This window comes from Mustela putorius, unplaced genomic scaffold (assembly GCF_011764305.1).
Source record: "Mustela putorius furo isolate JIRA1106 unplaced genomic scaffold, ASM1176430v1.1 tig00003834_pilon_pilon_pilon, whole genome shotgun sequence".
NCBI classification, from domain to species: Eukaryota; Metazoa; Chordata; class Mammalia; order Carnivora; family Mustelidae; genus Mustela; species Mustela putorius.
Genome location: NW_025421987.1, coordinates 87757770 through 87901948, shown reverse-complemented (window position 1 = coordinate 87901948; position 144179 = coordinate 87757770). Strand labels below are relative to the sequence as shown.

Here is a 144179-nt window from a genome sequence, read left to right as displayed (position 1 = left end):
AGCTTCAGAACTGACTATCCAGGCACCATCAGGGGAGAGTCCCATACTTTCATGAAATCTACCTCCAGGAGAAAATTCTTTTGCTTCTAGCAGGAGGAGAGGAAAAACAACAATTTTTTAAAGATACCCACAACTTTGTTCTTCACAAGGTCTTCCCCCAAGGAAAACTATTTCACCAGAGCAGAGCATACTTGGGTTTCAAACTAACTGACCTGGGGGTGGAGTGGGAAATACCCAACGCCAACCCCTGCTGGCCTCCACCGTATACATGGGAACGACCCCACTCCTTCCCAAGTGTGACCTCCGTTCTGCCTGGTATAAGAACAAGATCTACCAAGCTTGCAGTGAGAAGAGAGGAGAGCTGGGCATAAGCTCAAAGGGGCAAATTTACCCCTGTGCTGTTCTCTGGGAGAAGAACCAGGTCCCACACAGGGCAGACTCATCCTCTTCTTAGCTCACAATATCTGGGGGAGAAATAACGAATTCAGTCAGTCATCAATATTTCCAAACATACACTAGAATCCCTCATCCACCAAGCCATGGAAGAGATTTTAAAGGTCCTCTAAGCCCCATTCTTTATTGGCTCACTCTGTAATGGTTAACATTTGGATTGTAAGTAAATATTTAGATGAAATTCTTGGGCTGACTCAAGGGGGGAAAGCTTGGGCATCAAATAAGAAGACAAGGGTATACGTTGCCCCTCCAGGACTTACTGAGTTATGAAACCTCTTTGAACCTCAATGTTCTCATCTATGAAATGGGAATAATACTCAGCCCACTATATTTAATGACATATATAGTAATATGATTTAAATATGAACCATAACTAAAATATAGGAGATAGTATTATTTCAAAAAAGAAGACTGTATAGAGTCTTGAAATAGATGCATTTGGATGAACTAGAGCATTAGAACTCAATAGTTCAAGAGTAAAGAAAACACAAGGACCCAGTTACAGAAAGAAAAGAGACATTTAGACCAAGAACTTAGAGAGGGTCTGTGTCTGTGTGTTGGGGAGAAGAAAGCAGAAGATTAAAATGAATAATTAAATTTTAGAGCATTTTTCCGCGAGAAGGTACCTTTATCCCCAGGACTCTCTTGTCCCTCTTGTAACCCAATAGCTTTGGGACTCTTAATAAGAAATGTTTCAGAATGGATACACTTACTGGAGCTTTATAAAATATATACACCCAAGTCCACCTCTGGATAATCTGAATCTGTAGGCCTAGTGATGGAGAGGGCATATATATATATTTTTAATTCCAAGAATGATACTGAAATATACTCTTGCATTAAAAATCACTATACATTCAAAATCTGAGGCTCAGGCAGTCTGAGCCACTCCCCAAGAGCTCTCATTCTGAGTGGCAGCGACACCAGGTGAAGCCAGGTGCTCTAAGTCCCACTTGTGCCTTTCCTTCCACTGTGTGACCCAGGAAGGCATGGCCAGCCTCCATTAGTCCTGTCTTTAGGGCGGAGTTGCTGTAGCACCAGCAAGCAGCTTGCCTTCTGATGGACGGAGTCCAGGAGACGGCCACAGTCATAACGTGCAAAGTGAATCAAAGATGGTGCCCCTCAAAGTCCAGGGAAGAGGGCTAAGAGCAATGGAGGCAGATCTGCTGGGGCTGTCGCAAGGCGAAGTGGCAGGGACGGATGCTGAACATTCTGCCAGCGGTCACACCAGTCAGCGGGAACTTGGCTTTTTACCCCTGCGGCCTGAGGCTGGCCCTGAGAGTGCAGCTCGGGCCTCGGGGAGATCCAGCAATCCCTCCTGGAATCACTGAGAGTTTAAGCCTGTGCAGAGAGCAGCCGAGACCTCTGGCCAACAGCAGGAGACAAGCAGGCTCAAAGCGGCCGGCCCGGGAAGCGGCCGGCCCGGGAACCTGTTTTGGTGAGTGTATGAAAGGATTCCCCGTCTTGGCCTTAGCTTGATATTTTGAAATATTATCCACCCCCCACCCTGTCGTGCCCCCAGACAACCGGTTCAGGAGACTGGTGCTGGAGCAGTGCCACAATCTGACCTAGTATCTTCCATGCAGTTATTGATTTTTCCCAGTTCATTTCCCAGATCATTTTCACCACCCGTCTGCTGTACCTCTCTGCGGGGGCACTCTTCCTTCCCGGCCATGATACTGAGCATTAGGTTTTCCATCGTTGTTAGAGGAAAAGAGGTCACTGCTGTCTGTTTCCCTGCCAACTCTTCAGAGATTTTTTTTTCTTTCCATTTCATTTTTCAAAATCCAGATTCATGATAACCTTGTTTCAGTGAGAAGGGGCCTCCCTGGCCCTGTGAGAACCTTTAGTTATTGAGTATCAGTAGCAGGTGTCAGATCTGCAGAGAGCTCAGGGAGAGCGACTGCTTCTGGACACACCCTGCCGTGTCCCGAGAGCCCCTCCCCCACCCAGGAAGCTGTGTCCCGAGAGCCCCTCCCCCACCCAGGAAGCTGGGCAGGCTGGGAGGTTGCAGGTGATGAATGTGGCTGGAGGCATCAGGACCCCCTCGCTGCTTTCTCCCCTTGCTCGCCCCTTCCAGCCCCATGATTAATAGTGCTCTGTCGTGTCCGATTGGGGTCGCAGCCTGATGAATGTCCTAAGGCTATAAACACTCTGAGGCTTTACTGTGTGTTTTCTCCCACTTGTTTTGTGGGATTTGTCATAATCCATGTCACCCAACAACAGATTAATTTTGGATCTACTTTTTGTTCTTGTTAAGCTCCTGCAGCTTAGGAAATGAATATTCAGAGCACTAATACGTGGAACCGAGCAGAAAAATTATTCTGGCACAGATATTGAGGGAGAAGAAAACGAGATCCTGTCCCGCAGGGAACTGGATAAACAAAGAGGATCGGATTCGGGCAAGAGGACCTCAATTGGCTTCCACAGCCGATTGCCACGATCTGGACAAGGGGCTGTATCCTTCTGCCTCAGCTTCCCTTCTGTGTAAGAAAGCATTGGCTTAGATGGTGTCAGGTTCAATCCCAGTTCTAGCATTCTGTGGGGGTGTCGGGGCTCTGGATCTACGTAAGGGGTTGCATATTAATGCGGCGGGCAACATCAGGTAGTAGAGTAGTGAACTTGAGGGTAGTTCTCTGAATATCAAAAGCCTACTTCCTAGGAGAGCTTACTTTTCCCTCAGAGAAAACTGGGGACTAGGAAAGCCAAGGGGATCCGGACGTACCTGCTGGAAGAGGAGGACAGCGCGCAGAGGTCAGTGCCCTAGAAAAGGGAAGAGTGGTGAAGTAAAGGGGACTATGTGCCTTGAGAAAGGGAAGATGCCCTAGATGGAGCGCTCGATGGAATTTTTGTGTGCAAAAGGACTCAAGCTTGTCCCTGCTAACTCCAAGGGCTGAACTGCAGATGGGGGGTGAACTACACGGAGAGCTTTCATTCAACATAAGGGACAGCAGAACAAGACTGTCATTCCAGGCTGGACAGAAGTGGACCGTCCCTCTCTCTAGTAGCATCCCAGGAATTTGGAGTTACACGCAGAAGGGCAGATTGGGAATTAAAGACTGGGATTGAAATCTAAGCTCTTCCAGCAATGGACAGGGCGACCGCATATAAAGGATATTGAACGGTTCTACACTAAAGGTCAGCTGGAGAAGATGACCTTCAGGCCTCTTTCCAGATTTATTAAAAACTCCTGGGGTATCTTCCCCTTCCCTGGAATTGAAAAGAAAATACAGGAGAAATCGGCATGGCCCTGCTGGGCTTGGTGCAAGTCAAAGTATCAGTACAAGTGGGCCAAGTGGGTGTTGGTTTACAAAAAGACTATTATAAAATCTAGGCGACCACATTCTCCATAGCTCTAACCCTCAAGTTAATGAGCACACAATGGTCCATATTCATATGTGGCCTTTAGAAATGTTTCCATTCTTCTCTGCATGATTTCCTGAAGTATGCCTGCTAGATAGATTTGAGTGTAGCAAGTACTAGGGGGTCTCGATTTATGGATAAAACGCAATTGAGAATCAGAAACCAAACATCACTCAGGATCTGTGCTAGCTTTGAGAGGTGTGCTATGTTTCTAGTCTGCCAAGACAAGTCAGCTTTGTTGAAGAAAACCCATCTTCTATCCCTCACTCTATTCATTTCCAAAGACATTCACCTCCACCCCGTTTAGTTACCCTGTCCCACAGCCTCATCCTTGACCTCGTCATGTTCTAGATTATCCATCTGTCTAAACATAGCAGCTCCCTCCTTCGGCCACTCCGCCCAAAGCTATTGCTGGACCTGGCTAGCCCCCGACCTCCCTACTCTCTCTGCCCATCAGCACCCTGCCGCCTTTACCTTCGTCTCTCTCCAGGTTAGACAATGTGGTCTTTCACCGAGACTTGTCCCATCTGTCTGCTAAAAGTCTCAGCCGGGGATGAATCTACTTCCCACTGCAGTCAAATATTTAAGTACCCTGCTGGATGTTGCAGGAAAAACATTGATACAATTGCATATTTATGTCCCCAGTCTCAATAGAGCCTTCTACCTTGTCCATAAATCTCTTGCTTCCTTCTCGTCCACTGTATTACAGCTCTTTTGAACTATGTGCACTCTCCCCCAAATCCCAACCCTGCCATTTTACCAGCTCACTCTGGAGAGGTGGCCTTACCTCGTGCACTGGGAAAGCCAGAAGCTTCACACTGGTCATCTATTCAGTGTTCTGCCACCAGCCCTACTCCTTTGTCTGTACCCATCCCTTTGTCCTTCACTCCTGCTCTTTAGCGGAAGTGTCCTTCCTCCTAAGTCGAGCGACAACTTTAGTCCTTCCTGCTAACCTTGACATTTTCATTCCCCTATTTTATATTTCTGATCATCTTTGTCTACTGATGCTTCCACTCAGCATTTTAATGTGTTGACCCCACATAGCCTTCTAGCCATCACTGAACTCCTCCCTCCCTATCACAGCCACATTTCTCAAATGAGTTCTCTCACACTCTTGGCCTCCACTTTCTTACTTCCCACTTCCTCTGACTTCTGTCCCCCAAACCCCACTGAACCTGGTCTGACCATCATCTCCCTTAACCTCTTTTTGCTGAATTCATTGGGTAACTCCCAGTCTCCATGTTACTTGATCTCTATACAGAACTTTGGCCTCTTTGAAACAATCTATTTGAACTTCTGTAATAGCACACAATCTGTTCTGTTTTGTTTTCCTCCTCAACTTTCTAGCGACTGTCTTAGCTTCCTTTGCAAGCTCTGTTTCCCATGCTTGTTAGTGTCCCTTAGAGCTCCACCTTCTTGTCTGATGCTCTGCTCATCTTAGGATAGGACAAGCTTTCCCATAGACACTGCCTGATGCACCCTGCTGCCTGCCTACAGTTCCAGTGACTTCTGAGTGTCATAACCTTATCTTCAGTGGCCTCTTGAACGTCTCCACTTTGATTTCTACAAGCTCTTCACTGTGCTACCCTGAAAGTGATCTCTTTAAAATTCAGATCTCGGGGCACCTGGGTGGGTTAAGCCTCTGCCTTCGGCTCAGGTCATGATCTTAGGGTCTTAGGATCGAGCCCCACATGGATCTCTCTGCCCAGCAGGGAGCCTGCTTCCCCCATCTTCCTGCCTCTCTGCCTACTTGTGATCTCTGTCAAATAAATACATAAAATCTTTAAAAAATAATAAAGTAAAATTCAGATATCATCATGCCAATCCCCCCACTGAATCCCATGTTTCCTTACTATTCTTAAGTGGAAAGCCAAATTCCTTGGCTTGACCCCATAACCGTCATGACCTCTGCTTGCCTCTTCAGACCAGGATTTCTCAACCTCAGCCATTAATATGTTGGACTAAATAATTCATTTTTGTGGGGTTGGTAGGGGGAGGGGGGCAGGTATCCTGTGCATTGCAAGCAATTTAGTGGCATTCTTGATCTCATTCTTTTTAATTGTTGAATATTATTCTAACTAATGATATTTTTCAGGTCTGTAAATATTTTATGGACACTCAGCAATTTTTCTTTTATTCAGATACTCTCTTTACCTTCATTATATGATTCTGTCCCCTGCAACCTACAGTCTCTAACCTACATTCTAGAGTCATGTTATAGAACGGCCTCAACAGACCACTCTAGAAGCCAGCTAGCCCTGATCTTATATTAATAATAAGGTTTCTCCTCAGCGAAGACTACTTTTCCTGCCCCTTTTCCTGTCTCTCCCCTCATTCTTGCAACTGGGCTTGGTGAGATCAGAACTTTGGGCTTGTTACCATACTGTCCTGTGCCTATTTTTATCAAAGCACTGTATTATGTATTATCTGTCTTAGTCACTATTCTGAATGGTTTAGACAACCAGAAACAAAGACAGCACATTATTGTTAACACTTCTAGCACCTGACATGTTGTCTGGCACATGTTAAGCATTTTAATAAATGTTTTGTTTGAATGAATGAATCAAAGGAAGCAGTCATTGCTTTGATAACTTGCCTTGTATTGTGGTTTCCTTAGATCAAGGCCTGACTTGGTCCTGGTCAGGCTTCCCGGAGATGGAGTCTTGTCTTTCCACAGGGTAGAGAAGCCTTGACAAAGATCTGTTGTCAGTCTCTCTGACCACTGGTATGGCCCGCTGACTGCCCCTGCCTCTTAGATGTCACATGACCATCTCTCCAGGATTCTTGTGGACCCCCTACACATTCGCTCATTGGCTGAACTGTGCTTCCCACTCACTCCTCTTCTAGCTGTGTGCTTTAGCCTATGTCCTGAGTGAGCTAGTTTAGTCCAGGGAAGGATCAAGCAGGCAGTCTTGTTGAGGAAGCCGAGGTTAGAGAGTAAGGATAGCTATCTTGAATGGGAGACACCAGAAAGTAACTTGTTACTCACTGTTGCCTGATGCAGTGTGGAAAGATGTATTTTATTTTTTATGTAACAGTCCTTTTATTTCTTATGTAACAAAGCATTGTTCTAACTTCCTCAATCTTCATAACAACATTATGAGGGAGCACCCATTCTTATCCTTGTTTCACAGATGGAAGCACAAGGAAATTAGTTCATTCACCATCACAGAGCTGCTAAGTGGCCAAGCCAGGATTTGAAAGCAGGTATTCTAGCTCTAGAATCCTGCTCTGCTGCCTCTTGTTTTTGGGTCTTTCCACAGACTGCTCCCCTGCCTCCAAGACTCCTTCATCAACTTCCTCTGGCCAACTGCCTGCTGTCCCTGAAGTTTTATCTCAGATGTCTTTTTCTCTAATAAACAAGCATTTACTAATTCCTCAAGCCTGGATTTTGTGCCTACCCCACGTGTTCCCAGAGGAGCTGGTATTTCTCCTTTTATAGAACTTTCACACTTAAAAATCCATTGGCTTTGTTCTAATCTCTTCGATCACTTAAACCCTTTGAGAGCAAGAGCATTTTCTACCTGGCACAACATTGTATCCTCACATCTAGGAATGAAACAACTGGAAAGTAGCAGGTGCTCAAAAACAATGTTACATACAAGAATGAACCCAAACCTCCACATTTTAATATCAAAATTTAGTGTTATTCCATGAAATTCTTCTAATCTAATCCCTTTGCTCCCTTCTCATCAATTTTTGGATTGATGGAATACCAAAGTGGAATAAAACCAAAAAAATGGCTAAGGGGTTTCCCCAAACTCTCACTCCCACTCACACTTTTCATAAACTGGGTAATTAATATAATAGCCTCGCATGGCTAAGTAAATGTATCTCTGCAGTATTTACACCACTTCCAGGACCTGTCTCCAGCTCTGAGGACACAATTAAAGGGATGGACATTAAATGCTTGAATATATTATAGGTGACTCCCCATCACCCATTTAATGCTGTGAGGTGGTGGGGCAGGGAATAGTAGTGAATGAACTCCATTCCAGCCCTGGGGACAGGAGGAGGGTGACGTCTGGCCTAAACATCTCAGTGAAAGTGCATTTCCCTTCAACAGTCAAAAGAAGTTCAGGTGTCCCTCCTGAGTCAGTGAGCTCTTTCTCCTTCAGGGTTGTATGGGTGCAGATAGGATCTCTGGGTCCTACTACAGCTCCTCTGTCTCCTTGGGGAAGTTCAGTGTCCGAGTGAGGTCGACATTTCACAGGCAGAGAAGGGAGATCAAAAGAAACTTGGTTCTTGACAACATCCCTGGACTATGGCAAAACACTCTTGGAGAGCTCACCTTATCTCATTTAACTGAGCATGTTGTTCCCCCTTTATTGTTTGAACCTGTTTGAATTATGTTTCTTGGTCCTTGCAACATGAAGGCTATACTGGTACATTGGAGCAAGTCCAAGGACTGGTGCCAGTGAGCCCTGAAGGTGGGCAAATGAGGCTACTACCCCATGTAACTTTCAAATCACACAAACACAGGGAAAAGAGCGCCAGCAAAAAAATGCAGAGATCTAGACCATCCCCACTGCCTCTGGCTCTGTGTCTCTTTTCCAGGGTTTAGGAATGCAGAACAAGCAAAGGAGAACTATCCTGAGCCTAAACTTCTTCAGTTTCTCTTTGTATACACCTAAATATCTAAATGGTCAACAAATAATTCTTGAAAGATTCAGGCTCAACATCTGACATTGGAAATGCACAGACTTAAAGAAGCAGAGCAACATCTTTCTAGTAAATAAAGTTGCTGGTGAAAAGAGGGGATATTTAATGGGTATCCTGAGAATGTTCAAATAGCTATTTCTTCTAGCAATGTAATACAGGTTTATAAAGGAAGGACTATTTGACAATAAAGAAAACCAACAGCCAAGTACAAACAAACAGAGCCTGCTGGATACCAAAGAAAACCAAAGCAGGAGAGGGCATGTTCGAAAGTGATCCCCACGATCAAAGGAAAGACAGAAGGAGGTGAGCAAGTGAAGAAAATTGAAGAAAAATAAAGATACAGGGAACATATCCAGAAGAGCCCATATAGGTATAAAACAAAATCTGGAAAGAGAAAAGTGCAAATTGAGGAGAAACAAGAAAAGGAAAAAGAAAAAACATTGCTTGAGTCAAAGAGACATTTCAGTTTGAAAGGATTTCATAAAGAGCATCAATAATCAAGAGTCCTACACATACACATACTGTGGTAAAGTTTTTTGTTTTTTTGTTTTGTTTTGTTTTTTCATATCAGAGGAACTGAAAAAACCCCGCTGGACCTATGAGTATCCAGACAAGACTGGGAAGAAATGGCTTACCTACAGAGAAAACAGAAACCAAATTGGCTTCAGATGATTTCTTATTAATATGAAATGCCAGAAGAAAAAGCAGCAACATTTTGAGAGTTTAAAGGAAAAATATTCAAGGCTGGAAAAATGTATCAAACTATTTTCATTTGCAAGGGGGTAAAAAGATACTCTTAACCAAGAACTCAGACAGTACAGATATCTACACTTCACAGAAACCTTATTAAAATTTTGCCCCAAGGAGTCAAGATGGCAGAGAAGTAGTAGGCTGAGACTACTTCAGCTAGCAGGAGATCAGCTAGATAGCTTATCTAAAGATTGCAAACACCTGCAAATCCATCGGCAGATGGAAGAGAAGAAGAACAGCAATTCTGGAAACAGAAAAACAACCACTTTCTGAAAGGTAGGACTGGTGGAGAAGTGAATCCAAAGCGATGGGAAGATAGACCCCGGGGGGAGGGGCTGGCTCCCGGCAAGCGGCGGAGCAACGGAGCACAAAATCAAGGACTTTTAAAAGTCTGTTCCGCTGAGGGACATCGCTCCAGAGGCTAAACTGGGGTGAAGCACACGCGGGGTCAGCGTGGCCTCAGGTCCCGCAGGGTCACAGAAGGATCGGGGGTGTCTGATTGTCGCAGAGCTTGGAAACCGGCTACAGAGACAGAGCCCACAGTAAGATCACAGCTCGGGCTTACCTTGAACTGGTCACAGGCTCAGTGAGCTCAGAGCGCAGCTGGAGGTCAGGCAGACGGGAGTTACTGAGCGCTGTTCTCTGAGGGCGCACTGAGGAGTGGGGCCCCGGGCTCTCAGGTACTCCTGGCCGGAGACCAGGAGACCGCCATTTGTATTCCCATCCTCCGGAACTCTACGGAAAGCGCTCAGGGAACAAAAGCTCCTGAAAGCAAACCTGAGCGGATTACTCAGCCTGGCCCCTGGTAAGGGCGGTGCAATTCCGCCTGGGGCAAAGACACTACACCAGGCCCCTCCCCCAGAAGATCAACAAGAAATCCAGCTAAGACCAAGTTCACCTACCAAGGAGTGAGGTTTCAATACCAAGGAGAGCAGCAGAATTCCAGAAGAGGAGAAAGCAAAGCACGAACTCATGGCTTTCTCCCTGTGATTTTTTAGTCTTGCAGTTAAAGTAATTTTTTTCTTTTTCATTTTTTTTTCTCTTCGTTTGCTAAATTTTTTTTAACTTTTACCCTTTTCCTTTTTAATGTTTTTAACTAGTTTATCTAATATATATATTTTTTTCTTTTCTTTATTCATTTTCTTTTTTTAATTCTTTCCTTTTTTTTTTCCTTTCTTTCTTTTTGAACCTCTTTTTATCCCCTTTCTCCCCCCTCACGATTTGAGATCTCTTCTGATTTGGTTAAAGCATATTTTCCTGGGGTTGTTGCCACCCTTTTCGTATTTTACTTGCTCCTTCATATACTCTTATCTGGACAAAATGACAAGGCAGAAAAATTCACCACAAAAAAAGAACAAGAGGCAATACCAAAGGCTAGGGACCTAATCAATACAGACATTGGTAATACGTCATATCTAGAGTTCAGAATGACAATTCTCAAGGTTCTAGCTGGGCTCGAAAAAGGCATGGAAGATATTAGAGAAACCCTCTCGGGAGATATAAAAGCCCTTTCTGGAGAAATAAAAGAACTAAAATCTAACCAAGTTGAAATCAAAAAAGCTATTAATGAGGTGCAATCAAAAATGGAGGCTCTCACTGCTAGGATAAATGAGGCAGAAGAAAGAATTAGCGATATAGAAGACCAAATGACAGAGAATAAAGAAGCTGAGCAAAAGAGAGACAAACAGCTACCGGACCACGAGGGGAGAATTCGAGAGATAAGTGACACCATAAGAGGAAACAACATTAGAATAATTGGGATTCCAGAAGAAGAAGAAAGAGAGAGGGGAGCAGAAGGTATATTGGAGAGAATTATTGGAGAGAATTTCCCCAATATGGCAAAGGGAACGAGCATCAAAATTCAGGAGGTTCAGAGAACGCGCCCCTCAAAATCAATAAGAGTAGGCCCACACCCCGTCACCTAATAGTAAAATTTACAAGTCTTAGTGATAAAGAGAAAATCCTGAAAGCAGCCTGGGAAAAGAACTCTGTAACATACAATGGTAAAAATATTAGATTGGCAGCTGACTTATCCACAGAGACCTGGCAGGCCAGAAAGAGCTGGCATGATATTTTCAGAGCACTAAACGAGAAAAACATGCAGCCAAGAATACTATATCCAGCTAGGCTATCATTGAAAATAGAAGGAGAGATTAAAAGCTTCCAGGACAAACAAAAATTGAAAGAATTTGCAAACACCAAACCAGCTCTATAGGAAATATTGAAAGAGGTCCTCTAAGCAAAGAGAGAGCCTACAAGTGGTAGATCAGAAAGGAACAGAGACAATATACAGTAACAGTCAACTTACAGGCAATACAATGGCACTAAATTCATATCTCTCAATAGTTACCCTAAATGTTAATGAGCTAAATGCCCCAATTAAAAGACACAGGATAAGATTAAGAGTCACTTATGGTTTGTCTCCCTCCCAATCCCATCTTGTTTCATTGACTCTTCTCCTATCCACTTAAGCCCCCATGCTGCAAACTGAGGGTTGCTGGGGGGAGGGGGGTTGGGAGAAGGGGGGGTGGGGTTATGGACATTGGGGAGGGTATGTGCTTTGGTGAGTGCTGTGAAGTGTGTAAACCTGGCGATTCACAAACCTGTACCCCTGGGGATAAAAATATATGTTTACAAAAAATTAAAAATTAAAAAAACAAAACAAAAAAAAATTTGCCCCAAAAGATAAATAAACCAAGAACTCTAGGATGTGAAGATCTTTAGTGTTTCAATATTTAATATAAAGTTTGCTGTTAACATCTGAAAGATAATTTTTTAACCATATTTAGGATGGTTCACATTCTTACTATTTTGCATAAAGTTTTACTTTTTCTTTATTTTTCAAAAATAGTTTTATTTATTTACTTGACAGAGAGAGACACAGCAAGAGAGGGAACACAAGCAGGGAGAGTAAGAGAGGAGGAAGCAGGCTTCCAGCCGAGCAGGGAGCCCAATGCGGGGTTTGATCCCAGGACCCTAGGATCATGACCTGAGCTGAATGCAGATGCTTAACTGACAGAGCCACCCAGGTGTCCCTCTATTTTCCTTCTTATGAACATGGCCTAGACCTGTCAGCACCATCAGCCAATGTAAATTCCCTAAGCACTATCGAGGATGGGTGTTGGGGCATTGAAGCTGTTAGACCCTCTCCAGGGATATCCACAGCAACAGGTAGATAGGCTAGGATTCCTGAATTAAGGAAGGGGAAGAACCCTGGCTTCATGAACTTATCCTAGTTCATGAGAAGGAAAAGAGGGCACTGGAAAAGAGCAGTGCCCCTAGACAGGCCTGGCCCACCCAGGACAGGTGTTTCCAGCAGGGCCAAGCCTGTCCTGGGGCCAAGAACACCACACAGACTACCAAGCTGGCAGCTGCTGGGCTTTGCCCTGGGCTGTCTGAGATACAAGCCATCACCTGCTGAGAGCAGGTCTCAGGTGGCTGCCTGAATCATCTCCATGGTAACTGAGGTGGCAGTCCAATAGGTAAGACCTGTTCCAGGCTTCCTTTCTTCTCTGAACTCCAGCTACATGGTGAAGCCATCTCAAAGGAGTCCTGAGACAGACATTTGCGTTCAAAACGTAAAGTTAGAGTCTTTCCTTTCCCCTCTACACTTTGAGAGAATATACTCTACTATTTCTAGTTTGGAAGGCAAAAGTAACCATTGTTTTCTAAAAGGGGACTCATGGCATGGTGGCAATAATCTCCTAGGTGAAGTCAGAGACCACAATAGGGCACACAACTAGCCAAGCCTACGTTCCTCATCAGTGAAGATTGCTGATGGAATGGGCCCACACCTCTTCCCAGCAACCTTGTGAAAATCAAACATTAAGAATGTGAAGATTGTCTCTTAAAAGTAAATCATTACAAAAATACAAGCTGATGTTACTATTAATATCAATAAGGACTGGAGTTATAATGAAAAAGAAATAGACTGTCTTGCACAGCAGTAAAACTCCCTGTCACTGGACGCATTGGTGAGCAAGTGGCACAGCCGTCCCTTAGAGATATTTGGGGAGATGGATGCATCGGGCATTAGAATCGTTAATCTCCAAGTCCCTTTTCAATTTTCTAAAAGTCTGTGATTCATCCAGCTCTTGGAAGTGTCACAGGCCTGGGAACCAAAATTTCCCTGAAGTTAAACTCAACTCCATAAATTGGAAGTCAAGTAGGAGCAAATATATATTCTAAATTGGGGTAAAGTATGGCCTCAATATGTGGCTAATGCACACAGACTTCTCCTTCACTAATGACAGGGAAAAATATTACAGTGGGAATTCTCTAGTAAAATAGCTAGCTGCAGCTTACTGTCCTCATCCTGACAGGCTGAGGGAGAGAGGGACTCCAGACTTAATTAGCAAAATTTGACAAATTTTCTCTTGAGCCCTAGCTAGCCTTCAAGCACACCTGCTTCTGCTGTCTCCGAGGCCCGTATTCCAAGTCTCCAGTCTATACTGAGATGTATAAGTGGATGAGTTCATATCCGCAAGTTACCAAGAAAAACCATCCACCCATACTCAAACAAACCTGAGCAAGAATCATGTCTCTGTCAGTTATCATATCCAATATATTCTGAAAACTAATGAGCCTTGTTAGGTTTCTGCTGGAAACTGACAGGAGACCCCCATCCTCATGAAACTAAATACAGAACGCAAAATGTAAGGGAAAGTCGAATATGACTAGTAAGGCTTTTTGGGATTTACTTAATTCATTAACTCAAGCAACACTAACAAAGAAGGCTTTGTGCGCTGGGGCACAGGTCTCGGTACCATGGAGAGAATCCGGAAATGAACCTGTGATGTCTTCTGTTCCTAAGGTGTTTATGGTAGCAAGTGCCAACAAACTATGACAGAGTAGAGAATAACCATGATAAGTAGGAGTAGGAGGTTCAGTTGAGGGAGGTCAGTGGGACATGGGAAGGTTATTTTTTAGCAGGAAGATTATGAAACATTTCCTGATCAATCAGGACTTGAGCTCAATCTTGAGGAATGAGAAGAAAACAGATGTGTGAGGGTGAAGGCAGGGGAGGCCCAGAGACAGGTAAGTATGGAAAATATTCACAGGACCAGAAGTGAATGCACAGTATTTACAGTATTTATCAAGTGCTTATTGTATGCCAGGTGCTGTGAAAAACTCTTTAAACAAATTATTTCACTCAACTGAGAAAAACTAGGGCACAGAGAGATTGAGTGATTTCTTAAGTTACATAACTTAGAAGTGATAAAATTGATATAACCCCTGGTAATGGTTATAGGAGGATATGGGATGCCAGGTTGAGGAGACCAATGTGTCTAGCTCTTGAGATAGTTTCTCTAGATATTTTTTTAAAAAGAGATTTTATTTATTTATCTGACAGAGAGAGATCACAAGTGGGCAGAGCCGCAGGCAGAGAAAGAGAGGAAGAAGCAGGCTCCCCGCCAAGCAGAGAGCCCGATGCAGGGCTCAATCCCAGACCCTGAGATCAGGCAGAGGCTTAACCCACAGAGCCACCCAGGTGCCCCTTTCTAGATCTTGTTATTGAAAAAATTCAATAACTCTGTTATGTACTAAATTTTCCACGTGACGGTTTGAGAAATCTTGAAAACCTAGACTTATTCAACAGAGTGAAAATGGCCAACTCCCATTACTTTCTTTACCATATGGTTCTGGGTTCTGAATTCAAGAGAACTCTGAGGTGATTTAGGGAAAGACTTACTGTAAGCTGGAACCACTTGACTTGTGTAGAGGTGGAGGAAAGAGCCTTGGGAAAGTCCCTTCATGAAATAGTCAATTTACTGGAATAGAATAGAATCCCACCACTTGCTTCAGACCAAAGAAGGCAGTACTGTTGTGTGGAAAATAGAATAGACTAGAGCAAGAGTCAACAAACCAGGGGTCAACAAACCAAATCAGCTTGCCGCCTGTTTTTGTAAATAATGTTTTATTGGGACAAAGCCAAGCTCATTAATTCATTGTTCCTCCCGTGTGATAACGGCAATGCTGAGGTGTTACTGAGACCATGTGGCGTACAGACCCGAAAATATCTGGCACTCTGCAAAAAAAGTTCACTGACCTTTGAAATAGGAAAATCAGAGCCTTCTAGTATATTCACATTGGAAGGAAGAATGGAGATCCGTTTATTCCCTACTCCCCTCCACACACCCAACACACAGATAAAGAGACTGAGCCCCCAGAAAAAAGAGATTTACCTAAAATCACAAAACTGTTAAGGGACTATAACTAGGGCCGTTAGCCACTAGACTAGTGTTCCTTCTACCACAGCAATCCTGAAAGACTAAAGTAGCTTGTTTTCTTTTCTTTTCTTTTTTTTAAAGACTTTATTTATTTGTATAGTGAAGGGGGAGAGAATGAGGGACAGGGATAAGTAGACTCTGTCCTGAGCACAGAGCCCAATATGGAACTCAGTCGCTTGACCCTGAGATCATGACCTGAGTGGAAACCAAGAGTCAGACGCCTAACCAACTGAACCACCCAGGTGCCCCAAAATTAGCTTGTTTTCCAAAAAATTTCTCAGGATCTAGTTCCTGAGATGCTGGGTGTCCAGCACCATACTTCCTCAGGGTTCTGAGGAGATGTGAGTAGAAGTCCTGGTGTCTTCCCATCGCGTGGTCTACACTGCGGGCGATGACAGGCCTGACAGGGTGGAGTTGTACCTGAACACCCTCCCAGGTCGACATCTGAGGGAAAACCAAACCGCATCCAAATTCCCCTCTAAACTCCCTCAGGAAGCCCTGCAGCTGGACCCAGGTGAATGTTTCTCATTGAGCACATCACCACCCATCTGCCAGCCTTTCTAGGCTAGAAGTGATGTCTGGTGATGTCTCCAGTGAAGTAGCTTGTGTGAGCAGCCACGTCACCGAGGCTGCCTCACACCCCCGAGCAGCACACAGGGGACGAGCCGCGGTGAGGGAATGGAGGCTCTTGCCAGTCACCACACTCAGCCCGGCATGGGGCCTCTGTAGAACAAGTGGGAGTCCACGTGGCATCCCCACAATTATCCACATTATTTTCCTGCTCCTCTTGCGCTGCAGGCTGAGGGGAGGATATTTGAGGCCACCTGAGGCAGGGTGTGGTGAAGCTCCAGGGCGCCACAGAGATTGTTCGCGTGGGGATGTATGCAGAGTGAATGTTGCACTTGTGGGTAGGAAGTCAGACGCAAATGTGCAGACAGGTGGGAGATTTTCCCAAACAGGAAAGTCTTCTGTGGAAACAGCAAAACTTGGTGTGGATTTTGTATCGGAGGTTCACAGAATCTTGGAATTCGAATTCATCTGAGGGCCAGAGCCTCCCAGACTGTGGCTGGAGCAGGAACTGCACCAACAGCATCTCCGCCAGACAGCCTCTGCCCGTGTCCTCCAGGTGGCACACTCACTGTTTCCCCAGGGAAGCCCATCTCCATGTTCAAACAATATCAACTGTCAGATCATTATTCTGTACATTACAATAAACTTTCAGCTTCTAGTCCCATCTTCCAGAGCCACATAGAATGAGTCTCTTCTCCCTTTCCTTGTTATGGTTCTTGGGTACAGCACACCCATCCATCAGACCCCCTTCCTGCCCCGCCTTCTGTCCTCCCGGTCATGGAACAGCGTGGATGGGCGGTGCCCGCATGTGTGTGTGTGTGCACGTATGTACATATGTGTTCGGATGTTCGCTGGGGAGGGAGGAGAGAGAGAATTGCAGCAGTTCTGAATTAGTGAGGTAAAAAAATCATGCGTGACAGAGGATTGAAACATAAGCAGACCATGGTGCCCAGGGCATTAGATGCCAAACTAAAAAGGCTGTCCTCTGGATAGAGTAATACAGTCTGATGGACAATTTAGGAAGCTTATTCTGCCTCTGTGCTATAGGCGATATGTGCAGGACCAGGCAGGAAGCCCATTAAGAGCACAATACAAAAGTCCAAGTGAGAGAGGATGAGGCCCAAGCAAATCAGAGCGCACGAAGATGGGCAAAAACCCGGCCCCAAAATGTTCAGGAGGGACCAGAAGAGCTGGTAGAGACTGTGAGGGAGAGAAAGGGATCAGGGATGATGCCAGGGGTGATGGCAGAGTCAGCAGATGGAGCATCTCCCAAAGGCGGCCCCCACCAGAAATGTTCATTGCGTGGCCTTGGATCCCTCCCAGAGGAGAATCTGCAGGGATACAATACATTAACTGCGGAAGCTGGCAAGGAGTGAGGAATAAGAAACACTAATTACAGGCCAAGATAATTAACCAGCAGGTCTGGGATCAGCTGCATGTAACCTCAGCTCATCTGCACCCGAAAATGGCCAAGGGAGGATTTGAGGGGCGGACTGCGGGCAGGACATTTTGCAAATGTTACGGGAGCAGCTGAGCTCAGACCTTGGTGACACTTGAGTTTGATGTACTTGGCACTTGAGTTCCGGCGGCTGGAGCCCTTGGGGTGCCAAATGCACTGCAGCCAGCTGTCCAGTTGTCCAAGTGTCACTTATGCCTCGAGGCCACTCATTACCACACTCCCCTTTAGCCTTATTGCGTCACTCCATTAGGGCTTGCTGGTGACATGGACAGGAAATGGATTGGAGGCCATTAGACTGTCCGGGTTGAGAAGGGTCAGGTCTTGCCTCTTGGGAGAAAAGCCAACTTTTATAATATGAAGCAGAAGAAAGATCTCAGGACTAAGAAAGTAGTTCTTGTCCCAGGCCCGCCACATGTCCCTGAGCCAGCAAACTGTTTCATGTCCCACACCTCTGTCTGCTTATCTGTTACCTGGGGCATAAATAACCCCGATAGTGAAGATCAGGCAAGATGAGAGGTTTAGGAGTATGCATGTAGGGAGCTGTTGTGACTGCTGGTGATGGTAATGGATATCCTGAACATTTAGGTGTGTTGGACTAAGAATAAAGAAAGCGGGGTTTAAGTCCTATTATCGCTAATGTGTTATATGACCTTGGGCACGTCACTTCTTCTATCTAGGCCTCAGTTTCTTCATCTGAAAAACTGAAGGGATGGGTCTAAATCCACAACTCTTAACCAGAAATGTAAGCTAAACTTGCTTATGGAGCTTCTTAAAAATCCAGGGGCCCACACGCTACCCCAGACATACTGAAGTAAATTCTCAGGGGAGATGAGAATCACATAACCTCCAAAGACCGTTGGAATGGACAGTCAGTCCCACCTGCCTCCCACCTCTGTGTGCCTGCTCCCTCCGTCCCTGGAACTATCTGATTCTCATCCTCAGGTAAGCCTGCCCACAGCCTCCAGCACCGACCCTGTCCTCAGACCAAAGCTCTGGACTTCAGCATCGAGTCCTATGGTACCATCCTGTCTTGGACCTCCTGTATTACTCTCACCTCTGAGCCTTGGAGGGCTGTCCAGATGTGGTGTTAACCTTGTTCCCTGAGGAAGCTGCACTGCTGGGCTTGTCCAACCCAGATGCGCGGGACACTGTCTTGCTTTTCTTGGAGTCTGGGATCCCATCCCTGACTCTACGCTGGGGGAGGAGACCTGCTACTGGCTTCTTCCAAATATCCTTGGCTATTGGATCCCTCCTTTTGTCATGCCTGCCTCCCAGAGGATGCTACTCGGTTTAAGATTGGTGTGAAGACCGTGATGCCGCTTCCTTCCCAGGACTGCCACACAACCAAGCCAGTGGCGTTTTCTGCCTACAGCCCACCTTGAGCCTGTGGCTTCCTTCCTTCTCAACTCCAGCCTGATTCCTACTCCCTGTCCAACTGTAGCCAAGGTCATTTGGACCCGTTGTGCCCTACCGTGTGATTTTTCAGTGATTCTAATACTCCTCCCAGCCAAAAAGTTAGTACGGGGGGGGGGGTGGATTTTGACCTCCTGGAGAGTGTTGGGCCTCGGTTGGCTCATCTGTAAATCAGGAATGCTGATATTTGCCTTACCTCTGACTCCAGTGCTTCTCCCCACCTATTAAGTGAATTAAGACCTACTTGTCCTCATTAGATCTTAGACATTGCTTCATAAAGTAGGTTGACCTTATCAGTATTCCCTGGCGTCACTGTCACATGCTCTGATAACTTCTCCTCTGCAAATCCTTAAACTCATGAAATTCACTGCTAATGATCACCTTCTAGTCTCTCTCCCCAACTAGATCGTCGGGTCCATAATGGCAGAAATTGCCTTGCTTACTAACATCCCCCGTGCCTAGCATGTAGTAGACTTGAGACATGTCCAGTGACACAGATGAGATATTGGATGTGCCTGGTGCCGAACAGGTGCCTGGTCAGTACTACTCCCTCCTCTCCACTCCTAGGGAACACCAGTAAGCCAATCCCAAGACGTGAGCCCCTAGCATAAGGGCACACCAGGGCAGTGCTGAGCTTTCTTCTGGACCCTGAGTGGGAGCCACAATCAACTAGACATTTGGCAGCAGCAGTTAGCAGCTCAGAAACCCTCAAATTAAAAGAATTCCACCTGAGAATCCTCTAACAAAATACTAGTGCCAGCTGGGCCAGCCCATGGAGACTTCGTTCTAAATCATCTGGATTATGGTCTGGGCAGTGGCATAGTTCAGTAATACCCGAGTTGATCCCAATATGCAGCCATAGAGGAGAACACTTGATTTGGTGCATCCACATTTCAGGTATGAAGGGGAAGCACAGGGGGAAGGAATTCACCCAAGAACCACAGTAGCAACAGCAGAACTGGAGCTAGAACTTTGAGGAGCTAACTTTCCACCCACAGCTCCTCCCACTGCACCAAGTAACAAATTGAAATCCGCTTTCCTGGCATCAGACAAGGCTGGGGGCAGACGGCTTGTTTTTTCCACCCTGGAAAATCTGTTATTAAAAGCCTGTTTATGCAAGAAGGATATAATTTAAAGTGAATGAGTGTAATTCCTTTATCGCAATGAATATTAATTACAGGTAAACACAGCATCAGTATTCATTTAGAGGAGGATGGAGGCTGAAAAGCAGACTGCTCACACCCAGGCTGCCAATCACATCAGAAAGAAAGAGGATGACAGGACCCTGATAGCAAAGTGTTGCTCTATTTTCCTCAGATTCTCTTCGATTAGAAGTTAGTCAAAATGCAAATCTTCTATCAGGGCGGGCTCCGAGACTGTGGGCATCTGCATGGGCTCAGGTCTGCCTTGGTCAGGGCACCGCCTGTAGGAAGTTTTAAGCTGGAATGACTCTTCTTCATTTGGGGTGAGCATGTTGGAGGGGCAGCTGGCCGCTTGGGGCCTCCTGGGAAGGGAGAGGCCAAACAGACCCACCTCCAACCTTGGTGCTCTGGACTGTGTGCACTGGGAAATGGCAAAAGCACATCATTTCCCAAGAAAAATCCCCAAAGCTCTGGCAAGTCCCCAGATCTGATGAATCTGACTCATCCATGGAGGTTTTTGAAAATGTAGATTGCCAGGTTTTACCCTGGTCCCAATCAAAACTTTTACAGGCTGAAGCCTGGGAATAAGCGTTTCAACAAACTCTCATGTTAATTCTGATTTTTTACCAAGCTCAAGATCTTTGTTTTGCCAGGTGAATTAGGGTCTAGAGTATTCACTCATTGATTCTTTCATTCATCTGATAAGTATTAAATCTAGGCACGGTGGTAGTCATGGGTAAAGGCAGAGAGCAGTACTGTTTCTCAGTTTCTTGTGGTCGAGCAAGAGAAACTGACATGCAAGAAATGCAATTATAATACCCAGTGATGACTTCCATCATGGAGAGAAGAAAACATTAGTAGGGGAGCATAAAGGCAGGTGAACTCAGTTCTGACTGTGGCGTCCAAGAGTGCTTCACAAAGAAGGTGAGAGCTGGTGTGTGTAGCATGCTCTCCCAGCCAGGAAGGCGTTGAGCCTTGGAGACATGACTGGAAAGTGAATTTAACCAGAAGATGGAAAAAGTGGCTTTTCATGAGGTGGATGAGTGGATGAGTGCTAGGTTGATGACTGTATGGATGTCATGCACAGGCATTTGGATTTCACCATGTCAAAGAGGACAAGACATTCAGATGACTAACCTACACTCTGGTGGGTTACGGTGGGAATGCATTCAAAGACTGCACACTTGGAGCACCTGGCTGGCTCAGTCAAGAGGGCATGCAACTCTTGATCTTGGGGTCATGAGGTAAAGCCCCAGGTTGGGCACAAAGATTACTTAAAAAACAAACAACTCCCCCCAAAAAAGCCCCAAAAACAAAGACTGCAGGCTTAAATGCCTCTTCATAATATTGGACTTACAATTAAACAAACGTTTGGAGGATGTTGAAAAGAAATGGCAAATAGAAAGTTGGCATCTACCTAGGAGCCAAGACAGTGAGTTGAGAGAAGCAGCATCTTGCTAGAGAAGCTGAGTGTGTCCTGAATAGTCAGGGAGGAGGCGAGAAGGTATTTCAGGCTAGGCTGGGCTTGGTGTTGGAACCCGCAGCAGTGGCGAGCAAGGGTGTTAACCATTATTATAGGTCAAGAAGATCTTGATAGGCTTTTTGCCCTGAAGTTGTGGGCAGCCACCTGACAAGAATAGAAGAGCGACAGGTTTGGCTACAACAATGCAGAGAGAGCAACAACATGGGTGCCAGGTCTGACGACTGGGAAGGGGTGAGCTCTGAACTCATATGGGTCCCATGTGATAAATTCTAGAAGGAAGTAAAGGCATTCTCTTCTTTCTAAACTGGCCTTTACAATCAGCGTTTCTCATCTCTGGCAGGACCCATAGAGTTTGTCCATCTCCATGCCCCCAGCATGGAGATGGACAAGACGAATGTCTAAGGGTGCAAGGACCTAGCAAGCTCATGCTGGAATCACCTGCGGAGTTTTATTTCCTTTTTAAGATTTTATTTATTTATTTGATAAAGACAGAGCAGAGAGAGAGAGAGGGCACACAAGTTGGGGGGGTTGGATAGGACCAGAGAGAGAAGCAGACTCCCCACTTGAGCAGGGAGCCCGATGTAGGGCTTGATCCTGGGACCCTGGAATCATGACCTGAGCCTAAGGTAGACACTTAACTGACTGAGCCACCCAGGTGCCTCATTTTAAAGTTTAAAACCAGTAGTTTTAAAAACTACTGGTGTCTGAATTCCGCCCCAGAGGTTCTGCTCTCACTAATGTCAGGAGACGGAGGGAGGCTGCTATTGAGAGTCATAAGCACTGCCCAGCTGATCAGAATGTGAGGCAAAGCTTAAGCATCACAGCTCCATCTTACTTAAACAGTCAACCAGTAGGTGTTAGAGGGAAATTAAGGAGTTACTCAGCGATCCAGGTGTCAGCTAAGACTGCTATTTCCATTCTAGGGGCCGAGTCTTTTTTTTCTTCTTTCATACGTAACTTGCTGACTTTCCTTTCAAACTCTTATATGCACATGAGAGTTGCAGTCCAAGCTATACAATAAATCTCTTTTTCTATAATCTCAAATTGAGCTGTATCTGTATTTCCCCATTTTTAACAAAAACATTAACCTCCTCTTCCTCCACATTATACATATGGATCATTTTGGATTTGAGATCTAGCATAATACTGATTTTTCTTCATAGTCAACAATGAGTAAGATTAATTTTTAAATTGTTTTTGTTTCTTTCTGCAACAATTCTCTTTTGTTCTTTTTTTCCTTTTTGCTAAACTAAAGCTTTCAGAAATTCTTAGGGTGAGAGCTGCTAAACAGACTTTGTATGTCTAAAATGCTGTTACTTCAACCTTACATTTTAATGATCATCTGGGTTTAGTATAGAATTCTGGGCTCAAAATCATTTTCTTTCCTAACATAAGATATGATCCCACTACTTGTAGTCATTATCGACAATCACAAGCTTGTTGTTGATCTGATTCTTTCTTCTTCGCAGGTCATCTGTTTTTTTATCTGAAAGCTTTTAGATTGTGTTTTGCTTTTTTTTTCCCTTTCACTTCCCCAAATTTCACTAAGATGTGTCTAGGGTTGGCTTTTTTTTTTCACTCCCCTCAAAAGCCTGGAGTGTCCTTTCAATCTAAACATGTATCTTTCTCCAGCACTGGGATATTTTCTCCTATGAAATCTCTGATTTTCTCTCATCCATTTGCCTGATTCCCTCCATCCTGAACTTCTTCACAGAGATATTGGACTTCTGACTCTTTCCTCCAAGTAATCAGAACTTTCTCTAGATGTTTTATCTCTTGATCCTCTGCTCTAAGAGCTGGTAGGATTGCTCAGGGACAACTCACAACACACTCACTTTCTCCTCACTAATGCAAAGAGAAATGTGCTCTGCCACCTCATTTATTGACTTTTTCTTTAACAAGCATTTTTCTATTCTAAGGTCCCTCGTTGGTATTTTTCCAGAACATTCCATTCTTGTTTCGTCAGTGTAAGTAGTAATTACATTTTCTCCATTTTTATTTATTCTATTTTCTCTTTCCCAGGGTATTAATTTTTCTGTTTGTTCAGTTCTGTTCCTTTCTTATACAATGTTTGTTTTCCTTAAATCTTCAGCAATTCTTGGTAACATGCCCAGTTTCAATTACAGATTGCTTTTAAGGCCACCTGAGTGCCTTTTCCTTATCAAAATCAGATTCTAGCCCTGTGATGGGAGAGTGGGATGTGCTCTAGGCAATGAGTCACGTCTGTGGCCAGACTGCTGGATGTGGGGGCTGCCAGCTACTCCTGGATATCACAGGGGCTGCCGTACCTTACTGCTCTAGCACACAGAGGCACTGCCTGTTCTAAGGGCACTGGCCCATGCAGCTTGCTGCTTGGCTCAGTCAAAGGAGAAGATGATGATGGACAACGCTAGCAGTGGGTCTTGAGACCATCTGAACCTGGGGAATTACATTGCTGATGCCCACAAGAAGAGTAAATATGTCTCTCTGAATTTTACTAGCACTGGGTTCAGCGACAGATGAGGGATATATAGACAACTTAACCCACCATCAGAAAGACATGAAGCACTTCATTCTATTGCTCCTCTTTATTCTGGGGATATAACAATATCTACCTACATATCTATCTGTATCTGTACTATCTATACAGACATCCACAGAGATACTTACATAGATATATGCTGTATCTATCTCTACATGCAACTGTCTAGGATACATCATAAAGGATGTACGTAAAGTGTGAAGTGTTTCACACAAGCCTTGGCACTTGAATGAAAGCTGCTATGAAAGAGCATTGTTAAGGGAATGTATTACTGTTACCAAAGGCCATAACTCTCTGCTTATTTTCTCTGTCTCTACTCTTTCTTGAAAATCATATTTTGAAGGAATTTTCAACTCCTTCATTTTCACTTTTTTTTTAAGGTTGATGAATACATGAACATTTTAAAGTGAGTTTAGACATTCTCATTGTAGAAAATATGGAAAGTACAGTAAAATCATATAAAGAAAAAAATTCAGTCATAAACCAATTATAACTAGCAATCTCAGATGCATAATTGATGAAGTATGGCTCAGGGAGAAGAAGTGGTGGGCCAACCATTCATCGGGCAGTAGGTCATTGGCTAAGCCTCCTCCGTACCAGTCCTCTGTATTTTCTTCTGAAACAGGAAGACGTTGGTGTTTGTCTCCTGGTTAGAGGAATTCAAGGTTGGCCGCAAGCCTGGGTGGAGTAATGGAGTCATTCAAGAAGCTCAGAGGAGCCCTCAGTTCTGCCTGCTTGTGCCCTCCTTCCTGCTCATAATCATGTTGGTCACAGCAACGTCTGCCTCTTGAATTCCATGGCTGCTCAGAGCCGAAGAAATTCTGCTCTTCGCTTGTCTGAAAGTATTAGCGTGGCAGGTGTCTTGTCATTACAGGTGTGGATGCCATGCCAGGACCCGTCTCGGGGAGGGAAGTGGAGGGAGCTGTGGGGGCTGTGCAATCATTCCCTTGTGCAGTCTAGAAAACTCCTCTAGAATAGCTGCAAGGTCACCTCCAACTTGAAGCCCTCCTTCCCCTGCCCGGACAGTAAACCCCACGTCTGTGCTCCTTAGCAGTTAGTCCCTTTCCCCTCACCTCACTGATAGAGTTTTTGTTTGTTTGCAGGTCTGTACTACCTGATGGATTACAAACTTCCTAGGGCAAGGATCCAACAGCTAGCACAATTCCAAATCCGTAACAAGGACTCTATAATCATTTGATGAATGGATGACTGAATATTTGAATGAATAAATTTTACTGAGGATCTTTACCAAATATTTCAGAGGCATTTTTGTTGATACAGAAATACCTCAAGAACAAATAAGACAACTTCACCTACTGTACAATGTATGATGTGAACAATTGTGTATTTCATAACTAAACCATTTAACCAGACTGTCTTCTAGTAACATAGGCATCTGTTCCCTGACTTACCCACAGTAAGGGTGGAAAGCATGTGAGGGGTCATTTGCTCTGACACAACAATTATTGCTTGAATATATGCTACAAAATCCCCCAGAGGATTGCTAATCTAGGTTCCTGAACTTCTCCAGCAACAGCAATACACCTGCTCTCCTATTCATCCTACTTCAAAATTAGCAAAACACTATTTTTAAAGAAAGTATCTTAGGAAACAGAAAGAGAATTGAATTTAAAATTAAAGGTTTAGAGGGGCACCTGGGTACCTCAGTCAGTTATGCATCAGACTCTTGATCTCAGCTCAGGTCTAGACTTTAGGTCATGAGTTCAAGCCCAGCATTTGACTCCACACTGGGCATGGAGCCTACTTTTAAAAAACACATGAATAAGAAATTTTTAAATATTGAAGTTTTAGATTTGAAGCTCAGGTTACTCTCAACTGGATGCTGGGTTTATCTATTCTAAACCTCATTTTCTTATCTTGGAAATAGGAATACCAATAACTGCCATTGTAGGATGGCCATGGATAAAGTGTGAAAATGAATATATAAAAGTATTTGGGGGAACAATGAAACATCATTTATATATTTAAGAGAAGAAAGGAAGTGAGGACGGGAGGTTAGTAGAGAAACAGGTATCTATCCTAAATAAAAGAGAATATCTGTCGGAATCAAGGAGAAAAGATCCTTCTCCCAAGAGAGGAAACCACCGGAATCATGGAATGTTGTGTTAGAGGGATCAGGAAGCTTCTGGTTCTGAATGATTACGAGCTAAGTCAGTGGAAAGAACAGTCCCCAAACTAATCTGATGCTTCCCCTGTCCTGCTTTTTTCCTGCCACCTTTCTGGTCCTGCCTCTGGGAACATGTGCTCTGAGCTGCACAGCTGAGTGTGGATTCTGATTCCGCTACTGACTGAACCCCTGAAAGCACTTCACTTCTCTATCCATCACTTTCCTCATCTGTACAATGGATTGATCATAGTATCTGCATATAGGGTCCTCTCTTCCCTCTTACCCAGTTTTACTTCCAGTATATCAGTACAACTGCCTCAGTTTACTCTCAACAACTTTCTCCCTTCCCCCAACGGCCCCCCATCACACACACACAACTTGCTTTGCAAAACCATAGCTCCAGTAAATCCCAACCCTCCCCGCACTCCCTGCTGCCCCCATGCGGCTGAGTGGAGCATGAGAAAAAATCAACACCACATCCACCGCCCAGTTTTAGATAGAGGACCAAGAACCACAGGTGTGCCCATAAATGCCCAACTGTCATGCTCTTATTCACTTAGACTCCTCACTCTCACCCCTCTGGAAACAACTTCACAACATCCCCTCTCCTCAATCTGCCTTTGCCGGCTCTCTGAGCTAATGACCTTGCTTTCCACATCTCTGAAAAAATGGAAGCAATCAGAAGGTCGCTTCCGCAGACTTTCACGAATGTATCTACAAACCTGCCAGCATTTTCAAACAAGTACCCTACCTTCTCTCCTATTACTAAAGATATATTGTCCCTTCCCTTTCTAAAGCTATTATGTGTTGAATTGTGCCCTCTAAAAATTTGTATGTTGAAATCTTAACCCCCAGCACCTCAGAACGTGCCCTGATTCAGAAATAGGGTTGTTGCCAATGTAATTAGTTAATATGAGGTCATTCTGGAGTAGGGTGGGCCCCTAATTCAATACCGCTAGTGTCCTTATACAAAGGGGAAATTTGTTCACAGTTGTGCACACAGGAAGAGCACCATTTGAACAAGAAGGCACAGACAGGGTGATATGCCTGCAAGCCAAGAAATGACAAAGATTTCCAGCAAACCACCAGGTAGGGAACACATTCTCCTTCACAGACCTTAGGGGGAACCAACCCTGCCAACTCCTTGACCTTGGATTTCTAACCTCAGGGACTGTGAGGCAGTAAATTTCCATTGTTTAAGCCACCCAGTTTGTGTACTTCATGATGGCAGCCCTAGAAATCTATGACAAAAGCCAGCCCTTCAGTGACCTAAAGTGACAGTATTCTTACCCCGTTTAGACTATCCAAAGGCATTGTTCCAACAGTACTCCCCTTTTCTCCTAGAGCCTTGATTTGCCTCTCTCTGCTTATTCTCGTATTGATAGACTCATTGTGTCCAATTCCTCTACTATTTTCTCTTAAACACACTCAAACTAGGCTTGCTTACCCTTTACTCCACAGAAGGGGGTTCTTGTCAAGGTCATCAATGGCCTCCACATGGCTAAACCCAAGGGCCACTTCTGGGTCTTGTGCCTGTCTGCACCACCAGTGACATTTGACACAGGGGATCCTTGCTGTTTCCTTGACAGTTTCCCTTCCTTGGCTTCTGGGATGACACACTCCAGGCTTTGGCCTTCTTCTCTTACTGTTCCTTCTCCTTCTTCTGGGGGGTTCCCCATCTTCTCCCAGACCCAGGATGTGGGAGACCCCAAGGCCCTGTCCTCAGTCCACCCTCTAGCTATGCACACTCCCTGGGTGAGCTCATGCAAGCTCAAGGTTTTAATTACCATCTATGTGCCAACAACCTCTAAATTTATACCTCCAACTGGCTTTCTCCCCTGAACTCCAGGCTCACATATCCAACTGCCCACACCAGTAAACACCACATGTCCCAAAATGACCTCTGTTCTTCTCCAAAAGCCCAATCACTAGCATTCTCTAACTTGCCTAAGGGAAACACCATTCTTCAGATGCTCAGGCTAAAAACTTCTGTTCATTTTTAATTCCCCTCTTTCCAACCACAGATCCAAGAAGTCCTATTGACTTTACATTTAAAATATATCTAAGCCTTTCTCACCCCCTCTGCTGATCTATCATCATCTCTCACTAGGATCATTGCAGTAGACACCCCCACGGTCTCTCTCCTCCTGCGTTGCACCCTACACTCTATTCTCAACACAGCAATCGGCAAAATTCTGTAAAACATAAGTCACATTAAGTCAAATCCTCCAGTGCCTCCTAGTTGATTAGAGAGAAAGCCAAACCCTTACAGTAGCTCCCTAAGACTTGCATGGCTTCTGCCAACCTTCTGCCAACACTTACATCTCTGGCCTTAACTCCACCTTAATTTCCTGGTGCCTCTACTCCAGCCATGGAGCTCCTTGGTTCTAGAGCACCCAGGCTGTTCTTAATGCAGAATCTTTGCACTGGCTGTTCCCTCTACCTGGAACACTGGTCCCCCAGATAACCACCAAGATCCCTTCCTTACCACTCCATCCCCACTCCGATGTCACTTCCTCGGTAAGGCCTACCTGGACCAACTATATATGACTCATCCCTGCCTTCAGGTACTCTCTTTTCCTTCCTTTGGTCCATCACTTCCTAATATACAATGCAATTTACCTGTTCATTATAGTTATGGTAAATGTCCTGTCTCCCTTTACCAGAATGTAAGCTCTGGAAGGCAGGGATTTATTCTTCTGTTTTGCTTATTTATATACATATTAAATGCCCAATAAATATTTGTTGAATGAGTAAATAAATGAGTGGCTAGGTAGAAAGGGTTTAGAAGAATGGTTCATGGCACAAAGTAAGTGCTTAATAATTATTAACTATCATCAATATTACCTCCATTATTCAGATCAGAGTTCACAGCATGCAGATCTAGGAACTTGGCTGGCAGAGTGTCCCCTAAAGGGAAGATGTTGGGCAATGGGGAGGGGGGAGACTTGCCGGGTAATGAAGCTTATCCAGGCCTCATTTATTTCCAGTTGACTTGCATGGGCTTCTTTGGGTTTCCTCCAATTGCTCTCTGGTGCCAGCCTTGGATGGATCCCTTGGCCTTACCCTGTTGAAATCACTGCTCTGTGCTTCTCAAGAGAACCTCAGGCCCAATTGAGCTAGGGGGAAATAAAAATCAATAACCTCAAAGAATTCTTAGCCTATTTCTGCTGTTCCCTCATTTTCAGGATTTTTCTTTCTTTCTTTTTTTTTTTTTTTTCCTTTCCAGTCTTTAAGAGGAAATAGGAGAATTAAGCCCAAGCCCAAGAGCTCATAATACTTAATGTTGGTGAGCAAAGCAAGGGAAGATATTGTAGAGCCTGTCAAGACATTGGAGCCATCTGTAGAGAATACAAATGGGTTTTCATCTGGTTTCATTTTGATGAAAGGATTTGCAAGGGAATTGATTTAATGTGGCTTATGTTTTTGCAGGACAGCCCTGGCTGTCATTTTGAAAAGAGAGTGTAAGGAGCCAGGGCTTAAGTACTGTGTGGGGTCCAAGTGCCTGGAAGGATGGGGACCTCGCAACAGCCAACAGGACACATGGGACACCCTCAGTGTGCTGAAGAGATGTGTGTGAGTTGGAACAGGGGCAGAGACACTGTTGCATTAGGTCAACTGTTTTGTACACAACATACTGCACGTACGTTTTCCCTAAAGCAGGGCAGACAGAAGTTCCTTACCTTTCTCAGAAACAGGAGAGAAGGGTTCATCCTCAGAATTCCTAACCATTCTTTCCTGTGTTCCCTGCCCTTTGGCTCCGCCCAGGAAAACGAGTTTCCTCAGTAATCTCTACAGAAGAGAATAACCCCCGTCTTCTATTCTTCAATAAAAATGTGATTTTTATTTTTTTTTTTAAAGATTTTTATTTATTTGTTAGAGAGAGAGATACAGAGCGCAAGCACAGGCAGACAGAGTGGCAGGCTAGAGGCAGAGGGAGAAGCAGGCTCCCTGCCAAGCAAGGAGCCCGATGTGGGACTCGATCCCAGGACGCTGGGATCATGACCTGAGCCGAAGGCAGCCGCTTAACCAACTGAGCCACCCAGGCGTCCCAAAAATGTGATTTTTAGTGATGGCATCCCCTTCCCCCCTTTCCTGAATGAACTCAGACCTTTTACATATAGCTCAGTGTGACTGGAAAGCCCACCTAGTAAGAGGAGTGGATATTCAACTGACTGAACGGGCTGTGGAGGGAAGGAAGGGATTACATTTTACATTTCTCAACACTTGAGGTGTGGCGTCCTGCTCTGGTCCAGAATCCTCTGGGTTTGTTGGGTGTCTGGGGCTACTCAGTGTTAGCCTGTCCACTGACAGGCTCTCACCCAGGGATGAGCCTGGCCCAGAAGAAAGCCTTGCTGGAGATGAAAAGGGGATGTGAGGGTCCAGGGACTCCCAGCTCCCCACCACTACTATTAGTGTCCTTTGTATACATAACCTAGGGTTGTAGGAATTTAGAACCACACAAAGCAGTAGAGTCAGCAGGAAGCCTTGAACTGGTTGTCTTTGGTATCGTTTTACCTGGAAGGCTTGGGACACTGCAGGGAAGAAAACACGTAAAATCAAGGCTCTTGCTGGCACCCAGGACACCCAGAATGGGCTCAATGACAGCCAGAAGAGAGCCTGCACATGGCCCCAATGTCAATGACTTTGTTCAGAGGTGCTGTGTTACAAAGTTTTCCAGTGATTCACTGCTTTCTAGATCAAGGTGCTATCAATGTCATCCTCATCCTGTCCCATTTGCCTTCTTAAAGGAGCAAAAGGAAATGGAATTAAAGTTTCAAATTGGGCATGTTTGTAGCCCTGGGAAGAACCATGCATATCTGGCTAGGGGATATCACAGATCACATGTATATAATCATTAAAAAGGTTAGGGACAGATGTCCCAGACTGAGCAGGGCCTACCTCCAAGCAGAAGGTACGTGGGATGTGATGAGGGAAGTGGTTGTCTTCTAGGAATGTCCCCTAAACAGGGCCATCACACACCTGTCATCTTTGACACTTGAGGAGAGACATGTGGACTTTCCAAATGCTCCTCAGTGATAAGAGAAGGACCTTTGCTACTGGGAGTGGACTTGGCAGAATGGGAGATGGCAATGGGTTACTCTAACCAAGTAGCAGACTTCAAGGGCAGGGACAGAGCTTCAAACAGGGGCCCAGAGGGGCACCTGGGTGGCTCAGCTGTTAAGCGTCTGCCTTCAGCTCGGGTCATGATCCCAGAGTCCTGGGATCAAGCCCCACATTGGGCTCTCTGCTCTGCAGGAAGCCTGCTTCTCCCTCTCCCACTCCCCCTGCTTGTGCTCCCTCTCTTGCTGTGTCTCTCTTTGTCAAATAAATAAGTAAAATCTCAAAAAAAAAAAAAAAAAAAATAGGGGCCCAGAGATTCAGATTTCAGTCTTGGGGCTGATGGAGCTGCCGCTGAACCTTTGTGACATGAGATAGTCATTTTCTATCTCTAGGCCTCAGTTTCCTTATCTGTGAAATGGACAAGATGATCCCATGACCTCTTCAGGTAATAATTGGGTTCAGCCCAACGTATCATGAGGGGACCGCTCTGACATCAAAGTGGAGGCTGGACTGGTACAATGTTGCCTGGAGGCCAGGAGATGAGCTACTATTAAATTACCAATACCTTTCATAAGCTCTGTTAAGAAAGGCCTGATAATGGTCTGAGCAACAGCTGTATCAGCTAGGAACTGCTGAGTAACAAGTCACCCTAAGACTTCCATCTACTATTTTTCAAAATCTACAGGTCACCTAGAGGTTGTGCTGACCGGCCTTACCTGGCTCGTCTTGACTGAGCTAATGCAAGTGTCTGTGGTTGGTCAGCTGGAAGGCTGGCTGGGGCCTCTCTGGTCAGCTACAGCACATCTGTCCAGCCGCTCAGCCCAAGCAGGCTCTCATGACAGGGACAAAGGTCCAAGGAAGAAATCAGTCATTTTTCTTTTTAAACCTCTGCTTGCATTGAGTTTGCTACTGTGCTGTTTTCCAACGGGTCCAGGATGAGCCGAAATTCCACCTGAGAGACACAACCAGAGGGCACAGAAACAAGGAAGTCTGAAAATCAATGCTCTGCAGAGGTGGGTGGAGGAGAAAGGACGGATGCAAGAGATACCGGGGAGAAAGGCAGGAGATGGCTTCCTGTCAGCTGTGACCTCAACACATTTCCAACACTCGGACTAGCAAGGGGGGGTTGCAGTGAAAGGAAGGCTGGTTTCGGGTTATTGAGACGTTGTCCTTGAATAGACCCCACACCTGAGTGACCAGGAAACAAGATGGGGCAGAGTCTGTAAAAGTATTCTCGTGGAAGGTGCTAGGCCAGCTGGGGGTGCACAGGTGAAGGTCGGTGCTGGGAGTAGATACTCCTGAAGCAGGAATTCAGAGCTCCCTGCTGTAAATTCTTCTGCTCAAAGCCCTGTTCTCTATAAACAAGTCTCATTTTGGTGTTTGTTTGTTTCTTTTTGTTTTGTTTTGCTTTGCTTTGTTTTAAAGATTTTATTTATTTATTTATTTATTTATTTATTTTTTTAGATTTTTTATTTTTGATAAACATATATTTTTATCCCCAGGGGTACAGGTCTGTGAATCACCAGGTTTACACACTTCACAGCACTCACCAAAGCACATACCCTCCCCAATGTCCATAATCCCACCCCCTTCTCCCAAACCCCCTGCCCCCGGCATGGTAGAAGAAGAATCAATGAAACAAGATGGGATTGGGAGGGAGACAAACCATAAGTGACTCTTAATCTCACAAAGATTTTATTTATTTATTTAACAGCAAAAGGTGAGGGCGCAGGGCAGGGGAGGCTATGAAGCTAGGCACCCGGCACTGATGAGGGAAAGGAAGACAAGCTTAGGACAAGGCAGAAACTGACACACCAGGAGCCACACCACACCCCCAATGGGATATACAGGACATTCCTCAAGCACTCTTGGCTGCCCTAAAGGGAAAACAGTTAACTTATAGAGATCACAGTCCTGTAAGACCAGAGTCTCCCTCAGTTTACTAATGTCCTAATGATTTTCAAGGAAGAAGCTTTCTTACCAATAGCCTAACTTCCAGAGACTCATAACTCTTCTTTCCTGAAGTCCTAACAGAGCGATCCCCTCCATAAAATGGAGGGAGTCTGAGGCAGAAGGAAATGTAAATAAAACTGAATTCCTTTTAAACCTGCAGCCCATTGATGAGGACTTGTGATAGGAGGAAGGTAACATTCTTCCAGAAGTTCCCAACTATCTTAATGTTAGTGCCTTGCTGGAGGGGTAAACAACCTTAACCTGACCATGGCAAGGCCTTGAGTATCCTGTGAGTCTTTTTTAGCGTATGAAAGTTCTTTAGAAAACCTCCCTTTTCCTGACCTCCCCCAATCCCATCCTGTATGATCAGCCACCCCCCAGAACCCCCGGTGCAGCATCTCTTTCTGCCCACGGGTCCTGTCTCCATGCTTTAATAAGCCACCATTGTGCACCAATGACGGCTCAAGAATTCTTTCTTGGTCACCAGATCACCACACTGAACTCCACCTATGTTCCAAAACTACATCAGCATCAGCAAAGGGGAGGGCAGTGGGATCGCAGAGACAAACCCTCAAGAGACAAGGAACCCAGGACGCCCTGGGGTGCTGGGGTGGCCGGGATATCCCACCTATATTCTCCACAAGATCTCCCTTCCTTGTCCAAACCTCCATGGTGGGGACTTTGTGGCTTGTTTAAATAATAGAGATCTCAATCTTGCCAGTTTATCTTCCAGAAGACAGAGTACGAGGGAGGAAGGAGTACAGGCATGGCCGGCCCCTTTGCGACTGTCCATGGACTGGGGCTGAGGGCCATCACCTTCGTTTGGAGGTACTTTCCCGTATTTGTGACATTTGTGACCCAGAGTCTGTGTCTCCTGCCATGATGGGCCACAAAGTAATTCACACCAAAGGAGTGGGAGAGCGTAGGGCAGCCGAGCACTAGAATCAACAGAACATATTCAGATGTATTTTCAGATTGGATTCTCAAACTGCCCTACACTGTCACTTCATCGAGACAGAGAAGTCCTGTCTGTCTCATCCCCTGTATCCACAGTGCTTGGAGTAGTGAGAGGCACATAACAGTTGTCCCATGTATATTTACCAAATAAATAAACCTTATGAAGCAAGAAAGACAAGTCATTATCGCCATTTTATATCTGACGTCTAGAGTCTTGCTGTTGATAAATGGAGGAGCCAAGACGGGATGGAGACTCTCATCCCAAGGTCGCTGCTAGTTATTTTGTCCTGGGATGCTTCTAGGTCTTTAGATTCAGAGCATCCCAAAGATATGAATGTGTGGAGCAGCCACACAGTGCACAGAAAAGCAGGCAGCACCCTTGGAGTTCTCAAGCACAGAGAAAGCTTTACAAGCTCAAGACGGAGGTGTGGACGAGGAGCTGGCGAGAAGCTCCAGGTTCTCCTCGTGCAGAGGTACATTCCCAACAGGCAGGGCCCAGCTGGGAACATTTGCAGCTCTTCAGCCTCCCCTGGAGCCGAGCTTCAGAAAGAAGTTTCTGGGCAGCTGGTGTGCTCACATGAAAAACCCAGATCCAAACACATCAGCATTCCAGCTAACTGGTCTGTGCACGGACCACAGTCTAGATACCTGCCATCCTAAGACTTGGGACCCATCATTGCCACTACTTGTTCTCTGGATGGAAATAACTGTCTCAGAAAGAAATAGTCTTACTAGAAATTAAGAAGCTGATATGCATAGCTGGCCATCAAGAATGACTACACAACATCAGTTCTTAAGGTCGAGGGGAACCCTGAATGGTCCCTAGGCAAAGGTCTGGAAGCAGCTGGAATAACATGTGGATCGTGAGTGTTCTGAAGGAGAGGGTCCGTGCTCTCATTGGATCCTGACAGAGGTCTCGGATTCAATCCAGCCGCATCAGGATGTAGAATAAACTTGTCAACTTTGCTTAAAGTTTTGCTTTGCTTAAAGCCCCAGGGATGAGACATGCCCTTTGCAAAGCAGTACAGGCTGTTTCCTGTGATCATTGCCTGCCCCCACCCCGCACAGAGTGAAGGGTGGGCAGGTTGTCCCACTGGGACCTGAGCAACGCCTCTCCCTCCCTGTGTCCGGCATGTGGGGTCGGAACCAGAGCTGCAGAGTGGGAATGCTGGAACGGGCTCCAAAGGACATCAGCTAGCACTGAAGGAGCTGGGTTTAAACCTAACACCTGGTTCCCCCAGAGTGAGGTGTTTTAAGTGAAAATCTCTGCTCCTATGTCTTAGAAGAGCCTTGCATAAAGGCCAGGCCTCCAGCTGGTGGTGTCTATCAACCTCAAATTCTACCTGACCCAGCTCACCCCCATTGAGTTTCAGTCATGGAGGCAAAGCATAGCGTTTGCGCTAAGAGTGATCCTCTGGTGCCACCTGGCGGTCACTACTTATTAATGCACCTTTTACAATAAGTACAGGCATTATTTGTCTGTTCCTTATCTTTTCACCGATTTCAAAACTCAGCTCAGTTCAGACTCTTCCTTTTACATGGTTGTAAGTTGAGGCTTAGGGATTGCATAAGCGATGTGGTAGGCGGCTTATCAGTGGCAGAGCCGACCTTGAAGCTTAGGTCTTCACATTCTCCTTCCAGAGCACTTTCCCACCCTGTGCACTGTGAAATTTTCCTATCACTTCACTCTTCCAGGACAGGAATTTTCCATCTGGGACCAATGTCTAAACTGACTGTCCTCCTCTGGGCTCCTACAGTCCCCTAAGTTTCCCTTCTGAAAGAGCCTTCTCTACCCAGGTTGACCTGCTGACTTTTCTGTATCTCTCACTCAACAAGAGATATTTGAGAGTAGAGACTGTTCATGCTCTGTATCCCAGGACCCAGCCTAGAGCCTGGAACACGTGAACGGGTGCAAGAAGTTCCCCATCACCCAGGTGAGCAGGACAGCAGGCTGCGCCTGTCACCAAGACCACTGTCTTCCTGTTTGATGCTATGGACCCTGTATACTTTGAGGTCCTGGAGAGAACAAGACGTGATGCTTATTTCCCACCTCCAGTTAGCAGGGTGGCCCAGCCAGGTCAATTATGCATCACAGTACCACGTGGGGAGTCCTACACGCAGGCACCCTAAAGGCAAAGAGAAGACACGGGGCTAAGGCTGTGAAGCTCAAGGTAGTTTCTGAGACTTGAACTCAGGTGAACCTTGGTGGAGGGCGTGTGGCAGCAGAAACAGGTGTGAACAAGCAGGTGCACTCAGGTTGTGCCTGGAGTACAGAATGTATCTGAGTTGTGGGTGGCAAAAGCAAACCCAGGAGCTGTTGCAGCGGCCAACTCACAAGGACTTCTAACACCAGCATATGGCAGCTTTGCCTCCGTTTCCAGTGGTGAGATCCATGCGGAGGATTTTTGAGGACAACAGTGAGATGGGGGTCTTACAGTGCAGGGTCCCAGGGGCGATCCTCCGATTCTGATTCAGTAGGTCTGGGCTTGCGGTCCCAGGACTTTGCATTTGCAGCAAGAATTAAGCTCTTTGGGGGATTTCTGGTACAAATGGTCAAGGGCCACACTGTGGAGGAGGACCTGGAGAAGAACGAGAGGAAGTGAGGCGCCAAGGACAGAAGGTGACACGTAAGGGATGGGCTGTGAAAAAGAGGTCTTGTGGTGGCAGCCGAAGGAAAACAATTGGAGGGGTGGGAAAGGACCAGGGAATAAGGCAATGTGCCCGTAAGACCACGGGAAAATTGTTTTAAGGAGGAAAGGATGTTCCCCTAAAGCAAACTCGCCAAGAAAGTTGAATTAGATGTGAACAGAAAATGGGTTGTTTGGCTTTGGGCAATGAGGAGGTCCTGAATGACTACCTAGCTGGCCGTTCTGTTGGAATAGTGGGGACGGAGCCAGACAGCAGAGGGTCTGAAGCAACTGGAGAAAAGAGCTGATACTCAGGGGGGTCTTCCTCCCTCCGGAAGCCTGGCCGGTGGGGGGAGGAATAAAAAAAAGCATGGGGAAGGACATAGATGCCAGAGAAGGATTTGGGTCGTGCGAATACTTGAATCTTTCTCTGCTGTGGAGGCTGGGAGGCGGGGGTGGGGTGGGGTAGATCACAGCAGAAGGTCCAGGAAGGAGGGGTGGTGGAGAAGGGAGTGACCCCGAGAGGAACATGAGCAGGAGTGAGGTCCAGGGCCTCTCCTCCAGTGGGGGAGGTTGGCTCACAGGTTGATTCAAGTCTGGTACAAAGAAAAGAAATACCATAAATATATCAACTCATTTGGCCAAAATCTGAAGTGATATAAATCTGTGAGAAATAGTGAAGTTCATTAAATAACTGAACAAAGATTCCAAAAGACGTTAAGACTGAACTAAAACCCAGCTTTCACCTGGCAAACATAATCTCTGCTCTGGGTTAAAAATCAGCTTCTGTGAGCATAAAAAGGTGACTTGACCTCACAGCAGCCAACACTTTAAAAAATTAATTGACAATATTCTCTCTTTGAGAAAAGGATTATAAGGCTTTTAAAAGCTAATTAGCTGAGGTTATCGACATGAGATCCCAGGGCTTCGCAAAATTCTGACCTATGAGCTGTTACTACACCCTTTTCTAAAGATGTGAGCATGGGGAAGGGTGTGTAGCATGATCATGGAGACAAGTCAGTCTATACGCAGCTCTATAAATGTTTTTTAAAGATTTATTTATTTTTATTTGAGAGACAGAAAGAGAGAGCACACAGAGAAAGAGAGAAGCAGACTCCCCGCTGAGCAGGGAGCCAGACGTGGGGCTCGATCCCAGGACCCTGAGATCATGACCTGAGCCCAAGCAGATGCTTAATGAACTGAGCCACCCAGGCGCCCCCATAAATGTTTTTTAAAGTAACTCATTAGGGGCACCTGGGTGGCTCACCTGGTAAGCCTCTGTCTTCAGCACAGGTCATGATCCCAGGGTCCTGGGATCAAGCCCCACATCGGGCTCTCTGTTCAGCAGGGAGCCTGGTTATCCATCTATCTTTCTCCCTGCCTCTCCCCCTGTTTCTCCAACTGCCTCTTCCCCTGCCCATGCTCTCTGTCTCCCTCTCTCCCTCAAATAAATAAACAAAATCTTTTAAAAAATAAAAATTAAAAAAATTAAGTAACTCATTTGCAAACCTTGATATTTTAACCATAACTGGAAGCTGGCTCTCTGTGATCTATCTCAAACGGATGTGCTGATTTCACCAAACAAACCTCACAAATCTCCCTGGCCATCTGGGGAGATTTGCAAGGATCCCCAAGACCTTCTAGCCTCAAAGAGATTCTGTTTGTGTAGATCTTGAGGGTCCTGGGATCAAGTCCCACATTGAGCTCTGCACTCAGCAAGGAGTCTACTTCTTCCTCTGTCCTCCCCCCAGCTCATGATCATGCTTTCTCTCTCTCTCTCAAATAAATAAAAGCTTAAAAAATAAATAAATAAAATAAAGTGGCAACCTTCCCCCATGGAATGGCCTTGGCATTTTTATCCATTGATCATAAATATGTAGGTTTATTTCTAGACTCTTCTGGTCTGTTGATTTACATGTCCATCCTTGTAGGAAGGATAAGCATTGATTTGTGAAAACATTGTTTCATTTATTTATACTAGGGTTAGTGTGTAAAATGTATTTCTTACAGATTGTGGTAAAAATATTTTCTTGAAAATTATTTATCTAAGCAGTGCCAGATAATGCACACAGTAAGATCAAAAAAGCATTCTAGACTAGGCTTTTGGCACCTACAGAGACTGTGGAATGGAATCCAGCCACACACTTTGCAGAAGGGGAAACTGAGGTCCGTGGGGAGGAAATCACTTAACCACAGTTATGCAAACCCAGGGCCTTTCCTGAAAGCCCCCATCCTCCTGCTGTCCCTCCTGTTCTCACCTCCTCCCCCTGTGCTGAGGTCCTGCTGGCAGAGCCCCCATGGGCACAGGCTGGGCAGAGGTCCTGCGGGCAGCAGCTTGTCTTTGCCTCTCTCTTCAGCCTCCCCCTGGGGGCTCACTGAACGCTTTCTGGCCAGCCACTGCATTGCGGGGTGGGTCAAGCCCCAGAGGACTTCTCCCTGTCCTCCTGCCCCTCCCTCTCCAGGAACCGGGGAGTTGGCTTTTCTTTGAGAATGGAAAAAAACAGCAGCAGCACCATCGACGTCAAATGGCTCTTACACAATGGCAGCATCTTGCTGAGAATCGTGTAAATAACCCCTGGAACATATGGATTGAATTTCCCTCAACTTACCAGGAATGTAATAAGTCAGGGCCGTGGAGGATGGCAGCCACTCCACCAGGCACTTGGAACACTTGAAAGAGTCCTCTCCCTGCCCCAGAGACGTCTTATCCTGCAGCTCTCCATCCAAGGAGCCTCCCCAGTTCCAGGGATCCTACCCTCGAGCAGACAAAGGCGCTTGGCTCTGTCCCAGGCAGTTTGGGCTCCGTCATGGTCCCAGCATCCCAGGCAGCTCCTCACCGCCCTCTTCAGAGGAAGACCATGCCTCCAACCTCGCAAACTGGGCAGAATGTCTGCTCATTGTTTCACTCATTCGGCCATTCATGCACCTGGTCTTTATTGAGCACTGTGTCTGGGAGGTTGGAATATCACAAGGAACAAGCAAACACGTCCTGCTGTTGTGTCTAATGAAAGAACTTCCCAGCACCCCCAAATTATCAAAGCTTTTGAATAAGGGCGAGTTCCCAGCATGGGCACTGTTGGAGCAGAGGTTGACGGAGACATAAGGGGCAGGTGCAGAATCGGGTGGCTGACCTCCAAGGTCCCTCTCAAGGGCGAGTGAGCTTCCTGTGTTTTGAAGCTCTTGGAGCACTGCCCCTGCTTCCTTCCTGCCTTCTGCCCATGTGATTCTCTTCCAAAAGCACCCGCAGGACCTTAGCCCCAGGGGTTTTGTTTAGAAGGCATGAGAGGCCCTTGGAAAAGCAACAGTGGGTCCAGAAGAAGCAGAATGTTCATCTTTCCTGCTGAGCAAACTGCTATCATTCTTATTTCTTTTTATTTTCCTTCTCCTCTGGCCCCTCAGAAGAAATCTGAACACTTTCTCCTGAGTGAGGATTGAAAAATAAAATGAAAACATATCAACAAACCTAAAAGTTCTGAGTAAAATATCCCTATTGGGGAAAACTGCATGACGGATACACAGGAACTCTGTATCATTTCTTTGAACTGATGTAAATCTACGGTGACCTCAAAATAAAAGGTTTAACTAGACCTAAAAGTTCTTGACAACTACACTATGACTCTGTAAAGTGTCACCTTTAGGGGAAACAGAGTGAGGGATGTAATCAAAATCAAAACTGTTTCTCTAGCTTTTCTGTCGATCTGAAATTACTTCAAAATAAAAAGTTTAAAAACAAATTGCAAAAATGCAAGAAACTGCTTATTGATGGGGGGCAGGGACAGAGCCCAGGGAGTTAGTAGACATTGCCTTTCTCTTTTTTTTTTTTAAGACTTTATTTATTTATTTGTCAGAGAGACAAAGTGGCAGGCAGAGGGAGAAGCAGGGTCCCCACTGAGCAGGGAGCTTGATGCAGGACTCGATCCCAGGACCCTTGGATCATGACCTGAGCCGAAGGCAGACAGACACCCAATCAGCTGAGCCACCGAGGCATCCCTAGACCTTGCCTTTCCACGTGACCTCGGGCAGGTCTTTTCTTCTCTTTGGCTCTCAGTTTCCCCACCAGTAACATGAAGGTGCCCATACTGGGCTTTTCTTATACAACAACCTGCCCATGTGGTGGTCCAGTTTGTGGCCCCGGGTCTATGTCCGTCTCGCCCCTCTCTTCATCTTTTCCCGACCACCGTGGCTCAGATTCTGCATCTGCTCTGTACAGATAAGTAACATTTAGGGTTTTTTAGTTGTTAAATTAAAGACAAAAGAAAGCAGTAGACGCAAAGTGTGTGACACATAGTAAAGACTCAGAAAATATTTGATTCCTGTCCCTTTGCCCCTTCCTTTCCCCCAGAGTAGAACTTACCCTGAGTTCCTCCACCCTCCGCCTTCCATCCCCATGCCCCGCCCTGCGGCAAGCACACAGCCTTTAACAAATACCTGTGATGTCCTCACTGCACAAGCAAGAAGCAAGGGGAACTCATGGGTTCTCAGCTGCCTGAGAACGGTGGTTTTCACACTTTGGGTGCATCCAAATGACCTGGGAGAGTTTGTTAAAATCCAGATGGCTAGCCTCCCTCACTGGAGTTCTCCTCCAGTAGGTCTGGTGCAGAAGTTCAGAAAATGTGGGACTCCAGCAAATTCTCAGGTGATACTCCTGCTAACACGAGTTCTTTGCAAACACAGAGGATAGCTGCACACCCCACATTGCAGACAAAAAGCACATTTGCAGAGAGGTTGGCCTAACAGATGGAGCAAGGGAGTTAAGCCAAGGAAAAAGAAATGCAGGTCTAGGGAAGGGTGACAGCTGGGATGGGCTCTGGGAAATCAGAGCAGGGATTCTTTCCTGCAGAAGCCTAGAGAGTGGAGTTGCTCCAGCTTTTCCTCCCTCCGCCCCCACCTTTCCACCCAAAATAAAGCACTGTCCCCAGCATCCCTACTCCAGAGCCAGGTAAGGTCAGGACTCGGGCTGAAGGGCTGACTTAAAAAGCAGAGGGAGGGAAAGACAGAAGGGGAGGAAAATCTCCAAAGCCCAGGACGCACAAGCAGAAAGGGAAGTGGAAATTGAGTCAGTCCCCAGACCGGTTTGTAGGGGAAACATTCCTGGGTGGTTTGGGGAACTGCGTAAGTAGGAGGATGCCTGTGGCTGTGCTTGTCAACACCAGTGTTCTCTAGTGGCAAGCGAGGTGGACAGTGAAGGAGAAGGAGAGGAAGAGGAAGAAGAAAAAGAAAAAGAGAAAGAGGCATCTTTTATTGAGGATTTAAGTGAGTGCCCAGTTTAATCACTGTACATGTTTTATCTCCATGAAATAGTCATTATCCCCTTCCCACATAGTAACTATTCCCAGGTTCCACAAGAACTCACACCAGCTGGTGCCTGACTTTAGACCCTGGTCTCTCTGCTGGTTTGCCGCCTCTTGACTTCCTGGGTTTTGTCGGTCCCCACGATCTGTGTGAATTTGGCCAAATCAATTTTTCTGAGACCCAGTTTCTCTGCCAGTAAAAAAAAAAAAAAAAAAAAAAAAAAAAAAATATGGCAAGTACTCTCAAAAGGGCTGAAGCACAAAGAGAAGAGCCAGATAAAACGTCAGAGTGAAATGCTGGTTGTGGTGTAGGTCTCAACCACCCAACTAAATGTTAATAGTAATGACTACAACCTCTGACATGCAATGACATGCAGGACGGTAACCACGTAGAGGTCTTAGGTTTGGTCCTGGGCACCGCTGGGTTAACATTTTCATCCTGTTGTAAGTAAAACCATTACTCACCAGTGTAACTCATGTTTCATTATTACTAATTCCAAAGCTATTACACCATGGAGCCAGAGTTTAAAAAGAATTTAATTGAAAACCAAAACATACCCAGTAGCTATGCCTGTTTTATAAATAATTTCTGCTCCAAATTCTAACTTGGTATAAAAGCTTTTCGTGTGTATTTCCATTTTTTATTGTGTGGTATACAATGTTTTCATCATATCTCTGTGCATGATTGAATATTCAGAAAAATAACAACAGCCATGGTCGTTCTCATTTTTAGCAGTGCCAGAGGGTAGGCTGAATGATGACTCCTGTCCCACAAGGAAACAGACTCAGGCAAGGTACATGGGATGCTCAAGTTCTTCGAGCGGTGTCCACACATCCAGGTAGTGTGGGTGCAGACCCGACCTCCTCGCTTTGTCCCATGCTACTTCCACAGAATAACTGAGAAGAGAACATGCCATGCCAATACTGATAACCCCTCTGCCCACACAAGCTCTGTTTTCATACACCTGTGGATTAGTCATCTGCTTCTAACATAGTCAGAATTAGAAAGGGCTTTGTGATTGTGTGAGGATTAACGTAACATATAAAAAGTATATGTATATAAAATTTCTGAGAAGTCAGAACAGCCCAAGATCCCACCGAGAGAAGGGTTTAGAACTCCCCCCACCACCCTCAGTCCATAGAGTTCTGAAGACGAGGTGCTTACCCAATCAGTCAGCCCCAGAACCCCTGCTAGGAGAGGGTACTAAACCAGGACACACTCATTCTTCCCCATCAAACCCTAAGCACTCAAGGGGACATATAGAATGACAGAATGTGAAAACCTATACAGTTATTCCAGAGAGCCCCAAATCTAAATTTTCAAACATGTCATTGAATTAATAATCCATTTGTAGAATTATCAACTGGTGCAGCCAAATGGATCTTAAATAATCTATTTATTTTTCAGATGGGGGTGCTGAAATTCAAAGATCAAATGTGACTTACTCAAGGCCACATACATTTCATTGTGACAAAGACAGGAATTAGTAATAACTACCCAAACTTAAAACTATGGAATAGGCACAGTGCAAAGAGATGGCCACGCAACATGCCATAGAACGCTCACAGCAAGCGAGGAATGAAGGGGAAGGGAAAGTGGCTCTTCTCCATGGTCAGCATCTGCAGAGCCTAGATTCACAGCCAGGTCTGTCAGTCTGCCTCTCGTGATATTATGATTTATAACAAGAAATATATATTTGGTCTTTGTATTCATTTCTGGCACAGAGCTCCCAAGACCTTTGAAATTTTCCAGGTGATGAACTATAAAGGTCTTTTTGTTATGCTAATGAGATGACTTTTGAATCCCACCTAAGGATGGGGGCTGGTTGCCAGGGGAACCAACTAGGTGATTAGAGGGTTGGAACTTTTTAAAGATTTATTTATTTATTTGAGAGACAGAGAGAGTGGGGGTAGGGGCAGAGGGAGAGATTCCTCAAGCAGACTCCCTGCTGAGTACAGAGCTGATGTGGGGCAAAATTCCATGACCCATGAGATCATGACCTGAACTAAAACGAACTCAGTAGTTCAACCAGCTGAGCCATCCAGGCACCTGAGAGGGTTGGAAGTTTTAGTCCCATTCTCTGACTTCAGGGAGGGGAGAAGGGCTTAAGGTTGGACCAACTGCCGATGGCCAATAACTTAATCAACCATGTCTATGTATTAAAGCCTTTATAAAGAACTCAAAGAGATAAGGTTTAGAAGGCTTCCAGGTTGGGATGCCTGGGTGGCTCAGTCAGTTAAGGGTCTGCCTTTGGTTTGGGTCATGATCCCAGGGTCCTGAGATTGAGTCCTGCATCAGGGTCTTTGATGAGTGAGGGGCTTACTTCTCCCTCTGCCTGCTGCTCCCTCTGCTTGTGCTCTGTCTCTCTCTGTCTCAAATAATAATAAAATCTTGAAAGAAAGAAAGAGAGGAAGGAAGGAAGGAAGGAAATAAGGAAAGAAAGAAAACCAAGCAAGCAAGCTATCTTCCAGGCTTATGAATACATGGAGATTTGGGGAAAACAGTGTGCTTGGAGAGGGCATGAGAATTTCATTCCCTTCCCCCTGTCTTGTTCTATGTGTCTCTTCTATCCTATTGTTCCTGAGTTATATAATTTTATAATAAACTGATACCTTAGTAAATAAAATGTTTCTCTGAGTTCTTTGAGCCCCTATAGCAAATTAATCAAACCGAACGAAGAGGTCATGGGAACTTTTGAGTTATAGCCAATTGGTCAAAATTATAAGTAACAACCTAGACAATTGGCACCCTGAGTTGGAAGTGTTGTTGGAACCTCTAATCCTTAGCTGGTTAGACAGGAGCACAAGTGACAACCCAGACTTGTGATTGGCATTTGAAGTGGAGGACAGAGGGGCAGTCTTAAAGGACTGATTAGAGGTAGATTGTGTCAGAATTGACTTGAATTGAGTTGGTTGGTGGCATGGAGGAAGCTCCTCCCCTTCCACACTTTGGAATTGGGTATAAGAACCCAAATTGCCACTCAAACTGGGTTCGAGGAGAATCACTGATGGGCATGGTGGAGGATAAATTGGAAATTGCAAGTCTGGAAAAAGGAAAGCCAATTCAAAGATGTTCACAAATTTTCCAATGACACAGTAAGGGCTTGAACTAGGACAGCAGAAGAGGAATGATGAGGTGGAGCTATTTTAGCATCTGCCATATCCTCGGGTGAGACTTGGCATAGATGTTAACATGAAGATATGCTACCATCCACAGGGAAACCCCCACAGTGCACAGTATTTGTTCTTGGAAAGAGCTATCGCTGTGACCAGGTTGGTTAAGTGTATTCATGACCTTTCTCTGAACACTATAGAATAGACTTGGAGTACATTTCAGATACAGCTTTGAGCCAGGGCATAGTGAAACACACCAATAAATGTGGATAATTTTTTTTTAATTCCTCAAACCAAGGAGAATGAAAATAATATAAACCCCTCAGAGACATTCTTGTGGACATCTTCACTTGGGTCCAATGGGGTCTTTCTGAAATGTCCAGTCCAATATTATTTCCAGTAATATTCACATATTACTAAATATGTGAAGCTCTGAGCAAGTCATCTTGCGGGATACACCAATAATGTATTTATAAGAATTTTCCTTAAGGAGCTAGCTATATAGTAGAAAGCATAGGGGTGCCTGGGTGGCACAGTCAGTTAAGTGTCCAGCTCTTGGTTTTGGCTCAGGTCATGATCTCAGGGTCCTGGGATTGAGCCCAGCATCACATCAGGCTCTCTGCTCAGCAGGGAGCCTGTTCCCCATCCCCCTTTGCCAGTCTCTCTGCCTACTTGTGATCTCTCTCTCTGTCATAAATAAAAATTTAAAAATCTTAAAAAAAAAAAAAAAGGCAGCTCTACCCAACCATGGCAGAATATACATTCCTTTCAAGTTATCATGGAATATTTTCCAAGATAAACTGTATTTCAATCCTATAATAATCTCAATATATTTAAATGGTTCAAGCCATACAAACTACCAAAATGGAATTAAATTTAAAATCAGTAACAGAATGATTTCTAGAAAATCATCAGATATTTTGAAACTAAATAACACATTTCTCTTTAACCAGGATTCAAAAATTAAATGTTAAATAAACGAAAAATAAAAACACAACATACATAATTTTGTGGGATCTACTAAAGCAATACTTAGGGGGAAATTTATAGTACTAATAATAAATCAAATTTCATCTCAAAATAGACAGAAAAAAGAAATACTAAGAATCAGAGAAGAAATCAAAGAAACATAAACAGAAATATGATGGAAAATAATCAATGAAACCAAAAGTTGTTTCTTTGAGGAGGTAACAAAATTGACAAATTTCAATATAGACTGAAAAGGACAAAAAGAGTAAAAATTAAAATTACCAAATTCAGAAATGAGAGAGGCAACATTACTAAAGATTTCACAAATTAAAAGCATAATAAGAGAATATTGCGAACAATATTATACAATAAACTTGACAACATAGACAACATAGAGGCTTGAAAAACACAAACTACCAAAGTTTACTAAAGATGAAATAGATAATCTAAATAGCCCTATATCAAGTAAATAAATTGAATTTGCATTTAAAAAGGAGAAAGGCAAGAGAAGGGGGGCCAGGCCTTGATCAGCTTACCAGAATTTACTCTGGTAAATTCTAATGAAGACTTAAGGAAGAAATAATATCAATTCTGAATAAACTCTTCCAGAAAATTGAAGAAGGGGGAATACTTTTCAACTCACTGTAAGGCCATGTTTTGCTGATGTTACAAGAAAGCCAGACAAAAACGTTACAAGAAATCTTCAGAGCAATATCCCTCATAGCCATAGATGCTAAAATTTTTAATAGAATTTTAGCTAATGAATTACAAAATGAGAAGAAAGAATAATGTATCATGATCCAGTGGGATTTCTTTCAGGAATACAAAACTAACTTTCTGGAAAAGCCAAGAAAATAAACCAATGAAATTTACCTTATTAATAAATTAAAAATGAAAAAAATTATATGACCATCTCAATAAATGAAAAATAAAAACAATTGATAAAATCCAACTTCCATTCCAAATAGAAACTCTCGGCACACTAGCAATAGAAGAGAACATCCTCAACCTGATAAAGGGGCAGTTACAAAAAACCTACAGTTAACATCTTATTTTATGGTGAAAGGCTGGGTATTTCTTCCCTCAGATCAAGAGGGAGACATTTATATTCACAATTCTATTCAGTATTATACTTTTGGTCCCAACCGGTGTAACAAAGCAAGGAAAAGAAATAAAAGGCATCCAGATTAGAAAAGAAGTAAAACTCTCTATTCTCTTGTTGATTTGATCATCTATGTAGAAAATCTGAAGAAATCTTAAATTCTAAAAAGCTAATAGAATTAAAATGTCAATTCGGCAAGGTTGCAGGATATAAGATCAATATAAAAAATGAACTGTATTTTTATATTAGCAATAATAAGCAATCAGAAATCATAATGAAATCATTTACAATAAAATCAAAATTTATGAAATACTTAGAGATAAATATGACAATAGGTAGACAAGCACTATTCACTGAAAGCAATAAATCACTAATGTGAGAAATTAAAGAACTGTATAAATGAAAAGATATCTTGTGTTCATGGGTCAGAATACTCAATACTCTTAAGATATCAGTTCTCCTCAAATTCATTTATAGATATAACACAATCCCAGTCAAAATCCCAGCAAGTTTTCTAGTAGAAATTGACAAGTCTTTCTAAAACAACTTTGAAAAAGAACAAGGTTAGAGAGCTAATACTACATGATTTCAAGTCTTTTTCTAAAGCTGCAGTAATTTAGACAATGTGGTATTGACAGGAAGATCAACAAATAGAGGAATAGAACAGAGTTGAGAGAGCAGAAATAGATCTACCCATTCAGGACAACTGACAAAGATGCAAAGATAAATTGGTGGGAAAAGAATAGTCCTTTTAAGAAAACATGCTAGAATAATTGGATATCTAAATTAGAAAAAACTTCAATCCATTTTTCATGCTATATATAACGGTCAATTGAATGGGCTCATAGACCTAAATAAAGCTAATAGAGAAATAAAGCTAATAGAAGAAAACACAGAAAAAAATCATTGTGACTGATGGACTGAATGTTTTTGCCCCACCCCCAAATTCATGTTCAAGCCCTACCCCTAATGTAAAAGTATTTGAAGAAGGGGCCTTTGGGAGGCAATGAGGATTGGATGAGATCATGAGCATAGGACCACTTTAATGGGATCAGTGCCCATGTAAGAAAAGACACCAGAAAACTTGTTTCCCTTCTCTTTCCCCCATGGACAGACATAGCAAGAAAACAGTCTACAAGCCAGGAAGATGGCCCTCACCAGGAACCAAATCTGCTCCCACCTTGATTTTGGACTTCCCAGCCTCTAGAATTATGAAAAATAAATGTGTATTATTTAAGCCATGCAGTATATGGTGCTTTAGTGTGCCAGCACTTAGGTTAAACAAAGATTTCCTTGATATGATGCCAGAAAGATTTTTAAATTGTACTTTATCAAAATTAAAAGTTTTTTTCTGCAAGACATTAAGATATTGAAAAGAAAAGGCACAGACTAGGGGAAAATATTTGCAAATTATGTATCTGATAATGGATTTATGTATATCATGGACTCAGTACATATAAAGAACTCAATAATTAGAAGAAAAATGGTATGATTGAAAAAACAAGTAAAAGTTTTGAACAGACATTTTGCCAAAGTATATAGATATATAGATAACAAAGATGTTCAAAATCATTATTAGGGAAATGCAAATTAAAACCCAGTGAGATACCTCTAAAATATATTAGAATGGTTAAAATGAAAAAAAATGACCTTACCAAGTTTTGGCAAGTATGTGGCACAACTAGAATGGTCACTTTGGAAAACTTAAAGCATTGGACTTACACCTTCCATATGACCCGGCCATTCCACTCCTAGAAATGTACCCAAGAGAAATGAAAGCATATTTCCAAACAAACACGACAGGTTTATTCTTAACAGCTGAGACCTGGAAACAACCCATATGTCCATTAATGAATGACTGGATAAACAAAGTATGGCTTATGAACTAATGATACATGCAACGTGGGTGAATCTCAAAATAATTACACTGAGTGAAAGAAGCCAGGCAAGTATGAGTACATCATGTACAATTTTATTTGCATGGAAAGCAAACTTACATGTACTGACAGAAAGAGGCTCAGTTTTTCGCTAAGGAAGCAGGGGTAAAGTGGGGGGCAAGGAGAGATTACAAGAGGGACACAAGGAACTTTTGGGGGTGATGGAAATGTTCATTGTCTTGATTAGTGATAGTTTCAGAGGCACATACATATGTCAAAGCCTATCAGATTGTACACATTAAATTTGTGTAGTTTGTTGGATGTCAGTTACACCTCAATAAAGCTGCTTAAAAATAAAAAATATGGGGCACCTGGGTGGCTCAGTTGGCTAAGTGTCCAGCTCATAATTTCGGCTTAGGTTATGATCTCGGGGTGGTGAGATTGAGCTGTGCATCAGGCTCTGTGCTCAGCACGGAGTCTTCTTGGGATTCTACCCCTCTCCCTCTACCCCTCTCTCACCTCTCTTTCTCTTAAAAAAAAAAAATAAGCTACTGAGAAAGTAGAAGTATAAACATGTGAAAGACAACTATTTATTGAACAATGAATGATTTCTCCTTTGAAAAAAATCACAGACTCTAAGGTTGGAAGAGTGCTTGGAGATCATTCTAGATGAACCCCATCTAGATGAGGTGAATCTCTTCTGCTTTTGCAGATGAGAACAAACACTGAAACTCAGTGGAGAGGGCAACATGTCTGAAGCTGCACAGTTAACAAGGATTCGGTGATAATGCTCTTTCCATTAAGCCATCTTGTGGGAGAGAAATTGCAAGGAGCAAGAGACTTCCCACATGTTTTATTAGGAAAAATTTCATGCATATCTAGAATTAAAAAGAACCACATGAAGAATTGAAATAGAGACTTTAAAGGTAACTTTCTACCTGCCTCACTATTTACTGTTCTAATTTTCCATTTCCTCATCTCTAAAATGGGGTTGACAATAACTAACTTGTGAAGATCGAGTAAGGGAATGAATATAACGCCCAGCACCCAGAGCCAGCCACACATAGTCAGTATCCTTACTGGCTGGGTAGAATCCCTCCATCACTGGTGTTCCCACTCCACATTTTGCCGTCTATTGCTCCTGGTCTTCTTTCAGCTGTTGAAATCCAGCTCATTTTTTAGTCCCATCTTGAAGGCCACTTTCTACATACACCGTTCAGGATCCTCCTACCCCTACTTTCCATGGATACTAACAATTATTACTCTAGGTTGAGTCCCCATAAAGGGACTGTCGCTTTGCAGGTGGTTTAAAGATATTACCAAGGAGTTTTTAATCACTGAACCTATAAATATCCAATATATGACAATATTCATTTGAACACATAATTTCCTCTGGAGGTTAACAGCCTTCATTAGATTCTCAAAGGTGTTCATATTTGAAAGGACTTTAAGAAAAACTATGTCCTTTTTTTTTTTTAAGATTTTATTTATTTATTTGACAGAGATCACAAGTAGACAGAGAGGCAGACAGAGAGAGAGTGGGGGAAGCAGGCTCCCCGCTGAACAGAGAGCCCGATGCGGGACTCGATCCCAGGATCCTGGGATCATGACCTGAGCCAAAGGCAGAGGCTTTAACCCACTGAGCCACGCAGGTGCCCCAAGAAAAACTATGTCCTTGAGGGACACCTGGGAGGCTCACTTGTTTAAGCATCAACTCTTGTTTTTGCCTCAGGTCATGATTTCAGGGTCATGAGATCAAGCCCCAAGTGGGGTCCCACACTCCTCACAAAGTCTGCTGGAGAGCCTCTCTCTTTCTCTGCCCCTACCCCTGTGCACTCGCTCGCTCTCTCAAATAAATAAATAAATCTTAAAAAAAAAAAAAAAAAAGCCACAGTAGAAGAACTATGTCCTTGAAAGAGTATGTAAGGAAAGAAAGTGTTATCATTACTCTCACTTATGGGGACAAAACCCAAAACAACTCAGGCCCAAAGAGCTGTCATGGCTTACCCAAATACCCCCACCATGCTGGCAATGCCAGGGAGAATCACGCATGAGGTGTTCCACTCCCAGGGTCTCCTGGCTTGTCTTCAGAAGGATGACCCTTTCCCTTGGTCAGATATGGTCAAGGCAGAAGGTCCACAGAGCTTTGTGCCCCCTCTGTGTGGACTGGGGCTGAAAATATTTTGAGCCCCTACCTTTGAAAACAATTGCTTGAGAGATAGCCAGCTTTCCTGAGATGTATTTTGGGGAAGCGGTGTTTTTGTTCTTCAAGCCCCACTTTTATTTTTTTTTTATTTTTATTTTTATTTTTTTTTAAAGATTTTATTTATTTATTTGACAGAGAGATTACAAGTAGGCAGAGAGAGAGAGAGAGAGGAGGAAGCAGGCTCCCTGCTGAGCAGAGAGCCCGATGTGGGACTCGATCCCAGGACCCTGAGATCATGACCTGAGCCGAAGGCAGCGGCTTAACCCACTGAGCCACCCAGGCGCCCCAAGCCCCACTTTTAAGAAAGCCGTTGTCCCTCAGGTCTGCTGTGTTGTGACAACCGACGCGTTTAAATTTGCCCTGTGGTTTGGCCAGCAAACGCAGCCAGCCGCGAGGCCCATGTGCTTGCTCCTCATGAGCCTGAGCTTGGGCCAAGCTGCGCGCGGGCTGGGTCTAGCTGGGAGGTCTTTCCTGCTCTTTTCCAAACTGCTTTAGTTTCATGACATTTTCCTGAGCCTGGGAGTGGCCGGGGAATCGGGATAGGGAGAGGGAGCTGGCTCCTTAGGTACTGTTAGATTCTGGTTTATCCTCCAGTCTCTCACCAGTGCACTCCCAGGTCCCGCGTGCTCACCAAACACCCATTTTCTAAAACGGTATCTGATTATGCCGGTCTTTGTAAAGAAATCCTTTGTCTTCCCGTTGTATAAAGATTCAGCAGTTGTCTCCAACCCTTTCAAGATCCTGGATCCGTGGTGACTTTTCCACAGCTGGCCTGGCAGGGAGGGCTCATGATCCTGTGGGCCCTGGCGACCTTCCTACCCTCTTCCCTGTCCCAGTAAGTAGAATCAGCATGCCCTGAAGTCCGCATTCTGGGGCTTATGCTTTGCTTTCTCCCCTCCATCATTCCTCAGTTTCGGGCTCTTCCTGCTACAAAACACTTTTTGCCTTTGTCTGCTTGACTCCATGCTGATCCATCCAAGCATTCTTCTCTCCTCATCAAGGCTGCTTTATGACTTTCGTGGGTTCTAGACATTTTTGCCTTTATGAGCCCCTTCATCCATCTAGAAAATAAATAAAAATTGTATTTTAGCACTGCACTGGCATAAAGCCGAATATAATCCAGGCCAAGTTTATTATATATTTGTTATTTTTTTAATTAAAACATTTTCATGGGCTCAGGCTCTGAGTCCACAATGCCAAGTGGATGAATGAGCCCTGGTCCTAACTACTAGGACAGCCCCTCCTTGGCCTCCCAGCCTCCCTTCCTCCAAATCCACTGTCCTCACCACACCCAGAGGGATTTTTTTTATCACTGTAAATTAGATCCTGCCACTCCCCTGCCTAAGCACCGCTGACCAGGCACTAAAAGCTTTGCCTTTCTTTCTTTTTTTTTTTTTTCTTTCTTTCTTTCTTTCTTTCTTTCTTTCTTTTCTTTTGAGATGTTGTATTTATTTATTTGAGAGAGAGAGAGAGAGCACGAGGGGTGAGGGAGGGCAGAGGAAGAAGCAGACTCCCCACTGAGCAGTGAGCCCAATGCCCAATGCGGGGCTCCAATGGGATCATGACCCATGATCTCTAATAAGGCAGGTGTTTAACCCCTTGAGCCACCCAGGTGTCCCTAAAGGCTCTGCATTAATATAAATAGGAAGAAAGCCTCTCTTGAACACAATCTCCGCACAAGTAACTGGTTACGTTTGATCTATCTCCTTCCACACTTACTTCTATGACATATGGAAAATATACACAAAATGTCTATGATATGTACAAAATATGTGTTGTTTGGGGACCCTCTGGAGTTTTCACTCAATGGATCGTTTCCTAACATAGGTATCACACTTCAACCCTCCCTTTTCATGCAGTGATGTCTTCAAGATAAACTCTCTGCTGCTGTCCATAGATCTTTCCCATTTTCTCTCACTGGTGCTCCACATTCAATAGCATGACTCCATTACATTTAGTCATTATTTGACTGAAGCTTACTTTTCACCTTGACAAACAATGCTACCGGGAACATCCTCACCCAAGTGAGCGTTTCTCTACGACAGGTATCTCAAAGTCAGATTCTCAGTTTCTAAGATTTGCACATTTTTATTTTACTAATAGCCCCAGATTGCCCTCCCAGTGGCCAAGCCACTGTCCATTTCTACAAACACTGTGTCAGTGGACCCATTTCCCACTTGCACCAACACTAACCATCTTCTCGAACATCCTCCATTCTTTCTGAAAAGGCCTGCACGTAATAAGGTTTCCAAGCCTGAGTTTGTCTTTATTTCAGCTGAGTGACATAATCCTCTGGCTAGTGTAGGATGACAGGCTTACAAGTATTTTTCTTTTGCACATTAAGAAATTTTTTATTTCGGGACGCCTGGGTGACTCTGTTGGTTAAGCAGCTGTCTTTGGCTCGGGTCATGATCTCAGGGTCCTGGGATTGAGTCCCACATGGGGTTGCCTGCTCAGTGGGGAGCTTGCTTCTCCTCTCCCTTTGCCTGGTGCTACCTCTGCTTGGGCTCGCCTCTCTCTCTCTGTCAAATAAATACAAATCTTTTTTTTAAAAAAGGTATTTTTTACTTCCCTCTTGTTTCCACATGGTTGGCAGAAAATCTGGGTATTAATCTAGTTCTCCTTTCTTCTCTTTGATAATTTTTAAAATTTTAACTTTATCCTTGATACGTCAAAATTTCACTAGAAGGAATCTATGTATAATTTTATGCATATATCCCACATGAGGCCTGGAAGACATTTTCAATCTGAGAATTCATAGGCTTTCTCGATTCTAGGAAAATTGAGACCAATATTTCCTCAAAGATTTCTTCCTTTCCTTTCTCTTTATTCCATGTTTAATGAAAATTCTACTAGACACATGTAGGATCTTCTGAATCTGTACTCCCTTTACTCTTTCACACTTCTGATCTCTTTATCTGGGGAAATTCCTCAGCTTGATTTTTCAGAGCATTAATTCTTCACATGTGACCATTTATCATACTTTTAATGTCAATAACTATACTTAGCAAAATTATGTTTAGTAAATGCAAAATTATTGGTTTAATTTCACTAATTATCCAATGGCTTCTTTTTGTGTTTCAGTCTCTTCTTATTTCAGATCTCTCTCTTCCTTTTTTGTAGATTACACTCCTGTCTTTAGCTCTCTGGAGATAGCTTATTTTAAAATCTGTTCTTATGTTTCCATTAACTCTATTTCCTGACATGAAATTCTCCTATTGAATTTATTATCCCTTTTCCAGACACAATCTTTTTTTTTTTAAGATTTTATTTATTTATTTATTTATTTATTTATTTGACAGAGAGAGAGAGAGAGAGAGATCACAAGTAGGCAGAGAGGCAGGCAGAGAGCGTGGGGGTAACGCAGACTCCCTGCTGAGCAGAGAGCCCAATGCGGGGCTTGATCCCAGCACCTGAGCCGAAGGCAGAGGGTTTAACCTACTGAGCCACCCAGGTACCCAAGATACAATCTTAAAAAAATATTTGTTGATTCTTATTTGGCAACCTTTCTGTGGTTGTGGTTTCTATTTCTTTCCAAGTAACTTCATGGTATAGCCTTGTCAGCTTCCAGCTTCCCCATGGGAGCTCCACAGCTTCCCACGTGGTCAGGATGAGTTCCCACAGGATGAGTTCCCCATTAGGATGAGTTCCTCAGCTCACACCACTACAACTTCTCATTTACAGACCTCCTTGTACAGGCCTTCCTATTTTCTCATCCACAGATAATTCCTTGTCTTGATTCTGAGTGCAGCCATTCCTTCATTTATCTCATTTCTGGTCTTTATCATTATTTCTATGGACTGGGTACAGAAATGGGGAATTTCCATGTGTCTTGAAGTCCAGGTAATATCATCCATCATTGTCAATCACCAACCCCTTCATCAGCTGGCTTGCACCCATTCTATTTAGCTGTCACATCACCATGACTTTGCTGACCACCCTGTATAAATTAGGCGCTTCTATTGGTCTGTCCCATAGAATTCTGTCCTCTTTCTACATAGTACTCATCATAATTTGTAATTATAAATTCCATTGTGTGTTTACCTAGACTGATGCCTTCGTCCATATATTCAAAAAACACAAAACACTATTGATCCCAAGGTACAGAGCCTATTGTTCAGGCCTTTGAATTATTATTGTGAAAGAGGGACACAGCAGTAATTTGAGACATGCAGCAATTTAAAGCATACATAAGAAACAAAGGTAGTATTTACTTTTCTGTTGGGTGATCAGAGACGATTTTCCTGAAAAATAGCATTTAAGCAAGATTTCAAAGGATAAATCAGAGGAAGTTCTACAAGCAAATGAGGAAGGGACGAGGACAAAAGACCAAGAGAACCAAGCATTTAAGTGCATGCAGGCATGAAAGAGCATGACGGAATCTGGAATGAGCAGCTAATCTGATAGCAGTTCTAGACATTAAAGTCTGCATGCCTAAGCATGGAGAATATAGAAGGGGAAGAGCCATCCCAGGGAAGAGTATCCTGTGAGTCAGGATAAGCCAGATTATCTACAGAAACAAACAATGCCAAAGGCTCAGTGGCTTCATACAACAGTTGTTTTTTCTCACTCGTGCCAAGTGTGCTGTGGGCCCAGCTGACTTTTCAAGGCAGCTGCCCTCCACATGTTGGCTCGATATTGCAAGCTACTTCAATCTCATGGCACCCCATGCCAACATGAGGATTCAGGGTTGAATGCTATTTTAAGACATTTTTATTTCACTCTTTAAGCAAAGGAGGGCCTTTAGAAAAAGGTCTGGCAAAGGGAGAGAACGAATAAGACTTGTATTTGTATAAAGAAGGATACAATAGACAGAAAAATTAATGAGGAGGTTGTTGAGGTAATTTTCCAATAATGCAGGGGCCGTGGGGAATGGAACCCATGCAGATGTTGGATCTGAAAGATACTTATATATAAACAATAGAACTTACTGATTGATGGCATATGAGGATAAAGGAAAAAAAATAAATAAATCAAGGATGACACCCAGATATGTGGCTCGAGTTTCTGAGCTGTTACTGGTTCATGAACACGGTTGGTGCAGAAGAATGAGCAAGTTGGGAATGGAAAGATAGCAGCCTCTGTCCATGGGAAACTTCAGATGGAGGAGGGAACAGACATTTGATTGGTGAGTGAGGAACTGTGGGGAGACATGTAGGATAAAGAAATAGATTTGTAAGTAATCAGTATACAACAGCATTTAAACTGTGGTGGTGAAGCGCATGAGAAATATTTGGGAAGAGTGGTTAACACTGAGATTCTGAAACTCACAGTCTTAGAAAGATCGTCAAGCCCCAGAAATTAATACTAAGTTTTAAGAATATGTGCATAAAAAGGGGCACAGGGGTGGCTCAGTGGGTTAAAGCCTCCGCCTTCGGCTCCAGTCATGATCCCAGGGTCCTGGGATTGAGCCCCACATAGGGCTCTCTGCTCAGCAGGGAGCCTGCTTCCTCCTCTCTCTCTCTCTCTCTCTCTCTGCCTGACTTTCAGCCTACTTGTGATCTCTATCTGCAAATAAATAAATAAAATCTTTTTAAAAAAAAAAGAATATGTGCATATTTAAATTGTTCTCTGAAAAAAGCCCATTCCACAAATGTTTATTAGGGCCCTACTATTTGCAAGTCAAAGACACTGGCCTGGTACTGGAAATAGAGCAATAAACAAAAAATGAAAAAGTATTTGTCCACTTGAAGATTATGTTATTCTAATGGGATGGGAAATGAGGAACGAACAAATAAATAATTAAAATAAATAGTATCTCAGCTGGTGATTAGTGCCATGAAGAAAAACAAAACTGGGCATGGGGATTATGAGTGTGAGTAAGAATAGAAGTAGTAGAATAGAGTGGTCAGGAAGTATCTCACTGAGAAGGTGACGCTTTCAGAAAGAGTCAAAGGCGCTGAGGGAGTGAACTGTGTGGCTTTATTGGGGGTATTCCAGACAGAGGATCTGGCTTCCATTAGATTCTCAGTGATTCACTAGAACGGTAAAGAATGATTCCTCTGAAGAAAGAAGAGAGCGGAGAAAGCAGTTAGAGAAAGAACAGTCTGCAAAGGAGTGCTGGTGACTTGTGGGATTCAGAAAAGATGCAAATGCAAGAGGATCTGATAGACTTAAAATGGGGTGGTGTTAAAGGACTGGATGTCTCGATGAGATTGAAGTCCAGGGTTATTGAATTCTATAAGGTTATTGAAGGAGCAAAAGACCTAAAAAGATGGGAGAGGATGGTCAGAGAATGGGGTGTTGTGAGCTGGAGTTTTCAGAGGTGGATGTATCTGTGGGTATCACAGATGGCTAGGGTAGAATGGAAGAAGTCGGCACTGAAGATGAGAAGGTCAAAGGATGAGAACCTACTGTCACTCAGGACAACAGGAGGAACTGGGAGAGAGAGGTACCATATGCCTAGGTTCTTAAAGAAAAGAACAGAGGATAGGACCAAGAAGTTAGATGTGACAGCAGCAGGGATGAGTAGTTTGCCAGAGTGATAGAAGGGCAGGGGAATTTGGAAAGAGAGTGGAAAAATACCACTCATGAAATAGCAATAGGAAGTTAGGGAAGTAATGACCCTGACTCGTCCATGATCTGAGTCTGCCCCCTCACCCCATGGTCTTGCCCCAACTGTCCATTTGCTTCTTATGGCCTAATGAACGCTGTCCTGTAGTTGAATCTGCTTGGTTCATGTGGCCTTAGCATCTGGGGAACCTCTGGGAAAGGGGAGACATAATATGAGTGAATAGCAACTACAGTCGATATAAAATGGATTTAGGTGAGCAAAGGTAAGGGAGGGATGGAAGGTGTATTAGTTTCCTAGGACTGCCATAACAAAATACCACAGACTGGGTCACTTACACTGCAGAAATTTATTGTCTCACAGTTCTGGAGGCTAGAAGTCTAAGATCGAGGTATTGACAGGTTTTGGTTGATTTCTCTCTCTTTGGCTTATAGATGGCTACCTTGTTGCTGTGTCCTCAGGTGGTTGTCCCTCTGTTTGTGTCATCTGTGTCCTAATCTCCTCTTCTTATAGGGACACCAGTCATATTAGATTAAGGCCCATCCCAACAGCACCTTTTAAACTTTAATTACCTTTTAAAGGCCCTACCTTTAAGTAACCATATTCTGAGATATTAGGGGTTAGGACATCAACATATGAATTTGGGAAGGACACAATTCAACTCAAACAGATCATATATATCTCAAGTACTTAAGAACCCCAGGATCATTCCTTACACATCACACCTCCTCTTCCAAGATTACCATGAAGAGAAATAACCAAACAGAAGACCAGGTACCCTGAGTTACCAGCTCGGCTAGTACCCGGTGCCACAGACTGGGGCTCTCCAGTAAAGATGGGCTCGATGAAAGGGCTTCCTTTGGTCAGAAGTTTAAAAAGGGCATGCCCACCCTCTGCCAGAGCTTAAATCCTAATACCCACCCCTGTCACTCCCTGGCCTAGGTACATGGACAAAGAAGAGCAAAGAGAGAGCCAGAAGCCCTAAAGAAAGCTAGTTCCCAATTGTTTTTTTCACTGAATGAAATGAGGCAGAAAGCAAGAGAAGATAATGTATATGGCCAGTTGATTCACTTCCAATGCCCACTAATAAACTTTGACTCTATCCTTAAGAATAAGGAAGAAGGTAAGAATCAGAGTAGGTTGAGATGTGGGAAAAGGAAAAAGGGATCCTCTCTTATACAGAGATCAAAGTAGATTCTAGAAGCTATAAGCCTACTGGCAGTCAAAGAAGCCTAAAGACTTTGCTCTTCAAGAGAGGTAAAAACACCTCAGCATACCTTTTTGTTTGTTGAAAGTGTGTGGTGGAGAGCCAGCTGTGTTAGCCAGGCAAAGGTCATTTGGGGCTTTCAGAAAAACAAGCAAGTTTCTTTTCAAAGTACTCAGTCTCAAATAGAGTGACCTACAACCTAACAGAAAAGAATATGGGAGTAGGGAACTCTGATTCATGGTCTCAGCCCACCATCTAATTTCAATGTGATCCTGGGCAACATATTTCTCTCCTCTAGGGCTCAATTACCTCATCTCAATATTATTAATTATATATTTAAATACAGATAATAATGCATGGCCTTTGTCCGTTATTTTCAGGATGAAACACTCTTCTTGGAAACAAGTCTTCCCAGGAGAGTGGGGCAGAAGGTTATACCCATCCCCAGGATCCTGACTCATGGGCTATGCCATAGCCCTGGGCTGTTTCTGTGTCCACCCTTTAGAAGAAGGTTTCCAACATTTAGTTACTCATCTTTATAATTTTTTGTATGCATGAATACCATCTACATTATTATTATTTGTTTCATATTTTTTATTTAAATCTGCTCTGGACTTTTTTTTTTTTTTTTACTGAAATCCTTATTTTTGAAAGCATGTTGCTACTCTAAACATAAAAATAAAAATAATGAATAAAAAGTTGTTAAATTCTAGCAGAATAATATTGTCTCTACAAGACTGAATTTGAGACCTGCCTTTCCTTGCTAAAAGGGAATTGAGTATCAATGGCATAGCGGCATCACCTTGAGATTTTCTTCTCAATAATATCAGGAGTAAAAGAGAAATGAAAAAGGCAGGACTTTCTTGACATATGGTGGTGACAGATATTGAAAGTTGACTCATGCAATTTCCATTTCTAATCCCTGTCTTCCTTGCTGCCTGGCTCTGCTTTATAAGCTGTAAAAGTAAGAACAAGACTTCCTAGTCTCCTTTGCAGTTAATGGTGGCCATGTGACCCAGCTTTGGTCTGTGAGACATAAGAAGTTCCCTAGTCCCCTTTTCCTCTTCCTTCTTTTTTCTGTTTTGAATGTGGACGTGACACCTGGTGTTACAGCAACCTTTTTGTGACCAGGAGATGGCAAGCATGAGGATGAAAGCCCGTATCCTAAGGCTGGCAGAGCAGAAAGGAAGAAAACAATGTCAAGCAGCTGCCCCAGACCTATGTACCTCCTCATTTCTTGCTATGTGAGGAAAATAAATTCTATTCAAACATTAGTCAATATTTCTCTTATTATTCACCAAACAGAATATTAACTGATCCTGTATTTCTTAATTCCATATGTGTGGCACCTGAAATCAGCCTGACACCCCTGGTGGCATGTGTTTCATGCTTTTCGAGAATCTTGTATAAGAGAGCTTGTTAGTTTGCTAGGGCTGCCATGGCGAAGTACCACAGACTGGGTAGCTTCAACAGCAGGAATGTATTTTCTTCCAGTTTTGGAGACTAGCACTTCAAAATAAAGGTGTTGGCAGGTGTTTTAAAGTTCAAGATCAAGGTGTTCTTTTGAGGTCTCTCTCCTTGGCTTGCAGATAGCCGTTATCTCACTGTGTCTCACATGGTCTTTTCCTCTGTGTTGTCTGTGCCCTAATCTTATTATAAGGACACTGATTACATCAGATCAGAGCCAACACTAATGGCCCCTTTTTAGCTTAATCACCTCTCGAAGATCCTATCTCCAGATTGTCACATTTTGAGGTACTGGGGGTTAAGGCTTCAACATATGAATTTTGTAAGGACACAACTCAGCCTATAAGAGAGTCTAATAGTTTATTTTTTAATAGAAATTATTTTTCCTTCCCTGCAATCTTGCAGACACAACATAGCATGGCTCATGGATGTTCAAAGTCCACAGGCAGGATCATGAACCTGCAGATGAGGAGAGGGAGTCCTGGCTAGGCGGCAGCGGGGGTGGGAGGGGAGGAGTGGTGGTCATTACATGCGTACTCTATACACTATATCTATTGTATAAATAATATAGTATATATATAGTATATATTGTATACATATTGTATGCACTATATCTATTGTGTATATATATACTGTATATATATATATATATATATATATATATATTGCAAGTAATAATGTATATGGAAGTATCTGGCACATGCTAAGGATATTTTGTCAAATCTAAAATGCCATCAATTATAAGATGCTCCATTATGCTCTGTGCCCCCAAACTGGCAAAATTGTGCCATGAGAGCTTCTAAATTAGAGATTTGGGAACCCCAGCCCAAATTTGCTGAATTTGAATTTCCTGGGATGAAGCTTAGAGATTGTTAGTTTTTAAATCCCCTGTATTTATTTTGATAATGGGGTACCCAGGCGCCAAAGCAATTGCTTTCAACATAGTCAACATGTTACAGAACCCAAAATTTAATTCTAAGGTGTCATCTTTGGAGCTATTTATCAGTTTCTTAGATATTCTATAGGAAGCCTGGATTATATTCTATAGGAAGCCTGGATTTCAGCCTTTGCCAACAAAATCCCATTGCCCAGATACTTTACATTTCCTAACACATTCATGAGATTCCAGAGAGTCTCAGCTTAGGAGTTGCATATAATAAATACTTCGGTAGAACATGTAAACCAAGCCCAGTTCTAGTGGTAGGAATGCTGTAGCATGCACTCTCTTAGTACTATATTCGTGACCCCTGTCCTGGACTATAACCTGGGGGTGTTGAACCCACATCTGTCATTCTGCATTTTATGATTCTAAGTGACATACTGTTAGTTAATTGTGGGCATATTTTAAACTTTCCATTAAACTTTAAAAAAAAAGTAATTCAGTCTTCTTAAAAGTTATTTTTCGGAATGCCTATGATTGACTCCTGACCCACGTCATGCTACTATGATCCCAGAAAGAGCAAGGATCAAGGTGAGAGGAATGCTCTGCACTCCACTCTTTGCACAGGTCATGCGAGCACCCCACAGGACGGCCTTCAAGACAATAGCAATTCCCCAGTTCTCGCACCCACATTTGTATGTGCTCTGTCATCTCAACAGGGTCCAATCCCCTCATTGTACAGCTGAGCAGGTCGATGCCCCCTTCTCCCTCCCTCCAACCCAGAAAGTAGATGACTTTCCCAAGGTCCCATACAAGGTAGCCTACTGACACTGAGCCTACTCCCAGACTATGTCCCTTGCATTCCTCCTACTCCCCATGATCTAGCAATGCGACTTCAGAGGGTCTTTATCAAAAGGTCAGGACAATATCACCAGTGTCTTCTAGTCCAATGGGAAACTGCCCTGAATCTCACCCAGATCATTCACTGAGCCATATAGTTCCTGTTTTCATGCAGATTCCATCTGAGCCCTGGCTAACTCCCAGGGAAGCACATATCAGATCTGCTGTCTATTGGCAGAACTTTGGCTTAGAACGTATTTCAAATGCTTCCCATTGAACATTGGCAGCCTTGAGAAAATATGGCCAGGAAATTATTCTGGGAAGCTCGATTGCTCTATGACACTTTACAAGGAGAAGCTGATGGCTTTCCCTCCCGAGCTCTTCCCTCTGTGCCCAGAACAAATGACTGCATATTCCTGTATGTGCCCTAAATTAGGAGAGGGCCAGGTCTGCTGCCTCCTGAATAGAGGGAATGTCTGTAACGGGCAGAGCCCTCCGCACAGTGCACTGTGCTTTGAGCCAAGTTCTTTCTCCTTCAGTTTTGAAACCCTTGGGCATTCCAAGAGAAATGTAGTCCATGTGTTTCTGATTCATTTACACTTAAATCATTAAAATGTTGTTTTGTGAGAGTTATTTGATGTCTGAGGAGCCTATGAGGCTTCTTAATGAGACTTTTAAGGGTTTTTTTTTTTCCTTTTTTCTTTCTTTCTTTCTTTTTTTTTTTTTTTATTTTATTCTGGCTGAAACAGAAAGCAACATTTTGCTAAAACAGTGCCCGAGTTCAAACATATTCTCTCATCTCATATATTTGCACCCACATTATCGACCACAGGCTTTTACTAATGCCAGGACTGGCAAGACTGACATTCAAAAGTGTTAAAATAGAGAAACTGGAGAGAAAATGGAGCAGGGAGAATTCCAGTGAGATTCAAACCTGTGTTCCCTGAAATGTGCCAAAGCAGCAGTACCAGAGGGTGGAGAGTACATGCATTTGCTACCCTGGTTAGACTGGGGGACGGGGTGGCTCTCTCGGTGCACTGGGGGACAGCTAATACTGCACTTCCAAAGGCATAATTTCCTTGAAGCCTCACAGCAGCCCTCATTTCCCAGATGCGAAGTAGGCTTAGAGGTGCTAAGAGTTGGACCCAGAGTGCACAGTTGGCTTGGACAGAAAGGAAAGATTACAGCTAAACTCTGACTCTGAGTTTCATGCTCTTTTCAGAATGTTTCAAGTTGAGTTTCTCCATGAATGTTGTATTTGAAATACCAAATGGACTAGAATATTTCAGGGAGAAGCAGTACGACCTAGTGGATAGGATCCCCTACCGCTTTCTAACTGTGTGAACTTGGGTACATGACTTAACCTCTCTGGGTAGTTTCCTTATCTGTAAAATGGGGATGAACCCATTACCCAACTATTCAAGATATAAAGATGATTAAAGGGAATGAACACATTTCTAGAATAGTTCCTGAAACCTAAGATTCAATAAATGTTAACTATTAGTCATTAAAAAAAAAAAAGCTGGATAATCTTGGCAAGTTGTAGAAATTCTCTGAGCCTCAGTTTCCTCATTTGTAAAGTGAGTACAATAGTGTGACCCTTACAAGTTTGTGGGAGCGCTTGAGATGGTGCATACACTTAGTGCTGTGCCTACACAGAAAAGGTTCTCCGTAAAAATCTACTTTTCACACCCAGACATCCTTCTCCCTGTTGAGATTTAATTGTCATTGTTGTGGGGGGAAGAATTGTCCTCTTATTCAGCTCAGTTTAGATCTGGCGCTGCATTTCTCCACAATCTCAGGGTGCAGATGTGTATACAGTCCCGCGTCTTCTCTGCCCAGGGGGTGCGGGCTCTCCTGAAGAGATGGACCCTCACTGGGCTGGATTGGTTGTGTGCCCTGTGATGGTTAACAGAACAAGTATTGCTTTTAAGTGGAGAAGAACCACTAGCCAACTGCAGGACATGGGGCTCCCTCACATTCCTGGCCAACGGCTCTGTTCACAAGAAAATCTGTCACTGTTTGCAGGCTGACTGTGGCTTTGGGATTTGGACCTTTTTTCCTTTCCTAGTGTAGATGTCAGAATTGCCTTCTTAGCTGGTTGTTTCTGCTTCACTGGTGTCTTTTTGCCAGTGTCCTGAGGAAGAGCAGGAAACTATAGCCATCTGGCAAGGGAGACTAAAGAGAAATTAGACTTTGTCCCTCTCCACCCTCACACACACACACACACACACACACACATACTCCATACAGTCACACACATTTACTCATACATTCACTAATACACATTAACACACACACTCATATGCATTCACTCACATTCACACAAACTCACTCATACCCATTCACACATTTACTCATACAGAGTCACACACACATTCACAGACTCACACAGACATGTTCTCTCTCACACACATGCACACACACACACACACACACACAGATACAAACACCTTTCCGAGCCGCACAGTTTTCTCTCAAGAGCTGGAGCCAGCCACACAGGATAAAGGAAGGAACTGGAGGAGCAGATCTTTTCAGGAGGAAGACAGATTCTGTTCTGTCAGGTTCCTATGAGTGTGTGTAAGAGCAAGTCAGAGGAGAGAGAGAGGGAGAGAGAGGAGGGTGAGAGAGGGAAAGAGGAGAGAGAAGAGGGAGGGAGGGAGAGAGAGGAAGAGGCAGAGGGAGAGAGGGGGAGAGGGGATCTGTTGCAGGCAGGGGAAGGCGTGACCTGAATGAAGAATGCCAGCCAATTCCAGAGACACACAGGGACCTCAGAACAAAGATAAGGCATCGCTGACACCACACCGGGGACAAGCTCCCAGGAAAGTCAGGCCGAGGGGACCGAAGCCAGGCAGCCAGGAGCACCCCAGGCAGGAAAATGAGGTAAGTGCCAGCGCAGGAGTGGACATGGGAGGGGGGCCCTTTCAGGAACAAGGTGTCAAGTAGCCTAGGAAGGTTTGACCTTGTCTCCAGGCAGACTCACCTACCTGTCCTGCGGGTGTGGCAGGGGCTTCTCATCAATCCCTGGGGCTTTGAGAAGGGGGATGTGGGCTGGGCGCTGCCCTGGGACTGCGGAGACAAGCAGCTCCAAATGGGAGACTTTGTGCAAATCCTGCCCCACGCTGCCAGGGCTCAGTTTCTCCCTCTGCCAGTGTTGGGTGCTGTCTGCTGGCAAATGTGACTTTCCTCCTGTTGCCCTCAAGGCTGATTTTTTGTTTTCCTTCCCTGCAAAGAGCATTGGTTTATCTCTTCCAACACTTTGTGAGTTAGGTATGTGTTTGTGTGTTTATTTGTTCGGACCGGAAAAGAAATCAGCTTCCCACAGCTCAGCTCTGCGGTTTCTCAAACCTTCAGAAGTTTGCCAGTTAAAACCTCAATTTAGAAAACGAAAAACCTGTCCCCATTTTACAGTTCCCTATAAATTTCTGCATTTCTCACTGAAATCAGAGGCAGCTGGTGACATGAATCAGGCTATGAATTGTACCAAATGGCTCTTAAAGGGATACCACAAATTTAAAAAAAAAAAAAAAAAAAGCCTTTGGTGTTCTAAATCCAGGACTTTAAATTCTAATTGTTTTTAAACTCTTCAACATTTCCTATTCCTCAGCCCATATTTAGAGTTACTTGATCCTCCTCACCAGACATTCCTTCTACGTTTTCCTCTGCAAGTCTCAAAATGCAACCACTATAATTATTTTTACTATTTTTAAGTGTTAATGGTGTTAAAAATACCAAAAAAAAAAAAAATGAAGAAGAAGAAGAAGGTAAAAGAAAAACACCCTGCTGACGTGTTAAGACTCAGCACCTCTTTCTTCTCAGTTGGAAAAAGGCTTCTATTTGTTTCTCTTCTGCAAAGTCACCTAGCAACTTTTCTGGTCTGGGGCCAATGGGGGGCTTCGGACTGTGTTAACTCTTTGAGCTCAGATCACCTGTGGTTCAGAAACATAATCATGTCTCTAAGGTTAATTTGATCTGTTTTTTAAAAATCCGTTGTAACATTAAGCCTGCCATCTAACTTCATTTTCCTTTCTCCTGAGAGAGATAGGATTTATGCCCGTCTACATTGAGTGGAGAGCAGAATCTTATCCCACCAGCCCAGGGCCCAGCCATACCAATGTACAGGCTGATGAACAGCCCTTTGTCTTTCTGCTCATTTACTCCTTAACACAGAACAGCTCCCCCCGACACACACACCTTATTTCCACCTCAAGGACCCGATTTTTCAAGCCACAGCTCAAACATCATCTCCTCTTCCCTGGCCAGCACCCCCAGAATGAGCATCCTCCTCTTTGTGTTATCCCTGTTCTTGGGAGCTACATCTCTCTTCATCTTCAAAATAGTTCACTGTTCAGATCCCTATCGACGAACTTAAGTAGAGGATCTATCTATCGTTCACCTTAGTATGTCCACTACCCAGCATAATGTCTGTTTCCTATTAGGATTTCAATAAATATTAGCTGAATAGAATTCAGTCCACTAGCAAACCGGTCAGTGGAGAAATGCCCCACTAGAAGTCTCAAAAGAGACTTGCCTCATAGGGACACAACACGTCAGAGTTCGCAGAGTACTTTTAAAGGCCTCTCTTTTTTGGCCGTAGATTTTAGATGAAGTAAGGATTTACAGAGAAGTGAGGATAAAAGCCGTTAAGTAACTTGTCCAAAGCCACGCAGATGATCTTGAAAAGGCTCTGCCTCAAACTTGAGTCTTCAGACTCCGAGTCCAGGGTTTTTTTCTACTACACACATTCCACCAGACTCTCAACCAAGTGTATAATCCTATACCAATAGCTCCTGATTCTAGCCATACATTAGGATCATCTGTGATGCTTTCACAAGTGCCAATGACCAGACCTCACTCCAGACCAATTAAACTAGAATTTGTTGGAGAGGGGTTTTGTTATTAGTATCTTTTTTTTTTAATTTCTACATAAAGCCATGAGTTTTTTAATTATTTTTCACAGGATTAATTGCTTTGGCCCAATGCCTAGACATGATATGGGCATGGACCCAGCAGCTTCCTCTGTTAGCTTTTGTTTCTCCCTTCTTCTGTTGAAGCTAATTCACCATATGGTGTTGGGCATGACATGTCACTACTTGGGATATCCTTTTCATCATCTGTCAAATAAGGGCATTGTCCAAGGGATCTACACAGTCGCTTTCGACACTCCTACTCACAAACAGTCTTGGTGTCCTGTAGGTTGGAGGGAGGGAGGGGGGGAAGGGAAGAGAGGGAGAGAAGAGGATGCAAAGTGCTACTTCTTCCACAGTCATTTTGTGCACTCCACATAGTCTGCTCCTGCAGAGGGCCTATCCAATCCCAGCTTTAGGGATTGTTTGACATGTCAAGCAAATGCAGCTAAACTTTTTGATTAGCTCGAGAATAGGTAGCAGGTGTCAGGAATTCCACAGCCCCTGCCTGCTGTAGAAGAAACAAGAAACATCCAGAGGGTTTAAACAAAAGCTGCCACTTACATTCTTCGATTGGCAGCTCCTAAAGCAAGCAGGCATAGGCTCGAGCCCATTATGTGCAAGAAGATATTTGTTTCATATGTTTGAAACTGTTTGGCGATGCAAGCAAAATAGAACAGAAAGCTTGTTCCCACACTGGCCCATTACCTACCACATGTGGGCCTTTGGGACTGAATGAGGTTGCTAAGTGCAGCCAGCCCCTGACAAGACCAGCATTAGGAGGCTGGGAGTCTCCTCCATGTGGTCTGGAAAAAGTAGGCACAGAGAAAGTTGACCTTGCAGCTTTGCATAATCTGAGTGTCGCTATTGCAGTGAAGTCCAGTTTGGGAGCCAAAGTTCTTTCCTAACCTCTGCTTTTCGGGAAGCAGCATGATGGCATAATTATAACTAATGTTTGCTGAGGGCTGGGCTGTTAACAAAGAACTTTCCAATCCACCTTTATTCTGATAGCAGCCCTGTAGCGAGTCATTATTTTCACCGCTTACCAGATGAGGACACTGAGACCTTACTTGGCTTCCCCAAGAGGGGTCAGGTAAATAAAGTCAAAGGCTGAACTTGAAACTAGCTCTTCTGACCCAAGACTAGGGCTCTCCCCTCCCCACGCAGAACAGAACCCAAACTCCCAGGCCTAGCAATATTCGTACCTTTCCTTACTTGAAATTGAGGCTGTCTGCCCCTGAAAGACAGGGTTTCTAGATTCTGCTTTCCTGGGAGCTCACAGGAGAGCTTAACCTATGGCTTCCCTTCTCTCTGTCTTGGAGGCTCTCCCTCCAAGATTGGTTTTAAAAAAAAATATTGACCCTGGCAATTGGATTAAGACATTTTGTTTCCTCAGTCGAAATCTCACAGGTTCCTATCGCAGGTACAGTGGAAGAAAATTAAATGACTGTATTATTTCCTTTTTATTGAAAAAACAGTATAAATTCCTTCTTGACAAATAGCACATCGCATATACGCAAAAATTAAAGTTAAGATATTCACATTCCCACTTCAGAGATAGCCACTGTTAATACACTGGTGAAATCCTTCTAGGCCTTTTTGCACTTACCTCTTTATCTTTCATGTAAATACCATATGAGACAGCTAGATAATCTACATTTATAGTTAACTTGATGGGTTACATGTTCAAAAATTCATGTGCGTGCATATATATACATATATGCATCTCTGTGCTGGAGAGGGAGAGTTAGGGAGATAGAACTTTCTGCTTAGCAAAGTGTAGCCATTACAGTAGTCCCTGCTCATCCAGGGAGGATAGGTTCCAAGACCCTCAGAGGACCCCTGAAACCACAGATAGCAGGGAACCCTATAGATACATATATACATACATACATACATACCTATGGCCAAGTTTAATTTATTAATTAGGTCCAGTAAGAGATTAACAATAGTAACTAATAATAAAAATAGAGCAATGATAACAATATACTGCAATAAAATTATGTGAATGGGTCGGTTTCAAAAAATATCTTTTTTTAAACATTTTTAAATTTAAATTCAATTAATTAACATGTAATATATTATTGGTTTCAGAGGTACAGACCTGTGGCTCATCAGTCTTCTATAATACCCAGGGCTCATTACATCACATGCCCTCCTTAAAGTCCATCATCCAGTTACCCCATCTTTCCATCCCTTCCCCTCCAGCAACCCTCAGTTTGTTTCCTGTGATTAAGAGACTCTTATGGTTTGTCTCCCTCTCTCTCTGGTTTCACCTTATTTTATTTTTTCCTCTCTTCTCTTATGATCCTCTGTTTTGTTTCTTAAATCCCATGTATCAGTGAGACCATATGATAATTGTCTTTCTCTGACTGGCTTATTTTGCTTAACATCATAACCTCTAGTTCCATCCACATCGTTGTAAATGGCAAGATTTCACTTTTGATGGCTGGGTAATATTCCATTGTATGTATAGACCACATTTTCTTTATCCATTCATCCGTCCATGGACAGCTGGGCTCTTTCTGTAGTTTGGCTATTGTGGACATTGCTGCTATAAACATTGGGGTGTACATTTGTATCTTTAGGGTAAATACCTGACCAGCAATCGCTGGGTCATAGGGTATCTCTATTTTCAACTTTTTGAGGAATCTCCATACTGTTTTCTGGCATGGCTGCACCAGCGTGCACTCCCACCAACACTGTAAGATAGTTCCCCCTTTCACGAATCCTCGCCAACTTCTGTCCTTTCCTGACTTGTTACTTTTAGCTGTTCTGACCAGTGTGTGGTGGTATCTCATTGTGGAGTGATGGTGAGCATTTTTTCTGTGTCTGTTGGCCATTTATATGTCTTCTTTGGAGAAATGTCTGTTCATGTCTTCTGCCCATTTCTTGATTAGATTATTTGTTCTTTGGGTGTTGAGTTTGACAAGTTCTTTATAGATTTTGGATACTAGCCCTTTATCTGATAAGTCACTCACAAATATCTTCTCCCGGGGCGCCTGGGTGGCTCAGTGGATTAAGCCGCTGCCTTCAGCTCAGGTCAGGATCTCAGGGTCCTGGGATCGAGCCCTGCATCGGGCCCTCTGCTCAGCAGGGAGCCTGCTTCCCCCTCTCTCTCTGCCTGCCTCTCTGCCTACTTGTGATCTCTCTCTCTCTCTGTCAAATAAATAAATAAAATCTTTAAAAAACAAAACAACAACAACAGAAAAAACAAATATCTTCTCCCATTCTGTCGGTTATCTTTTGGTTTTGTTGACTGTTTCCTTTGCTGTGCAAAAACTTTTGATCTTGATGAAGTTCTAATAGTTCATTTGCCCTCGCTTCCCTTGCCTTGACAATGTTTCTAGGAAGAAGTTACTGCGGCTGAGGTCAAAGAGGTTGCTGCCTGTGTTCTCCTCAAGGATTTTGATGGATTCCTGTCTCACATTTAGGTCTTTCATCCATTTTGAGTATATTTTTGTGTATGGTATAAGGAAATGGCCCAGTTTCATTCTTCTGCATATGGCTGTCCAATTTTCCCAACACCGTTTGTTGAAGAGACTGTCTTTTTTCCACTGGATATTCTTTTTTGCTTTGTCAAAGATTGGTTGACCATACATTTGAGCGTCTGTTTCTGGGTTCTCTGCTCTGTTCCATTGATCTATGCGTCTGTTTCTGTGCCAGTACCAGACTGTCTTGATGAGTACAGCTTTGTAGTAGAGCCTGAAGTCTGGAATTGTGATGCCGCCAGCTTTGTTTTTCTTTTTTCAAAATTCCTTTGGCTATTCGGTGTCTTTTCTGGTTCCATATACATTCTAGGATTATTTGTTCCAGTTCTGTAAAAAAAAGTTGATGTTATTCTGGTAGGAATTGCTTTGAATATGGAGATTTCTCTAGGCTGCGTGACATTTTAACAATATTTTTTCTTCCAACCCATGATCATGGAACATTTTTCCATTTCTTTGTGCCTTCCTCAATTTTTTTCATGAATGCTCTATAGTTTTCTGAGTACAGATTCTTTCCCTCTTTGGCTAGGTTTATTCCTAGGTATCTTGTGTTTTTAGGTGCAATTGTAAATGGGATTGACTCCTTAATTTCTCTTTCTTCTGTCTCACTGTTAGTGGATAGGAATGCAACTGATTTATGTACACTGATTTTGTCTTCCAAAATATCTTAATTGTACTGCACTCACCCTTCTTCTGATGATACTGAGATGATAAAATGCCTATGTGATGAGATGAAGTGAGGGGAGTGACATAAGCACTGTGATGTAGCATTAGGCTATTACTGACCTTTGGAAAACATGTCAGAAGGGGGAACATCTTGCTTCTGGACCAAGGCTGATTATGGGTAACTGAAACCATGGAAAAGAAAATGGTGGATAAGGGGGAGCCACTGGAGTCAAAAAATGCTAGCATAATTTTCCAGCATGGACTTAGGCTGTATAAGGCTCTGGTGCCACTTTCTTTCATCTATGCATTCATCTATTCATTTCATTCATCATCTATTATATACCAGGCTATAGGCTAGATCCTTTATATACATCATCTCTAATGCTCATGTGAGTCCTATAGTTAAATTATAATATCCTCTAGACATACAAGGAAACTGGGCCTCAGAGAAACTATTATCCAATATTTCACAACCAGTAAGTAGAAGAATGCGGATTTGAACCCAAATACATCTAACTTCAGGGGCTGTGTCTAAAGCAGTGCAGTGGGAGATAAGCAGAAGGGAAGCACATTCAGGGAGCTGTGGAATCTGGAAGTGCAAAGGTTACTTATCACATAGGAAGACTTAAGCTGGATGGTGGAGGACAAATAAGGCAAGCAGATGAAGAATGGGTAAGGCATGTGCAAGGGGACCAAGGCAGGACAGGCATGGCATACTTTCAGAATGACATGCCAAGGCAGAGCTGGCACTGAGATGAGGCTGGACAGGCAGATCAACGCTAGATCAAAAAGGGCTCACCTGCCATCCTGGGAGTAGATGCTTAATCCCGCAGGCACAGTGAAGCAGCAGGGTCACATGTGTGCTTCAGAAAATAAACTTCAGCAGAAAAGTGCTGAGTGATGTAAAGTGGGGGACAAGGAAGATTACTTAGGATACACTAGCAGTAGGCCAGTTAAGAACATTTAAATTCATAGACTGGAGAGAAAAAAAGTGGATTTCCAAAACATAGGAAACAGAATACATAGGACTTAGGGAAGAAGTTTATGGGCCAGGTTTGGCGTATTTGAGTTCAAGGTCATTGGGTCTTGCAGGAGGAGCAATCTATAAGATGCCCAATGTGGTACATGTTGGCCATGAGTGTTCTGACTAGCCTTGGACATCTGAATCATTATTGCGCCACTTTGGGTGTGTTCCGTTAAGTTTTATTGAGTTTTCCTTGCGCCTTGCTTATGCAATTCTTTTTTTTTAAAGATTTTATTTATTTATTTGACAGAGAGAAATCACAAGTAGGCAGAGAGGCAGGCAGAGAGAGAGAGGAGGAAGCAGGCTCCCTGCTGAGCAGAGAGCCCGATGCGGAACTCGATCCCAGGACCCTGAGATCATGACCTGAGCTGAAGGCAGCGGCTTAACCCACTGAGCCACCCAGGCGCCCACTTATGCAATTCTTTTAACAGTCCATTATCTCTGATGCCTAAAGCTGGAAATAAATTGTAGGTTTCTGATCCTTTTATAAGAATACTTACCAAGGGCGGGGGGGGGACTTGTTTTGCTTATTCTTTCTTAGTTCAAAATTTTGCATACCTTGACTGATTTTGTTACATCTGTTTAAGGAATGCAAGATCTCATCATTGAGTATAAGTCTCATCCCAGCATTACCATGTCATTATTATTTATTTTTTATAAAACTGAACCAAGTGTTTGTGATTCTTAAATGAAGCCCAAGTTGAAGAAAGGATATCGACTTTTACCTAATTATGAAATTTACATTCTTTACAGTAAAATAATATGTGTCAGAGTCCCAAATAGGGGATTATCTAGGAGACTTGAATACTTATTAAATCTTCAGAAGAACACCTTTGGAAGAAACTGTAGAATTCATGGAGTCATCATCTACCTGTAGAATAAACTGGATAAGCAAGGCTCCAGGTGGAGAAAAGTAAGAACAGCAGGCCAGTGGCAGAGATACGCCAACAGCTTGGTCTCCTAGCTGCTTAGTTAAGGGGTGAGGACCTATGTCCATGAATGTAAGCAGATCCATTCATGTCTTTCAGGTGGCTCCTTCTCTGGCATGCTCTGTGCTTCTCCTTCTTGAAAGCTTCAGCCCATACCGTGGAGCTTAACAATATGTTTGGCCAGATTCAGTCACCTGGCTATCCAGACTCCTATCCAAGTGATTCAGAGGTGACTTGGAATATCACTGTCCCAGAGGGATTTCGGATCAAGCTTTACTTCATGCACTTCAACTTGGAATCCTCCTACCTTTGTGAATATGACTATGTAAAGGTGAGACCCTTGATGTTCCCTAACTGAGCCAGGTTCTCTACTGGAGAATCTGCTGGGGGTTAGAGAAGCCTAGATGAATTAGATACTGTGCTTACCCCCCCAGGGTAGCAGTCCAGTGAGGAAGATGCACAAAGTTACAATCTGATGAATGAAGGTTGGGGTATGCTAGGTGCAGGCTGAGTGGTACACCTAGAAAGGACCAGAAGAGAAATTGTGGCTGGCAATGTATAACTCAGACAAACACAACCTCCCCCTTTTAATTTCTGTTCCCAATGTCCTTAATGTTTCCACTAAAGAAAAGGGCAGAGACCCCAGAGTAAGCATAACTAGACTGAAGCACAGCCATAATTATATCCAAATCAGACACATTAGAAAGCATTGCCACTTCTGTAAGTAATGATCAAGTGCTGGGGAAGGGCTGGGTATGCAGCAGTGCACAGTAGCAGGTGAAATCAGAAGGTTGGATTGGGGTGAGATTCTGTAGGGTCTTGAATGTGATGCTAAGGAGTTTGGATTTTCTCTGCAAAGGGTGTGGGCAAGGTTGGGGGGGCACCATCAGAGGTAGATGTAAAAACCATGTGAAAAAGGAGCAGGAAATGATTAGAACATTGAAGCAATATACCCTGGAATTTAGAGAGAACCCACAAACAATGCCATGGATGGGAAGCTGTCTTTGAAAGGGGGGCTGAGAAAGGTTGGAGTGCTTCTGAGAGATCAAGTTTACTATGGCTGTGTCTGGCTCAAAAAGGTGTGGAGGCCTAAAAACCTACTTTCTAATCTCTCTGTGGCTTTCTGGAAAAGTTCTCATTAAACCACTCTCGAGTAGATTTTATATATATTTTAGCGTTAATGTGGTCTCTGTTCTCCATAGTCAGTAATTCAACAAGAGTTAACCTTTTATTAACCAGAATGTTTGATCAACAGCAAAGTAGTGAATTTACAATGTACTTTTATACTTGTAATCTCATTCACTCTTTAAAACAATCCTGTAAGACAGGTACTACTACTGTCATCCTTCATAGACAAAGGAACAAACCCAAGAAAGTGAAGCTATAGCTAGCAAGTGGTGGGTCAATTTCCAAGCCCATGTCTTCTGACTTGCAATCCCATGCTTTTCTGGCTACACCAAACTGCTCTCAAGTTGCCCTCCACTGAGCCCCAGGGTACTGCAGGGGCTTATAAGTCTATTGTTGGGAGGAGGGAGACAGTAAGTGGGACTATGAACCCCCATCCTGCTTAAACTCATTTTAAGTGTTGGGTGTTGCTTATTTTATATATTGGGTCTGCATCGAAAATCTCATTTACAACAAGGTTCCTGTGACTAAAAACTTTCCCAAATTGGTGCTCTATGACAGTTTCTTAGCTTCAGCACTATTGATATTTTGAGCCAGGTAATTCCTTGCTGAGGAAAGTTGTTTTGAGAATTATAGGATTTTTAGCAATATCCTTGCCTTCCCCTCACTAGATACCAATATCACTCTCCCTCCAGTTGTGACAGCCAAATATGTCTCTAGAAGTTGCCCGTGTCCTCAGAGGGACAGAATCTCCTAATCTGAGAACCACTGCTCAGTGGGATGCTGCCCTCTGTGAATGTCCTGGTCTGGGGACTGTGAGAATTTAAAGATACAAAAGATCTGGTCCCTTAAAGAGAGATGAACCTAGAAAAGTAGCCATTGTGTAAGATGGAAAAGAGTAAGGACACCAAGAGACTTAAAGATACAGAATGAGGAGAAGGGAGCTGATTGCTTAGGAGATGCTGTGGGTGGCCATCTAGACTAACTAAGAGTTCTCAGGAATTCATTAAAAATGGAGCTGACTTCTCAGAGTCACAAGGTTCCCACAAGTAGGATTCACTGAGACTCTAGGTGTCGATCATCATAAAGTGAAATTTCTGACAACATGGTCTTCCAGAATATAATCCAGCCTCAGCCAGAGGCAGACTCCAGGAAAAGATGCATTATGGGTAGGGGACATTAGGTTAACAGACTCCTCCAGCCCATTCCCCCAACTAATGCTGGTCATAAAACTGGGCCATTCTCAAATATTTGGATTAGAAAGTGGACTTAACCAGAAGGAAAATGACCAAACTTGGCTTCATAGGACAGTAAGTTCCAAGATTTAAACAATGCTAGATGTGAACTTTCTAACTGCTTTCTTCTCTATTTTCTAACATGTCAACCATTGAGGATTTTTTCAGTGAAAACATTTGCTTTTACAAGTAGCTGAGGCCTTAAGACTATGGACATTACAGATTTTTTTTTTCTGAGCTGTAACAGTAATTTACTTTCACTATCTGCCCTCCCTTCATCCACCTGAGGAATTGACTTTCAATTCATATACACTTAGCAATCATTTCTCACACAAGTTCTCCTCTTGTTCAGCCGCCCAGCTTGACCTTGTTAAGACTCCCTTGTAGAGACAATAAACACACAACAGAGGATTTAACTCACTCCTTTGTCCCTAACAAACTGAACTTCCCGCAAGGCAGATTAAGTTGCTGACATCAGCTGCATTTTATAATGGAAAAACAACAACAACAACAAACAACAAGATACTCTTCAAGGGCCATGATAGAATATGAAGACCTCTTCTGACACTGAATTAAGGACCCTGGCAAACATTCCATGCAAAACTTGACCTTTGTGGCTGGAGGATATTTTGGGAAACTGATTGATGGGTTTCATCAGGAACAGTGAGATACCTTCCTGAAAGTCCAGGCAGATGGAGGTAGGTCCCCTGGAGGGGTAGCATGGTCCTGGATTCTTGCCCGGGATTCAGGAAATGCCTGGGCTAGTAACCGATCTGCCACTAACTCCGGAATGAAAAAATCTTAGAGTACTCTTTCCACTGCAAATAAGATTGTGACCCCTGGGCATAGCAAAGAAGCAGTCTTGTTCCCTGAAGGGCCCTACAGTTCTTGCATCTAAGCTTTCAGACCTTCTCCCAATTCCTTTAGGAAAAGGGATTAACGTATTGGGCAGGGAGGGCAAGGTGTATCTTTCTGCTTGTGCTGACTCCCTTCCAGAATGCCATCCCAGCATCGGCATCTGCCTCCCTGCAGAGGTTCCAGTGGCCATGGGGCCTGAGCAGGACTGCCTGCTCGGGACACAGCCCCTTGGCTGGCTGACCATGGGTGCTAAGGTAGAGACGGACCCTGTGCTCCTATATCCACAAGCACCCGGCGGAGCTCCTCTCCCGGAGTCGCAAGCTCACAGAATGCCACGGTGCGGTGACTCTCTGGAGACTCACCTAATCCATAGCTATTGTGAGCATAGTTTTCCAAACATTTTCTCCCAGTTTTCTTCAAACAAATCCTCTCCTAGGCCCGATATAAGAAACAGGAGAGCAGCTAGCAGGTCGAAGGTGGTTCTGAGGCTCATTCTTCTCACTGGTCCTCCTCCTTCACCCTGAAGGTCCTACCTTAGAGAATTTACATCCTGAGTATTGCTTTAGTCCCCTCTGTGCAGAAGCAGAGCCTGGAGCTCAGAATTCAGTCACAAGACTAGTACTCTGGCCTCAGAACTCCTGATGCCTGAAGCCTTCCACATGCAGTTGAAAACCGTCCCTTTTTCTACTGGCCCCCCTCCCTCTTCTCCCCAGAATATGTACCTCTCCTGGCTGTGACTGAGAGCAGGAAAAAAGCAGCCACATGCCATGTTATTCCCGGAGTAGCCGACATCCGTCTCCAAAATTCCGTTTTCTCATCTGTTCCATGAGGGGGTGACATGAGATGATCCCTTAAGTCCCTTAAATTCCTGGACTCTAATTCTCCTCCTCCTGCCAGAACTGCCCAGATGACCCTACCAAACCCTCATTAGCCTAGTGAGGATAATGCCAGAAACCGGTAATAATATGTTACAGCCTCCACTTCTCTGAGTTCTGTGGCCCATAAGCATTCCAGTAAGAGCCTACCGACTGCTGGGGTTGCCTTAGTGACATGTCATTCAAAGAGACTTGTAAACACACCATACCACCACTGTCCTTTCCCAAGCAACTTTAAATATCACTGATTTCCATCTGATGGGATAGTAATTCCTATTTTGAGGCTTTCCCACTCTGTAGCTAAGCTCCCCTGGCAGGCCAAGGAGTAGATTTAAAGCACCATCCAGCTCACAGGGACCCTTTCTGGCCCATCAAGGTGACAATGATGGAACAGCTGACTCAGTCCTACGGTAGCTTGAGGAAGAGCAGGACCCCGGAGCTGCGGTCCAGATGCTGTCATTTTATGAAAATTCCTCTCTGGCCTGATTTCCCACAATCTTCAGTCTTCGAGGCGTGTGCACATCTGCACGACAGCATCTGCTTCCTGGGAATGTGGCTGCAATGTGTGGATTCCTGCATGCATGGATGAGGCATACAAGTCACAGTCGGTGACCGCTGCAGGCGAGGAACAGAGCACGGGCGCTGGCTGGGGAGTCAGAAGGGCTGGTTTCTTGGGGTCATTCTCCACTAATGAGCTTTGGGTGGGTGAATATCTCTGGAGATGACTCTGCTTCCTCCTCTCTCAAATACAGGAAGTTGAAACCACCAGTCTCCAAAGACACCTTAGCCCTGATATTCTGTGCATCTAAGACCTCAGAAATCACCATCACAACCGAAGCCTAGGGAAGGATATTTCATTGACCAAGGTCACACTGGGACCAGAATTTATATCTCAAGACTTGCAGTCTTTTCTTCTTTTAAAAAAAAAAAAAATTAAAGGACAGTGAAGTCCCATCATGTGGGGGCTTAGGTTTTTAACATAATGTAAATGTAAATAAGTATAATATAAGGCAAACATTGCCTATAGTCAAACTTAGACAACCTCTTCCATATAATAGAGCACTCTCTTTTGGTACACCCGGAAGGGCTTTTTTCCCTAGGAATATAACATTATTTCCTTTGGTCGGGCATCAGATGAGGTGGTGACTTGTGACTAAAAAGGGGCCCCGGAGCAACAGTCACAGAAAGACCTACTGAGGAGGCAGAACTACCGAGGGAATCCCATAGCCACACAGACCCTCTCGTCAAGTTCACTTCACAACGTCTGCTCAATGGATAAAGAGATAATAAGAACCTGAATTTGGCTTTTATTCTCTCTTCTTCTCACTGAGCACACACAGCTCCACTGGCATCTGTTAGCTGCTCATGTGAAGTCACACCACTTTCTCCTGTCAAGCCTCTGTCCTTGACTTACTCAACATTTCCTCCATTCTTCCCAATGTTCGCGCCTTTGTTCCAATTCTTAGCGCTCTCGCCTAGTCTATTGCAATCATCTCCTAAATGTCTACCAGCTGTCCGTCCGTCCCCATCCAGTCCACCCTCTAGAGGCATGTGTCCAGAGAGATATTCTTAAGGCATTTCTCTGATTGCGACACTCTCAAATCCTTCAGTGGCTCCCTGCTGTCTGTGGAATGAAGCCCAAGAATCCCAGTGAGAACCTACTAGAAGCTGGACACTGCACTAAAGACAGGGCCCACGAACATGAGTGAGATAGTACCTGCCCTCAAGAAATTTGCGATTTCATAGTGTGTCACGAGATAAATATCTAATTAATAAATTAAAGCTGTGTAAAGTAACACATAGGGTGGGGAGTTAGTCATTCCTGTGTTCAGGAAAGGCTTTGGATGTTTGAGATAAATCTGGAAGGGTAAATAGGAGTTCACAGTGCAACTCCCTAAGCTTCTCTAACTCCCTAAGTATCGGCTTTGCCATTAGTACAAAAAAAAAAAAAAAAGGAAGAAGAAGCTCATAATGAAATCGTATTTTCCTCACAGGTAGTGAGGATTTATTTGATTTTTTAAAAGATTTTATGTATTTATCTATTTATTTGACACAGAAAGAGAGAGCACAAGCAGGGGAAGCGGCAGGCAGAGGGAGAAGCAGACTTCCCGCTCAGCAGGGAACCCAACTTGGGGTTCGATCCCAGAACCCAGGGATCACGATCTGAGCCGAAGGCAAACGCTTAACTAACTGAGCCCCCCAGGTGTCCCTGTGGGAGGATTTAAATGAAATGCTGGCTGTACGTGGAATTCCTACTGCAAGAGGCAAGCTTGCCCAATGGTTCCCAGATCAAGCTTTAGAGCTAGTCAGACCTGGGGTAGGTCCTGCCTCTACCTCTTACTATAAAATGAGGATAATAATAATAATGCCTACCCCGTGGACTAACGAGACAAATGTTTTCATGACATATGTCCAGCACATATGTAATTCCCTCAGCAATACTGTTGGAGTGGTAGGGATGGCAGTGGTGTGAGTGAGAGAATGGTTGCTTGCTGTCACCGGGTGCTCAGTGAACACCGTCTTTTTCATCTGCTCTGAGTGTACCACTAACTGGCCCTCTACGACCTTGCTTGTGTCACTCACTGTTTTCAGGCAATTTATGGAAAAATACTTTGAAAGGACCAATCAGATGCAAGAGGCTATTTCCCCTATGTGTTTACCTTGTAGTAACACACATTAATAACATTTCTAATTTATTGCCACACTTGATTCTCGTAGAATAGGAGGAGTGGGGATGATTACATTTAATTTACAGCAAAAGAAACAGCACAGGGGCAGCCCCGGTGGCTCAGTCAGTTAAGCAACTGACTCTCCACCTCAGCTCAGGTCTTGATCTCAAGTTGGTTAAGTTCAAGTCCTGCATAAGGCATGGCGCTTATTGAAAAGAAAAGAAAAGAAAAGAGAAAAGAAAGGAAAGAAAAGAGAAGCAGCGTAGAGAACCTGAGTGGATTTGTCTAGTCTCCACAGTTCTCAGGCCCTGGTCTGCTTACTCCCAAGTCATAATTTTATTTCTCCACTTGGTCCTTCTCTGTTAGAACAGGTTTGTCCTGGAAGAGATCTTGGTCTGTTTCCTGGCTATGTATTATTCCTAAGGCAACACTGCCTATCAGGGTAATTTAGTAGAATTTATAAAACAAAAGGTCCTTGAGGGTCCTTATGTTGTCTACATTTTGTTAAAGAACTTTCTCTTTTATCCTCACTTTGAGAGGAAATATATTTTACAAAAATAACAAGAAATGGAGAGTGCACTGTGAGAGTTGAGAGTGTTTGATTTATCTGTTGGTGGCACTCAAGGCCTAACAGTAATCTCCAGCTCATTCTACCAGCCCGTTGGCCCTGGGAGCTCAGGGTAGGGAGCACAGTCTTGCAGCAGAGCAGGAAAAGGCCCATGTCTCCGGGCGTGGAGCATAAGGAAGGCACTCAGGTCTAGAAATCGTTTGCTATTTCTGCTTAGATGCTGGACAAATGAGCTCCCCGCTCTGGGCCTCAGTTTCCCCAAATGTCCAGGGAGGAAAGTATACTTGCTGGCCTCTCCAAGCCCTTTCCAGTTCTGATGGCCTATAACTCCCCACCCAGTGCTCCCTTCCCCAGGCCTCATTGGGTCAGTCTGTTTCCTGCTCTGTTATTGAGAGATAAGTCCATCCCAGGGCCCTGCTCCAAGATTGACTCCCCTGACCCCCAGGCTCCTAACTTCTGTGCAGTGTTCTGTGTTTACTCAGAGCATGTCCTCGACCTTCAGGCTGTGGCTGACCCCAGCGACTGTAGCAGCTCTGCTAATTCTCTGGGGGTAGACAGGCGGCCTTTGCCCCTGAAGGGAACGAGAAAAGAAGAGAGGTTTCTCATGAATTTTGGATGTAGTCCCTAGGGGGATTCTTCCCCTCCTGAGATAGCAGGTTCTGATTCTAGGCTCATGGAAATCAAGAAGTGGAAATGAGCTTCAGAAAAGTGTGACCAAAGTTCATTTTAGGCAGGAAGTGCAAACAGCACAGACTCTGGGTGATGGTAAACAGAAGGAAGGTCCCAGCGCTGGGGCAGAACACACGGGGTGAGCTCAGATGAGTGTGAAGTGGGAGTTTGTTTTTATGTTTGTTTCTTTGGCTGGTTGGTTGGTTGTTTTTTGTTTTTGTGTTTGTTTGTTTTTTGATAGAGGCAGCTTGTTTGGCTGACCACTGGGGTCACCAGCCCCGGGGTCCCAGTACACCTGGTGTGCAAATCTTCATGCTTATGTGGACACAGGCTGCTCTCTGATAGACCTCGGTAAAAACCAGAGCTTGAATTTCCTTTGGTGCGCTCATAAGGGAAAAGGTAGAGAATGGGAGGTATTGGTTTATTCATTTATTCAGCATTTATTGGATGCCTACTATTTACTGGAGCTTAGAGTATAGCAGTAATTAAAACATACAGAAATTCCTTCTTATATGCTTCTGTTGCACTGGGGGAAACATAATAAACACTAAACACAATCCACAGCGAACGTAAACAGTGAGAAGTAATGTGATAGTCAAAGAAATTCAAAAGAGCAGAGTAAAGAGGGACTGTGTGCGGAGGGGTGAAGGCTGTGATTTAGATATGTTGGTTAGGGTAGTCCTCATTGACAGGGTGACATTTGAGCAAAGACTTGAAGAAGTTGAGGAAGTTAGCCACGTGGCTTTCTGGGGAAAACCCTTCCAACCAGAGGGAACAGCCAGTGCAAAGGCCCCGAGGTGGGCAAGTGACTGGTGTGTGTGAAGAGCAGCAAGGACGGCAGTGTGACTGGAGCAGGGGGGTACGAGAAAGAGAAGTGCAGACAGAGACGTGCAGATAGGGAGCAGGAAAGGAGGACCAGATCACCACTGGGGGTGGGAGATAAGACCCCTGCTCAGTCCCCATGGGCAATGAATGACAGACTTTACACACTCTCTCCGTGCCATGTTCCATGACCTCTTGACTCTCAGAGGACAGTATTATATCCTGTCCCCCACAGAGGCCCAGAGATGATGGTGGGCTTACAAGTGACTAACAACTGGCTCTGGCCTGGGGAGGAGATAGGGTGCACAGTAACGCACCCCTCACCATTCAGACATGCTAGACGGTCATTACCTCGAGCCCGAGATAATAGTCAAATGCTAAAAATAGGAGGGGATGAGTTTTGTATAATTTGTCTTTAGTGCAATTTAATGAATTGCAACTTTACGAACCCCAATTTCGAATGATGGCTGTGTCTAACAGCAGAAGTTGACAGTTTGTGCTTATACACTGGGACGAGCCAGCGTCGGCATACTACTGCCTGCAGAGGTCCAAGTGACAAGTGACCCATGAGCTATGAGGGGCAGAGCGGGAACCAGACACCAGGTCATCTGGTCCTTATTCCGGCGCTCTGTGAGGGTTTCCACGTGAAGATCTGAGGATGTTCATTTGGGCTGGGGCCGGACAGGGTCTTTGGTGGCGGTGGCGGCAGGGGAACACGCCAGCTTGCACATTCTTGGGAACTCTGCCTGGCAACACTGGCCTGGGGCAGGTCCCCTCACTGCCCTCAGCTCTTACTCAATCACTGCTTTCACCCGTCCCGACTGTGACATACCTTGAGCCAGGCTGCCTCGGCTGCCTCGGCTGCCGAAGAACACAGCACGGCTGTGTTTTCCTGTCTTTGGACTGTTCTCCAGCGCTCAACAGTCTGAGGCCCAGCCTCCAAGTCCCCGAGGGGATTTGCATGTGAATGAGCTTGGCTCTGAAGTCCCAGAAGGCACGGGGTGGGGAGTCTTTCACAAGCCAGGGAGAGTGAATCCTTCCTGGCCCTCCTGCCCAGCCCGTTCCCAGACTCTCCCGCCCACCCCCTCTCAGTCCCGCTCCCCTGGGATGGTGGGCACTGCCAATTTCCCACCTGCGGGACGCCCGCTTCCCAGGCTCTCAGAGACCCCTCCCTGTCAGCCCTCTTTTTCTCCCCTTGCTCCTGCTGCCTGGAGACCATCCCCTTTTCTGTCCAGACCCCTCCCTGCAAAAGGGCAGTCCTTCCCGGGAGCAGTGGGAGTCTTGGACTCCAAGGACCTGCCGGCCCCATGGCTCAGGCCCCACACTGTCAATGGTGTCCAGCATTTGCATGGACACAATACCTTCTTAGGGCCTCATCCCAGCTCTGTTAGGAGCTTTTTACTCTGATTAACACGTAAATAAGAACACTATACTGGGACTATCATACACCTGGGCCCTGAGCCATTAACCGTGCCTTGTGACTTTGAGCCAATCACTTCACTTCACTGAGTCTCACTTTGCCCATCTAGGACAGAAAAGAGATAAACTTGTTAGCCTTTCGTATCCTTTCTATCTCTGAACTTCTATGGTTCTTTGATTGCAGTTACTGGGCCAAGGCTAGAAGTCAGATCATCAGGATTTTGTCTCAGGTCTGTCATTCGTAGGCTGTGTTTCCTTGGGGACTCACGTCACCTCTCTGGGCCCAGAATCACAATGTCTGCCTGAAATGCATTCATTGCAAGACTGCCATCAGAAGCAAATGTAATGAAGAAGGTGAACATACGTGTCTGCTGGAAAGTTCCACACAGGGGAGGGAGATGACTCCTACTAGGATTACTGTTATTAATAGTAGCCTTACAGCAACATGACTTGGCCCAAATCGAAGCATCAACCTCCAGCCCCTCTCACATGAGGTCATCTTGAGTCTTAGACCCACCATCTGTGCTATTTTTACTTCCGTGGCTTTCAAGAGCTTCTGGAATGCAGTACACAACATGCATGTGCACACACACATCTCCTTTTCCCCTAGTCCCAGGCTCTCATTTGGAATCCTGTAACTTTAATTTGCTTCTTCTCATAATCTTTAACTGAAATCTGGGTAAGTCAGTAACCTAGCAAGATTGGGCTATGGAGCCCTGGGCCAGTCCCCGGAGATGACAGACTTAGCAGGAGGGTGACCCCCAGAGCACATAGCACTCCCTTGTGAGTTATAAGTCCTGGGCCCAGGGCTGTGAATGAATCACTGACCTAAATTCCCACATCTAGAGCAATCTTTTGAAATACAAGGAAGTGAGGAGATTCCTGGACTTATATTCTCTTGTGGGATAGAAGCTTTTAGAGATCCCTCCCATTCCTCTGTGAAATCAGCATCAGGTGTCCCCCACCTCCCAGGGTTGCCAGGAAGCTCCTCAGAGAGCCAAAGGCAAAGGCCACCTCCCAAATGCAGTGGCCAGACCATGAGAGCTCTCGAGTTCCCTTTCCACCATCAGCCTGGACTCTCGGGTCCTCATAGGACAGGAAGTCTGTGCTGATGACTTCAGTGAGATTAGGAATGAAGGAGTGGAACCCAGAAACCAGAGGGGATCCAGGGACAGTTCCAGTCTCTCATTCTTCTTCACATTGGGGAGTTATCCTTGCCCACCTAGCAGGGGGTCAGCTTGATGACCAGATCTCAGGCGTCCTGCTCTTCTCACTGAGTTTCTGAGTGCTGTCTAGATCCCAGGGGCCCTTCTAAGCTTCACAAGTATTAGCTCATGTCGTGTTCACAACAGCCCTGTGATATTAACACTATTGCTGTCCCTGTGTCACAGATGAGAAAACCTACACCCAGAGTGTATCCATGTCCTAGAGCTGCCATCACATAGTACCACAAATGAGGTGCCTTATAACAGGAATGTATTCAGTCACAATGCTGGAGGCTGGTCTCATTTCAAAGTGTCAGCAGGGCTGTGCCCTGAGGCTCGGAAGGCTCTAGGGAAGAACCCTTCCTTGCCCCTTCTAGCTTTCTGGTGGTTGTTTACAATTTTTAGCACTCCCCGGTGTGTATGCATGTCTTCAATCTCTGCCTCTCCCTACACTTGGCTTTGCATGTGTCCCTGTGAACAAATGTCCCTCTCATAAGGACACGAGTCACTGGATTAGGGTCCCCCTAATGGTCCAGCCAGCATGATGTCATCTTACCTTGATTACATCTGCAAGGACCTATTGCCAGATAAGATGGAGTCAACTGCAAGGGTTAAGACTGGGCTATATCCTTCAGAGAGGGGGAACACAATTCAACCTACAACACAGAGCGTTTCAGTGATTTTCCCAGCATCTAACAATTGGTGAAGATTCATGGGTGACTGATAATACAATGAAGTCTCTCATGATCCAGTCTCATTAAGGGATTTTCAGTAAACAGAAAACTTTAAAAATTCAAAGCAATTCATAATTCAACTCACTCTCTTGAGAAACCAAAACAAAACAGAGATGTTCTTACCACAAAGTCTTAAATGCCCAATCCCTCCCACCTCCATCTCTCTCCCTCTCTCTCTCTTTCTCCTTCCTCTTCTTTCCTACAAACTCTTCATGAAGTCCACACTAAGGGACTCTTCTATCTTTCTTCACCCATTCATTTTCACCCCACCCACTGACCCCCTCCTTGGACTTCATGATCACAAAGACCATTTCCTTACAGGAGGCCCTCTTTTCCATGCATTGCTGTATGTGAACGTTAGTTATTCTGAATTTCTTGATTGTTTTATCAGAATTTCATTTTTCATCATATAATTTTGTGGAAATAGAGCAGAGATCGTCATGTCATTTTTAGCTCTGTTGGGACCCAGGGGCTAGAAGAAAAGGTTAGGTAGTGACAGAGTGAAGAGGAGTCCCCATACCAGAGACTCTGGTGGACATGAGAGACAGAGGGCCCGCAAACCAGCGCTGAGCTTCCAAGCTGGTTAGTTGTCCCTCCTGTGTGCCCCCTGTTTGTTGACCTAAACTAATCATTGACAGAAGCTAGAAGGAAGTAGTTGTGGGTCCAGGTGTCTTTTTAAAATACTTTTAAAATATAAAAACAGAGAAAAAAGAAAGATCTGTAGTTCAACTAGCCATTCAACTGTTAGTTCAAACTGTTAGTTCAACTAACTAACAGTTTGCTCTAATTCCTTCTTCTTTTTATTTTCAAAGCATACGTTCTACATAGTTGTGATTTCACCATGTATACAGATTTTTTCCTTTTTTGTTTAATATAACCTTCTAATAAAGCCTCCAGATCTTTGTAAATTCTCCATTAATGTGATAAATAATGGCTGCCTAATATTTACTAAATCAAGGTGAATTTAACTGTTCCCCCTCCCCAGAATGGAATATTTACATTGTTTCTGGATTTCTATCATTATACATGACTGCTCTACATATCTTTATTCACAAAAAATTTTTCCGCACTTGGAATGTCTTCCCTTAAGTTATTTTTCTAGAGAGGGGGCCAAGAGAGAATTTTCCAAGTCAAGGATAATTCAAACGGCCTGATCCATCTTAGAAGTTAGTGAGGGTCTCATCTTTGCAATCAATAGTAAAAAGGTTGCATGGTTTTTTGATAAGGGTGTGGTAGAAAAAAAGTTAGACTAAGTAACTCTCAAGGCCTGAAGAACCCACGAGATTGAAATTCTCCAAGTGTGCGTTCAGAATCTCAATCTCAATCTCAAATCTTCCCTTTGTCGCAAATTATTTCCTCACCCCATAGCATATCTATTGCTGTGTGACAAACCATTCTAGAACTCGGTAGCTGAAACAACATCCATTTTATTTGCTCAAGTCCTCTGGTCAGAAGTTTGGGCTTAGCAGGATGCTCCTTTGGCTGGATTTGCCAGAGGCCATTCCAGTAGAGGCTTGACTGAAGCTGGAAGGTTCAAGATGGCCTCACTCACCTATCTGGCGGTTGGTGGTAGCTGTCAGCTGGTTGGTCTAGAGACCTCAATTGGGATGATTCATCTCTGCTCTATGTGACCTTTGCTTTTCCAGTAGGCCTGGCAGAGCTTCCTCACATGGAGGCCCCAGGGCAATATTCCACAATGGGAAAGGGCTACAAGGCCCCCTGATGCCTGAAAGGCTACAGGGCCCCTTGGAAGCAGCACTCCATCTCCACATACCACATGCCTTTTGTCAAAGCAAGTCACAAGGCTTGCACACGTAAGACCTACTTCTTCCTGAAGTACCTTGTCATATACAGCTAAAAACACATACTGACACTTTCAACATTGCCTAGAGATCTCCTAAGCAGAGCCACAAGCTTAGTGTGTAGGATTTTTCTACCTTCTATGTTGCCACGGGCAAGTTGTGTCAAACATTTCACCACTACATGATTCAGGTCGCCTTTGCAAGCTTCCTGTAGCAGTTTGTCCCTGCTTTTTCAGTCTCTACTTGCTGCCAATCCAAAACCCAAGCCATGGGTCTTAATTGTTTGTTACTATAGTACTGGACTTCTGATTCCAGTAACTGTACCAGCCAGAGTTCCGTGAGGAAAAGCAGAGCATCTGTGAGCAATGTGAGGTAATCGCTATTTTGGGTATCTGAAATCACGTGACTAGAGGAGGCGCTGTGGCAGTGAAGGGTGGGGCTGGTCGTTGGAGGACCATAGTCACTAATCAGCTCCTGAAGCCCTGGCATGGTGGAGATGTTGGCATCTGCTGGGGAATGAGAGAATTCAAGACCATCTAAGGAGCCAAAGTGAAGGGGGTTCAGCAGGGAGGGTTCTGTGAGCAGTTGTTGGCTTCGAGCAGCTCCTACCTCAGTAGGTCCACGTACAAGTATCTGGCGATAGGTCTAGGTCATTGCTGGTCATCAGAGCAGTAGTTTCCAGCAGTGATGGATACAGAGTGGAGGAGAGTGAGGACAAGCTGGAACCTATCGGGCACATCTACATCTGTCCATCTCTGTGTAGGATCACAAAACAACCTTCAGACAGTAAGGACTATTGTGTCCTAACTCATACAAGTGTCTCCTTTGGCCAACTCTACTCCAGAACTATATAGGAAAGGAGATTCTGGGGAGTAGTTTCCAGATTAACTAAATTTACAGCAGGACAATCCAGGACACTCCATGACTATCTGACTACATTAATTCCGAGAAGTTCTTCAAAAGCCCAGAGAAGATGTCAGAGAAGCTCCAGGATATAGCCTGGGGACACTGACAAGAAAAGCCTTGAGGTTTCTGGGTCTGTAGTACAGCCTTTGTTTGCTTGCCTCAAGCCTTCAAGGAGAAGGAGGTTATTGGTTAGGGAATTAGGATGCTGCAGTTATTGGCCTGAGGTCACTACTCAGTAGATAATGACCTAGCCTGATTCATTTAAATCATGTGGCTTTCAAGGCTTCCCATTATAAAATGAGAACAGGGGCACCTGGATGGCTCAGTCGGTTAAGCATCTGCTTTCAGCTCAGTTCATGGTCCCAGGGTCCTGGGATGGAGCCCCACATTGGGCTTCCTGCTCAGTGGGGAGATTGCTTCTCCCTCTACCCCTCCCTCCATTTGTACTCTCTCTGGCTCTCTCTCTCTCTGTCAAATAAATAAAATCTTTCAAAAAATAAAATACAAAGGTAAAATAAAATGAGAACCATCATTCCTGAGCTACCTTTTCCATGCATTGCTCCAGGGACTGGTAGATAGCTGTCAGTGTATCTGTTCAACTCTGATGAAATGACTTTACAGACATGTGGAGAACAGCTGCAGCTGTCCTCCCACAGAAATTGGGACAACGTGTCTGCTGTCCTGCCTTAGTTTTGCCAAGGTTTGTGCGGCTTATACAGGTGAAAATTCATAGAAAACAGACTCTGGCTTCTTCTCCTTAGATCTCTCTTCCCAGCTCCCTGTCCTCAACAGAACCCCTTTCCTATGGCAGGTGGTAGTGAGAAGGAAGGGACAGTTGAGACCCTGACTACCTCTGGGATTTCATTATTCCCTCAGCATGAGAGCTACTGCCTGCCCTCCACCTACTATTTCCATCTCCTTGAGTCCTATTCATCTTTCAGGCCTCAACTCAAAGAATATTCTCTTCTTCCTAAATTTTTTATGATTCCCTTCAGCTCAATGTCATTTTTTTTTTCCTTCTTTGACCCCCTGGGGCTTCCTATCTTTCACTGCAATAACTATGACCTGACAATTCCCTAACACATACGCACTTGAGCATTTATATTATTCTCCTACTAAATTTCACTTTCCTCAAGGCAGGGGACTTGCTCTTTAAGCTCATGCAACAAATAAATAATTTTTGGCATCCTCCACTCTATAGTCCAGACAGAATTTGGTATATAAATACTTTTTGAATTGAGTTGAAAGAACACAAATTGAGGACATGCATCCATGTGTTGGCACCCTAAATGACAATAGCCTGAAAGGATATGGTTGCCATAATAAGAAATAGAAAAATGAAGAGTCTGTGATCCCCAGCCAGATGGTTCTCTATGATGAATTCCATGTCTTCATTTGATAAGGTACTTCTCTCCATCATGTTAATATGATGACCCTAGAAATGGGACAGTCCAAACAGAAGCAATGGTTCAATCTTCTGCTTGTAATTGAGGTAAATGATTTCTGTAGAATTTTATAATTCATAACAGGGGGCTACACATATTAACCAAGGTCAGTGACCCCACCCCCACCCCCGTCTGGGTTATGGTAGGAGCTGTCACTGAGCCACATCCTCTCTGGGAGACAGTCCATGCACCCAAGATAAAGTTTGAAGAGGCCCTTGAGCCAGAAAAGTTGTCTTGGCAAAGTGCCTATGTCTTTTGTCATGTACTCTCTGGGTTGGTGGGTTCCTTTCTTCAGGGTCAGAAGAGTTCCAACAGCAAAACTGATATCAGGAAATGCTTGTGGTTATCTCTCTACTCCTGAGCAAGTCACTGGCCCTCTTTGGACCTCAGTTTCCTCTGGAGGGTGGTTGAAATAACTTTTAAAGGTCCCTCTTTTTCAGCTCTGATATTCTAAGACTCTATTCTGAGCTGCAGGCTGAATTCCTAAGCTTCCAGAGCCTTCTCTTCCCTGCTCCTAAAGGTAGGGATGGCTCAGATTTTCCATAGGCCTCAGCTGGAACATGCTTACCTGTTCTCTGCAATATTGTGGCTCTGCATGTGATGACTGTTTATCTGCCATCATGAAAATGTCCTTTATCCTGCAAGTTACAAGAGAGTTTATTATCACAGATCTTCATTAGGTCTCCCCTGATCCATGTTATCTCTGGTTGGTACTACAGAGAGTAGCTACATGGAAAGTGTCCTATCTACAGAAACTTTGGGGATATAAAAATACAGAAAGGAAGCTGTCGAGTCTGGAAGTGTTAATGCTCAAGGCATCACTATTCATTAAGTAGCTGACTTGGTATAACATGGTTCTAGATCACGAAGAAGTTCAAGTTCATCGAGTTCTTCAAAAGAAAGCAATCAGTGTGTCAAAACTCCTGCTCACCATTTTCTAGTTGGCCCATTGAATGTATGGGCATGATGACTTGTTAGAATACCAGTACATCAGATTGGAAGAGGACATATAGATCAGCTAGTTCAAACCCCTGCTCTACCAGGTGGATAGTTGAGAACTAGAGAGCAGGCGGACATGGAATAGTTTATGGTAGTCAGGAACACGCCCAGGACCTCCAACTGCCAGGTCTATCTACCTTATACTACTCCAAAATAGAAGTCACTAAGACAGTGGTCTCCCCTTCATGCCTATTTTAAGTCTTCACTCTAAACCTACTTAGTCTTATTTTTATTAAGTTCTAATAAGAGCAGCCCAACTAATTTCTATTTTACAACACATTTCAGTTAACAGACTGATTAAAAAAATAAAAAGACACAAAATAAAACACTACATAAGGGAGACATAAGAACTGCAAAGGCATTATGGTCGGGGGTTGTTCCATGCAGGGCAGGTAACATGACACAACACAATATCCCCAAGGTGGTTGACATCCATAATAATGTCCCTGGATCACCAAAAAGAGTTAGCATGTTTCACCTAAGAAATCAGGGATTTGTATAAAGCACTTTGAAAGGGAGGCCTGGGTGGCTCAGTTGGCTAAGCACCTGCCTTCAACTCAGGTCATGATCCCGGGGTCCTGGTATCAAGTCCCACATCTGGCACTTGTGCAGTGGAGAGTCTGCTTCTCCCTCTCCCTCTGCTGCTTCCCCCCTCTCGTATTCTCTCCTCTCTTGCTCACTCTTTCTCTCAAATAAATAAATAAATTTTTTTTTGAAAAAATAAAGCACTTTAAAAAGCATTACATCAAATAATAACAATAAATTAATTATAGTCAGGTAAAACTTCAGCTATCTGGAAAACTCAGATAACCAAAATAATAAACCAGCCATGGTGGTCGAAGAAGTGACTGTGTGCAGATAGGTACAGTCTACAGTAATAAGGCTGGTGTGAGTTTGGTCAGTATCTGCAGAGAAGAGAAATAAACAGCAAAGCCATGATCTCATCTTCTGTTTACACTTCAGTTCCCAAAGTTAGTGATTAATTGTCCTTGTGCTTTGTTGCCAAGGCAAATTGTTTTTCTTTAAAACTCCTACTTATCTTAAATAAATAAATCATTAGTTTCAAAACAGAAGTGTCAAATGTCAAGATACTTCTGACATACTAAGCTAATGAACAAAACAATGAATGCATTAGAAGCTACTAGAGATAGGCAGAGCCTTTGAGAACTTTCCTTTAATGACTTTGAAAGGCAGCAGAGTCATTCTAGCTAAGAGATTTTCTCATGCATCTTGGCTAAGATGTTAATCTAGAGGTTGCAAACACAAACACAACCTCTAAAGAAGCCAGTTAGTGTAAACGATACAGTGGTAGGTAGACCAAGTATGCATAGTCAAATACGTATACCAACCAGCTACTATATTGTGCTTCCCAAACCAAACTCACACAACATCAGCTTATGCAACCAGTTCAGGATCTGTACTTGGGTCCCTGAATTTACACAGGGCCTCCGGCTCGTCCAAAGTAGGGAACTCTTTCAGCAAATAGGTCATTTTTGCCTCTGAGTCTTAACACAAACAACCATTTCAGAGAAGATTCCAGTCATTCCTGAATTATGAAGACCACCTATTAAATATAGTTCTATTTACACAATTTCCCTTTTCAGACATTTTCATGTCTTTCCTTTACTCACAGAAGCAAGAGTCACACAGTGTTATTATGGTGTTCAAGCTCGGTCTTTTTTTTTTTTTTTTTTTTTTTTTTTAATTTGTTTATCTGAGAGAGAGCATAAGCAGCTCAGTCATAATCTCATTTCAACCTACCCTGCAATGTACTTCTCCTCCTATAATCCCTACAGACTCCCTGGCTTCTCATTGTCCTCAGAACACCCCTCAAATTTTAGTTCTTGACAACAAACGTTTGTTGGGTAACTGCTATGCCCCAGGTCTCCCTCCACCTCCACCTCCACCTCCAGGCACTGAAAACGCATCTGCAAAGAAAACAAAGTGTCCGCTCTCCTGTAGTTTCCATTCTGATCCTTTCATCTCCTTCCGAAGTGCGCGTTCCCAGTGCTTGTGTTCCCTGCTGAAGCCCTTGTCCCGCTGTATAATAGTCCTGTGTGTGTGTTTCTGTCTGACTAAACCCTGTCTCCCGATGCACAGCTCCCATGCTTTGCTCACAGGCAGGCACCCACTGAATGCTCAATGACTGACCTTTGGAAATGTGGTCAGTTCCTGTTGCATATGGAATCTACCCGTGAAGTTATCTAACTCTTTCTGAATTCTAATATTGAGTTATTTTCAACAAATAAGCCATTTTGCTGTCTATAGGAATGACAGATGTCAAGCTACTTCTGATGGACTTACACAAGTTAATGAAGCACCGACTAAACAGGCACATAGACTTAACCCATACTGTGTGATTCCTCAAGTCCCAGAATCCTGCATCCCCTTTCTCTGGGTTTCTCAGCCTGCCTGGTATACTCGTGGGCAGACTCTCCCTCTTTTCTCCTGGAGACCAGCAGGGAAGTTAATTTGGGAAGCTACTTATCTTGTTCCCTCTCTCTTGACCCCAAAGGTAGAAACAGAAGAGCAGGTGCTAGCAACGTTCTGTGGCCAGGAGACTACAGACACAGAGCAGACCCCTGGCCAGGAAGTTGTGTTCTCCCCCGGCTCCTTCATGTCCATCACTTTCCGGTCAGATTTCTCCAATGAGGAGCGATTCACAGGCTTTGATGCCCACTACATGGCCGTGGGTAAGTTGGAGAAGTGGATGGCTCATCCTCAGGTCTCCCTTTCTCTCTAAAAACTAGAAGTACCATAAGCTTTCTTTTTCACAAGGAACACATACATACTCACCATAGAGATTCTGCCATTAATGCCTTACTGCATTTGCTCTATCATATATCTCCCCATCTATCTTCTATCTATCCATCAATCCATCCTTTTTGGTGCATTTCAAAGTAAATTGCAGACAGCAGTACACTTTTTCCTAAATACTTTAGCATGCAAATCATTTTGGTGAAGAGCAATATCTATCTATAATTTTCTTTCTTTGAATGTAAAATTTTTATTCAATGAAATGGACAAGCCTAAGCGCACTTGCACTTGTTGATTTTTGAGAAATTTATTTGTATGTGACCCAAAGCCCTGACAAGATATTGAACTTTACCACTGACCCAGAAAAATTCCCTTATATTCCTTCCCAATCACACTCTGCTCCCATCTCCCTTAGAAGCAACAACTGTTCCAATTTTTTTCCACCATAGATTTGTGTTGCCTCTTCTGAAACTTTATATAAATGAATATGCACAAAGTATATTCTGGAAGTGAGGATTCTTTTACTCAGGGTAAAGTTTCTGAGGTTCGGTCATGTTGCAACACATTGATAATTCGTTCCTTTCCTGGCAGAGCAATTTTCCATTGTATAAATATTCTACAATCTGTTTATCCATTCTTCCACTGATGGACACCTGCGCTCTATCCATTCTTTTGGCTCTCCTTACAGAGCCAACCTCCTTACAGAGGTTCTCATTAAAGAGGTTTCCTGTACTAGCCTTTTTCTGGACATATGCTTTCACTTGTATTGGGTAAATATCTAGGAGTAGTATTATTGGGTCATAGAGAAGGACTATATATTAATTTCACAAGAAATTGCCAGACCTTTTCCAAAGGGTTTTTGTACCATTTTATATTCCTTCACCAATGTATCAGAGTTTGATGTTATCAATTTTTCAATTTTTAAAATTTAAAATTCTGGTGGGATATGTAGTGGTACCTCATTATGGTTTTGACTTATATTTTCCTGGTGACTAATGATGTCAAGCATTTTTTCATGTGCCTTTTGGCCATTCCTGTATCTGTTGGGGAAAAATATACCATCAAATCCTTAAATCGGGTTGAGAACATATATTTTAATGTTTACATTTCCACTGCTGAGGGAAGTGACATAAAGAGAGAGGCGCAGCATGGACTAGACATGAAGAGTGAGCTCTGGAGCCAGCCTCCCTGGCTGTGAATGCTGACTCCACCACTTACCATCTCTGTGACATGGAGTAAGTTCTTTAAAGGCCCCAGGTCTCTGTTTCATCATCTGTGGAATGTGGATGGTAAGAGGGTGACAGTCCTGCTTGCTATTACCACAAGCATTAAAGGGTACTGGCATCACGAGGACTCAGCTTGCCTGGCCTTGAACCTGGCTCTCTGCCATCTTGGGTAAGTTGCCTTGTGCTGCTCTGAGTTCCAGTTTCCTCATTTGTAAAGGGAAGGAATGGCTACTTTTGGGCTTTATGTGAAGCTAGCACAGGGAGTGGCCCATACAACGTGCTCTGTAGATGGTGGCTGTTGTCTTCATCCTCACACATGGATTGATTGCCCTGCAGATGTGGACGAGTGCACCGAACGGGAGGATGAGGAGCTGTCCTGTGACCACTATTGTCATAACTACATCGGCGGCTACTACTGCTCCTGCCGCTTTGGCTACCTCCTCCATACAGACAACAGGACCTGCCGAGGTGGGGCCCAGGGATCACACTACATGCCACCATTTTGTGCCATGTTTTCCAATAAGATTAGGGGAGGCTCCAAGGAGGGACAGATACGGAGTAGGAACAATTAGAAATGAAGCCAGAGAGCTCGGCCTCAGATACCACATGGATGAAGATGCTGAAATGCCCACCAGTTGGAAAGTCTGGGTTCAGGGCCCAAAGGACCACATTTGAGAAGCCCTAACCTCTAGGCCCTCTTTCTTCCTCAGCAGCAGGAATTTATGCTCTCCTACTGCAGGTAACAAGCCTGGCCAAGTTATGGGAAAACCTGGGTTTCCTGGTCCCCTTGCTCTGAGCCATGAGCTTGGCCTCACCCAGCAATTCCTTTTCTCCTCACTCCCATGGCCTCCCAAGTTCCTCTGTGATCAAAAGAACCTCAGTCCAAAGGAAAGGTGTGGGAAGAGAGAGACAAAGAGAGACAGCAAGAAAATGCCCCATTCCTTCTCTCTTCATCTTCCTGTCTAGTGAACATGCCCACCCAGCTGTTGTGTCCAGGCAGGGCAGCGATGGAGAAATGGACAAATAGAAGGCTTCAGCCACTTTCCCTGAGGGTCTCCCTGGCTAGTGGGGTCATTGCCACAGAGGAAAATGGTGAAATGTAATCAGTGCTGTAAAAGAAGTGTGGGCTTGGTACAATCTTACCTGAGTTTACACTGCGTCGCAAGCAGACATGTCCCAGAGATGGTGACCCTTGGCAGAGAACAAAGACGAAGGAAAAGGAGGGTGCTTCAGGCAGAGAGAAGAGCTTCTGCAAAAACTCAGAGTCTGAGGCATTGACAGCAGATTAGTATAGATGGTTACAGGATAAGGATTTGTGTTTTAGGAGAGTCTCATGGAAACCACGTGGAGGATCATTGGAGGAGAGCAAAACTGGAAGCAAGACTTCCTTTCCTTCCTCCTTCAAAAGATTCCCTTGCTTCTAGGGGAAAACAAAACAAAACAAAACCCATGTGACTCATCATTATAAAGCAGGCACATACAGGAGGTTTCTTCAAGAGGGCTCTATTTTCTCTGCTTTTCATTCTGGAGGTGTTTACTGAGTATCTACTACATGCTAAGTACAGTGAGGGCTGGAATGAGTAGAGCTTCTCAGTATCTTTGTTTTCAGTTTCTCCTCTGCCTCCAGGAGACTTTTTAAACATTATCTTCCTAATTTCCACTAGCTGTGAAATCTTAATACCACAGGTAATACTATATATGTGTTTATGTACTCTGTCCATCTGTGTATTATGAATAAAAAGAGTAATCACTCCAAAAAAAACCCCAAACAATTTTAGCCCCCATGGGGGCGATGTCACCCCCCAGAGAGTGCTTGGGGTAGGAAATGAAAAGAGATGAGGATTCAAGAGGATTCAAGATTCTCTTAACCATGCTCTGCAGCTCAAAGCTATAGGACTTCAGGTTAACCGTGCCCCTTCTCTGAGCCAGTTTTCTCACTTGCAAACGAGCACAATAATTAGGGGCTTAGAAAGGATTGACATCCCAGATTTAAGATGGGTCAGCCCAAGGAGAAAGTTTTGGTGGCCAATAAAGGGCCTTTGCAGGGCTAAGCTATGGCCATGACCCCAGGACACTGGGTCCTTTGTTGCAGCTACAGTGGGGAACAAAGCAGAATCCCTGAGCTCAGGGAACTTACAATTTAGTGGGGGCAAGAAAATACACCAGCAAATATACTACATAATGTCAGGTAGTAGTCAGCAGCAAGAGGAAAAACAGCAAGGTTAGACGCCAAAGAGTGATAGTATGTGTGAGGATCCTGTGTTGGATGAGGGATCAGGAAGACTTTGAACAGAGAATGGAGTTCTGGGCTGAGGGGAGAACAAGAAAAAGAGGTCCAGTTGATTCCCCCTCCCACTCTGTCTCAAAACCTTTCCATCTCAGACCTCTCCTTTCCCCTCACCAATACCAGAGAATCTGATGAGAAGGCTTTCACACTTACTGCCTTTGAGTCTTAACTCTGAAAATTACTAGATGTGTGATCTTGGATAAATTAATTCTACCCATCAGTAAAATAGGGATAGTGATGCCTTCCCTGATTGCCTCTCAGGACCAGTGGGAAAAATATAGTAACAGATAAGAAAGGGGTTGCTGTGGCCTTGGTTTTGGTGTGCCATTTTGCTCTGGTATGTTCCCACAGTGGAGTGCAGTGACAACCTCTTTACCCAGAGGACCGGTGTGATCACCAGCCCTGACTTCCCCAACCCTTATCCTAAGAGCTCGGAATGCTTCTACACGATAGAGCTAGAGGAGGGTTTCATGGTCAGCCTGCAGTTTGAGGACATTTTCGACATTGAGGATCATCCTGAGGTGTCCTGCCCCTATGACTACATCAAGGTAAGCCTACAATGGATGCTCGCCCTGGAGATGCTGGGAAATCTTGGTTGAATTGGGAAAATTGATATTCTTGGCCCTTTATTTTCTCCCAGGATAGGGGATCAAGCTGCTTGCTTCCCAAGAGGTCATTATTTAAAATACCATCTACCAGCTTAATCGGATCCAGCATAGGGATCTTCCCTGATTGAATGCTAACTTCTTGGCCACCTGTAAAATCCCTTTTGCCAAGTTATATGATATCATCATGAAGTAATACCAAAAGTGAAGGTCATGGGGACCATCTTAGAATTTTGCCTACCACACACAGTAGCTCAGGAGCTATGCTGTGAGCCTTCTCCAGGTACTTAATTTCATGGGCCTTCACTTTTTCACCCATCCACAATAAGGGTGATAAGATAGAGATATCACCCAGGATTGTAGAAGTCACCAGATGAGGGCTTGGGAGTCCTGATTCTTGGAGATGGAAAGAAAAAGAGTGAGAGACACAGGAAGGACCTGGTCCTGGGAGTCCGAAAATCCAGATCAGCTAATAGTGCCTACTTCCTTCTCTCCATTCCCCATGGACTGCATCCCAGGCCAAACCCCATCATCTCTCTTGCAAAGCTTCCAGCTGGTTTTCTTGCCTCCACCCTTGCCCTACATTGTCTGCTCTCCACGGCATCGGCATCGAGGCTGAGCTTTATAAAAGCCAGATTAAATCAGGGTTGTTCTTGGAAGTGAATGTAAATTCCTCAACACCATGTGGTGTTCGCCTGCCTTTCCTACTTCATGCTATGGTTCTCCCTCTGCTTCAGCCACTCTGGCTTCCTTTCTGTTCTTAATACTTGCTGGGTCCTTTCCCACCTTTGATTTTAACCTTTACATATGCTGTTTTCTCTGCCTGGAAAGTATTTTCCCCTCTTCCTTATGTCTTAAATCCAACCAAAGAAGCCATCTGTGACCACCTATTTGAAGTTTTATTACAAAAATAAGTAAAGTTTAATCTAATATATAAATAATAAATTAGGTTACACCGATTGTACCACATAAATTATAAATATATAGGATATATTTATATTATATGTATATATTATCCTGATTTTTTTTTTATAATTTGTGCCACCACATGTAATTATTTTGCTTGTCATTTATTGTTAGTCCCACTCCCCCATCCCTGCCATCCTTGACTAGACTGCAGATTCTGTGAGAGCAGAGGCCCTTTCTATCCTATGCCCCTGGACAGGGCTCTGTCCCTTTCTGAGCCTGGAATGCTCATCTCTGAGAAGAGAGTTATTAGCCTGCCTCATCCACTACCAAGATTGTTGTAATCTGTAAATGAGAGAGTGGAGATGGAACTCTTTGGTGAATGGTGATGCCCACTAAAAAACACACTAGGGGTTCCTATGGAGGCTTCCAGAAAACCGGGGTTCAGTATAGAGATGGTCCCAGCAACTGCTACCACTGCTCAGATGTAACCCTTTTTCTCCATCTTGCTCCTCATAGATTAAAGCTGGTCCAAATGTTTTTGGGCCCTTCTGTGGAGAGAGAGCCCCAGAACCCATCAATACCCAGAGCCACAGTGTCCAGATCCTGTTCCGCAGCGACAACTCAGGGGAGAACCGGGGCTGGAGGCTCTCGTACAGGGCAACAGGTAACATGGCCTCTCTCTCTGTGGGTCATGCTTGCTCACTGTGCTCAGCCCTCATGGGGCAGTGGCTGAGAGATGAGGGGTACAGGCTTGGGACTCCCCTGGGGTTGTGGCAGGACCCCCAGCTCTGCTACAGAGGAGTGTGGAGCCAGGTATATGCTCCCTCCTGACTCAGTTTCCCATCCATAAAATGGGGGCAAGAGAAGCAATAATGGTGGGTTTAGACTAGACATAGCTTTCAAACCTACTACACTTCAGAATCACATAAGCAGATTTAAAAAACAACAACAAACAAACAAAACCCCACCTTATTTCCTAAACTCTTCTCTTTCACACTGATTCACTGGGCCTGGAAAGAACCCTCCCAGTTCAGCTCTCTCCAAGGCTGGGGCAGGGATTTGAGTGTGGGCCCAAAGCTCATACTGTTTCATGATGGCTGTTTGACTCCTGTGGCCACAGACTGATAGCATCCACAGGTGTCATTCCCCAGTACTCCAAGGCAGCCTGTCCTGGCCCAAACTCTGGGAGAGCCATTTACCCCAGAAGTCTGCAGTAAGCCGAGGAAGAAGAGGGTGCTGGGTGTGGCTAATCCAGCTCATAGATCTGATATCCTGGTCTTTCCTGCATTATCACATTGGTGTCCAATTCTAGGGAGAGTTTGTCCAGGAAAAATTGTCAGGGGTAAACTCAGGCCTGGGAATCCAGTCCAATGTAGCCTTTGGAAGGGAAAGCTCAGAGGCATATGGTCACAGTGTCTCTAACTCTTTGAAGAATGGTCTTGGGGAGAAAAAGCAATTAGAGTCATCCTGAGAAGCCCAAGAGGACAAATTCTGCCCTGTGAGAGCAAATTACAAGGAAACAGATTTTAATTGAATAGAAAAATACTGTTCCTTTGATCAGAGGAGTCTAGTAAGAAAAGTAAAGGTTTGCTAGGTATTGAGTTCCCTGTCACTGTAGGAATAAAAAAGATGTTTGGTGTCTACTATGGAAGATGTTGTAAAGGCAGCCTCAGACAAGGGTTGCACTCAATGACACCTAATATCCTGCCCAACCCTGAGTCGTGATGAAATCATTTGGCCAACCACCTCGTTTTACAGATGAGGAACTAGAGGTCCAAGTTGGAAAGTCAGCTGCTTAAGCTTCCAGAATAACTCTTCAGGGCCTAGAAGGTGCAGGCCCATAACACCCAGTTCTGTGGGTTTCCCCTGCACCACAACTTGCACCCCAGGGGCCAGCTGCCTGTTACAGACTTTTCCTTGTTTTCTCACCCACTGTCCTTTCATTGCTCTCACCAGGGAATGAGTGCCCAGAGCCACAGCCTCCTGTCCACGGGAAAATTGAGCCCCTACAAACCACGTATTCCTTCAAAGACCAGGTGCTCATCAGCTGTGACACAGGCTACAAAATGCTGAAGGTACAGGGTCCTGCTGGGGGAGGAAGAGCCACCGGGCCAGAGGAATGCTCTAGGGCCTCCCAAGGCCGATGGGCTTCCAGAGCTTGTCATGGTCCCACCATAGGATTCCCTAACTTCCCCATAAACCTCCAACGTGTTCCAGAAATTCCAGTCCTTTGAAAATCCAAAGCATGCATCCCAGATTTTCACCTTTGGAAATGGCACAGAAGTCCTCTATCAGAGCTTGGGCTGATTTGAATATCAAAAACAAATCAAGATTCATTCATCCCTACAATCAGGACAGACAACATTAACAAAGTTCATCAATCAGGCCTACTGGGGGAGACTGGGACAGGAAGGAGAGCTTTTAGAGATGGCAGACAGATGGTGCTCACTCTCCTAGGAATCACCTGGCTGATTTAAAAATAATATGAAATGACCTCACAGGCCCCTCACTTGAGGTGAATTAAAGCAGAATCCCTGGGTAAGGGTCGGTGATTGGTTTTTTGTTATGTTACCCAGGTGAGACTGGTATGAGCCAAGCTAGAGGAGGGTTCTCAGGGAATGCGTCTCCACGTAGGGTCCCCACCACAGCATCACATCACTTATTAGAAATCCAAGCCATGTTCTCCAAGCCAGGCCCACTGAATCAGAAACTCGGGGCGGGGCGGGGGGGGGCGCCGGGAGGGCAGTGGTCTGTGCAAAAGATAGTGATGTCTACTATGTTTGAGAGCCACGGCTCTAGAACAGGAGTCAGAGGTACAGTGTTCCCCTTTCAGACAGTTGTCCAAGCCCTTTCTTCCACACAGTCCTTGCCCCTCTCCAGAGTAGGAACAGGGACCATGAATTCAGCAACTCTCTATTTCCTATCATCGACCTTGCCCCTGGAGGACCGTGTTTAAAAAATCTCGGTCAAGGACAACTGGCTTTGGAATTTGAGCTGGTTATACTGGGAAACAACCTCCTTCGAAGGCCACAACTTCTTCATGTTTTTTCCTAGGATAATGTGGAGATGGATACATTCCAGATCGAGTGTCTGAAGGATGGGACATGGAGTAACAGGATCCCAACCTGTAAAAGTAAGAAAACAAAATTGGTCTGTGATAAAGACAATGAGCTCCCCAGCACTGGTGGGTTCTAACCAGAGACCACACAAAGGTGAAAACTTAACAGGTGCTCTCAAAGAAGGTTGGGGGCAGGAATTCAGCAAACACATAAGGGCTAGACCAAAAGGCTATTGTTTCTCTGGGCAGTAAGATACCAAGATTCCGAAGGAACCTTCTTGTTGGTCCCAGTTTACTTCCTAAATACTAATTTCACCTCTGCCTACAGACAGGTTGCCAAACTTGCTAAAGGAGTAGCTTGTCCCCAGGTTTGAAATGAGCTCTGGCCATTGCTAATTAAGGAAACTATTTCAGCACCAGTGCCCAGAGCTCAATGACCTTGCCAATCTCCATGTGGCCATCAGCCATACCCACTAAGGTTTCTGGAACAGCTCATGATTTAGGGCCTGTCAGGAAAGGCTGTGAGGTTAGTGCAAAGGGTCTGTGTAAAGCAGGGGACACAGCTCTGTATTGGCTCTTGAGATGCAGATGCAACCACGGACAAGATCCTTCACCTCAAATTAAAATAAAAAGTTGAACTAGCCTTAATACTCTAGAACATATTGGGGGCATTTCTCAAATACTGCTCACTTAGTGAGCATTGTAAAAATATACCAGCTGTCACGCTGTCCCCTTATCCAGGTAGTTCTAGTTCGAGACTTGTAAAGACCACAGTTCTAGAAAACTCATTACAGCAGGACTAAGGAAGGGAGGTGTGGTTATGGGAAGGGGAGGAAGAGAGAAGGACAAAGGGGAGGATTGGCTTTAGGTCAGACAGGGAAGAAGTCAAGTGTTAGGGTTGGTCCCGCCCGGCTGCATTTCATGACTGCATATAAACTGTGGTGTCTTTGTCCCTTCTTCTGAAAGGCTCAAATTCCCTAAGCAGGCAGATCCACTCACGCAGCCTCGTGGGACACTGTCAGGGTGAACTCTCTTGAGGCAAATCCCAGGCAGAATGTTTGAGAATATTTGCCTTTAAATTTTTTTTAACAAGATGATGTGGCTGGAGTCAGAGCACAATGTGGGAAAGGGGGGCATCTTATGGCTTCAACAATCATTCTCCGGGTGCCTCTAAGGAACTCAGATAGAAAAGACAAGGTTCAGAATCTGAGGAACTCAAATGCCAGGAGACACATCCCGCACCTCGTCCAACACGTGGCTCGCGTGTAGTGCTAGGACTGAGTTCTGTGGGAAGCACTGGGCAGGGGAAAGCAAGGGGGCATTCTGAAGGAGGAAGGAAAAAAGAATGTGGTGTGTAGAGGGTAGGGTAGGTTTAAAGTCAGGATGTTCTAGATCAAATCCAGACTCAACCCGTTGAATGTCCCCAAGCCATGCACTCAGACTTTTGGCCTCAGTTTCCTGCATTCTTGATTATTCAAAGGACCAGTTGAGTTAATGTACATATCATACCTGTGGGACCAACTGGGAATAAATGAAAGCCCCATAAAAATGTCTTTCTCCCCCCCCCCCACCACCACTCTACACCAAACAAACCTCCTCATTTGGCAGAGGCTTTTCTCTCATTCATGCTTTTGGAAGGCAGAAAACTTGAATAATAATTTTCCCCTAATAACGCATGCATGCTTTTTTAATTATAATGGAAGTTCTGGTAAGAATAACACACTACTGTATTTGATGGTACCGTCTCATGTGACTTATGTTAGTATACTAAAGAATGCCTGTCATTTTGTACTAGAGAAAAGAAGATTTTTTTTTTTCTCCTGAATATGACCTGGTTCTTCCAGGATAGCCTGGATTAGGATTCTTAGAATCCCCATTCAGACATTCCTGGCATCTCTGCTCATTCACTGAGCAGGTTCCTACTAAGCATCTCTCTGCCCCATGCTAGGTCCTAAGGGAGGTATAAGGATGAGCAAGACTGAGAAATTTCAAGCCCTGAAGGATTATGGGGAAAGAGGTGGGGAACAGACAAGAAGTGTGCATGTGTAGTGAAGTCACTTGGGAAAGGAAGTGGGAATTATGGGTGGTTGTCCGGACCCTGCCTCCAGCTTGTCATGGTGACCCAAGGCAAGTTCCACTCCACCCTTAATGTCGTGCCAGGGGCAGAATGCTGTAATTTTTATGAGCCAGGACTTATGACTATGCAAATTCTCAGAGTGGTACAAATTCCACAATCCCAAACCCTCACCCACACCAGCTGTACCTCAACTGCATTCTTAATCAGCCTCGTGGGGCGATTTCTGTATTTCCTGCATGAACTGTTTCTTGCTTTGCTTGCTAATTTTTCTCTTTCTCTTCTTTCTCTCTCTCTCTTCCTCTCTCTGCTTCCTTTGCCTGCACCTCCTGACCCTTCTTTGATCTTCACCCCGGTGGCAGAAACCGAAATGGATGAGGAGAACGAACTCGGGTCAGAGCAAGAGACAGAGTGAAGGACGGGACCCCACAGAGTGCAGACGTCCAGGAATGGACCACTCACGAGACCCTGGGGCCCCAGAGCTCCTGCACCCCTCCCCACCCCACCAACACTCCATTTCCAATTCCTGTGCGGATTAGTGTGGATGCTGAACAAGACAACACAGTCGAGCAGTTGAAACTGCTGTGTAGAGAACAGTTTTCCCCCTGGAGGGCTCACCCGTCCTTCAGTCAGTACGCTGGAAAATAATGAAAGGACAAGGAGGAATTTTTGGTTTTTTAAGCACCTCCAAGTGAACCATACTCTTTTCAAAGGACAGATGACTTTGGTCCTAGAGACGCAAGATTTCATATATAACTACGTGGTCCTTGGCTGACCAGGTCAAAGTGGGCCCTGGTTCCTAATCCACTCCACACTTGAAGCTGAAACGGGCCAGAAGGCCTGTGACTTGATGACTTTACTATTTTTATCTGTTGCTCCTTTCTAACAACCATGAGTAGGTGAAACTAACACTAAGTCCTAGAGCGTAGGTTTCTCAGGAAATCTAGACAAAGCCTCATCCACGAAAGTTTCTATTCCATGTGGACCTAACACAGGCGTGAAAGTGCATTATCTGAAGATCTGTCCTCTGGGCTGGGGCTTACAAATCTCGCATTTCTGAAAACTCCCTGATTAAAGGTTTCAAAAGATAGGTATCACCCTCAAAAGCCACGGTCCTCACCCTCCGAGTCATGGGACATCACTGGTCACATGATAAAGGGCTCTGTGGTGGTGGCGGGAATCTCTGCTTCAGCCTGAACAAAACCAGAACAGACGCATCAGAGAAGCCGTGCTTTACGCTGGGACTGCTCAGTCTGTGTGCTGATTAAATGGGTTCTTGACACAGGCAGAGCCCTGCAAGGGTGGACAAGGGCAGGTACCTAGTTTGTGGTGTCAGCCTAGGATAAGGATGCCCCTGAGAGCAGAGGGGAGGTGGGCAACAGAGATGAACATCAGCTCAATCTGTATGTGTAAGCCCCCAAAGTGTGACAGATACTGTACTCGGTGAGACAGAGGGAATCCCAATAGAGGCAGAAGATTTTAAATTGGCCGCCATAATGGCAATCCTGAGTAGCATAAGATAAAATGCACCGGAGAGATGAACCCCTGTAAGGAGAAATGAGGAGGCAACCCTAACCAATTAGAAGACTAAGAAAAGACTTTCAAGAAGAAGCAGTGTTTGATCAAGGCCTCAGGGAGGCCAGAGCATGGACCCCAGAGGTTCCCGTGTAGGGAAAGCAGGCGAGAGAGTAGCACAGTTAGGGGTCTGTGATGCTGGAACCCAGGGACACCGAGGGTGGGGACCAAGAGGCACTGGGGTAGGGGGCCACCCCGAGGCCGGAGGGCCGGGGGAGCCCATGGTGTATCATTCTCCGGGAAGTCCCAGATTGTGGCAGAATACACTCGGGACTGTGGCTCAAGAAAGATGTGTCTGAAGGAAAATAAACGGCAGCCAGAGAGGACGGCAGAGACAGAATGTGGACTGGTGCGTCCCATCCCAGAGGATGATGAGCAAGGGAGGCCAAGGGGAGGGACAAGGGAAGGGCCTTGTGATTCCGGGGTGTGGAAGTGGCCAGAGGGAGTGTTAGAGAGAGGATGAGACCCTTCCTAAGGCAAAGAAGCAAGACCAGCTGAGGAAGCGGGTTCTGGTTTAACATCTTTGACTGTGCCGGGCTCAAGGCCATAAGGAAAAGGAAGTCGTCTCTAGGTCCCAAAGAGACATGGTCATTCATCTGCCATGGTAGACTTGGGGGTACAAGCATACCACCCCACTCACCACACCCAAGCCGAAGCAACCCTCTATCTTATACTGCATCTCACCTCTATCTCGCTATAGGGCCAGCGAAGTTACTTCTCTGAAGTGATAGGAAAGCTAGGCCCTGTATTCAGGAAATCTCTCCCTTGCCAGCCAAGGGAGGCTCTCAGTAGCCTAACCAGCTAGCCGTGTCCAAGGCCAACACTTCAACTGCTCCCTCTGGAACTAGGTATTAGGTCCAGAGAATACTTTAGGCAAAATGAGCTGCTAGAACAAAGTTAAGAGAGACAAGAGTAATACCAAGATCCAGGCACCACTCATTGGCATTTCCTTAAAAAAAAAAAAAAAAAAGAAGAAGAAGAAGAAGAAAAATCAATCTGCTTTGAGACTCAGCAGGAAAATACATTTAAAACTGTGTTATGGTTTTAAATAATATATATATATATATTACTGCCTCTTGTGATCCCAGTGCTGACTCTCACTCACACAGAGTGGAAGAGTATCTCCACTTTTGGGTGATCAAAATGAAAGGGAACAATTTGTCCAAGGGGATTAGAGGTCAAGACAAAACATTAGCCAGTTCTCTTGGCTTTTGCCTTCCTGGTGGATAGGAGACACCTGCTTTTACTCTCAGCCTTCACCCCTCTCCGCCAGAGTGGAGGGCTTCAGATCAGGTAACTCTTTGTTCAGTCAAAATGTTGAATTTAGAGTTCTAAACTTTAAAACTACAATTTCTGGGTAGCATCTTAAGGCAAAATTGCCCTCTCTTTCCCAACGAGGGAAACTGGAAATTCTTTTTTTTTTTTTTTTTTTTTTTTTTTTTTTTAATGCTGCCCTCTGAAATTACCAGGAGGTTAATAGCTAATGTCCATCATTTCCCCATTAATATTGATTTTAAGCCATTTTAAGTACAACACAGATCCTTAAGAACTGTCAGTTGGTTTTCTTAAGAGAACACTGGGTTTAAAGTCAGGTCTAGTTTTCTGTTTGTCACACTCACTGTGTGACCATAGGCCAGTCGAGTCTCCTCTCTGGGCTCATCTGCAAAGTCAAGATGATACTCTGGATTGTCTGCCTTGGGGTCCCTTAGCAGCTACAAAGTTCTATGATTCTTCTGTGACTCTTCAACTCTGGCATAGGCTATTAGACTGAATATTTCCTTAGAAATGAGAACCCCCCACTAAAAGAAGGCTTTGAGGGGGCCCTGACAAATTGGGGCCTCAGCCTGTGACTTGGCTTCTGGGAGACTCATGCCAGGCTCTGGGCAGGCGATGCCCCTAAGACCACCTCTGAGGAGCAGGGTCCTACAGCCAGATCCAACATCCAGCCCCCAGCAATTGGACAACATAAGCAGGTGAAGGATGAAAACTGAGTTTACTCCACAACCCACCCTCCTGCCTTCTGTGACCAAGCAAGATGCCTACGGAGAGCTGACAGGGTGGGGCCGTGTACTCATGCAGGAGCTACTTTCTTTCTGTTTGATTTTGGGTTTTGTATGCCAAGCACCAATGTGAGCACGTTAACAGCTCTTACTCAGCACATGGTCGTCAGGAAGAACCGAAGCTGCTTCTGTTTATGTCAGCCAGAGGTTTTTCCCTCCGAGCGGGAGTCTTCGTATTTGGGCAGGAGAGACCAAGAGGATTGCACAATAGAACTAAAAGTCAAGAAAAGGGCTATGGGGGAGAAAGTCTGGGCCCTGCTTAGATCCCAGTAGTCCTGCCCCTGCCCTGGAGTTGACACCAGGCCAGGTGAGTTGGTCACACGGTATTGCCACAGTGGATGGGAGAGACCCCCCAAAAGCAGTGCCACCCATGGTTGCACAGGCCCTGCACCATTCTCATAGACTATAACATTGCTCTCCACACCTGTGTGCAGTGCACAACCTGCACGTCTATATAAGTCAGCTGCACCATATGACCTCAAGAAGAGCAAAGGCTAATTGAGGGGTGTCACTCTCTTCTCTCAGTTGCAGACTGTGGAGCCCCAGCAGAGCTGAAACATGGGCTGATTACCTTCTCCACCAGGAACAACCTTACCACATATAAATCTGAGATCCAATACTCCTGCCAGCAGCCCTACTATCAGATGCTCCACAATATCACAGGTGAGCCTTCCATGCTAAACCAGCCCCCTTCCGCCTTTCACCACTGGGGTCTCAGGGCTAGACTGGGGGCTGCAGCACCAGACCACAGGCTGAAGTTTGGGGAGAATTGGGAGGAGAAACATTTGAGGGCATGTCTCACCTCTCTCTGCCATAGGCTGGTGTCCCAGGGGTTAGGGCACAGGGCACCCCAGCACCCTCACATGCACACCCAGAGCCCCTGACAAAGAAGGAACCCTCAGGGAGATGGCAAAGACCTGCAGTTCTGCCTCTGCCACAGACTGGTGCTAAGAAAATTCTTCCAATTTCTCTAAGCTTCCAAGTCCTCACTTTCCAAAAGGGGAACAGCAGTATAATTCACAGAGCTAATGTAAGACTCAGACAAGATAGTGGACACCAGTGTGGTTTCTTAAAGAGATTATTAAGTGGGGAAAGGAGGAAAGGCAAGTAAGCCACAGAGAACTGGGGCAGGGCAGGAGGGGGGTGTGCAGAGGGGGTGGCAGGTGCCTTAGGGGGAGGAAGTGCCCGCTAGGGGGTGGGGCCAGGCGGATGTGGGAGGGGTGAGGGGGTGCCAACAGTCAGGCATCGCATTGTGTAGAGCTTCAGCTTCCCTGCTGAAGAGTGTGCTGTTTGTTTTTGAGGGCAATGGGGAGCCATTGGTGATTCTGAGCAGAAGGAAAGCATAGATTCCCATTTTAGAAAGATCCTTGAGGTTGCAGGGAGGACTGGCTTAAAGAGAATGGCTTCAGAGAGACCATTTGGTCTCTTACAATTGTATGTCTTTACAATTGTCCACCATAGAAGAATTAAGAACCCAGATCTATTTTCCATGTACTACAAATCAACCCTTTCTCCCTCTTCTCTTGCCTTTTTTCACTCTCCCAGGTATATACACCTGTTCTGCCCAAGGAGTCTGGATGAATGAAGTACTGGGGAGAAGCCAGCCCACATGCCTGCCAGGTACCTGAGTCTCAAGTCCTCTCTCTCCAGGTCTCCCATCCACAGTGCTCTGGCTGTCGATGGGGTGGGGATGGGGACCATGATGCTTTGTTTTTCTGTTAAAAGATATTTCAGAAAGCCAAAGATAGAGAAGCCCAACCTCACACCTTTGCAAACCAACCAGCTTCTATATTCAGCCTGTGCTATTACATCAAAAGCCTTTGGTCTCTTTTCTCTGTAGTTCTGCTCCCTTCCCACCAGGTTTTCCCTGCAAAGGTTTGTGTGTGCACCTCCTGTGCACCAGGGAAATCAGGGAAGTGGGCACCCTGTCCTCAAGCACTAACTGTGCTGTAGAGGAGATTAGCAACATAAGACATAATTATAGGACAGAGAAAGAAGTTCTTCCAAAGAGCAACCTGTTCAAGTCTTACGGACTGCTATGACCCATGGTTTACCCACTGACCCCACTTTAAAATGAAAAAAAAATTTTCTGATAATAGAAAGTATCACCATGCATAGAGATTTGGGGGACATTTTGTAGATATTTGCTTTAGCATTAAAAGTATGGGTGATTTGCATTGCAATCATAGTGCACACTTATATTCAAATCAACTTACTAGAAAATTATAGCCTCAAATGCACACTGTAGGGTGAAACAAATAATCTGCATCCAAAAAATAAATAAATAACAGTCATGGCACAGAACTTTATACTTGTAATATAAGCAAGAATAGCAGAATTGATTTAATTAATCAAACGGAACTAATCGAAAGACACAACTGTTCAGGACAGCACTGGGGATCGATGCTAATCCCATCTGCATGTTTGCTGAACAGCAGGAGCTTCACAGTATAGTTAAATGTTGGCTGACATTTGTATTTTATGAATAAGAGCATTGGGAAAACCGGGTGCATTTTAGTAACTCTCCATATCCACTCAGTAAGCTTCTAGATATCAGATTTAGATGTTAAAATGTAAAGACTATGGAGTTGTCTATCATTATACTTAAGAACCAAAGAAAATGTTAGCATTCCATGTTGGCCATCGCAGTTGCTATGAGATTCTAGAGAAGGAAGAATTCATTCCATGTGGAAGTCTGGGAGTGGAGGGGTGAGAACTAGTTCGGAAGACTTCATTTGGGAGCGCTTTATGATGAAGAAAGAACTTGGAGGAGGTGGAGTGGAGGAAAGGTCAACATACCCATTCTGTGCTGATCCCCATCATCTCATTTAGGCTTAGCCCGGAGCACACCCAAGGGCACAGTTGAACACTCAGAGAGGATGGGGAATGGTGGAGTTCTGGCAAATAGGAAAAATCTAATTCTCGTTTTGCTAAAATATCATGTGGGCCGAAGGAAAAAGCACTTCAGGCAGATTCCATCCCGGGCAGCCATGCTGCAACCTCTTGAAGGGGAAGAGTCATTGAGCTGGGAGTCAGGGGCTTGGGTCCTAATCCTGGTGCTGTCATTTTCTTATTGTGATCTTTGGTAAGTAATCTCACCTCTCTGAGGCTAGGATTCCATATCTCAGAAGTGAGGGAGCTGGATAAGGTGATCCATGACATTCTATGATCCTTAATGATCATCATCCTCTATATTTATATAAAACAGAGACAGGGAGTCATAAAATTCTTTTAATATGTGGTGTTGGGAAGAACCACGGTTCACCATGGGACCATGCCAGAGATTTCTAAATTCTTCTCTCTTAAAACATCAACATTGAACACAGAAACAAGCCAGAAAGGAAAAAGCCATTTTATCTAGCATCTTTATATCCACTTTTCCAAGGAATCATATTAAGCAAATAGTATTTGTTCTTCATTTGACACATGAGAAAACTGAGGATCAGTGAGGGGCAATGACTTGTCCAAGGCTACCCACGGAGTTAGGGGCAGAGCTCGAAGGTGAAGCCAAGACTTTGATATCAACACAAGTAATGCTGAGCCATTCTTGACTCTGATTGTGTTTCATGATATCCTCATGGACCCAGAATTCTAAAATATCACAGTTTTGTTTTAAGGGCCCTCCCTCATTACCTCCAGGGCTATAAAGCCCAGCTCTAGTTTCTCAAGAAGATTCCTTTATTCCAGAAAAGAGTGGATGGAGAATGGTAGCAGCAAAAATAATGGCCTCATTTCAGTGAGTTCTCACAAGGCTTGTTGCATCATTCAACCTCTTGAAAGTACAAAAGCATATCAAGAAGAAAAACAGACTTTAGTGGAGAAAATGATTCCAGAGTTACAAGAAACGGGCTCTTCTTCTGGCTCTGTCATTAATGACTTTGAGTATGTCACTTGCCTTCTCTGAATCTCGATTTCTACATCTGTAAATTAGTGGTTCTCCAAGCTTCTGCAGCTCTGACACTAGAGAAAGGCACTGCTCAGTGCTGGCTTTGTTGTAAGCATGGACTCAACCACAGTCCTGGCCTTCACCAGTTGAGGGCCTTTCAGCACTAAATGAGCTATTGTGTAGGGCCAGTCACAGATTGCCTTGAAATGTCACCTCATAGGCTGCGACTTGGAGCCAAGAGCCTGGCCTTCCACTCTGAAAGATGAGGCAACAGAAAGTTAGCAAAGGTCAGCTCACATCTGGCCTGGTGTGAATGACAGGGTGCCTAAGGATCATGGAAGAAGCCTTTGGCTTCAGGAAGAAGAACATCTGAAAAGCATTAGGTTGCTGAAAGCCTGACATCCCAAAGTTCCCAAGAAAATTCAAATGTTCCTTGGCCTTTGAAGGATTGTTGAAAGTATCCAGGACCAAAGAGTGTAGCCTGGCCATTTGCAAGGAGGAGGAAGCCCACACTCATGCCAGGCTTACCTCTAGGGCCTAATAACCCTGCTGGGAAGGCTCATGTGAGCTTGTTCTTAGCCAGCGGAGGAGTGGTGCTGAAGACCCCCGGTTCATAGGCCAAAGGCGTTTGGCTACAGGAGGCTGGTGGTGCATGTGCATGCTCGGGGTACAACTCAGTGGAATGAAGTTTGATCAGACCTTTCTTCTTCCCCTGAAGGTACTACAGGGTTCCTGGGTGCAATGATGGGAGGCCCAGAGTAGGGCCTATGCATCATTGCTCGTAGATTATGCCACCTTTCCCTAACCCTGAGTACGCTGGGCACGCATTCACAGCTTGAGTCCTTTAGGCTGAAGAAGAAAAAGTTGCAGAGCCCATGGCCATGATTTTTATGTGTAATGAGGCACTTTGGGATATAGGACAAGACATTGACCTATATATAGATGGGACAAGATATAGCCCTCTGCTAATGACCCTGTTAACTTCATAGCCATGTGACCTTGGGCTAATTGTTTAATATCTGGAGAGTTTTACTCGCCTATAAAATGGGGTGACCAGGGAACATGAAATAAAAATTGAGGGAACTTGGAATTTGAAAGAGCCACAGAGCTCATACTGACCAACTTCCTCATTTAGCAGATCAAAAATTTAAGTCCAGATAGACAAATCTACTTATCTAAGGTTGCACAGGACATAAGAAAGAAAAGCCAGGTCAAGACCCTAGGTATCTTGGCTCCCAGTCCAGTGTTTGCTGTGACCTGCCAGACAGCCTTTTAGTTTCCTTCTCTCTCTGAAAGCCCATGTCCTATGGTTTCCAGAAGTTTTCTAAGTATCCATACAGCATGGGCCACTTCTGGAATATGAGATCATTCAGGCCAAAGCAAACTTAGCTGGAAATGGTTCAGGATGGTGGAGGCCCGTGCATACAATTGTCTAATCCATAGATGGCACTGGCTACAGAAGGGCCAGACCATACACAGGCCAACTAGAAAGACTGAGGTCAAAGGTCACACCCGTGCAGAGCTCTCCGGGGCCACCATGGCCCTGTAATATAGAATAGGGTCCCATTGTGGCATAATCTACAATGGATGAGATGTGAATTTCTTCTGGTGGCTCTTTGCACATGGCTGATCTGACCAGTCTCTGTCTCTTGTCCCCATTCCCTCCTTCTCCTTACAGTGTGTGGTCAGCCCTCCCGCTCTCTGCCAAACCTGGTCAAGAGAATCATCGGGGGCAGGAATGCTGAGCCTGGCCTCTTTCCATGGCAGGCCCTGATAGTGGTGGAGGACACCTCGAGAGTGCCAAACGACAAATGGTTTGGGAGTGGGGCCCTGCTCTCTGAGTCCTGGATCCTCACGGCAGCCCATGTGCTGCGCTCCCAGCGAAGGGACAACACAGTGATACCAGTCTCCAAGGAGCATGTCACTGTCTTCTTGGGCCTGCATGATGTGCGGGACAAATCAGGGGCTGTCAACAGCTCTGCAGCCCAAGTGGTGCTCCACCCAGACTTCAATATCCAGAACTACAACCACGACATAGCTCTGGTGCAGCTGCAGGAACCTGTGCCCCTGGGACCCCATGTCATGCCCATCTGCCTGCCAAGTCCTGAGCCTGAAGGCCCAGAACCCCACATGCTGGGCTTGGTAGCGGGCTGGGGTATCTCCAATCCTAATGTGACAGTGGATGAGATCATCAGCAGTGGCACACGGACCTTGTCAGATGTCCTACAGTACGTCAAGTTACCTGTGGTGCCATATGCGGAGTGCAAAACCAGCTATGAGTCGCGGTCGGGGAACTATAGCGTCACAGAGAACATGTTCTGCGCTGGCTACTATGAGGGTGGCAAGGACACGTGCCTTGGAGACAGTGGTGGGGCCTTTGTCATTCTGGATGACTTGAGCCAGCGCTGGGTAGCCCAAGGCCTGGTGTCCTGGGGGGGCCCCGAAGAATGTGGCAGCAAGCAGGTCTATGGGGTCTACACAAAGGTCTCCAACTATGTGGACTGGGTGTGGGAGAAGATGGGCTCCCCACAAGGTCTGGGGGAGCTACAGGTGGAACGGTGAGCTGATTGACATCCTCAGGGCCTGCCTGCCTGCCTGCACCCAGCCCAAGAGAGGCTGTACACGCACTTTCGATGGCACACTCCAAGTTACTTGGCAGACCAAATGGAATGGAACACGCTGTCCCCATCCTCCCAAGACAGCCCCTGGGGCTCTGAAAAGGCTTCACACAAGACGCCTGGGTCCATGGCCCTGAGCAAGCTCCTTCCCCTCGTAGGCCTCACTCTCCCTGAAGCACAATGAGGGAGCTAGCCCTCTAGCCAATCCCAGCACTTCTCTCCAGGAGGGCTTGATGCAGTGGTCTTCTACACTCCTACTCACCTACCAAACATTCCGGTCCCACTGTTGGTGTGCCTGAGCTCAGACTTGACTATTAGAAAATCTTACCTTATGTTGAGTTGAATGCTGAGTCCATTTATTTTCCTAGATTGGCCCTCGGTATAGACAAGTCTAGTCCCTTCTAGGGGAAAAGCCCTAGGGCTTCAGGAGATAGGGATAAGACCTCCAAGCTCCTGTCTCCTAGTGTGATGTCTTGGAGTACTTTTGTTTCTTGGATTTTTCTCCCCAAAGCTTCTTGTAGTCCAAGCCTTATCCCTGTGTTCTCTATTAAAGGAAATCTCTCTATTAAAGGACAAAGAGAAAGCTGGAAAAGTTTGTGGTGACTAGAGGCAAAGGACTCTCAGTGGGAGGTTCCCCATCTCTGATAACTTCCTATCGCCAATTCTGAACACATCATTTAGACTCATATGTCACTCTCCAATACCAGCTAACAACACAGGTGTCTAGACCTGCCACTCCAGACAAGCATGAATCAAACTTCCAGCTCTGAAGTGTATCATCTGAAAAGGCCACCAGAGCCCCAGCCCCAGGCACAGAGACTCAACTGGATTGTCTAGATAAAGAGAAGATAAACACCATGCCCCGCTTCTGGGCAGGAAAATGGTACAAAGAGTGAGCTCAGAACATTAGGAGTAACCTGATCCCATCAGACTGCCCAGTGTGCCTGCAGTCTGAGCTCTTCAGAGAACCCACCTGGCATGGACGCTCAGAAAGATCCACTCCTTGGGTTTCCAGGAGCCAGACAAGGGAAGACGAGACTTGCCCATGAAAGGACAGCCAAGAGTGCTGGGTTCTAGCCTCAGCTCTGCCCCTAACTGGCTGTCTAACCTCTCACAAATCACTTTCCCTTTGTGGGCCTCAGTTTCCCCATCTGTAAAACGAAGACATCAGATGCCCCTCAGGGTCCTTCTAACTCTAGCTTTCAGGCTTCTGATTGCCAGCAGCCTCTCCTCTGAGCCTCACAAGGTCGATTGTGTTCCTCCTCTCCAGAATTTGCTCTTCTGGGTATTCTCCATCAGAGAGAGACAGCCAGAGAAGTCCTAAGAGGGATTCCAAGAGAACAATTGTGAAGTGTCCATTTTTCCAATTGGCTCATGAAAGCACACTCCTATGTCTGTGAACAGTACATGTAGAGGGTGCTATATTTTGTATATTTTATATCACAAGCTTCTCTGCACTCTGTTTCTCCTGTCAGGGTCTGAAGTGGAAATAAACTCTCTGTGGATAACCAACAGCCTTCATTCTGGGATTTGATGATTGTTTGTTTTTTTAATTTAATTTTATTTTTTCAGTGTTCCAAGATTCATTGTTTATGCACCACACCCAATGTTCCATGCAATATGTGCCCTCCTTAATACCCACCACCAGGCTCACCCATCCCCCCATCCCCTCCCCTCCAAAACCTCAGTTTGCTTCTCAGAGTCCACAGTCTCTCATGGTTTGTCTCCCCCTCCAATTTTCCCCAACTCCCTTCTCCTCTCCATCTCCCTGTGCCCTCCGTGTTATTCCTTATGCTCCACAAATAAGCAAAACCATATGATAATTGACTCTCTCTGCTTGACTTATTTCACTAAGCATAATCTCTTCCAGACCCATCCATGTTCATACAAAAGTTGGGTATTCATCCTTTCTGATGGAGGCATAATATACCATTGTATATGTGAACCATATCTTCTTTATTCATTCGTCCGTTGAAGGGCATCTTGGCTCTTTCCACAGTTTGGTGATTTCCATAGTAGCCATTGCTGCTATGAACACTGGGGTACATATGGCCCTTCTTTTTACTACATCAGTATCTTTGGGGTAAATACCCAGTAGTGCAATTGCAGGGTCATAGAGTAGCTCTATTTTTAATTTCTTAAAGAATCTCCACATTGTTTTCCAAAGTGGCTGCACCAAGTTGCATTCCCACCAACAGTGTAAGAGGGTTCCCCTTTCTCCACATCCTCTCCAACCCTTGTTGTTTCCTGTCTTGCAGTCTTGTTAATTTTGGCCATTCCAACTGGCATAAGGTGGTATCTCAATGTGGTTTTGATTTAAATTTCCCTGATGGCCAATGATGATGAACATTTTTTCCTGTGTCTGTTAGCCATTTGTATTGATGATTGTTAATGTTTGTTTATTTGGCTTTTTGAAGAGAGACTGGCCCCTCGTTAAGCTCCTATCCTCTCATTACAGAAAAGGTACAACTTTAGTCATCTGGACATCATCTAAGAAGGGGTGATGAGGAATGGGGGCAGTTTTGGAATGTGTCCCTCTAAGCTACACATGCCTTCACTCAAGTGCCTACTGTTTAAGCCCTTGACTTCAAAGAGCTCAAACTAGCATGCAAGACAGGGTTCCATGCATGTAAGTCTCACAAGGGTGAAAGCCATCAAGTGTCATAAGAGGAGTAGAGATTGCAGCTCTCTAGGCACTTAAAGGTGAGGGAGCATCACTGAAGGGGATCTAGAGAGCTTTGCAGAGATGCTGCAAAGAATTCAGGAGACAGGAGAGAAAGGCCAGAGTGGATGAAGATCGAGCAGGGAAACATGCATGAGTAGAGCAGGAGCAGTGGGGAATCAGGGAGAATGGAAGGAGTCTTAAAAGCCATACTATGTTTGTGCTCTGTCCTGTAACCAGTGATTCTCCTAGTGGGAGTATATCAGAATCACCTGGAGTGCTCGTTAGAAATTGCAGGGTCTCATCTGCAGGGAACTCTGAATAGGCAGACCTGAGGGTAGGCATCACAGGGAAGTGGTGGAAAGCACTCTGGAAAGAGACAGTGAAAACCCACCAGACCAAGGCTAAGCTGGTGCAGATGTGGGTGCAGGATTTTAAAACATCCAAGTAGTGTGTTCAGTAGGGCTTGATGTATAGGAATCTTATGAAATGGTGCAGATGTTGAGGATGGGGGGCAGGTGCACAGCTAACCTGTTAGTGAGGCTTCTCCATGGATGTACTCATGGTTTGCATTTGTTTAGGGTTTGTATTGTAATGAAAACATTATGTTTTTTACGCTGTTAACTAGAAGAATCCTAAATTGTGCTTGACATTTTACATGTAGCTGGTCTTAAGGATTATCTGTCTTGGGTTCTACTGTCTTTCAGATTTTCCCTTTCTTCTAGGTATCTATGTTGTGGCTTATCTGAAACACTGAGGTACCATGGTTACATGGAAACCACCCTGTGACATAGTGTGGAGGAAGAAGATTACTCGTTGCTTCGAAGCAACTCGAAGCAATGAGTATTCTTCTTCTGGTGATGTTTTACCAGCTTAGGGGCTGACTGAACATGGGGGATGAAGGAAATGGAGGCAACCAAGATGTGGTCTGTGTGGGCGTTAACAAGCATCTGGAATGTCAGAGGGGAGAAAGTCACGAGCAACCCAGGTGAAGATGTAAGGAAGGAATAGCAAGAAAGGAACCACTCAGAGGACATAACAGGTCAGAGATATGAATCTGAAGTCCATCAGGGTATAGGAAAGGCAGTAGGGTGGGACAGGAGGAGGCTGGTATTAACTACCGCAAGTGTGCAGAAGAGCAGGCCAAGGTCTGATCAAGGGGACCCAGAGTGGAAGGCATGGAGAAAAGAGAAACCTCAAGAAAGTGACCAAAAAGCGGTCAGAAACACAGGAAGAGAAGTGCTTCAGAAGCCAAGAAGGGAGCATGTGGAGGGTTAAAACAGTTGAGAGTGCCAATGCTACAGGACATTCTAGAGGACAGGCAGGACATTTCCAACGGACAAGAATCCAGCCTCTACTGTCAACACTGAAAGGATTCAGGAAGCAGGCCTTCTGCTGTGTTTAAAGTCTCCAGCTCTCCCTCCTTCTCCTCTCTTCCCCTTCCTCCTCCTTCTCCTCCTCCTCCCCCTCTGCCTCCTTCTTTCTTCTCCTCCCCCCTTATTTCTTCCCCCCTCCTCCTCACACTCTTCCTTCTCTTCCCCCTCCTCCTCCGTCTTTCTTCTCCCTCCCTCCTCCCTCCCTCCTTCTCCTTCTTTCTTCTCTCTCTCTTTCTCCTCCCACCCTCCCTCCTCCCCCCACCCCCACCGTGTCCAGACTTCTGCTAGGTTTATCTCTCTCCCAAGGCAGGAAACTATCTTTACATCTTCCTTTCTCTGTGACTCAGAGTAAAAACCTTATGATGGTATGCTTAGTCCTCTGGGTTTTGGCTCCTTGAAACCTACAAATCTTTTACCACAATCCCTGACTCTTCAAATGAAAATTTGCACTTCCAACTTTGGTTTCTGCTTTGCTCCTTTAAAACTCAAAGTTGTAGCCAGCCTCACCTAAAACAATGGGTGCTCCACCTTTAATAATAGGGAGGCAGAGGGCAAGGGGAATCCTGGAAATGAGGACTACATGAGAGGAAATTTCAAATAGTATCTTCCTACACATGTAAAGAGCACTGCTGAAGTCCCATGTATGGACCCAGAGTCATTCTACCTTCATCTATGATTGTGGATCTATTAAATGTCCAGTTAAATGCCTTTATTCCCAAGAGTATGCATAGCCTGGCACTTTCTTCTTCCAAATCCACCTCAAAAGGAGAGGGAAGGATGTGGAGACTGAGTGTCAACTCCTCTTTCTAGAAGCTTGGCTATGGGGAGGAGGAGAGGGAGAGACTATGGAACAAATGAGAAGCCAGGAAAGCAGAAGTATGGTTTTAGTGTATGAAGACTTGGCCATGTTTTGGAGGCATAAGCAAAGGAGGGATTCAAGATGCCAGAGAGGGGTGAGAATCCCCCAAGCCAGGTCCCCCGTAATGTAGAATTGAGGAGATCCAAAGTCCAGAATTACTTTTGAAGAGAAAAAAAGTTTACAGAGGGTACAGATGGAGAAAGAATGCTTGGGGGAATTCCCACCCAGTGAATTCCGAGATTCTGCTGGGAATGAGGACAGGACCTTAGCTGGGGCAGTGGCCAAGGATATATAGAATGAAACTACTGGGAGATGCTGAAGATGCATCCCAGCCCTATCAGCAGCTTAGTGACAGCTACAAAGAAAGCAGATGGTTACCTGGATCAGGCTCAGGGAATGAGTGCTCTGGGAAGTCACATAGGTAAAAGTTAGTGGTGCTGGCCAGGGTAGGAAAGGCTCAGAATTCAGAAGACCTAGAATGAATCTTGCCACTAACTCACAGAGTAACTTTTGGCAAGTTAATTCCCTTCTTAGAGCCTCAGTTTTCTTAGCTCTGCAATGAGAGGAATGGACTAGATGGTCTCGAAGGGCTGTTTAGCCATAAGATGTTGTGTGTCTATGTCTGTAAATCCAAGTCAGTGGAAAAAATATGAAACAGGAAGACTCTTAAATGGGTCTTCAACCCCCAAGGCCCTGAGGAAGGGTTTCTTTGGGAAGAGATCCCTGTGGGTAGAGCATGAAAATTCTTTATTAGTCAGGACCCTTTCATTCATGAGAAAGAAATCCAATGCAAACAGCTTACAGGAAGGAAGTGGGAGGGAGGGAGAGAGACAGAGAGAATTATAGGCTCACAAAGCTAAAATGTCCATATCACAAGGCTTCAGTTATGGTTAGATCAAGGAACGCAAGTATCAGGATACAAGCTCCCTCTTGCTTTACTCTTCATCTTCTAGACCCGCTTTTTTCCATTAGTAGCATCATTCTCAGAAGACTCTCAATGAAGTGATCATAGGCAAATCTTCGCTTATAGACAGCAGCCTAACAACCTCAACAGGAAGGGCCTTCTCCTTTTTAATATGGTTAGCAAAATTCCCAAGGCAGACTTTCATTGGGCTGGCTGGAGTTACAGTCCCATCTCTGAGCAATCGTCCCTAAAGCATGAGATGATTTAACTCATCAGGTCAGTCACCTTCCTACCTCTAGAGTCAGAGGTAAGATCATTTCAACTCAGGACATATGGACTAAGAATGGAAGGAGAACGGACCCCAGAGGAAAACTGGGGCATTGTTACTTAAAACTGCAATGAATTCTAGAAAAACAAAAATAACATATGCTCCTAAGAGAGGATGATGAGGGATGCCTAGGTGGCTCAGTCGGTTAAGCGTCTGTAGTTAAGTGTCTGCCTTGAGCTCAGTTCATGTCCCCAGGGTCCTGGGATTGAGTCCCACATCAGGCTCCTTGCTCAAATACATAAAAACAGAGGGTGTTGAGCTGGTAGCTCTGGCAAAGAGTAAGATGAAGCCCAGAGTGTGATCTGTCCCTCCTTCCTTTGGCTGCAGTGTGTGGGGTCCCCAAGTTCTCCCGGAACCTGATAGCCAGGATCTTCAATGGACGCCCAGCCCAGAAAGGCTCCACCCCCTGGATTGCCATGCTGTCATTCCCAAATAATCAACACTTCTGTGGTGGCTCCCTTCTAGGTAAGGAGATGTGGGAAGTGTGGGAGATCCAGGATTAGGGGGCAGGGTGAAAGTGGAAGAACCCAACCCTCTTCCTGGAGACTGACCAATATTTCTGGATTAGGAATCACTAATCCACACTAGTAGTAAGACCCAGAAGGACAGTGTCATGGAAAGAGCCCTTAAGTGGAGCTAGGAGATACATATTCCTATTCTAGCTTGCTTCTTCAGTCAACAAACACCTATGAAGTCCTGGTAAGTCTCAGGCACTGGGAAGGACTAAGTCAAGGAGTCAGACCCTCAAACACTGATTACAATACACTCAGATGAAGCTCAAAGGCAAGTTGTGCCATGGCTCTCAGACTAGGGAGAACCAGGAAATTCACCCTGGAGAAGCCAGGGAAGGGAGATTTACACAGGCCCTGAAGGCCATACTTAGGAATTTAGATCTATCCTGAAGGCTGCTGCAGATTTATAAGGATGTTCTCTCCAGGGGCAATACGAATTGATAGGAGAGTAAATCCTAAAGCCAGGATTTCAGTGAGGTGGCTGTGGCAATCATGGGGAGAGAAGTCATTAGCCTCAGAGTAAGAACAGGAGACAAGAAATGGCAATAAGACAGATTCAAAAGCATTAGGAAATAGGATTGTCAGGATTCTGCTATAAAGCGAATATGGGTGGGAGTGGGAATGAGGGTAGGAAAGAGATGGCTGATGGCTCTTCCTGCCATAGTTTGGTCCTGATGATAAAAGGTCCATTCCAATTCTGACATCATAGGAAAACCTGATAGCAACCTAGAGTCCCCAGCCAGTTCCTGGTCTGATCTCACCACAGAGGAAGAAGGCCCAGATGGATCCACATCTGCCTAGACAGCCCCCAGACTCAGGCTCACCTGTCACTCACCTCCCCAACAGTGGAGTCAGGTGAGGACAGCTCCACGATAGATCAGTGCTTTTCCAACTTTAATGTGAATAGGAATTACCTGTGGGTCTTATTAAAATCCCCAGATTTTACTACTGAATGCAGATTCTATTTCAATAGATCTGAGGTCCACCTGAGAGTCTGCATCTCTAAGAAGTTCCCAGATGAGGCTGGTACTGTTGATCCAGGGGCCACAAGGCCTGAGTTTGGCCAGTAAGCCCAGGGTCTTCTGTGGACTCACCTTGGGGTATCTGGTGCTCACCAAGCCCATGGGTTTAAGGCAGCCCTAAAACCCAGTTTAAGATGTTCAGTCTTGGCCTCTTGATTAGAATAGGCAGATGAAATCACAGATTTAACTCCCCATCTTCAGATTAGGGTTATACGAGTGTCTGACTTGCAGCTCTGAAACCCAATGGAAAAGAGTTCTGAAGTGGTCTGAAGCAATGGTGGGGGTGGGGCCGGATGGGGCGGTGCGAAATATATGCATATACAATTCTGTTCTCAGGCACCAGCTGGGTCGTGACTGCAGCTCATTGCCTCCACCAGTCTCTCGATCCAGATTACCTAGTCCTACAAGATTCAGACCTGCTCAGACCTTCTGACTTCAAAATCATCATGGGTGAGTGAGGGACAGTCTGACTCCTGTCCCTTAGAACACTCATTCTGATGCTTACTGCCAATGTTCAAACCATTGAAGTCAACAGTGGTTCTGGGCATAAGGTGTGTCCACTCACTTACTTATCAGGACAGGACACCTGGAGTGAAGAATGAGCTAGAATTGGAGTCCAGGGACCCGAGTCCAAGCCCAAGACTAGGATTTTCCAGTGGCAAGACCACAAGCAAGTCACTGAAGTCAAGGCCTCCATTTTTATAATAGTGAAGTAAAGAGGCCAGTCTAGATCATTCTAAAGACGCTTTAGGCCTCTAGAAATCCATGGTTTCTAGGAAGTCATAACCCAAACAATCCAAGCTCAACTTCTCTTTCTTAACTGATTCAGTTTGGTTCAGCACGTATTTGACTACAGACACTATTCCAGGATGTAAGAACATAATATAATTAAGACCTAGTCCCTACCCTCAAGGAACTTACAACCTAATAAAGGAATAAAATATGAGCACAGAGAACTCTAGTATAAGATAGGAAGCAGTAAGTCCTATAGGAGAGGAAGAGAGAAGTCGCCATGGGAATTCACAAGAAAAAGACTTGTAACTGACGAACCTAACTGGAGAATTGGGGAGGCTTCCCGGAGGAGGGAATGCATGACCCTGGCACTGAGGTTGAGGATACGGTTTGAACATTGGCAGTAAGCATCAGAATAAGTGTTCTCAGGCAATGGGATCAGCTCAAGAAGAAAGACAGAAGTGGGAGCCCGTGTGAATACTTGGGGAAGGGCACGTAGGGTGGGACACCTGGGAGCAAGGGGCAGCAAAAGGGTTAAGGCTGAGAACAGTCCAGATGGTACAAGAGGGGACTGAGAACACGCGTCGTGTGCCTTCTCTTGCTCAGGCAAGCACTGGAGGCATCAGTCGGATGAGAAGGAGCAGCATCTCAGGGTCAAACGCCTCTTCCTCCATCCCCTGTACAACCCCAGCACATTCGAGAATGACGTGGCTTTAGTGGAGCTGCTGGAGAGCCCAGTGCTGAACGACTTTGTGATGCCCATCTGTCTGCCAGAGGGCCCCCCCGAGGAAGGTACTCTGCCCCACCCCTGACCCCACCCCTGCAGAGCAGCAGTTGCCTCCGCAGGCAGGTCCCCAGCATGGTGAGGCTCTGCGGGATCCTTCGGCAGCCTCCCCTTGAACAGCTGAGTCAGAAGTAGATCCAAGGCAGCATGCAGCACACAGGCAGACTTGATCAGTTTTCAAAGGACTGGATCGTCAGGATCCAGAAGAGAAAACCGAAACCAGACAAGTCATTGCAAGAGGGAGAATTTAATCCAGGGCATTGGAGGACTAGGGCGGTAAGGGGAATGCTATCGTAATGCAGGCAGTACCCGCAGGAAAAAAACCACCCCTCCTCAGGCTGCAGAACAAAGTGGGGAGGATGGAGTCCCAGAATCTAGAAGCTTGGAAAAGGGACTCAGAAGCCCGTGGCAGGGCCCGGTGCTGATGTACTGGGGGAATAGCAGGACCAGGTCCTGGGGCTAGGGCAGTGCCAACAGGAACCACAAGTCTTCCAGGAAGCTCCCCCTATTTTGGGAGTCACCTCCCTCTTTGACAAAGCAGAATTGTCACTTCAGAGTCTCACCTGCAGCATCCACCAAGCAGAGTAAAGAGTAAGTCTGGAGCTGAAGGACGATAGCTTAATCACCTCTACAGGTTCAAAACACTGTCCTGGCAGTTCCCAATCGGGTAACCTCGAGAAAGGGTCCGAACCTCAAGCCCCTTACCCCTGTGCTGAGGATAACACCCCATAGGGTGGCTGTGATACTGAAGTGAAATAATACACTCAAACATATCGGCTTCCTCTTCAACTTGTTCTAAATTCAGTGCTGCTGTGTCATAGCCAAGCAACAAATACCGGCTGAATAGAACTGAGCCAACAAGAAAGGCACAGGTATGAGTCTGATTTATCCAACGCCATGTGCCTACCATGTACCAGTGGCTCTACTTTCATTACTACTTATAAAAACCTTGTGGGGGTAGGGGGTGTAGTGCCGTTTTCCAGATGAGAAGACTGAGTCCTAGCACTGTGAAGTGACTCACCCAAGACACAGTTTGGAAAAAGCATAGCTGGGGCTGGAAGCCAGGTTGTCCCACATAACTCCCCCATGCTCTACTCCTTTTCAAATGAAGAAATGATTGTTCTGTCAGTGCTCAACGCTTTTCCACCTGTCCCAACATCTGTCAACTTCACAGACTTCTAGGACATCAGAGTTGGGAGAGGTTTCGGAGAATCCCAAGACCAGCCTCTTCCTTTTTTTATGTTTTATGGATGCGGAAGCTGGGGCTCAGCAGGGGAGGGGAGGGTGGGGGCTTGCCAAAGGCAGTGAGCACAATGTGGACTAGGCTGAACTCTTACATTGCTCACAAGCATTGATTGAGCACCTACTACATGCTAGTGCTACAGTAGGCACGGGGATACAGCTGTGAACAGGTAGCTGAGATGACCGCCTCTGTGGAGCCTAGGTTCTGTGCTGGCTGGGAATGGGAAGGAATGAACAACCAATCAACCAGCTAATGACTCCTAGAAATCAAAGTCCAAACCTTTGTTTCAGGTAAGCTCCGGCCCAGCAGTCCTCGTCCCCACCATATTCCCTTTCTCTGATGGGACAAATTCAGCCCTTCCTTCACAGGCAGAGAATGATGGGGCTGGAAGAGGCAGCTGTCTGAAAACCCCACAGACAGCCACTCCTCTCTCACCATGTCTTCTTTCCTCCAGGGGACATGGTCATCGTCAGTGGCTGGGGAAAGCAGTTCTTGCAAAGATTCCCAGAGACCCTGATGGAGGTGAAGTTCAATTTATGTCCTATAGAGAGTGATGTCTCTCCCCTCATTGGACCCTCCTGCTCCTTGTTGCCCCTCAGGGATTCAGAGTCTTGGGCAAGGGGTGGGTGAGAGAGAGACACCAGGGGTCCAGACTCACGTCCAAATTTCACCAGGACTTTGAATCCTGATGACCTTGGTCTGTTTGTTCTACATAGGGCTCTAATCTCTAAATATTGTTCAATGTTTCTGTAGCATATTAAAAGCTCGGGTAATGGAAATTCTTCCAGAAAACAGCCGGCTTAGACACCCCAAAAGATGATCTCTCGGTGTACCATAAGGATTCACATTCCGGAGTAACCAAGAATGAGCTAAAGATTGGCCTCTTGAGAGCTACAATCCTTGAATAATGAACTTGATGGCTGCATTTAAAAGTTCACATTTATATCATTTCATAAAAGAATAGTGTCCTGGAAAAGAGAGTTCTGACTCCAAGTACTGGCTCCTACCAACTTGCTGGGTGATCCAAAACAAGTCATTTGCCTCTCTAGACAATTGCATAGTATCTCAAGCTGCAAAGTTAGGGGCCATGCTAGATGTCCCCCCAAGACCTGCCTGATTCTGACATGACTGGGTTTTATAACTGCCACAGCTAATTTCTGCATCCTTCAACATAGGATATTGTAACATAGTTTAAATTTTCGGATTTGCAACAACCATTCATCCCTTCTTTCATTAATTCCCAGGCATTTACTTGGTGCCTCCCATGTACCAGACATTGTGCTAGCTACTAGGAATGCTGAGGGGGCGGAGGAGTGGGAGAGAACACATCCGGCCCCCAGCTTCCTCGTGCTGATAGTCAAGTGAGAGGGGCAAAAAGTAGTCATCAACATGATAAATGTGATGAGGAAGGAGTGCAGGAAGCTCCAGCATGTATAACGGGAAATCCAACCTCGCCTTTGGGGTCCATAAGGGCTTCCCAAAGGAAGTAACTCTTGAACAATGCTTGAACGGTGAGTAGAGGTGAGTCAGGCACTTGGTGGTTCACTGAGGATATGGGCTCATGATCACCCTGCCCTGACATTCTCTCTCCACCTCTCTGGGAAGGCTGTGGTCCAGGAGAGGCCTAAATGGCGAGGGTCAACAGGAGCTATAATCTTGGAGCATGTGAACCACGCTGTTCTCAGTTTGGGTAAATGAGACTCATGTGTTTCCTCATGTTGTCACAGACTTCTGCTCCAACATCTATCCCAAAGCCCCAAGGGCAATACTAATCACAGTATTTCACTTTTATGTATCAGTTTATTGCTTCAGGTAAATATATATATATATATATATATATATATATATATATATCATACTGTAGTGGGGGAGAAAGTACGTAAATACCTGCTGTAAGGTGAGCGGCGGTAACCCCCATGGTACTGAACATTTATACAGTGCTTGTAGTTTACAAAGCATCTGTTCATTCATCTCCTCTGTACCATTCCATGTGATGAGTATGTCAAATATGGTGACTTCCATTCTTCAGATAAGGAAGCCGTCTCAGAGGTCTCAAAGGCCAGGATTGCACTATGTGTCTCAGGTTCCACATCCAATAATTATAGGGGTGGAGGGAAAGTAGATTGACCATAGGTTTTGTATACATTTTCATATTCGGAATGATGAATGTGCTAGGCAAATATTATTTCCATTCTACAAATGAGAAAACTGAGTCCCAGAGAGGGCAAAAGACCTGCTCAAGCTCACACAGCAAGTTCATGACTGAGACAGTAGCAGAACATGGATCTCCTGACTCTTTAGTGTTCCTTTACTTGCACCAGAGGGTAGTTTCTGGGACCAGGTCCAAGGTAGACCCAGGCTCATTCTGGAAGGGGACAGAGAGGAACCAGCTCTAGGTGTGTCAGAGCAGGAAGGTCTCCTCAGCCAAGGGGTGGGGACCAACCATGGCCTTCTGTTCCAGATCGAAATTCCGATCGTGGACCACCGTACATGCCAGGAGGCCTATGCCCCTCTGAAGAAGAAAGTGACCAGGGACATGATCTGTGCTGGGGAGAAGGAAGGTAAGTCAAGAGACGGCTTACAACAGGGCACCACCAGCCATCCTGAAGAGGGGTGACTGTATGGAGGAGTCAGAGGACAGGAAGGAGAATGGTCAAAAGAGGAAGAAATCCACTGGGGGATTCCACTGTGTCAGAGAAAGGAGCGCCAAAAAATCCCCGCCATTCTCTTCTCCAAGCCCAAGTTTTCCCCTATGAAAGAAGAGTCCCAAACCAGCCCTCACTTTCTGAAATCTCTGAGCTCTGAAGGGGCAGGACAGAACCACGCTCAGCCCAGGTTTGGGTCACATGGTCTATTGCGCCCCCTCGCGTCCAATTTTCTGAACTACAAGTCAGATGTAGGGAAAAGGAGGCTCCTTTGGATTTGGGGCTAGGTAGAGGAGCCCTTTAACCTGCATCTCCTTTTCATCTAGGGGGAAAGGACGCCTGTGCAGGTGACTCTGGAGGCCCCATGGTGACTCTGGATAAGGAGAGAGGAGAGTGGTATCTGGTGGGAACTGTGTCCTGGGGCGACGACTGTGGAAAGAAGGACCGCTACGGAGTATATTCCTACATCTACCACAATAAGGACTGGATCCAGAGGGTCACCAGGATGATGAATTGAATTCCGTTCCTCACCCCTGACACCACCTGTTTGTGGTCAGTCAGCAGCACAGGATAATTCTCTGGTACAGGATGCCCCTCCCCCTCACCCCTTCCTTCAGCCCACCCTTTAGGGGCTCCTAAAGGGGGCATCTCAGCCTGCTTTCCACACTTTCTAAAGGCTGAGTAGCTGAGTGATCAGAACACAAGGCTGAATCCAAACACTATCGCTCACCAGCTTTGCATCACTGGGCAGGTGATTTTACCTCTCAATCCGTTTTTTTCTTCAATATTATGGAAATGGCATACCTTACCTACCTCATAAGTGTCTGATGAGGATAAAATTAATTAATAATTACATAGCACTTAGCACAGTGCAGACATAACCTAAGTGCTCAGTAAACATGACTTAGCAAGAGGTCATTGTGCTTACCAGGCAGTTGAAGCTCTCTTACAAATCCCACTGGCTCTTTAGGGCTGATCAGTATGCACCTTTCCCCTCAACCTTGACCATCTCCTTCATCTGCCCGCAAATATCTCTTTGCTACTATGCACTTTTCTCAGTCCCAATCCCTGACCGCCATAAAAAGGCAAAAGAGACAAGATTCTTAGTCCTAGAGCATGTCCAATAGCCATGCATTTATTAATGTGAGCTGGACACCAAGCCATAAGAGTGCCTGAGAGAAGCAGGATGGGGATGAGGGAGCAACCAAGAGCAGTGGACTGGGAAATCAGATGCCAGGTTCTAGAACTAGCTCTGCCCCCAGCTCTTGTGTGACTCTATGGAAGCCCCTTCTCTTTGTCCGAAAGGACCTTCCCAGCTTTGACAGCCTAGGATCTAATGAAGACATTTTTCCTTGATAAGATGACTTAAAGCTGAAATAACGAAAGGCAAAAATTAACTTATGGTTCGATAGGGTTTTGATGCAGACCCAATACTGCAACTGCTACAATGCCCTCCCCACCCCCACCCCATCTGTCATGTGCCCGTTCCCAAGAACATAGCCCAGCAAAGTGCTAGTCAAGGGAACCTCCTTATTCCTAGGCACAACATCTGTTCGTTCCCTTCCTGGGAACCTGAGCTGCACAAGGTCAGCCCTGCTGCGCTAGACTCAGGCCCCTGCACTCTTCCTCCTTATGTCCACAACAGACTCCAAGAAGCCATTCCACTGGTTCCTCACCTTTGTCCCTCACCATGCATGCCCTGGCCTTGCAAGGTTATAAGTGTTTACCAAGCAGAATGCCTCTCCCCTCCAAGAGCAACCTCCTCTCTCAGGAAGCTTCCAGAGACCTCATCCCTTCCAGAGCTCTGAGATTTAAGCCCTTCAAGGAATCAAAAGCTCCAAGTTCCTGTCTTCTGTTCTATCAAAATTGATCTTCATGGGCGATTTCAATTCTTAGCAGCATTGCAGTTGGTGGAGTCATTCAGGATCTCTTGCTGGAAGAAGATAATGAAGGGTGAGAACTCATGGACACTAAGCCCTAGGCTGAATGCTCAGGGACAGCAATTCACAGGCTGCTTCTGGTTCCATGAGCAAGTCATTCTACCTCTTGGTGCCCTGCTGTCTTCACTGTAGAGGGAAGATGACAATGGGTACCCAACTTCATCAGATACATGTCAGACAAGATGGAGCTCTGTCTCAGACACCAAAGAATTGCAATGCGAAGTTTTAAAGTTGTTTTTAAGACATTCCAAAGCCCCATACTGTCCCATTTCACAGCACTGCCTGGGTGGCCCCATGGGCTAGGCTGTGCTGACTGCTATGGAGAACACCAAAATGTAGGAGCTCCTACAGGAAAGTCTGACACGTGCGCAGGTGACTACCATGAAAAGAATGAGCCCTGCTAAATGCTACCCTTGGGAGCAGTATGGCCACTCTGGTATGGAGGCATTGGGACAGGGGACTTCAGGAAGGCATCCGAGAGGAGATGATGTTAGCTCTGACCCTTGAGACCATTTCCACAGGCAAGAGAGAGGGAGGCCTTCCAGGTGGAAGGAGCACACAAGTAAACATCCACTCGGGCTTTCCTGAGATTACGCCAGCTTCTCTCACAAAAATGACATTTACTGAGCCATTGTTCTGATTCTGGGGTCAGAATCAACGTCTGAAATAGCCTTTCTCCTAAAGGTCAGACAACTGTGGGGCTTGAATAGCCTGAAGATTTATATACAAATCCAGACTTCTGTTTGGACCCAGGTCCTTTTGTTATTTCCCCCAACTACAATTTTACCCTTATTCTGAGGATATGTCTAAATGGGCTGTGGAGCTTTAGCTCACCTTTGATCAGGAAGCATTTATTAGCTACATCAGCCCCTGCACTGCTGTGAAGGTTCAAGAAACCCAAACTTCTCACAGAGCGATAGAAGCAGAGGCTTGAAATGTCTATTAGGACCATCTTCTTTAGAGATAGGAAACTCCTTACCTCCAAATGCAGCCATTCCAACTTCAAAATATGCTGCCTCTTAGACAGCAAAAATCCACCTCCCTAAAATAGCTTTTGTATCAAGCTGTGATTCCTCCCATGAATGCTTGGTAGCACTAATGATCATGCCAATTTCATTAGCAACGGAAGCTCTTGTTCTTATGAGTAACTACACATGTGTTCCAATAAACATCTGCATTGAGCCAAAGCATTCCGTTTGGCTTCTATATTTTTCATGCACTGATGATTCTGGTAAATTGTGTTTTCACTTATCAACAATTCTCTGCATCTGATTAGTATCACTGTATCTTGAAGAGAGATGAGGGGAAGATTGTACTGTCAATACTATAGCATGTCAGGTTTGGGGGGTCAGTTCTGATTAAATACCTTGTCCTGTTGTTCCTATCAATTACCATATATACCAGGATGCTAATCTTTCAGCATCCAAATTCCATTCCTCCTCCACACCCAGAAGAGAAAACAAAACAAAACAAAACAAAATGGTTTTGTTTTGTTTTGTTTTGTTTTGTTTTTGATCATATGTTTAATTGTTTGGTTCAGAAAATATGGCACTATGTCTATGGTGTCCTGTTCTGGAGTGTAGTATGTACTTTGCTTTTACTATGAGTTGATCTTGTCCCCTGATGGCAGGAATCAAAGAATCACCATCAACAAGTGGCCCTTCAAGCAAAGGTAGGTAAGATCAGGGAAGGGAAATCTATACCAATCATGTGACAGAGATGATAGCCAATCTGGGTCTAGAACAGGCCTTGAAATCAAGAGACTTAGGTTCTAGTGCAGAGTAGGTTGACCCTGTCGTTCACTTAATTTCTCCGTCTATTAGCTGGCAGGAAAATCTTTGCCCTACCTCTGTCTGAGATTTGTAGAAACAGATGAATTAGCAGACAAGAAAGAACTTTGGAAACTAAATGTAGCTCAAATATAAAAAATTATGAGAAATAATCATTAACATTTCTGAACATTTACTGTCTGAGACCACACTAAACTCTGATATAATTCTCTAATCTCTCCTTACAGAGTACTATTATTCTTGCCATTTAAGGGTGAGAAAATTGAAACACAGTGAGGTTAAAAATGTGGCCTAACCAATAAACAGCAACATCCCAGTAGCAACAAGCACAACTTGTGTTCATATTTTGGTTTCTAACACTGTTCTCCAATAAAAGGAACATTAAAGAAATGACTGATTCTAGGAGTAGGGTGGAAAATATACAAGATGATCCTGGAATGTCTTGTTCCAGAAAGTAAGGTAGTCACACACCATGATGGGGTATGCCAAAGGGACACAAGGAGCCAACTGAAAGAGCTCTGACAGCCAAAGCCAATTTGAGCACAACAATTTGAGCACAACAAAAGAAAATAGTATTGGATTATTAACCCAAAGTATAAAATGAATATTCTTGAGTATATACCGATATGAGTAAGTTATTGAATAAATAAGTAAATGGGGAAGAATAGATACATATCCCATGGAGAATGCTAAGTGATTTACGTAAATAATTTGCTTTAAAGGAGATGGAGCATGACTCTCCCTCCCTTAAAGGTGAGCTTCGAATGGTAAATGGAAAGTAAAGTAAATGGTATGGAAATTGGGGGGTGGGTGACAGAATAACTTTAGAGTGGAGAAACCTAACCAAAACACTACCCCAGCCAGGTGATCACAGTTGGTATCAACAGTGATAAGTCATATTGGTAGTATGTGACCTTCATATGCCATACTGAAGATAGCACTAACTCTGCGTTCTTCCTCCCTTCATTTTGTAACCTTGGCCTAATCAGGATAAACACATCAGAAAAATCCCCTGTGAGGAATAGTCTACAAAATACTTGACCAATACTCCTCAGAATTGTTAAGGTCACCAAAGCTAAAAAAAAAAAGTAGGAGAAGCTGTCCCACAAGAGAAGCCTATAATGGGCTGAATTGTATCCTTGAGAAAGATGTTAAGTTCCCATCCTCAGGACCTCCAAATGTGACCTTATTTGGAAATAGGGTCCTTGCAGATATAACTAGTTAAAACAAGGTCATACTGGATTATGGTGGGCCGTTCACCCAATATGATGGGTGACCTTCTAGAAGAGCACATGAGAAACAGACACAGACTCAGGAAGGAGAACACCTTGTGAGGACAGAGGCAGGTAGAGGCCCTACAACTAACCCAAGGAAGGCCAAGTTGCCAGCAACCTCACATACTGGGAATAGTCCAGGAAAGATCCCCCCACCCACCCACCCCGCCCACTCAGCCCTCCGCCCCTGCCACGTTTCAGAGGGAGCACGGCCCTGCCAGTGCTTTGAGTTCAGACCTCGAGCTTCCAGAACCATGAAAGACTAGATTTCTGTTGTTCTGAGCCATCCAGCTTGGGATGCTTTGTCATGGCAGCTCTAGGGAACTAAAATGGAGCCTAAAGAGACTTGACAACTAAATGGGACATGGGATCCTAGATGGCATTCTAGAACAGAGAAGGGATCTTAGGTGAAAATGAAAGCAATCTAAATAAAGATGGACTTCTGTTAAGAAGAATGTATTGACAGGACGCCTGGGTGGCTCAGTTAGTTGAGTGTCTGTCTGCCTTTGGCACAGGTCATGATCTCGGGGTCTGGGGATTGAGCCCCACATAGGGCTCCTTGCTTAGAGGGGAGCCTGGTTCTCCTTCTGCCCTTCCCCCTGTGTGTGTTCTTCCTCTCTCTCTGTCAAATAAATAAATAAAATCTTAAGAAGAAGAAGAAGAAGAATGCTTTGACACTGGTTTATTAATTATGACAACTAAACCACACTAACGTAAGATGTTAATAGTAGGGGAAACTGGGAAAAGCTTTATGAGAACTTTCTGTACCATCTCTACAAATTTTCTGTGAATATAAAAGTATTTGAAAATTAAAAGTTTATATTTTAAAAATGTGACCCATGTTCTCTGTCACGAGATGGGGACACTGATTTGAAACCAGTTCTCATGGACTCTGGGGTCCCAGCTCTTACTCCACTGGTTTGACACCAGTGGTTCACAAAGGAGGTTGCATGCAGGAGGCACCAGAAATACCAGAGTCTGGGTCCCCCTCCCCCAGAGATTCAGGTGGAACCAGTATGAAGTAAGTCCTGAGCATTGACAGGTGGGATTAGTAGCTACCCAGGTAACTCTAATGTGCATCCAGTTTGAGAATCACACTTCTAGGCGATCCTGCCCATATGAGACCTCTGCAGAATTTTGGGAGCCTCTATTTTCCCAGCTTGGATCTTTGACTTAGGCCACACAGCTGGTGGGAAGCAGAGGTGAAGTAGGCACCCTGCTCCTCTAGCACATAATCCAGAACTTTCTGTGACTCTTGGCCACAAATGCATCACTATAAATAACATCTCTGCAAGAGTGTTTTCTTGGATAATCTTTTTTACTTTGCAATCGTAAACTGAAGAAGCGGAAAGCATTCTAGGCATGGGGAAACAGCATATGCACAAGCAAGTGTATGAAAGAGCAGTGGGTGTTTGGGGGAAACTGAGTGACTTGTGTCCCTGGAGAGCCAGATAAATTGGGAGAAAAGAGAACATCAGGAAGATCTGAAGTGCAGGCCTTGGATGCTCACTTGGTTTCAGGAATGGGAAGACATTTGAGTTTTTTGAACCAAGGAGAGATGTGATCACTTGACCTTTCAAATGACCCCTGAACACAGAAAAGAAACTGCGGGAAAACACAGTGAAGGTAAGGGAGTCAACATGCCTTCCAGATATCAGGCAAGAGACCCGCTGGCCCTGAATGAGGGCAGGCCTGTGGGGAGGGCAGGAATCTGTTTTTCCGTGCCTGGGAAACTAGGGCTGAGCCTCAAGGAGACGCTGTTAAGAGACTTCTAGCTTCTGTTAGCACTTTGAGGTGAATTAGCAGAGAAGCAGAGAGGAAACAGGGCACAGTCCCAAACCCAAGGGTGGTAATGGTTTTCCAGGCCCCTGATCTTTCTGTGAGCTGCAGGCATCCGTGCTTATCTCCAGAAAGGAAACCCCGGCATTCCCTAAATTTGAGGGAAGGACACAAACATGATTGCAAAGGGCTTCTGCAACCGTCTCCAGCATCTGGTATATGTTGGCTTTTTTTTTTTTTTTTTTTTTTGACAAAGTTAAGAAAAATAATTTGGATGCAGAAACCCAGGCTCAATTCCCAGCAATGAGCTTCTGATGACAGGAAAAAGAGCCCAGACCCTTTCGACACCTAAGCAGATCACAAAGACTCCAAAGGAGTCCCCTCTGAGGAATGGGCTACTAGGACAAGACAGTTTTATGACAAGGGAAGGTGTGTCAAGCCCAGATGGTACCTGGGGGAAGCATGGTGAATGAACAGATCGGCGTGGGTGGGGAAACATAACCCCACCAACATCAGTCAGTCCCAGGGGAGGTCTCTGCAAATTTACAGGTTAAGACCCCAATCCTTACCATAGGCCAGAAGCAGACAGACCAAGCCCTGGGAATCTGGGAGGCACAGAGTAGATGTGGTCCAGGCCCAAGATGCTGACCTATTTTGAAAGAGAAGATCTTCATCTCCCCTAGAGCTGTTTATCCTGTGACATTATTCCATTTTGCCCATTTCCTGACACTATCTTGGCTTATTTCATGCATGCCTATTGAAATGCTCACTCATGGCCCAGGCCTGCCAACGAGATCCCAGACAACAGAATTCTTCATTTAAACAACTCCGACAACATCTCCCTTTGGTCTGAGTCTGTGTGTCCAATGCCCAAATCCATACTGGCAGTCTAGGCCTCCCACAAAGCCTTTTAGTTTTAGCTCATTTTAAAATTATGAAATACTTCAAACACACTGAGAAAAACAGAAACAAAAATCCACGTCCTGCTCAGACTTGATGAAGTGACATTTCCTGGACGAGGAAGGGGCAGGACTCCAGCCAGGGAGTAAGCCGGCACCATGACAGGGAAGGTGCTTTGGGCCACGGAAAGAGCTCTGAACCCTGACCCCGGAGACCCAGCTTTCAGGCCAAGCTCTGCTGCTGCACGGCTCTGGAAACACAAACACGTCATGTTCTCTGTGCCTCAGCTTCCACAGCCCCTGGGGGGGATGCTCCTTCTTTTCCACCTGTCTACATGGAGAACCCCAGGCTCAGTCTGTGGCCTCTTTTCAATCTACCCTCCCTCCCTGAGTCCCCTCAGCTAATCTCATGTCATCTAATAACACCTAAATGCTGATCGTTCCAATTTTATCTCTAGCTTGGGCCTTTCCTCTGAACTGCAGTCATGAACACTCCCCTGCCACCTTACATTTCTCACGTTTAATGCCTCGCATTAAGTCGTCTAACAGAATGTCTATGATGCATCTCGACCTTCACACGTCCAAAACCCAGCTCGTGACATCGCCCCCAGATCTATTCCTCACGCAGCCTTCCTCATCTCCACAAGTGGTAGCTCTGTTCTCCCGGTTGCCCTGGCCAAAAACCTTCGGCCCTCTTTGGCTCCTCTTTCTCTCAGACCCCATGTCTAAGACATCAGCAAATCCTCTCCGCTACCTTCAAAATACACCCAGACCCAATCCCAGTTGTCACTCTTTGCTGTACAAATGAGGAAACAGAGACCCCGGAGAGGAGAAAGAGAAGTCACCCGAGGTCAGCTGCCAAGATGCCCGGATAACATCTAACCCAGAGCTGGGACCCACATTGCTCAGACGCCAGGCACAACCCCCACCCCCACCCACCCTCACAAGCTTCGTCAGGAGATAGTCACACAGCAGGGAGATTTCATTTCCCTGACGCATGTGGCAGTATCCACACAGGGCCAAAAATGATTCCAGAGGAATTTCCTTAGTGGGGAGTCCTATAGAGAACCAGAATGGGACTTGGAATCCAGCTTAATTCCTTCTGGGGTATTTCAGCCAGTGGAAATGGATCCCAGAAATCACTGGTATTTCTGTTTGGGGTGATTTTTATTTATTTTTTTATTTTTTACTTATTTTTTTTAAGATTTTATTTATTTATTTGACAAAGGGAGAGAGAGATCACAAGTAGGCAGAGAGGCAGGCGGGCGGGGATCGGGGGGCAGGGGCGGAGCAGGCTCCCTCCTGAGCAGAGAGCCCGATGCAAAGTTCGATCCCAGGACCCTGAGATCATGACCTGAGCCGAAGGCAGAGGCTTAACCCACTGAGCCACCCAGGTGGCCCTGGAGTGACTTTGATATAGCTATCTTTGAAGAATGATGAGTGGCCAGCTACCATGCCACTGGAAAAATTAAGTCACTGCTTTGAAATAAATTTGAGGGGAAGAAAAGAAATGACTCTACACATATTAAATTAACACAAACCAGGTCTCAGCCATGGGCTGGGAGCTTAACCCTTACCTTCCTCCTCGATCTTTTTTTTTTTGTCCTACTAAAACATTTACCAACAGAGCTGCAGCACAGAGAGAAAGAGCCCCCTCAGGACTCAAAGGAGAGGCTCCCAGCTGAAAGGGAAAAGGGAGTAAGGAAGAGAACAGCCATAGGCTCTCTATCAGGCAATGTTACCAACAGTGCGTCATTTATTTCTTACCATAGCCCGGTAAGTCACAAGAATTATTCCCATTTTGATGAGAAGGAAAATGGGGCTCAAGGAGTTTAAGTGATTTGCCTAAGGCCATAGAGCTCATAAGAACCAAGACTCAGGGGTTTCTTAACCCTGAATTACATCATCTTCCTTTACTCTGTGCTATGTAATGCTGGTCAAGTTTCTTACTCTCTCTAGGCCTCTGTTCCTTACCTGTGACATAAAGGCCCTAGATCGAATCTGTCTTGTAGCTCTGCTGGTCTATGGATCACTATGTAGAAAATTGTTCTGACCCCCAAGAATTATTTTCCCATGGGGCTGGCCCTGTCCCGATGAGTCTGAGGGCAGTGATCAAGGCTGCACTGTCTGCGGACCCCACACAGAGGATTTCAGCTTCTGGAATCACAAGTCAGGGCCTGTAGGTCTGCTCCTGGTTTGCACAGCAAGATATCTTGCACTCAAAAGCTCCAGTGGGAGAGGGCTGGGGTCCTAAAATGTCTCCGAGACGTTTCCTTATAATGCCTACAGCACATCTAACAACTTCATCTTGGGGCATGGGGCAATGTGGGCAAAGGAAGAACTGCCCCAGAGAAGTCTTTGCTGGGATGAGGGTCAGACCAGTGAGCAAACCTACAGCCACCCCAGCTGCAGCAAGAATAAGAAAAATACGGGAGACAGAGGAGGCCTCCGGAGATTGTAGACACCTTCTTACAGCAGAGGAAGAGGCTTCATGCTTTAAGAAAGAGGTCTGAGCTAGAACTAGGTGAGGGTCAGACTCCTTGCTCTGCCACTAGCTGGCAAAGGGACACAAGATAAGTCACTTACACACTGAAGCCACATTTCAGGGAGGAGTAAAGCCATAGGAAAGAATGATATCAAAATTTGATAAGCATCTGGCAAGGGTGACAGAGCTCAATAATGGAGATTCTCAGAGCAGGACAAAGCCACTGTAGCAGGGGAACAAGAAGGAACTGGGAGTTCTGAGGGAGAGTCGAGTCCCCGGGACAGGGAGTAGGGAGTAGGAGGGAAGCAGAGTCCTAGCCCTAGAGAATCCAAGGCAGGTCATCAAGGATGACCTCCAGGCTCAATACAGTTAGAGTAGGTGCAGAAGGAAGCCTGTTCCTCAGTGGGAAAGATTAGACCAGGCAGCACAGGCGGGTCACCCAGAAGTCTTATTCTAATTCAAATGCTCAGGCCTCATGCCCAGGAATTCTGATTCTCTTGGTCTGAGGTAGAGGTAGGCACTGTTATTTCTTCAAAAGCTCCCCAGCATTTCCAAATCTCAGCCAGGGCTGAGAACTCCTGCAATAAGCAGCGATCCCTGAGAGACAGAGCCTGCCCACTTAGTGCCCACTGGATCCCAGCACCCAAATCAGGGCTTGCCAGACAGAAGGTGTTGTTCAGGACATGTGGATAAAGGGATAGATAAAGGGATGACCACTGCATGAATCACCAGCCAGGTATCAGAATTTCATGAGGGCAAAGGTAAGACTGGCCTCAGGCTGAGTCCCCCAGATGACTGACTAAGGGCTGCCCACATCCTTCCTGGGCATGGACATGATTGGCCCCGACCTTGAAACTGGAGCTAGATAAAGCCTTATGTGAGATCCCCAGAAAGGGGAGATGGGGAGTGGAGATGGGGGGGACCCAACAGCCCATTACATTTTTTAGGGACACTGTGGTGAATCTCAGGCACACATTAATGACTGCTAGACCTGACTGAAGATATCCCGTCTTTATTAAAGTATCCCATCTTTGTATATGTGACCCTCCCCCCTCCACCACTACAGATGGTGGTAGTTTTCCACTAAAAAGGGGAGGAGTCAAAAGGGAGGAGGAGAAGGAGAAGTGGGAGGAGTCAAGTTATTAACAGAGGTGAGGTGAATGAGGACCCTTGAAAGTACAAGGTGGTATCCCTCCTCCTGCCTTCCGTTTCCCTCCATGCCCAACCCATACTCCTACCATCAAAAAGTCTTTCCTCCTACCCCGAACCAGACCACATGCCATTTTAAAGTGATGTAAGTTTCTCCTACATATCTATGCACTTCTCTATGGGCAAAGCACTTCCCATCTTTAATGCTCTCTCTCTTGATAACGACACCCATCCCTGTGGTTCTAGGAGGACAGCAGATGGTTGGTGAGAGGACTGATGCATGGCCAATGTGGGAAAGCCTCTCAAGTAGGGTTTCAGCAAGAAGCCCAGGAGGCCAGGCCCCTGCCCCTGCGTTGTGACCATCAGAACTGCTAAGAATCAGGCAGACTGGGTCCCTGAACTCTGCAGATTTGTCATTATAATGGAAAGTCGTATATTGGCTTTGTAGAGATTTTGTGCTTTGCATCTAACACTCTCCCTTCTAAACCTCCCCTAAGTTCTCTGTCAGTTGATATGCATTAGGTGGGAAGCCTAGTTCTATGGGACTCGGCCCCAGGCAGGTCTCAGAATCCACCCTGAGAGGAGGAAAGCTGGAAGCTGGGGGATCTGGGGAACAGAAGCAAGGTACCCTGGGTACCCGGCACCAAAGGGACAGCCTAGTGCCCACCTGTCTTTCTTCAAAAGGAACCTCTGCTGTGTGCATGGAGGCAGAGCTGTTCATGAGGCTTCTACACTAGGTCCAGGCTGATTTAATGCCGCAGTCCCAGATGTGGGAGCTAATAAGGGAGAAGAGTAGGGTATTAACAAAAAAGCAAGAACGAGCTCATCACTCCAGAAAGGCCTTTTGAGATCACCAAGTCCTGTCATTTTCAAGCTTTTTTGTTTTCTTTTAAAGCAGTTAAACCTATTCTCATCCACAACTCTTAAACAAAACTCCAAGACAGATCTGTTCTGATTAAGGCAAGAGGAGAACGTAGGAGCTGAGAATGAGCAGTTTGACCAGGATGGGAAATCTACTCCATCAGCCTAACTTCCAAATCCAAAAGTCCCTGGGGGACCTATGCAGAACTTTGGGGCCCTGTGTTTCACTTTGAAAAACCAACGATCCAGGCCAAAGCTTACTTTTATAGATGGTAAAGACGAGCGATTTGTCCAGGGTCCCCATGCAGTCAGCAGCGGTACCAGCCCTAGAATTTAACCCCACTCCCAGCCCAGGTCGCTCTTTGACCCCCCCCCCCTCCAGCTGGCTGGCCCCCACAGGCCTTGGGCCCCCCGAGCCCATGGGGGAATCAGACAGAGCTGCGGAAGGAGAACTGCAGGTAGATGATCAGCAGCAAGACTGTGGCCCAAAACAAGCACCAGGGGATGGAGCAGAAGTTGCAGCCAGAACCCTCCTCGGCCTGGGGCTTGGTGGGGCTGGGCGCCCGGGAGAATGTGTAGGTGGTCGCCTCCTCCTCCAGCAGCTTCTCGCTGGGCTTCCAATGCACGATGCCCTCCTGGCAGGCCTCGCAGAACTCGCCGCGGTGCCGCCGGGTGTCCTGGCGGCTGGCCACGTGGATGCGGTACTGGCCGCCACGCTCCCCGTAGCACTGCTCGCGCAGGCTGGTGATGAGGTTGTCCACCAGGCTCTCGATGTTCTCCTCCAGCATGCTCGACTCGTCCAGCCGCGCGGTTCCGCACTCATAGCACAGCTGCTTGAAGACGCGCATGCGCACCGAGCCCGCCCGCTGGGCGCGGTCCAGGTACATGTGGAAGAGGATGACCACGTGGGGCGACTGCCAGGTGTGCCAGCACCAGGAACAGTGGAACCTGCGGGGAGGGGGTTGAAGTAAGAGGAGAAGACCGAATCGAGATGGTGGAAACAGACCCCAGAAGGCAGTGTGTTTACAGGCGTCATTAGCTTTCCCGGGGCATCTGCCCAGTCTGTCCCTTCGAGGGTGCCCTTAGGACCAGAGCGGGCTCGTCAATATGCACCTGGCATCCTCCTCACCTGTGCTCTGCACAGGCCTCAGCTTCCTCCAATCCAATGCCTTCAGGCCCTGCCCTTGGGGCTTCGGCTCTGGGCATATTTCCTTACCTACAAAATGTTCCTGGTGCTCGGGATGAGTCCTTCCTGCTCAGACCTCCTTGAAGTCTCCTAGCCAGGATGATCCCAACATTTGGGAAAGGCGCAATCTACCTCACATTCTACCTGTAATACTGACTGTGAATAGGATAGACCCAAATCAGGAGAAAAATGACACCATCACTACTTCTCAGACTCCAAATCAGTGCCTGGGTTAATGCATCCCAAGGCCTAGAATTGGAGAGGGTCTCTGCCCAGAGCGAGGTGACTGAGGCCAGCTGGTGATCACAAGTCACCGACCAAGGTTGGAGATGCTACAAACCTTCCAGGTCTCCAAGAAGCTCCTGGGCCCTGCCAGCAAATGTCCAGCTCTTGGTCCCCCTCTAAGACAGGTAACCTCTAAGAGGTTAGGAGTCTCATATTCTCATTGTCTTCTCTTTTACTTGCATCCTTTGGGGACTATTTTCTCTCTCAGAGACTGGACTATAAAACTAGGATTGGAAAATGTCAGAACTGGAGGAATCTTCAGAGTCACCTTATTAACCTTTTGTTTCACTCTCAGGCATAAAGAATTAGAAAATGATCCACATACACACAGCTAGAATTCAGAGCCAGTACCCAGCACAAAACTGGTGTCCAATAGATGTTGAATTGACTTGAATGCACAGTACCAGGGAAGGAAGGAAGGCCTTGCTCCTGACCCCCACACTGCACCACAGAGCCTCCCCATCTTCTGTCCCCAAAGGAAGACTTTACATAACAGACCCATGGACAAGAGTGCTAGAAAGTCATCTCAGATATTATTGTACATCCCAAATCACTGAGAGACCTTGTTGAAATGATTCAATAGGTCTAGAATGGGGCTGGAGATTCTGCATCTTTCACAAGTTCTAGGTGATGCTGAAGCTACAGGTCCATGCTCCACAAGGCAAGGATCCAGACTAAGCCCTCCTTTTGCAAACGGGGAAGGTGAGGTCCAAGAAGGAAACTGAATCACTCAAGGGCCGTGGAGCTAATAGTAGAGCCAGTTTCTAGCCCACATCATGTGTTCAGTATTTTGTATTGAGTCAGGCTGAATTAAAGAGATTGAAATCAAACTGTCCCAGGACCAGAGCACAGAACTTGATCCCTAGAGACCTTGAGCCTCTTTCTCTTGGTTTTCAACCATTTTACATTATTAAAATCTGAAAAGATGTAAAATGTCAGAGTTTACAGCTAATAAGTATATCCCACCTCTTTGAAACTACGATTCAGAGAGGGCAAGTTACACAGGAGTTCAGTGGAAGAGCTGGAATCAAACTCTGTCCCACCTCTCAGGTAGAGACTCTTTCTCTGCTTCCCAGTCTACACAGGCCAACAGTGAGACTGATCCTAAGTACCTGAGTCCTCCCTATCAGTCTGTTCTTGGAAGATGCCCCAGGGCTGCCAGCAGGGCGTCTACTTTCTGGGCTGCTCACCTGCCCGAGGCATGCAATTCCAGGTACTGCTTCCAGCCCGGGGCTAGCACGTTGTGCTTGAGGTTGGGATCTATGATGAGGTCCCAGCTGTCGGCTGGCTTGGCCTCCTCCATCTTCTCATAGAAGACCTTCTTCCATTCACCTGTGGTCACGCTTTTACACATGGTCTCGTCAGTGGGGAGGGAGGGCAAGCTCCACTTGAGCGAGAACACAGGGAAAGAAGGCAGGCGCAGGGCAGGGCAGCGCAGTCTCCACGGTCTAAAAATCCTCATCGACAGGACCAGGAGGAAGCAGGACCCAGCTCCCTCCTTTGTCCGCAGTGGAACCTGTTTCCACAGCAACCAGGCAGGGCGCCAAGAGACAGAGCAGTGGGGAGGAGGGCGTCTCCAAAGCGGTGTTTTGGGGCCCTTCACTGAGACTGTGGAGGCAGGGTTTGTGGCTTAGGGACCTGAGACAGGTAGGGGGGCTTGAGAAAAGGCTGAGGGAGCTTTAGACCATCTCACTCTGGCCTGTGAAGGGCGCACAGAGGGAGGACCTGGGAGCTGGCTGGGCTTCACCTTGCTACCCCTGGAGGCATCATCAGCATCTGGTTGCTATGGTAACCATGATGCCTTAGGGAGCCAAAGAGGCATAAGGGATGGGAAGATGTGGACCTGTTAATAGATGCAGCAATAATAATAAACTCTCTGCACTCCCACCATTTGTGACTGGCACCAAGCCATTTACAAAACCTACTGGAAGTCTCTTGACCCATGACTATTATCGTCACTATACGGATCAGGAGATTGGGACTCATCTAGTTTATACATCAACTGAGCCACCCAGGCGTTCCTGTTGGTTTTTTTGTTTGTTTGTTTTATTTTTTATTTTTTGTGTGTGTGTAGACAGTCTTTATTGGCAGAACAGTGTGCAGAACAGTGACAAATCCAGAGGGATGGGAAAGGAAGTGGGGCATGTTTCCCTTCCTCCAAGTAAAGAGCCTGTAATCAGGCCGGTGTGGTGGGAGTCCTTGACTGTCCACTTTGGGCCCAGAACCCTTCGAAGAACAAGCTCCTAGGTGGAGGGATCCTCACAACACAGCAGAAGGGAGCAACACCCCCAGAAGGGGCATGGGCATGTCCCACCCCTGGAAATTTGGCTCCTGCTCACTCACACACCTTGACAGTTTGGGGTAGGGATGTTTGTGAACTGGGCTAAACCTATCCCTCTGCAAACCCAGGTAGCTACCTCCTGCCTCAGTTTCCCTCCCCCCAGTGATTAGTCAGGTTGGATTGCCAGACCCTGTCAAGAGTATGGCCCAACCCAGAGTGAGTGGGTAGCAGAGCTCATATCTGATTCCAAGCTACTGAGCACACAATAAATTCAATAAATTATCCACTTCAAACATACCTATGTACCAGCCTCTATGTCAAGTGGTTGTAAGGGGGTAGGGACCCAATAATGCAATGGGATCTGTAGCCCAGAATGCAATGGGATCTGTGCTTTGACAGCCTTGTACTAGAGCACCACCTGTGCACAAAGAAGGGAGCCATTGCATCAGCCTGGCAGAAGCAGAAACGATTATTTGCAACATGATTATAGAAGAGGAGGCCAGTATCCATGGGGAAAACAGACTTTATTCTAGGTGCCGGTTCTGCTTTTTAATAAATTATTTTTCCTTTATGAAAGTCATACAGGTTTGGAGATCCAGGGTGGCTCAGTGAATCAAGTGTCCACCCTGGGCTCAGGTCATGATCCCAGGGTCCTGGGATGGAGCCCTGCATCAGACTCCCTGCTCAATGAAGAGCCAGCTTCTCCCTCTCCTTCTGCCCCTCCCCTCACTCATGCTCTCTCTTGCTACCTCTCTCTCTCTCTCAAAAAGGTAAATAAAATCTTCAAAAAGAAGTCATATTTAGAAAAACTGAACAATACAGTTAAAATAAAGCAAAAGTATTACTCTTCCTAGTACCATGTTCAAAACAATCACTGTTAATATTATGATATACACACCCTGACTGCCAGTTATCTGTACATGTGTGTATATGTATATATACACATATATGTACATATATAATACATATACATACACATACATACATTCCCCACTGTGATTTGTCTTCTAAACAATAATATATCATGAATATATTTCTAAGAAATTAATATTATTCTATCTTATAGCCTGCCCATATTCTGTAATCTGGTTGGACATAATACATTTAGCTAATCCTCTATGTTGAGGTACTAAGATTTGCTTTCAGTCTTTTATAATTTCACTTTTTCTACCTATTTGTATAGGACCATGATGAAGCTCATGGTCCCGCACTCTAGGTGTCAGAGACGATGCCCCCTGCATTCTAGGAAACCACATCTCTTGACCCTGTCCCTGCAGAAGCTTGTTGCAGCTAGAAGAACCCGAGTGAGCTTTTCAAACACTGTGACTTGCGGGCAGCCTGCTGATCCTGAAGTTTACAGACAAAAAAGCAAGCCTAAATCTCCCATCTGGAACCGGAGACCATCTTCGAAGTACTCCTGCTTCTGCATGAATGCTTGGTGCCTTCATTTTACTTTATTTTAGCCTCAGTTTATTCATCTTGACAATGGGATGATAAGGAAGCAGTATCTGTAGTGATTAAATGCAAGGGCTCTGAAATCACTT

At 45.1% G+C, this 144179-nt stretch overlaps 2 protein-coding genes across 4 annotated transcripts; one reads left to right on the top strand and one right to left on the bottom strand.

The window, feature by feature from the left end:
• The first annotated feature begins 64691 nt into the window (after window positions 1-64691).
• Window positions 64692-129854, top strand: MASP1 (MBL associated serine protease 1). Of its 3 annotated transcripts, XM_013052602.2 has the most exons (15): window positions 73342-73584; window positions 93100-93277; window positions 94904-95035; window positions 97206-97402; window positions 98885-99032; window positions 100325-100443; window positions 101423-101501; window positions 107661-107798; window positions 108681-108755; window positions 120096-120233; window positions 121639-121752; window positions 122641-122826; window positions 124516-124583; window positions 126523-126622; window positions 127033-129854. In XM_013052602.2, exons 1-15 carry the CDS (start codon window positions 73342-73344, stop codon window positions 127221-127223), a joined length of 2106 nt encoding a protein of 701 aa, XP_012908056.1. In that variant the 3' UTR covers window positions 127224-129854. The 3 variants fall into 3 exon arrangements, 2 of the variants coding, with proteins under 2 accessions (XP_004745282.1, XP_012908056.1); XM_004745225.3 differs by lacking the exons at window positions 120096-120233; window positions 121639-121752; window positions 122641-122826; ... (1 more) ...; window positions 126523-126622; window positions 127033-129854 and adding exons at window positions 64692-65122; window positions 112700-115151 and having other exon boundaries at window positions 73353-73584; XR_006609185.1 differs by lacking the exons at window positions 108681-108755; window positions 120096-120233; window positions 121639-121752; ... (2 more) ...; window positions 126523-126622; window positions 127033-129854 and adding exons at window positions 64702-65122; window positions 103863-107442 and having other exon boundaries at window positions 73353-73584; window positions 107661-107751.
• Window positions 129855-135866: 6012 nt separating this feature from the next.
• Window positions 135867-141942, bottom strand: RTP1 (receptor transporter protein 1). Its single transcript, XM_004745224.3, has 2 exons — window positions 141545-141942; window positions 135867-139831 (listed from the first exon to the last, which is right to left on the bottom strand). The coding sequence occupies exons 1-2, from the start codon at window positions 141814-141816 to the stop codon at window positions 139312-139314; spliced, it is 792 nt and encodes a 263-aa protein (XP_004745281.1). The 5' UTR covers window positions 141817-141942; the 3' UTR covers window positions 135867-139311.
• Between the last annotated feature and the right edge of the window lie 2237 nt (window positions 141943-144179).

Excerpts from the sequence above, each read along its gene's own strand:
- MASP1 (XM_004745225.3), top strand. Across the intron at positions 95,036-97,205 it reads AGACAACAGGACCTGCCGAG|TGGAGTGCAGTGACAACCTC; the intron begins GTGGGGCCCAGG and ends ATGTTCCCACAG. Across the intron at positions 97,403-98,884 it reads GCCCCTATGACTACATCAAG|ATTAAAGCTGGTCCAAATGT; the intron begins GTAAGCCTACAA and ends TGCTCCTCATAG.
- RTP1 (XM_004745224.3), bottom strand. The coding sequence starts at position 141,816 with ATGAGGATTTTTAGACCGTGGAGACTGCGCTGCCCTGCCCTGCGCCTG. Across the intron at positions 139,832-141,544 it reads GAATTGCATGCCTCGGGCAG|GTTCCACTGTTCCTGGTGCT; the intron begins GTGAGCAGCCCA and ends CCCTCCCCGCAG.